This window comes from Callospermophilus lateralis, chromosome 14, assembly GCF_048772815.1.
Source record: "Callospermophilus lateralis isolate mCalLat2 chromosome 14, mCalLat2.hap1, whole genome shotgun sequence".
NCBI classification, from domain to species: domain Eukaryota; kingdom Metazoa; phylum Chordata; class Mammalia; order Rodentia; family Sciuridae; genus Callospermophilus; species Callospermophilus lateralis.
In genome coordinates, this window is record NC_135318.1 from 108988633 (window position 1) to 109132811 (window position 144179).

General features: G+C 43.4%; 1 pseudogene; it reads left to right on the top strand.

The window, feature by feature from the left end:
• Window positions 1-18218: 18218 nt before the first annotated feature.
• LOC143380575 (nuclear receptor subfamily 1 group D member 2 pseudogene) lies at window positions 18219-19401 on the top strand (annotated as a pseudogene).
• The last annotated feature ends 124778 nt before the right edge of the window (window positions 19402-144179 follow it).

The following is a 144179-nucleotide window of genomic DNA, read 5'->3' on the forward strand; positions in this document are numbered from 1 at the left end:
CAGACTGTTCACAGCTAGTGCTTATTTGTATTAAATTCTCTCTCCCTTCTTTCTCAATTAGGATGGAAGAGTGCATTTAATTATATTGAAAACAACTTGTACCAGCCCCTGCCTGCAAAACAAATAGGATTACCAGATATAGCCAGCAAAAATACAGGATGTATTTTTGGCCTAGGAGGTGATGAGTCCTGAAGGGTTCACGAGGTACTTCAATGGAGTGGCTCAATGTGCACTTGTGACAGACCACAAGGACCCTCAGTGGCAGTGTGACACAGGAAATTCCTTAAATCTTGGGAACCAGTTTTCTTATCTCTAATAGAAGGATATGGGTTGAAAATCCCTTATTTCAAGTGCTTGGGACCAGTTGTTTCTGATTTCCAGTATTTTAGAATTTTTCGATCTTTTGTTATCTGTTACCTGAGAAGTAATCAACCTGCGGTGTGTTGGGAATTAAATCTGAGTCTAAACAAGAAATTTATTTAAGTTTTTTATGTACCTCCTCTGCACAGCTGGAAGGTAAGCATTTACATACTTAAAATAATTTTGTGCGTGAGACAAAGTTTTATAGTATTAGATTCTCTACTGTGGCAGTATCAATGCTCAATGTTCAAAAGTTTTGAAGTTTGGAGCCTTTTGAATTTCAGATATTTGGATTAAGGCTCCTTAGTTTGTGATTACACTTACCTCCAAGGGTCATTAGGGGATTGAGTCGGTTCTTTTAAAGCATCAAGAACAGTATTAAAGATTGGCAAAACTGAGCGCTAGTGGCATTGAAGAACCACTGGATCTTTTCCATGTTTCTCTCTGTTGGGAATGTACACACCAGAGTGTCTCTACCATGGAAATTTGTGTAGCAGCTTTTTGTTATTTTTGTTTGGTTTTGTTTTTTGGTTCTGGGGCTTGAACTGAAGGGTTCTCTTACTATTGATCTATATTCCCAGCCCTATTTATTCATTTATTTTTTATATTTTGAGACAGGTTTTCACTAAGTTGTTGATACTTGTCTTGACCTTGTGGTCCTCCTGCCTCGTGGTCCTCCTAAATCACTGGAATTACAGGTGTATACCACTGCACCTGCTTAGCAGTTCCTTAGAGTTAAAATCTGTCTACCTTACCAGTTAGTACTTTCATTCTCAAATCTTTAACTCTTAAGAAATAAAAATCTGTGTTTATAAAAAGACTTCTATAAGAGTGTTCACAATAGCTTTATTCCTACTAGAAGAAAATCAATGGAAAGAACCTAAGTGCCTGTCACCACTAGCATGGATACACTGTTCACAGAATGGAATAATACTCAGCAATAAAGAATGAATCACCAATACACACATAGATTTCTCAAACTCTATGCTTCATGCAACAGTGCAGCCCCTGAAGCACACAAGCTGAATGAGTCCATTTTTATGAACTTCAAGACAGGTAAACTAATCAATGGAGATAGAAATCAGATTCCCAGGTGCCTCTGGCAGGCAGAACATGAGGAAACATTCTAGGGTGGTGGCTGTGTCCAATAGTGCTTGGAACAGTTTTCCTGTAAAATTCCAGAGAGCAAATGTTTTAGACTTTGAGGGCAGCATTGGTTTTTCTTCAATATTCTTTATGGCTTCATTTAAAATAACCCTGTAAGAAAAGCCTTCTTCTCCCACAGACTACACAGAAATACTCCCCAGTTTGATGTAGGCACAGTTAGCAGTCACCAGCTTCTGCTCTGCTCCACCATCCAGCATCAGGTACCTGGACACACACCTTTGTCAGAACTCATTGAACAATATTCTTAGGACCCATGACTTTTACATGATATTTTTTAGTAAAATGTGGGATAGTTCATGGTAGTTGATTTAGTTCTAAATAAACATTAGCTAGATAATGTTATTTTGATTTGACATGAATAATATACCTATTTATTTTTAATTATAACAAAGAAATTATCATTCTTCCACGTTGTAAAACAAATTCAATCAATATATTTTCAGTTTCCATTATAATTACCTCATTTCCCTCCCACTATCTACATGATATTTTCAGTCCTTTTCCACAAGAGAAATCTGATTTATTAGGGCAGTATCTCCAACTCGGGAACACCCCTGTCTAAAGAAAACATTCTTAGACCTCTAGGAAGCCATGAACCATAGTCAGAGGAAATGCATATCTTCATTGGGTCAAACTTACCTGAGGGCTGTGTAAGAACCTGGCCTCTTTGCACAAGGCCCTCATGCCTTTGGTTAGTGAGCCTGAGACCTTTCTTGGGAATTGGCATTCCTGCTTATGTTAACACTGATGGGAGAATGTTCTTGGAGGAAAATGCACTTAAGATCAAGCCAGACAACAATCAGAAACAATTCCAAAGGCTAAGACACTGCTTTGAGTAAACGTCCATACCTACCTCTTCTTATGTTCACACCAGCCTCACTTTCTACTTAAGCCCAGGAGCTCTGTCTAGGAAACCAGCACTTCACAACTGCACAGCAAAGCAGGGTGAGGCAGTACCAGGAGAAGGGTCCATGTGGAGGGGAGAAGTTCTCATCTCTCTACAGCTATGGGAGCCCTCCCTGTGATGGAGATAGGAAATAAAATGCACTCTGATGATTAAAGCACAGAAGCCACTGGAGCGTGCCTACACACACCCAGGTTTCCTTAAAATTTTCATCTGAATCTCGAAGTGGAGAGACTGGGGTGAGTAGACTTTTCACAGCTAGGGATTATTTGCATTAAATTCTCTCTCCCTCCTTTCTCAGTTAGGATGGAAGAGTGCATTTAATTATATTGGAAAATACTTCTATCAGTTTGTATGCTTACTGTTGCCACATGCTATCTGGAAAGCAGGGACGGAACAGAGAGGGACTGGCTACTGTTCTTGGTAGGGGGGGGCTACAATCCTACTGGGCACCTCCACCCCATTGTGGTAACAGGCATGATACCTGGCTTGAGCTAAATGCTGATTCTGACCCTGACTCAACCATCACCTGGGGAACAGATACTGGGTTTTGTGCACATTTAACAATCTAACTACTGAGGCTAGTTGAGTAACCTAGCCAAGATCCCACCACAAACAGAAAGCAGCTGTATTAGAATGCAGCTCCACCCAGTCTTCTCTACTGTGTTCCCAAACACAGTTGAAAATATCAGGAATGGTAAGCAAAGCAGGACACCCAGGTTAACCTCCAATATGAATGAGGACCGGAATGGAAAAATTACAAATGAAATAAGACTTTAGCTGAAACTCAAAACCAGGAGCAATTTCTGAGTATAAAATGATGGGAGAGGATGGCACTTCATAAGGAACTCTCAAGTTATCTGGGATGGATTCCTGGAATTGTCAATTCAAAACAATTTGCCTGGGGGGGGGGGCTGGGGTTGTGGCTCAGTGGTAGAATGCTCACCTAGCATGTGTGAGGCCCTGGGTTCCATCCTCAGCACCACATAAAAATAAATAAATAAAGGTATTGTGTCCAACTACAACTTATAAAAAAACACATTGATTTCTCACAAGAAGACTTCATTCCAAATAAAACAGCTTCAATATATTTGCTCTCAATCATTTTCTTTTCACAGATACCCTGATCTATTAAAATTGATTGGAACATGATGAATATTTCAAAAAATCTCTCCTCCCAACAAAGGGAACAGCGATCAGTTATAGAATTTGGGCCACTACTCCTATTAGTGGTACTGTGTAGCAAGCTAGAAATTTGCCTAGTAAATAGAGTTAGGTACCATGTCTCAAGCCACTGTATATTTTATTTTTTTAATTAATTTATTTATTCTAATTTGTTATATATGATAGCAGAATGCATTTCAACTCATAGTAAACATATAGAGCACAATTATTTATGTCTCTAGTTGTACACAAAGTAGAATCACACCATTCATGTCTACACACATGAACTTGAGGAAATGATGTCCATCTCATTCCATCATCTTTCCTAACCTCCTGCCTCTTCTCTTCTCCTCTCTCCCCATGTGCTATCTAAAATTTCTCCATTCCTCCCACGCTCCTCTCTCAATCCCCATTATGGATCAGTATCCTCATATAATAGAAAACATTTCATCTTTGGCTTTTGGGGATTAACTTACTTCATTTAGCATTATACTCTCCAACACCATCCATTTACTTGCAAATATCATGATATTATTCTCTTTAAATGCTGAGTAATATTCTATTGTGTGTACATATGTGTGTGTGGGTATGTGGGTGTGTGTGTATGTGTGTGTATGTATGTGTGTGTGTGTATATATATATATATATATATATATATATATATATATATATATATACACCACAGTTTCATTATCCATCTGCTAAAGGGCATCTAGGTTGCTTCACAATTTAGCTACTGTGAATTGTGTTGCTATAAACATTGATGTGGCTGCATTATTATAGTATGCTATTTTTACGTCCTTTGGGTATAAACTGAGGAGTGGGATTGCTGGGTCATATGGTGGTTTCATTCCAAGTTTTCCAAGGAACCTCCATACTGCTTTCCATATTGGTTGCACCAATTTGCAGTCCCACCAGCAATGTATGAGTTTATCTTTCTCCCCACATCTTGGCCAACACTTATTGTTGCTTGTCTTCTTAATAGCAGTAATTCTGACTGGAGATAGCAGCCATTCTGACAGTAGATTAATGGATAATGAAACTGTGTATATATACACAATGGAATATTACTCAGTATTAAAATAGAATAACATCATGTAATTTGTAGATAAAAGAATGGAGTTGAAGAATATAATGCTAAATGAAGTAAGACAATCCCAAAAAATCAAATGTCAAATGTTTTCTATGTAATGAGGATGCTGATCCATAATTGGGATTGGGAGAGAAGCATGGGAGGAATTGAGGAACTTTAGATAGGGTAATGGGAAAGGAGTGGGGAGAGGGGGCAGAGGGTTAGGAAAGACAGTGGAATGAGATGGATATCATTGTCCAAAGTGCATGTAAGAAGACATGAATTGTGTGACTCTACTTTGTGTACAACCAGAGACATAAAAATTGTGCTCTATATGTGTGCTATGAATTAAAATTTATTCTACTATCATTCATAAAAAATATAGTAAATAAATAAATTTTTTAAAAAGAAGGATATGTGAAAAGTAATTGACTAAATAGTAGACATGTTAAATATAAGATAAACTGATCTTCAATATTTTTAAATCTGGACATTACCAGAGGTAGAAAATAACTGATAATCAAATGACAGAAGTTTTAAAACTAAATAAAATGTCTTCCCTGTTCAATCAATAAATGTGTTAGAATAAAAAATAATTCTACAAAATCTGTTTATTGATCATTCTTTCCATGTGTTTTTATAAGTGGTGATGCTCTCAGTCAAATAATTCAATGATTCAGAGGTAAGATGATTAGATCATGAGAGTTGGAACCTCATTGTGGATCAATGCATTTGATGAATGAAGAATTTAAAAGGACTCCTGGGTTGGGTGCAACTATAGGCAAGTGGGGTGTGGCTAGAAGAGGTGGGTCACTGAACACTTGGGGAATACATCTTGTGCCCCTGGCTCCTAGCTCTCCTGCCCTCTGCTTCCTGGCTGCTATAATCTTAGCAGTATTCCTTCATAACACCCTTCTGCCATAATATTCTACCTCACCTCTGGCCCAGAGCAATGGAATCAACCAACCAGGACTGAACCAATCAATCTGTGAGCTAAATAAACCTTGCTTCCTATAAGTTGTTCTCACCAGGTGTTTTGATCACAGCGATGAAAAGCTGACTAACACAGTGTGCCTTGAACCACCAGATGGCTGTGGCTACTTTCACGCCCAGGCACAACTTGAAATGTATATAGACATGGCTCAGGATCCCTGATTCTGGGCAAGTGAAGAGGAACGTTATCTCCAGTTAAAAACCATGGGGCTCCAATCAGGTAGACCTCACTTTAATTTATACATTCTCTACTAAACTGTAAAGTTGGGATGAACATCAGCCACCTCACAGAGCTTCGGGAAATGTTTACTGGATAAACAGTGTAAACCATGAGCATTTTTTTGCATATAGTAATGACTCTATAAATATGAACCCTCCCCATCCTTGTTATTATGGTTTACTGATCATGGCCAAGGCATATAATTCCATACTCCAAATATTAATTAATTTTAAAACAGTTTAGAAAAGTTTAAAACAGTTTAGAAAAGGCAATTTTTCTCCAGATGCTCTGTTGGAGAAAGCATTTATTTCTTTACAAGTGAGCTCAGGGTCCCTGGATTCTCTTAACCTCACACTACAGATAACTTGGGTGTTCCAGAAAGCTTCTGATATCCCACCACTTTTTAAAATTTTTTAAGGACAGCTCATTTTCCCTCATCTTCAAGTCAGTTTTCAAATGAAGCAGACGAATGTCATGCATGCCAATTATCTCATTGTGAAACTGATATTCACTTATCGCATCCATGTTTTTGACACAAATAGCCATTAAGTGCTGAATTTTCAGTACGAAGGTTACACTGATGGCAAACTGCCAGATACCAAATGCTAAATGCTAAAGAGGTTTTAGCCTAAGAGAATTACACACGCAACTTTAGTGGAGGGAAAACCACTTCCGGTCAATTAAAAAAAAAGCCTGTCCTCAGTGTTGGCCATTGGCCCTACATAATCTTTAATCTGTGTGTTAGAATCAGTGATCTCATGGAAGACATGAAAGGGGTACAGCAAAAAACTATTTACTTTCTTCTATGGCTCATATATTCCATTCAGTCTTGGTTTGTTTTCAAATTGATAAAAATGTGAATAAAAGAGTATCAATGGGTTTTTAGTTTCTGAACAACCTTTTCTCTTCTATCTGAACTTGCAGCTAAATTTCCCTTAACAACAAATGGGAACATAGGCAGGTAAACAGCATTTTCACTTGAGCAGTTAGGCATATGGAGATCCTAATATGTACACCAAAGCACTGCATTCTTTTGTTAAGGTGGAAGAATATCAGACTTTTTCCTAGAAAGAGCAAGACAGTATCCACTTTAGATATTTGGGCTGTGTGGAGGCTCTGTAGCAACTACTCAGCTTGGTGGCCATAGCATACAGGAGCCACAAATAACAGTAGGCATCACTGAGTTCCAATAAAACTTTATTTACAAAAAGAGACAGCTGACTGTACTTGGTTCAAAGGCCCTAGCTTTCTGAATCCCATTTGAGGTAATATCCCAAGTAATGGCTTATTCTCAGCATTACTTGTCTGGGTTGCATGCACCAGTCCTTTCAGGGCATCTACGACCCTTTTTCCTTTAAACATCCACAAGGAAATGATAAATACACAGAGGCCTTTTCATTTTTGTGTCTCGATAGAATGATCGAGAAAGCTACTCACTTTAACAAAATTATTCCTATGTTTTTGCAGGCAAAATAAGCCTAGTATGGAGCAGCACATTTAATTTTTCTCTCTCAAAAGTAAAAAGCAGTCCTATTAAGAAATCCCATCACTCAACACCAATAGAAAGATCCTTCAAGTCTTTAGTACTGTTGTAATTATTGACAAAGAACCCTTGAAGAGGGGCTTGGATTGTGGCTCAGTGGTAGAGTGCTCGCCCACCATGCAGGAAGCCCTGGGTTTTATCCTCAGCACCACATAAATGTGTGTGTGTGTGTGTGTGTGTGTGTGTGTGTGTGTGTGTGTATGTTTTTTAAAAAAAACCTTTGAAGAGTGGTCCTTGAGAAGTGGAAAATGTACCCAAGGAACTAATGAAACCCCAATCAGTTGGTGTTGGGTGGATATCTCTAACTGGAAGGCAGGGAAGAGAGGACATAGCGGGCTTCAGCCTGCACCCAGCTCACAAGCAAAGTCAGAGGGATGATTCCAGGGGGTTCTTGTGAATGAGGGGCCTTGGCACCACAGGGGGACTGACTTTTTTATTATAATATTATAACTCCTCTGAGGACATTCATCTCTCTGAGTGAGAAGAGCAGGGTTTTCCGATGACTTGATGATGCCCTTAGTTTCAAGGCCACACTTAGACTGTCAGATCAAAGGTGTTGCATTTCAAGAGCAATGCCCATTTATCTTTAATACCCCTGTTCATCCTCACATATCAACTGATTTTCAAAACCCAGATTTTATGAGACTACTAGTTTGATTTGAGATAGCAAAGAGTAGTTGAGAACACAGGCTGCAATTCAGAGATGTTTCCACATCTTAGTTCTACACTCACCCATCTCTGTCAGTTTCTGGCCAGCTTCCCCTCATTTAGTAAGTGTAGCTCAAGGGACCTGCAGATGGTGACAGAAGCCCTATTGTGGCAGGTCACCTAGTGCAGCATGAGACAGGCCTTTAGGAAATGGGCCTTGAAGTGGCTACACAAGGATAGTGGACAGGGACATCTGGAGGCACCTCAGCTTTAAATACAAGGGCACCATCTCAAGACACTACTACCCAAGGATGGCCTCCTGGTAATCCTGTGGGCTCTTCCCATGGGCTACTAGCCCAATCCTGTACAGTGGTATACCTAGACCTACCATTACCCTTTGTGGAGCCACATTCAACTCAGGGTAAAAGGACCACACAGCCTATATACAGACACAATCTCATCTCACCAAGATGGGAGAAATGGGCCATTGTCCTTCTATATCCAGGTCTGCTCAAGATGCAGGCTGCATTTGGGGTTGCCCAGGAACAAAACCTAGAGGCTTTGGTCCTGATTTCCAGTGCAAAAAACAGAATCAGGAACAAGACTGCACACGGGAGTGCTAAAAGATAGCCAGGAATGCTCCTGGCCTCCAGGGGCTCACTGCTGCCTGGGATGTAGGAGGACAACTCATTCAGCAAGGGTGGTCATTGAAAAGGGCTCCTCTCCTGCAGGTTACCTGGACATTTAGTGTGGTTATTACACATCCATATCAATTCTGTGGAGAGACCCTATCAGCTCCTTGTTCAAGGAACATGCAGAACCTCACTCTGCTGTATGAGTAGGGACACCAGCATCCTCCATCCCATAAGGGGAACCTGCAACCTAGATCCTATCCTGTTCTCATCTGCCACCAATATCTGTCCCTGAACTTCTGGCCTGTACACTGCCACCTGACACACAGACTCCATCAGACATGGGAATGAACATGCAGGAGCTCTCTCCCATCTCAGGTCAAGCCCTTAACACTGACCTCTCTGTTCTTTATCCCCATCTATACTTCCTCATCATCCAGAAGCCCCAATTCCAGAGGGCATGAGCAGTCCATGTCCAAGAGGGCATGAGTAGTATTGGATTAGTGTTTGTTCCCTGCTCAGGTGTAAGCACCAGGGGACACTCCTGCTGCCAGGCTTATCAAGATAGTCTTGGCATTCTTTTCCCTCTGCTTTTCTAACCAGATGTAAATCAAGCAGGTGTCTCCAACCTGCATGTTGAACAGTGGCCTTGAGGACTTTGAAGTTGATTCCAAAAACTATGGGGGATGAAACATCAGTAAAGCCCAGAAATGAGCCACACCAGCCTGTCAGTTTGCCCTGTGAGCATTCTACAACATGTCTAGGTGATGAGGCTTCTTGTCTCCTTGTGTGGATGCAGCTTGGCTCCAGGAGTACACATGAATAAGGTGGGTGTTTACCTCCTTTCCCTTGACCTGGCCCACTTGTTGGATAGTCATTTTCTCAGAATTAAATAATACTTCATTTAAGGATTTATGGAGAAATAGATGATTCCATGGTCAGAGATCTTTACTTCTGCAGAGAGAGGTGGAGAGGATTGGTAGGTGACACACAGGATTATACCACAAAAAAAACAAATCCTGAGAGTCTCTGCCAGTTCCAGCCTGTGCCATAGACTTGATAGCCTTCCAATTCAGTCACAGTTCCACAAAAAAACTCTTCAATGATTCTTCCCTGAAGGAAGATGATGCAGAAGATCTAAACCAAACTAACCACTTTCAGTGAAAAATCCACTTTGGACCCCAGAACTTCTCAGTTCAGATTGAACCTGCCAAAGTGACACTGCTAGACATTGCATCAGGATTTGTATCCCAAAGGCTTATGTGCTTAGGCTTTTCTCCCCAATACAGAAATGTTCACACATGGGTTTTCAGGAAAGGATTTAATGCTGGGTTCCTGGACATCTTTAGTGGATTAATCCAGTCATAGATGAATACACTATTAGGAGGTGGTATAAATTAGAGGTACATTGGGCAAAGAGATAGAATGACCTCAGCAGGATTGTGTGCTGAAGAATGATATTGTTTTATAGGTGATCACTCCTTTCTCTTTTTTGTCATCATGATCTCTCTGTTTCGAATTTTTATTCTGATTTTAATTTGACTTCTGGTTGTTCTTTTTGTACTGCACCTTCTTGTACTACTTCTGGGTCTGTTTCTTGTTCCTATATTAAACTTTTAAGATCTTCTTGATTCTTCCCCTCCACCATTCCTCATCTTCTTGCTCCTCCTCTTCCTTCTCATCATCCTCCTTCTACTTTTTCTTCCTCTTTCTCTTCATTTCCTGATCCTCTTCCCCCTCAGGTTTGTCCTCTGTCTCCTTCTCCAACTTCTTTTTTCTCTAAGTATTGTTGGCATGCTCTGAGTAGTTCAAATCTATCATACTCTTCTGCCCAGCTGCAGCCTCTGTTCAGAACCCCAAGGTGGAATCAGAATAAGTGTTCAATGAATTGCAAGTAGTGAAAACAAATCCAAAGACAAGTATCTTCCTTTCTTTATAATTGTTATAGTCATGAAATACTGCCTAATAGACACATCCCATTTTGGTCATGCTTCTGCCTGTGGTAGTGAACACCTCACCTGGACTAGGCTTTCTAAAATAGATGTCACAACTGAAAAGCTTCCCTAAAGAAAACAAGATTTTCAAAATCTAGGAGATGGCCAGCATCACTGCCACCCTCCTGCCATAATGCATACATGCTGTCACACCTAGTGGGTTCCAGGCACCCAGCTAGTCCTCCATTTTGAGATATGGCATTAGGATAGCCCACACATGTTGTGTTGAGCCTGTGGAGCTAGAGAAAAGTCCCTTTCTCTGATGTAGGCCACCCAGATAGCACAGTTTGGTTGCAGTAGCTCAGGACCTGCCTGAAGGTCTGAGCATGTTGGCCATGCAGGTCGGATCTGGAACACAGGCACACCTTAGTGACTGCATGATCCCATCTCTGAGGCAAGACAAGTGTCAAGTTAGGCCATTTGGGGAAAGGGCTAGACACACACTGTGGGGGCTGGTGCCTGTGTTACTGGGAGCACTTCTGACCCTACTTCTCTGATCTGCTGCCAACAGAGGCTACAGAGGAGGATAGTGGGACACAGAGCATGGATCTGCCCCACTCAGTGTGTGCAGGCATACTCCATGGCCAGCAGCCTCCTGCCATACCCAGTGAGCTTGGAGCAGACCCCTCTTCCCATCCTGAGAGCTCTTCCCTTCTTCATGTGCCACTATCTCCCAATTGTCTCTGGCAATATCTACTCGGTGAGATGACAACATCCCTGGGTACTGCTCTCTGATCCCAGGACAGTGTGGTCCTACACACGCTGCTGAAATGGGCCCTCTGGAGCTAGAACTAGACATTGTTGAGGCTAAATGGCAGGTGTGGTCCTCTGGATCTTTGTTATTTGAGAAAAAAACAGGTTTTGGTGTTCAAAAATATTTGATTTGGAAATCCTCATCCCCCCACACCAATAATTTCATTATTTCCTCAACATATGAAATTTGACTAGTAGAAAGTTAATTTCGTATTACAGAAAGTTGATTGAAATATCATTGATATCAATAATCAATCATCATACCTTCAATTTTTGTTCTCTTTTCCCCCATAGAAGCTCAGCAAGTAAGTAAGACCAGGCCACTTTGATATCTGCTCCAAAGAGTCTACCAGGCAGAATCCTCTAACTTATAACTGTCTGAGCCATAGGAGCTGGATGGAAAAGATTTCACATCATGAATACATTCTTCATTTCAGAATACTTGACAAGCATAAATATCCATTGCTCATTACATTGCTCCCCAGCCAACCATTTTTCAAAGGAACAACTCATACAAGCACACAGAAAGGGATATTCACTACACACATCCATGTGTGAAAAATACAACTGTTGTTTTTTGTTTGGACTATTTCAAATGAAATATCTCCTGCATTACCTCTACAAACCAAATGAAAATATTTGTGAAATTCCAAATTAGAAGACAAGATACACTTGCCAGGTAGACAGTGTCATGAATTCTGACACTCCAAATGTAGTGTGTGTGTTTAGGAGACAATCACAGTTTACATGAGAAAGTCCTATGAAATCCATTAGGAAGATCAATGCTCTAGTCCTACCATGCAAGTGATATGACTTTGAAGCCTATTTTTCATCTTTAATGAAATTTGTACACGTTTCACAGATAGTTGTTTCTCTCCCAGGTACTTTATGGGTTCTTCTGGGTTCATGATAGGAAACTGAAGGGGCTGCATCATGTGGAGATTACATTATGCCAGTATTAAAAACAGGAAAAAGATTTACTATGTCATGAGGTAAGAAAATTAGAAAACTAATGAAGTGGACATGAAAAAGGTGTTTCTGGGGAGGGTGAGTTGCTTGTAGTTGGGGGACAGACTAACCCAAAGCCTCTGTGCACACGGATGCATTGGGCTGTACCCTAAGTGACCATAACAACAAACAAGCATACCTTGGAGTTGTCTTTGCAAGGTTGTCTGCTTCTTACCCTTCAGTCTGAATTTGATGCCAACACTTCAGAGTCCCCCTAGCTGAACAGATGTGCATCAGCCCGCTTCCTGTCTTATTGCTCTTAATGTCATTCCCATTATTTACAATTGTATTTTAATGTATAGGACTGTTTCTTTTCTGTTCCTTCTCTTTATGTATGAGCTTATGTATGCCAAACATGCTTTCAATTTCACCAGTATTTAGTACAGTCTGGCACACAGTAGGTATGCTGCAAATCTTTAATAAATTAATTAATAGGAAGATACATTGAAATATTCAGAAAGCCTGGCCACAAAGACAGTCAGAGAGAGATGCTGTCAGCTCCTGCAGGTGTGAGGCAAGCAGCATCTAGCAAGGAAGCTAACAGGGAGAGCTCTGAAGACAGTGCTTGTGTTGGCAGGGGTTGGAGAGAGGATGTCTTCCATCATTGTGTTCAGACATGCTGTGAGCTGCATCATCTGCAGAGGGAAAGGGCGTGTGAGTATAACCTGACTCACAGAGGGTGATATGAGTGTAGCAGGACTGGATGTCCAAGCCCTCTGCTCTTTTAATCTTTTTGGTGTATGGGTGAGACAATTCTCCCTCAGCACATGTTTTTAACAAGGCAGTTTTAAATGGATTTTGACTCCTCATGTGCTTGGCTTCCTGATGGGTCCAGATCCCACAGCTTCAGCCTTTCTCACTAGATGCTCACACCGTGTGTGGGACTTCCCTATGACCGCTGAGGTTCTGACTTCACTTCCCAGAACTCCTACTGCTCTCTAAACCAGATTCTTCAGTTTTTCATTTTCTCTTTTTAATAATTTTGTTTTTCCATAACAAATTTATTAAGATAAGATTCACATGCCATTAAATTCACCCTTTAAAATGTGCAGGTTTGTTACTCTCAGTGTGCTCACAAGGGTGTGCAGCCCTCAGAATGATCTAATTTTAGAACATTTTTATCTACCCTAAAAGAAATCATCAGCACTCGCTTCTCCATCGCCCCTTCCTGCCAACCCTCCCCTGCTCTGTCTCTATGGATTGGTCTGTTCTGCACATGTTGTAGAAATAAACTCTGTGGTCTTGGGTGTCTGACATATTTTCATGCAGCATGGTTTTCAGGGTTTCTGTAGCATGGACCAAGACATCACTCCCGCTTTGTTTAGTTTTTGTTTTCTTTTTTGAGATGGGGCCTCACTCTGTTACTCAGGCTGGTCTTGAACTCCTGAGCTTTATGATCCTTCCTGCCTTTGCCTTTCAAGAAGTCTTATGGTTTTTTTGTTTGTTTGTTTGTTTTTTAATTTTAGCTTTTATTGTGTTAATTGTGGTAAAGGTACATAAATCATCATTTTAGCCATTTTAAGAATGATTCAGTGGAATTAAGTGCATTCACTTCTTTCTTTTTTCCTTCCTTCCTCTCTTTCTTTCTTCCTTTCTTTCTTTCTTTCTTTTCAATGATCACCATCATCTTTCTCCAGTATGTCTTCATTTTCCCAAACTGAAACTCTGAACTTATTAAACAGTAACTCTCTGTTCTTCCCTGTTCCCAGGCTCTGGCAACCACCATTCTTTTTTTCTGTCTCCATTAATTTGATTACTGTAGGTACTTAATGTAAGAAGAACTGTACATCAGGTGTCCTTTGTGTCTGGCTTATTCACCTAGCATAAGGTATTTAGGGGTCACCCAAGTTGTAGCAATTAGAATTTTCTCACAGTTCTTTGGAACACATGTGCACAAGTGGAATTGGAGGATCATGTGGTAATTCTGAATCCAGGTTTTTGAGGAGCTGCTATGTTCTTTCCATAGTGACTGTACCAATTTACCTCCCACCTGCTAAGGGTCCCAGTTTCTCCACGCACTTCTCAACACTCTTTGCCTTCCATCAGTCCTAGTGGGTACAAAATTACAACTCATACAGTTTTGATCTACGTTTTTCTCATGGCTTAATGGTGTTGTGACATTCACATACCAATTTTGGAAAAGTGTGGATTTGCATTCTTTGCCCATTTCTTAATTGGGCTGTCTTTTAATATTGAGTTATAAAAATACTTCATATGTTCTGGATAGAAGTCCCTTACCAGATATGATTTGCAAATATTTTCTGTTTTTATGCATTGTATTTTTGCTTTCTTGGTAGTGTTCTTTATGGCAAAATGTTTTTAATTTTGACAAGTCAAATGTTCAATTTTCTCTTTGATTCCTTGTGTTTTTATGGGTCATATCTAAGAAACTACTGCTTGATTGAAGTTTGTGAAGATTTACTTCTGTTTTATTCTAAATTTCAGGGTTTTAGCTCTTATATTTATGTCTCTGATCTCTTTTGCTCTGATTTTTTATATGGTGTGAAGATGATGTCCATGTACGTCATTGTCCCCTATTTCACAAAAAAAGGCCATCATCTCCCTCCATTGAATTTTCTTAGAACCTTTGCAAAAACCATTTGACCATTAATGTAAGATTTGTTTCTGTACTCTAATTCTATTCCATTGATCATTATTTCTGTCATCATACCAGTACCACACTGCCTCAATTACTGTATCTTTGTATTAAATTTGGCAATACTGTTTCTATAACTGTCACATACTCGTTATAGAAATTCAAGCAAAATAGAAAAGTACAAAGGAGATTAATCATCATTCAAATTCCCACCACTGAGAAATGCCTACAGTATTATATTACTGCCATTTCAGAAGCCACACCATTTCTCTCTATATGTGCTATATGGGATGTATGTATACACATCGAAGATTGTGTATGTATGTGTTGTATGTTTATGTACACATGGATAGAAATTATTAAAAATAATTTTATAAAAGTAGGGATATATATGTATATATTCCATCCCCAGTATTGAGGATAGACTCAGGGCCTCATCCACACCAGGCAAGTGTTCTACCACTGAGCTACACCCACAGCCCCTGTATGTAATTTTTAATAAACTCTTTCAAATTTCTTTCACTCAAAATTAGTAAATATGAAAGAAACTAAAGGAAAGATAAAGAATTTTCTGAAATTAAGATTATTGCAAGAGAGATCATTGCCTCAATGATGCTTTTATGGTTAAGAAACATTATTACAAAAAAATGTTAAAAGATTGAAATTGTTATTTTCCCCCTTACATATTTCATCTCACAGACCATCAGCTCATTCACTACTGTGAAAGTTGAGGACATCAGCAGTTGTAAACTTCTACTTATTCTCCCAGTTCTAAATTTTTCTTAGTTGTGATTTTTATATAGTCAGGCTTAGAGTTCATTCACAGTAACCATAATTTTCATAGTTGTGTAGATTTTTGTTTGGTTGGTTTTGAGAGACTATCTTGCTAAGATGGTGAGGTTGGCTTCATATTTGTGATCCTCCTGCCTCAGCCTCCCAAGTTGCTGGGATGACAGGCAAGCACCACTGGGCCTGGGCAGTTGTATAGTTTTAGTTCTCTGTGTAAAGGACTTCAGAGTTCTTAAACCAGTCATTTTATTATGCTTCTATATTTATGAATATTTTATTTTGATTCAACTCTTTGTTGGCCGAATTTCATTGTCAACTTGGTGTTCAAGTCTCCATCTCCCAGGCAGTATAAATCTCAGTTCTTCCTGCTTGAGAATGCTTGTATGTTGGCTGTATTTTAATTACAAACTGGATTTTATATTCTGGGTCACATTTCCATTCTGCAGAACTTCAGACATTGCTCTACTGCCTTCTGGTATCAATGCTGTAAAAACCATTGGAATTGACCTACTTTTCTCCTTTTAGGCCACTTAGATGGCAGAAGAACTCTTTATCTTTGAAGCTCAGTAATTTGATGAGAAAATGGGTTGGTGCTCATAATTTTGTGTTGTTCCCCTTCTGTTCACCTCCAGAAAACAGCTGCATTTTAAAACCATAGCCTATCCTTTAATGAAATTGTCTTAATTTTATCTCTGAGTTCATCTCCCACCTACAGGGTTCTGAAATTCAAACTTGCCAATTATCCCTGTGTTATATCTTCTTTGTCAACTAGAGCTATTATTTATGAATTTTTTTTGTCTTTTTCTTCTTTACAGCCTGGGTTTATATCAAGAAACCCCTTTTATTACTAGCATTGTCTTCTTGAATGCCATTCTTTATACTGCTCTTTCTACCTCATTAATATCCTATACTGATAGTATTTTGGTCCTTAATTAATTTCCTTTGTTTTGGAAGCTTGCTTTTTTGGTCTCCCTTTGTTGTTTTGTCATCTTTCTGCTTTTATTTTGCTGAGCTTATTTTGTGTTTTTGTTAATTTATTTAGTAGTGTCAAACATTCATTGAGCATTTTCTTCCTTTCCTTGGACTGGATTCTTTGTCTTTTAAATGTTTTGCTTCTGTCTGTCTCTTTTTATGGATTGTCACGTTAGTTTACACAGTTGCAAAATTTTTCTTTTTGCTCCTTCTCAGCACTGATAGCAATGCCTGGATCTTTCATATGAATTTTTATTTATATTGGAACATGATCCTTGCTTCCTTTCCTGACTCTTCTTAGGCTTGCTTTTCTTCCTCTCTGAGCTGCAGTTTGAGCCTTGGCCACTGTGCATGGAGGAGGGAGGAGTCAGACTCTGCTATGGCCTTAGCTGGCCTTTGTTGGAGAACTGGCTTTGAGTCTCTTGCAGATGTGTTAAGTGTCCTCTTACCAAGATTCTCATGACCAAATAGGGTGCCACCTTTCCAAATGAGGGTTAGTGCTTGTTCCTCTGCTTGCATTGGAACCTGGAGCTCTGCCGCTTATCAGGGTCTTCCAAGACGTTGGTGTTACACATTTTGTTCAGTTGTCTCCAGCATGCATTTCCAGCCCTCCACAGTCAAAAGAGAGGAAAGATGAAGTTATTCCTGCTTCTTTTTGGTAAAGTTGCAGGATGTGGTCAGCTCAGTGCTACACAGCTGAGTGGGAGGCTGTGAGAGGGGCAGAGAGAGAGTTAGCCACGGGGCCAGAATGCTAATTCCCATCCTTTCTTGCATCTTTTTGAAGTCCATCCCAGGAGGCTGTACTATTTTTCTTTGTTGGGATGCTGCTGATCCAGTTTTTGCTATGTTCTTTTTTTTTCCTGTGTGTATGTGTGTATGTTAGATAGGGTCTTCCTCTGTTGCCCATGGCTTGTCTCAAACTCCTGAGTGCATGTGATTTTCCTGACACAGTGCCCTGAGTGCTAAGGCTACAGGTGCAAGCCACCAAATCAAGTTTTTTTTTACATGACAGTAGAATATATTTCAATGTATCACACATACATGGAGTACAACTTGCCATTCCTGTGGTTCTATATGAAGTGGAGTTACACTGGTTGTATATTAATATATTAACATAGAAAAGTTATGTCCCATTCATTCTAGTGTCTTTTCCAATCCCATCCTCCCTTCATTTCCTCCAATTCTACCTGTCCAATCCTGTGAACCTACACTCCCCACTCCTGCCCATTGTAAGTAAACATCTGCATATCAGAGAGAATTTTCAGCCTTTTGTGTTTGGAGACTGCCTTCTTAAACTTAGAATGACAGCCTTCAGTTCCATCCATTTACCAGCAAATACCATAATTGCATTCTTCTTTATGGCTGGGTAATATTCCATCATGTATATGTAAAAAGAACAGAGGATGCTAATTGAAATGCAAAGTGTGATGAAGATAATGTTGAACAGCCAGTTCAGTGGTCACCTGCAGAATGACGCATTAGTAGAACATCATGAACAGACATCTTTACCAGCCCAGGAACAACTGCAACTGATGCCCAGCTGGAGCAAGAAAACATCAAAAGCTCTCCTCTTCCCTCTTCTGATTTTTCAAAGGAAGAGGTGATTGGCATGGTGACAGGAGCCCACAAGGATACATTTATGTATAATCAAGAGCAGCAAGACAACTCAGCTGAGAGCATGTGGCCCCAGAGAGGAGAGTGGATTCCCAAGAACATGGGTGGTATAATTTAAATCACGACCATTGACCATATGGCAACGGGCTAAACAGCCATTTTCCTTGCAGTGAGAGCCAGCAGCATCTCAATGGACAGTACAAAGGGAGGAACATAATACATTTCCCAAATGGCCATGCCATTTGTATTGCAAATGGACATTGTATGAACTTCTCCAATGCTGATACTCAAAGAGTTTGTGATGGAGTTTCAATAGATGGATTTTCTCAGAATGAGAACAAGAATAGTTACCTGTGAAACACTGGAGGGAGGATGCCTCTGGTTTGTCCAATGAGTAAGTCTCCATCTATGGATCACATAAATCAGGGCATGAAATCTGGGAAGAATTTTCCATGAACTTCACTCCAGCAGTGAAAGAAGTGGTGGAATTTGCAAAGCGTACTCCAGGATTCAGAGATCTCTCTCAGCAGGACCAGGTCAACCTTTTAAAAACTGGGACTTTTGAGGTTTTAATGATAGAGTTTGCATCATTATTTGATGCAAAAGAGCATACTGTCACCTTCTTAAGTGGAAAGAGAAATTGTGTGGATCATTTACACTCAATGGGAGCAGGGGATCTGCTAAACTCTATGTTTGAATTTAGTGAGAAGCTAAATGCCCTACAGCTTAGTGATGAAGAGATGAGTTTGTTTACCGCAGTTGTCCTAGTGTCTGCAGATCCATCTGGAATAGAAAATGTCAACTCTGTGGAGGCTTTGCAGGAAAATCTCATTCATGCACCAATGACCTTAATAATGAAAAACCATCCAAACGAGGCTCTATTTTTACAAAACTACTTCTAAAGTTGCAGATCTTCGATCTTTAAACAACATGCCCTCTGAGGAGCTCTTGGCCTTCAAAGTTCATCCGTAAGGCCTTTGTTTATTTTAACATGAACTGATGCTAACTGTACATTTTGTGCTAAAATGCTTATTTATATGTGTGTACCCTATATGGAGATAGAAAAGACAATGCAAGATTGTAGGTTATCTCTGTAATCATACAGTAGCTGTTTGGATCAGGAACTCTTCAGCCATGATTAGACATTGACTGCATCTCCCCAGTAGACCAATTAGCTGTGTTGCACTGAGACTGGAGAAGTTACACTGAATTATAATCACACTGAATGTTAGACTTTTTCATCTGCCAAAACCAAAAACCATTTTATTCTCCCTGTGATATACATATAATGCACAATCACAAGTACAGGAGGATGTAGAAATCAATCCTTTGTGGTAGAAGTTGTGTTGAATATTGGAAATCTTGGGATTACCACAGGACTGTTAGATCTGGTTATCAAATACTTTGGGAGCTGGGAGAACTTAATGTTTGCATTTTACTCTGACACTTTTAAAGTATATGAATTTTGGCATGTACTTGGTTGTGGAAAATGAGAATTGTAAATATTATTCTTTGTTTCACATTTATAGTTATCTGAAATGTATCTGTTCAGCACTCAGAGGATGAAAGGTGGACACTAGGGTTGCCCACACAGAAAATAAAATACAGAACAGAAAAATGAAGCCAAATTTTAATTTCAGATAAACAATAATAATTTTTTTTGCATATTTCTGCCCCCAGTTTAACTAGACATTCTGTATTTTATCCAACAACACCAATTAAGATTGAATCAAATTCAAAGAGAGATGGGCTGAGAAGTTGGATTACAGTGTACAAGGTACAAATTAAATATAAACAAACATTCATATTTGAATTTTTAGGTCTTACTCTTGAAAGAGTTCTTAACTTTTAGAGATATTTAGTAGAACATATATTGATAAAATTCTATACTAATTGGGATTTGCTTCTAAATACAGGAGGCAAGAAAGTGAAGGGGCAGGATTGGCTCTGGGTTGATATATATGAGGGTTAATTATCCTATTTTGCCTACTTTTTATTGTGTGTGAAATTTTCCATAAAGAATGAGTCAAGAGAGACAGATAGTCATTTTTGCCTTCAGGTTAACAGATTGTATTTTAAAGGCACCTTAGATAACCAGTGACTGAAGATTTGTGTAGTAGTATGAGAAGAGTTTGTGGATGGAGACAAAAGATTTTACTCTGTGTTCAGAATTGTGGACATCTTTGTCCCTTGATTGACATTTTTATCGATTTGATATTTGTTGTTATCTTCCATGGAGCAATGCAGGTGAGTTGCAGATTAGTTCCAGCCTCTGCAAATGTAGGTTGCTCACTGGGTTATCTCAGAAAGCTCCTGAGGAGGGATGTGGTGAGAAGAAAGGGAGGATGCTCAATACTCTGGCATTTAGATGAAAGCATCTAAATACCAAATACACTGTCAGGGGTTAGGTCTGAATAACAAGCATTATATTTTTCAACTTACTCATAGTTTTTTTAAAAAAAAAAACAAATCTCTCTAAATGATTGGATTGAAGCTCTGGAAAATTAATTAATTAAGTGTACCACCTAATAAGTTGCCTAGTCTTGCTCTACTAGCAGGTGAGCTGTCAGCAGCTGGTAATACTCAATCTCTGGCATCATTCAGGCAGTTTCTTATTGATGAACATCTTTAATGATTTGCTTTTTTCCTTCCAAAGCTTCTGAAGAACATCCCAGAAAAAAAAGGTGAGGTTCAACTTAAGAATTAAGAGCCCAGTTTTATTTTTAATATTAACAATGACCACACCAGTGTTGGCATGTTACATCCTAGAAACTTCAGTTTTCCTCTCTAACCAGAGGCAGGGTCCTGGCTCAGCCAGTGAAGTCACCAGACAGACATCCAGACTCTGGGAGAGGCCAAGTGAATAGTGGGGGCCAGTGCATACACCTGAGATTCCCAGAGTCAGGGCCCCAGTAGTGTTTTAGGAGGCAAATTAAGACAATCTGTAGCCTCAACTGCTGTGGAGAAGAACAGAGGAGAAGAAAGTTCTGAAAATGGGGGTACCTCCAGTAAATGTGGCCTACCAAATGAAACACTTGAATTGGAGGTGAGGATGTGCAGTCAGGCCCTGGTAGGTTCTAAACCAAGTCTGCCACCTCATCCTGTGAAGCTCGGAGTGGGTCACTTCATCCCTTCACATTTCCAGAGGCTGTATGTACAGAGACCATTTAACCCTTGATGTTCTTGAAGCCACAAGCATGGGGAGTTTACTTATGAAGATAGCCATTTAATACTCAAAACAACACTCCTTGGTAATTGTATATTTATCCCTGTTTTACCAATAAGAGGACAGTTCCAAGAGGTTGAGTAAAAAGCCTGAATCTCATGGCAGTATGTGGCAGGGCTGGGTCTGAGCCCAAGCAGTCTTGCTCTAGAGTCTGTCCTCTTACCCACTATGTCACCAGTGAGAAAACTGGGGCTTGGGAATGGAGTCGATTTTCCACAGTCCCTTAGCAAGTGAGGTAGCACAGTCTGGAGTTGGGTCTGGGTGGTTCTCTCTTGCTCTTTTCAGTGTGCTGCTCAGTACAAGCACACTGCCCTGGACGAGAAGGAGACTACCATCTTTGCACGTGTGCAGTTGTAGGCTGCAACCTCCCACACGCTTTGTAAGAAGGCTTCAGACCCATGTTTCAGGTAAACTACATTCATTTCAACTTTTACTTCTAATTTCTTATCTTAACTTGGGCCTTGGAAGTAAATACCCTGAGACAGTTTTCAGTAGCAAAATTGATATTCAGACATTAAAGGGGGACATCTTGAGATATTAAGTATTTCTCTGGAAAAGAGCTGACACTACTCTCCCCCTTCCTGTCCTGCAGATTTCACTATGTTTTTATGCACCTAATAGATTTCCAAATGTGGAAACGAATGATTTAACACATTGAGTCTTAGATTCATGCAGGATCAGTCACCTACATGTTGATGAGCTTTCACATGCTTTCTGACTTCAGTGTCTCAGGGTAAGGTGTCTGGGCTTATGCTGTCAGACTGGATGCAGGCAGTGACATGAGAATCCAGGAGAGGACCCAGAGCCATGCAGATGTGGAGATTTTATTTAAGCATTGGATTTTTAACTGGCTTATTTTTGTTTAAACTCCTCCTTTCATTAAGGAAGACTCCTGAGTCAATCTTCAGCAAGTGAAAGGGTTATTGTTGGTCCTTTTTTTCTTTTTTTAATAAAGTAGAAACACATAAAGGAAGCCAGAACACCACAGTTAATGTGTCTGTCCTATTTGATGACCTCCTTGTCTCTACAGCTCCATTTGCAGGCTTCAGGGCTCCAGTAGGCCTCACCTGTGGAGCTTGCAGGAGGCCTTAGTCATTGGCCAAGACACTCATCTGCTCAGGATGCTGCTTGAGATCCATGCATTGTTTCAGATATGCCATTCCTTTTTTTTTTTTTTTTAAGCAGTCGTATGGGTTTAACTCATGCAAAAATCACATCAGATGTGGCAAGTATTCTTAAGATCAAGAATAAACTACAAAATGTATATCCACAACCCTTTTTTTGGACCTACCCCAAAATAACTGTTTCAGGCCCTATAATAAAATGGAGCAGCTTTCTTTAAAAAGAAAATCCACAAGCATGGTGTCTTACATTTTTTGAGCCTGTTCTGTGTGATAACCACACATTCTTTTGGAACTTCTTAGAGTATAAGTATAGCAATTTTCACTGAAGCAGCAAAGTGCATTTTTAGTTTAGGAAGTCTCTCTTAATCTTCATCATAAGGTTATGGAGTTAATTTGGATGTCCCCTGAGCCCTCTGGCTCTGGGGGACCTGGATTTTGTCTTGTGAATATTTATTGAGTCAACACACAGGACACACAAAGAGAGTTTGTAATTGTGGAAGTGAGGAGCAGCATCCCTGTCTTAATGTGGCCACCAACCACTGACCACATGTCCTTTGATGGGCTACCTCACCCACTTTTATGTTTTCTCTACCAGGTTAATCCTTTTTTTATTTTTTTTAATTAATTTTTATTGTAGGTTGTTCAAAACATTACATAGTTCTTGATATATCATATTTCACACTTTGATTCAAGTGGGATATGCGCTCCCATTTTTACCCCATATACAGATTGCAGAATCACATCAGTTGCACAACCATTGATTTACATATTGCCATTCTGGTGTCTGTTGTATTCTGCTGCCTTTCCTATCCTCTACTATCCCCCCTCCCCCCTCCCCTCCCCTCTTCTCTCTCTACCCCCTCTACTGTAATTCATTTCTCCCCCTTATATTTTTCCTCCTTTCCCCTCACTTCCTCTTGTATTTAATTTTTTATACCCCTGAGGGTCTCCTTCCATTTACATGCAATTTCCCTTCTCTCTCCCTTTCCCTCCCACCTCTCATCCCTGTTTAATGTTAATCTTCTTCTCATGCTCTTTGTCCCTACTCTGTTCTTAGCTACTCTCCTTATATCAAAGAAGACATTTGGCATTTGTTTTTAAGGGATTGGCTAGCTTCACTTAGCATAATCTGCTCTAATGCCATCCATTTCCCTCCAAATTCTATGATTTTGTCATTTCTTAGTGCAGAGTAATACTCCATTGTGTATAAATGCCACATTTTTTTTATCCATTCGTCTATTGAAGGGCATCTAGGTTGGTTCCACAGTCTTGCTATTGTGAATTGTGCTGCTATGAACATGGATGTAGCAGTGTCCCTATAGTGTGCTCTTTTTAGGTCTTTAGGGAATAGACCGAGTAGGGGAATAGCTGGATCAAAAGGTGGTTCCATTCCGAGCTTTCCAAGAAATCTCCATACTGCTTTCCAAATTGGCCGCACCAATTTGCAGTCCCACCAGCAATGTACAAGAGTACCCTTTTCCCCACATCCTCGCCAGCACTTGTTGCTGTTTGACTTCCTAATGGCTGCCAATCTTACTGGAGTGAGATGGTATCTTAGGGTGGTTTTGATTTGCATTTCTCTGACTGCTAGAGATGGTGAGCATTTTTTCATATACTTGTTGATTGATTGTATGTCCTCCTCTGAGAAATTTCTGTTCAGGTCCTTGGCCCATTTGTTGATTGGGTTATTCGTTATCTCATTGTCTAATTTTTTTAGTTCTTTGTATATTCTGGATATTAGGGCTCTGTCTGAAGTGTGAGGAGTAAAGATTTGTTCCCAGGATGTAGGCTCCCTATTTACCTCTCTTATTGTTTCTTTTGCTGAGAAAAAACTTTTTAGTTTGAGTAAGTCCCATTTGTTGATTCTAGTTATTAACTGTTGTGCTATGGGTGTCCTATTGAGGAATTTGGAGCCCGACCCCACAGTATGTAGATCATAGCCAACTTTTTCTTCTATCAGACACCATGTCTCTGATTTGATATCAAGTTCCTTGATCCACTTTGAGTTAACTTTTGTGCATGGCGAGAGAAAGGGATTCAGTTTCATTTTGTTGCAAATGGATTTCCAGTTTTCCCAACACCATTTGTTGAAGATGCTATCCTTCTTCCATTGCATGCTTTTAGCCCCTTTATCGAATATAAGATAGTTGTAGTTTTGTGGATTGGTTTCTGTGTCCTCTATTCTGTACCATTGGTCCACCCGCCTGTTTTGGTACCAGTACCATGCTGTTTTTGTTACTATTGCTCTGTAGTATAGTTTGAAGTCTGGTATAGCTATACCGCCTGATTCACACTTCCTGCTTAGCATTGTTTTTGCTATTCTGGGTCTTTTATTTTTCTATATGAATTTCATGATTGCTTTCTCTATTTCTACAAGAAATGCCGTTGGGATTTTGATTGGCATTGCATTAAACCTATAGAGAACTTTTGGTAATATCGCCATTTTGATGATGTTACTTCTACCTATCCATGAACAGGGTATATTTTTCCATCTTCTAAGATCTTCTTCTATTTCTCTCTTTAGGGTTCTGTAGTTTTCATTGTATAAGTCTTTCACCTCTTTTGTTAGGTTGATTCCCAAGTATTTTATTTTTTTTGAGGATATTGTGAATGGGGTGGTTGTCCTCATTTCCATTTCAGAGGATTTGTCGCTGATATACAGGAATGCCTTTGATTTATGCGTGTTGATTTTATAGCCTGCCACTTTGCTGAATTCATTTATTAGCTCTAATAGTTTCTTTGTAGACCCTTTTGGGTCTGCTAGGTATAGAATCATGTCATCTGCAAATAGTGATAATTTGAGTTCTTCTTTTCCTATTTTTATGCCTTTAATTTCTTTCGTCTGTCTAATTGCTCTGGCCAGTGATTCGAGAACTATGTTGAACAGAAGTGGTGAGAGAGGGCATCCCTGTCTTGTTCCAGATTTTAGAGGGAATGCCTTCAGTTTTTTTCCATTCAGAATGATGCTAGCCTGAGGCTTGGCATAGATTGCTTTTACAATATTGAGGTATGTTCCTGTTATCCCTATTTTTTCTAGAGTTTTGAACATAAAGGGATGCTGTACTTTGTCGAATGCTTTTTCCGCATCTATCGAGATGATCATATGGTTCTTATTTTTAAGCCTATTGATGTGGTGAATAACATTTATTGATTTCCGTATATTGAACCAGCCTTGCATCCCAGGGATAAATCCTACCTGATTATGGTGCACAATTTTTTTGATATGTTTTTGTATCCGGTTCGCCAGAAGTTTATTGAGGATTTTTGCATCTAGGTTCATTAGAGATATTGGTCTGTAGTTTTCTTTCTTTGAAGTGTCTTTGTCTGGTTTAGGAATCAGGGTGATGTTGGCCTCATAGAATGAATTTGGAAGTTCTCCCTCTTTTTCTATTTCCTGAAATAGCTTGAAAAGTATTGGTATTAGTTCCTCTTTAAAGGTTTTGTAAAACTCTGCTGTATACCCATTCGGTCCTGGGCTTTTCTTAGTTGGTAGTATTTTGATGGTATCTTCTATTTCCTCAATTGATATTGGTCTGTTTAGGTTGTCAATATCCTCCTGACTCAATCTGGGCAAATCATATGACTTAAGAAATTTATCGATGCCTTCACTATCTTCTATTTTATTGGAGTATAAGGATTCAAAATAGTTTCTGATAATCTTCTGTATTTCTGAAGTGTCTGTTGTGATATTGCCTTTTTCATCCCGTATGCTGGTAATTTGAGTTCTCTCTCTTCTTCTCTTCGTTAGTGTGGCTAAGGGTCTGTCGATTTTATTTATTTTTTCAAAGAACCAACTTTTAGTTTTGTCAATTTTTTCAATTGTTTCTTTCGTTTCAATTTCATTAATTTCAGCTCTGATTTTAATTATTTCTTGTCTTCTACTTCTTTTGCTGTTGTTTTTCTCTTCTTTTTCTAGGATTTTGAGTTGAAGTATTAGATCATTTATTTGTTGGTTTTTTCTTTTTCTAAGGAATGAACTCCAAGCAATAAATTTTCCTCTTAGAACTGCTTTCAATGTGTCCCATAGATTCCGATATGTTGTGTCTGTGTTTTCATTTATCTCTAAGAATTTTTTAATTTCCTCCTTGATGTCTTCTATAACCCATTGATCATTCAGTAACCTATTGTTCATTCTCCAAGTGATGCATGATTTTTCCTTACTTCTTTTATCGTTAATTTTCAATTTCATTCCATTATGGTCAGATAAGATGCATGGTATTATCTCTACTCCTTTATATTGTCTAAGAGTTGCCCTGTGACATAATATATGACCTATTTTTGAGAAGGATCCATGTGCTGCTGAGAAAAAAGTGTAACTGCTTGATGTTGGGTGGTATATTCTATATATGTCAATTAAGTCTAGGTTATTAATTGTGTTATTGAGCTCTATAGTTTCCTTATTCAACTTTTGTTTGGAAGATCTGTCCAGTGGTGAGAGAGGTGTGTTGAAGTCTCCCATGATTATTGTATGGTGGTCTATTAGACTCTTGAACTTGAGAAGAGTTTGTTTGATGAACATAGCTGCACCATTGTTTGGGGCATATATATTTATGATTGTTATGTCTTGTTGGTGTATGGTTCCCTTGAGAAGTATGTAGTGTCCCTCTTCATCCCTTTTGATTAACTTTGGCTTGAAATCTATTTTATTTGATATGAGTATGGACACTCCTGCTTGTTTCCGAAGTCCATATGAGTGATATGATTTTTCCCAACCTTTCACCTTCAGTCTATGTATGTCTTTTCCTATCAAATGCGTCTCCTGAAGGCAGCATATTGTTGGGTCTTGTTTTGTGATCCATTCTACTAGCCTGTGTCTCTTAATTGGTGAGTTTAAGCCATTAACATTTAGGGTTATTATTGAGATATGGGTTGTTCTTCCAGCCATATTTGTTTATTTATGTTACTAAACATGGTTTGTTTTCCTCTTTGATTATTCCCCCCCCTTTACTGTACTACCTCCCGCTGTTGGCTTTCATTGATATTTTCCATTTCCTCTTCCTGTAATATTTTGCCGAGGATGTTTTGAAGAGATGGTTTTCTAGCTGCAAATTCTTTTAACTTTTGTTTATCATGGAAGGTTTTAATTTCATCTTCCATCCTGAAGCTTAATTTCGCGGGATACACCATTCTTGGTTGGAACCCATTTTCTTTCAGTGTTTGAAATATGTTATTCCAGGATCTTCTAGCTTTGAGAGTCTGTGTTGAAAGACCAGCTGTTATCCTGATTGGTTTACCCCTAAATGTAATCTGCTTCCTTTCTCTTGTAGCTTTTAAAATTCTCTCCTTATTCTGTATGTTGGGCATCTTCATTATAATGTGTCTAGGTGTGGATCTCTTATGATTTTGCACATTCGGCATCCTGTAGGCTTCTAGGATTTGGGATTCTGTCTCGTTCTTCAAGTCTGGGAAGTTTTCTCGTATTATTTCGTTGAATAGATTGCTCATTCCTTTGGTTTGGACCTCAGTACCTTCCTGTATCCCAATGACTCTTAAGGTTGGTCTCTTTATGTTATCCCATATTTCTTGAATGTTCTGCTCATGGTTTCTTAACAGCTTTGCTGAGCTGTCTATGTTCTTCTCCAGTTGAAATACTTTGTCTTCATTGTCTGATGTTCTATCTTCTAAGTGTTCTACTCTGCTGGTAGTATTCTCAATTGAGTTTTTAAGTTGGTTTATTGTTTCCTGCATTTCCAGGATTTCTGTTTGTTTGTTTTTTATAACCTCTATCTCCCTGTAAAATTGATCTTTTGCTTCTTGGATTTGTTTATGTAATTTATTGTCAAAGTGGTCGAAGTGGTCTTTCATTGTCTGATTTTGCTGTCTAATGTCTTCCTTGAGACTCCAGATCATCTGAAGCATGTATATCCTGAATTCTTTATCTGACATTCCATCTGCTGCAGATATTACCTCTTCTAAAGTTGAGTTGACCTGCATTGCTTGTGGTCCTTTCTTTCCTTGTCTTTTCATATTGATCGCGTTTCTTTCTGCTTGGTGAAACTGTTGTGTTATTGATTTTTCCCCCTATATATTTATATTGCTCTTGTATAGCTGCAAAGTCTCCCTCGCAGGCTTTGGCGGTGGTTCTGCCCCTCCTCCAATTGAGGCAATGTGCCTACCACGCCGGGAGGCCGCTGTGCCTGTACTTTCGATGGGCCTGATCTTTCGGTGGTCACAGGTCCGCCTACCTTGCAGGCGTGAGCAGCGGCTTTGCCCCTCCGCTGGCCACTAGGCCTGTTCTGTCTGTCGGTTGCAGGTCTGTCTACCTAAAAGGCGCTGGTGGCGGCTCTGCCCCTCCCCCAACCGGGGCGATGTATCTGGAGGGCCACTGGGCCTGTTTTGTCAGTGGTCACGGTTCCGCCTACCTTGCACGTGCGTGGAGCAGCTGTGTCCCTCCGAGAGTTGCTGGGCCTAACCTGCCGGTGGGTGGCAAGTGCGCCTACCTTGCAGGCCCGGGGGTGGCTCTGCCGCTCCGCGGGTTGCTGGGCCTGATATGCTGGTGAGACGCAGGTTTGCCTACCTTGCAGGCGCCTGGCGGCTCTGCCCCTCCCCCAACCGGGGCGGGGCGATGTGTCTGGCCGTCCTCTGAGCCTGTTTTGTTGGTGGTCAGGGTACTGCCTACCTAGCAGGCTCGTGGGGCAGCTGTGCCCCTCCGCAGTTTGTTGGGCCTGACCTGCTGGTGTGTGGCAAGTGCGCCTACCTTGCAGGCCCGGGGGTGGCTCTGCCACTCCGCGGTTGCTGGGCCTGATCTGTTGGTGAGTCGCAGGTCTGCCTAACTTGCAGGCGCCCGGCGGCTCTGCCCCTCCCCGAACCGGGGCGGGGCGATGTGTCTGGCCGGCCTCTGGGCCTGTTCTGTCGGTGGTCAGGGTTCTGCCTACCTAGCAGGCTCGTGGGGCAGCTGTGCCCCTCCACAGTTTGTTGGGCCTGACCTGCCGGTGTGTGGCAAATGGACCTAGCTTGCAGGCCCAGGGGTGGCTCTGCTGCTCCGTGGTTGCTGGGCCTGATCTGCTGGTGAGTCGCAGGTCTGCCTCACTTGCAGGCGCCCGGCAGCTCTGCCCCTCCCCCAACCGGGGCGGGGCGATGTGTCTGGCTGGCCTCTGGGCCTGCTCTGTCGGTGGTCAGGATTCTGCCTACCTAGCAGGCTCGTGGGGCAGCTGTGCCCCTCCGCAGATTGTTGGGCCTGACCTGCCGGTGGGTGGCAAGTGCCCCTACCTTGCAGGCCCGGGGGTGGCTCTGCCGCTCCACGGTTGCTGGGCCTGATCTGCTGGTGATTCGCAGGTCTGCGTAACTTGCAGGCGCCCGGTGGCTCTGCCCCTCCCCCAATCTGAGCGATGTGTCTGACAGTCCACTGGGCCTGTTTTGTCGGTGGTCACAGTTCCGCCTACCTTGCACATGTGTGGAGCAGCTGTTTCATTAGTGCCTGGGCACACTCTCCTTGTTTGCCTCCCTCAGGCCCTAAGTTTGTAGAGCTTGGGGCTGAGAACCCCCAGCAAATTTGCTTACCTTCTGGTAGCCACGCCCCCGTATCTGATGCAAGAGACCTCAGTTGTCAGCACTGGTGGGAGCGGTAGCTGGGAGTCCCGCGCCGCGCGGTTCCTGCCGGCTCCTGTGCCAGCGCCGCCGCGGCTCCCACCGGCTCCCGCGCCGCTGCTGCGGCTCCCGCCGGTTCCGGCCGGCTCCTGTGCCGCTGCCCTGGCTGCCGCCGGCTCCCTCGCCGCAGCTGCGGCTGCCGCCGGCTCCCTCGCCACAGCCGCAGCTGCCGCCGGCTCCCGTGCCACCCTCGGTCTGGCTATTGCGCTCACAGGAGAGCTGGGAGGGGCCCTTAAGTTTTCCCCGTTGATCTATAGCTGAAAGAGCTGTGATCAGTCAAAAAAAAAAAAAAAAAAAACAGAGATGATGACGTCAGCTCTCCAAGATGGTGGCCGCTGGCTTCCTCTGTGGTCTGACCGATGTGGAGAACCGAATTGGATGGCTTCCTTCCCCTTCTCAAGCCCAGAATTCAGCTCTGAGTACAGTATTTGCACAGCTGGCAGGAGCCTGCAGAATCCGTAGCGCTGTATCTTTGCATTGTTATCTTACCGTCGTTTCCCAGCGAGCGCCGCAGACTCTGGCCGCGGGGCGTTTTGCTGCATATGCAGCGTGACCCTCCGTGCGGACAAATCTCTCGCGTTTGAGCTCCAGTAGCAGGTCCTTGTGCAATGGAAATCCTTCCTCTAGGTTTCGGAGCACCCCAATTTTGCTGGAAATTCCTAACAAGCTAGCTTTTATCCATTCTACCTTGTCTTTTTCCTGCTCAGTGACGCAGTACACGGGAGTGCTGCACTCCTTTCGCAGCCATCTTCCGATCCTGACCTAATCCTTTTTTTAAAAAAAATCTTCTTAAAAGTTAAGGTAATTTCATTTTTAACATGAATCTGGTTAGCTGTGAAGGTTGGATAGAGGAGTCAAGCATAAGCCTGACCTTTCTTGACCACTAAGTTCCACCATGAAGTGACTTGGGGCAGCAGTTTGGATTCCACACCCTGGAATCAGTAGGAGCAGAAGGTGTGGAAGGGGAGAGTATTTGAAGGTGGAAGCAAAGGGATAAGGTAAGAAAAAATAGGACTTCTCAGAAGGAGATCCACATGCTGGGTGCCCCTCTCCCCTGGCAGAGGAGCTCCTGGGAACTAGTTGCCCAGTGTTCCTGGCCACCGGGGGTTCCTGGGTCATCAGCAGCTGCCAGTGCTTTCTTTGCCCATCAATCATTGTGTCTGTGAATACGTGTGTTCCTGTGTTTTAATCTAGTGCCTCCCCCCACGCAGAGCTAGGGTGCACTCATGCTATACATGTTTGATCAGCAGTCATGGCCTGCCCAAGCTCAAACACCTTGTTTTCACCAAGAAAATAAGTAAATGTGTGCAAAGCCTTGAGATGCACACTATTTTCATCCATCATGTATAGAGGGGACCTAAAAATGTATATGACTAAAACTTTAAAATCCATATAGGATGTGGGTTGCATCTTAGAACAAGGTCCTTTTCCATTTCAGACCCTGATATCTGAAGTATGCACTTTCAGAGTAGTTTCTGTCTGTCTTAGAATTCTTGCAAAAGTAGATGGGGCTGTGTGCTTTCCTTTAGAGACACTGGGAGATTGGGATATTTATTTTTATTTTTTATATTTATTTCTTGGTACCACAGATTGAACCCACTGAGCCACATTCCCAGCCTTTTTACTTGTTATTTTGAGACAGGGTCTCACTGAGTTTCTTAGGGCCTTGTTAAGTTTTGAACTTGCAATCCATCTGACTCAGCCTCCCCAACTGCTGGGGTTATTGGCATGCACCACAGTGCGAGGCAGAATATGATCTTTAGGATCACAGGAGGTTGAAGAGAGGAGCCAAGAGTAATAAAGGCACTTCACTTGCTTAGTCACAGGTTTATAGTCATACTTAGCAGATGTGGCTAATAATCAAATCCCCATCCTTGTCACCCCAGCCTCAGAACTCAACTCAACCAGCTCATGCAGGCAAGTGCAGTATAATTTTTAGGCAAGCCAGTGTTTATTTCTGTTTACTTTAAGAGCAGTAAGAGAACAACTGGACAGTCTGTGTGCTTTAAACACAGCTTATTTTTCTAACTAGAATCATGCCAGGATGGCTAGCATATTCTCTCCCCTTCTGTGTTAATCAAGTGTGACTGCATTGGTAGCCCCACGGGATTGGTGGACACACTTGAATCTCAGAGTTGCCCTCTAGGATGGGAGTATAGCAAGGGAGCAGCCAGCCAGCAGGCAAAATCACCTTCAGCTCCAGATACCCTGGAGGCCCAGGGTTGGTATGGCCCAGGTTTCAAGCATGAGGTGGGAAGTAGTGGTAGGGAGGACTCTCAGTCTGGGATCTGTGTACTTCTAACTATCTGTATAAAATCAATTTCCATACTGATCAGACATGAAACAGAGTAATTTCCTGTAAGTCCTGGGTCCCAGTGAGGTGGAAATGCTTCTGCTTATCTATCCTGATTATTTAAGCCACAGGATCTCAGAGGGAAAGACTTGGCTTGGATTCTAAATGTCTTGAAGTGTAAAAGTCAATTTTTGACCTCAGCACTGATTTAAACACTCCCTGCACTACCATCTCAGCAGTTACCATCCAAACAACAAAAGTGTCTTCTCCTTTTCCTAATGTGTACTGTCCCATTTCTTCCCTGAAAGCTAAGCATTTTCATGTGGGTTCTCACCAGTTCCTGAGGAGGCTAGGCCACTCACAGTGCCTTACAAAGGGCTGTTGTCTTAAGCACAGGAAGTAGTGCCTGCATCTTCCTCTCCTGGTGGGACATCTTACTCAACCTTAGCAAGCCCCAAAGTGCTGGGGGCTGCCTGCCCCTGTGAGCTGAGAACCCAGGTGAGTTTCTTTATTCCTCTGTCTGTGCTGACTTTGGCCAGAATCCTCCTATGCTTTCTGTGCTTTTCCATCTGCACAGAACACACCACACAAAAATTGACACCCACTTCTCAAGGATGTTATGAGGAATGAAGATTAAGGCATCTTCTGCAACTTCAATATAAATTCCAAGTGACCATAAAAAGTGATTGATTGTGCAAATAACACATTTCCCTGGTTGGAGTGTTGCTATTCCCCCCACCCCCCACCCCCATTTTCAGCTTCATTATAGAAAGGAAAATATTTATAAAATGAAGATGGGTATGTTACATGCCTTGGAAATTCATACAAAACATGTTTATTGTGTCATTTAATATTATTACATAATTTCACCCTTAAGTATGAGAAGCATGACAAACATAGGACATGAGCATCTTCACAAATGATTCCAAGAGGTGGGCAAAGGGCAATAACCACAAGTGCAAGCTTTCTTCACTACTCCTGATGTTGCTTAATGATCCTAACCAGTATGCACTGTTTGTAATTAAATATTATGACAGTAAACTGGGAAGAGCTGACAAAGAGTTGTCTATCCTTGGTATACTTCTACACAAAATACCCCAAGAGTCAACTGGGAATTCAGGAAGAGCACCTCCACTCCTCCACTGGCACTGTGTGAATGGTGCCCCTAGTGGTTTGAGGGATGTAGCCTGCAGACCTGTGTTGGCAGGAGATGGAGAGACAGGAAACTCTCTGGATGACTTCATAGTGTTTCATATCCTAAAGCTCAAAATTGTGAAAATGGTTTCAAAATGGGAAGTTCAAGATACTGCCCTCTTTGAAGTTTTTCTCAAAAACTCAGATCGACAGTATCTGAATGCTCACCTAGACATGCTCAGATATCATTGACACTCTGCCCAAAAGGCTGTGGCAGAGAACTGAGTTCCATTTGTGGAGGAGATGTGCACAGCATCAGAGAACTTGAGGCCTCTCCACTCTGTGGCAACCTGCACTCTGCTGTTGTAGAAAGGAGGGCACCTGCTGCCCTAAGTCCCCATGCTTCTGTGACATTAGAAGTGGGTCCTGAAATGGCAGCTTCTCTTGGTAATTCTGGGGCTTTTGCAGCTGTGGAATATAATATCCCCAGTCACTCTGCTACTGTCCTTTACACAGCCAGTACTGACCAGAGAGCTCCTGGTTCTGCTGCTCCTGTGTCTTTCCTTGCACCCTGTCGACATAGGACAAAGGCAAGGGACTGCTCTGCTGGCTTTCCTCTGTCATGAATGTGGCCCTCTCAAAATGCTGCAGAGATCAAGCAGGATGACTGCAGATCGTTTGACCGAAACTGGGAGAACTTTCACTTTCTGTGCCCCCTACACCCAGTGAAGCACAACTTAGTTGTTTTCTAATGCCTTTGGAACACAGAGTCACATGAGCCATCCTCTTCACTGGGAAGTCCCCAAGTCTCCATAGGAAAGAAGCCAGCTCCTTCCAGTGGAGCCTGCTTGGGGGAAGATGTGTTCAGTGCACTGTTGTCACAATTCATCTGGGCACCCTGGTGCCTAAAATGGGATGACTTTGGACAGGGAAATCATGTCATCCTCTAGCAACAAACATTCTCTGTTTCTCTCCACATCATAGTCTGGATTTTTTATTTTGAAACCAATCTAAAAAGAAAGAAATTATTTTCAGACAAATATTTTATTTTAAACCTTAATTTCAGCATTACCACTGACTTGCTTTTTGACCTGGAATATACACCAAAAAAGACAATCCTTCCTGGGCTGAATCATGGAGGTTATTGTGCAGGTTATAAATGGTGAACAATTCCCAACTCCCAACTTCCTCAGAATCTGCAGCAGCCCTTCTATCCAGGTGAACCCAGGCTTTGCAAAATCTCCCAGCAACCTCTCTGCAACCTCTTCAACTAGACTGAGAAGATCCCCAGCTACCCTATGCACATTCCCACAGCTTCTTGATTTTTCTCAAGTTGCCCATCAACACACATGACTCGATGTATTGTAAGATTATTCTTAAGTGCATTGCATATAGAAGTCACGAAGAGAACAAAAGTTTGTAAATACTAGACAATGTGTTATAGATGTGATCTTAATAATTGCACAGAAGGACTCTAGTCTACATTTTTTTCTTCTGCATCAATTGAGGAAAATTGCAATGCCAGCCATAATCCCCAAAGCTTTGAGTCATGTGTTTAAAAATGACAAAATGCTTTTTAGACTATGCAACTTAATTATCTAGGGTTGTAGAGGGTCACAGGCAAGAGTGTCTGGAAGATTTTTGATATTTAATCACTCCTGGAACACATCTCCAAACTCAGAATGGATTTAGGTAAATATCTAGAAGAATCTTTGATCCACACTTAGGATGGTTAAAAATTAACTCTACTTAACAAAACTGGTACCTCTAAACACATGTTCTCATTTTCTCTTCCAATATAATTAGACACAATAAAATAAGGTGCTAGCATCCATAATTTGACAATGAATACATATCAGTTAGCAGATCTGTTACAAAAAGATAAAGCCAAAAGGCAGGTTCTCCCTTTCTCATATCCAGGCTTCCTAGGATCCTCTCCCTGATCATGCTTGCTTCTGAATCACATGGGCCCATTCTAAACACTGCTTTTCAAACAAATTTCTCTCCAAGTCATTATCTTGTTCAGAGTTTTTACTGATTTGTACAGCATCGTTGATTTACAGGACCTTTGAAATGTTTCCAGTTCATGGAACTTTTATAACACAATAACACCATAGCTTACAGAGAATTTGCTATTCTTTTATTTTGCAACAATGTTTTTATATTCCCTTTCTTATTTTCTCTAAGAAAATGTCATCCTAGTCTCAAGCAACCAATATTTTCAATAACCAATGAATAATGATAGAAGAGAGGTATATGGAAACCTGATTCAGTGTATTAGTGCAAACCCAATACAGTAAAACATTGTGAAGCCTTAATAATAATTCACAAAAATTGTCATATCAGAAATTCCCAAAACAAAATATTGGCTCATGTAACAAATGGCTACAAAGTACCTACTAATACTGTAAGGTGCCACATGTTGGACATAATTGAACCAAATCCTTTCTCCTGTATCTTAGGGCATCACCTCTTGGAGGTTTGATTGGCATATTTGACAGATCTCAAGTAAAAACTTCTAATGTTTCCAGCAAAAAACTGACCAAGAAAAATTGTAGAGTTATCCTTAACTCCTCTCACAGAATACCCAACATCTCTGCAGACTACCAATTAAACCTTTAAAATATTCAACCTTTCTACTTCTGTTTAATTTCACAGCCAGCACCATGATAAAAACCCAGCAGGATTCCTATTCTGGATAATTACAGAGCATCTTAATTGGTGCCTACTCCAATACCTGCCTCACAATACTTGATTTTTTCATAAAAGTAATGTGATACATTCACAGCCACACTGAAACAAATATGTGACAAGGGTCAACAATATCCTATGTGGAGAAGTGACATGAAACATTTTCAAAGAAAAATTTATATTTCCTGTATCATGTAAAAAATATGTTCTTGCAAATTTTTGGATTTGAATTACATTGATTTCACATATATGGCAATGCATTTGCATGGCTAGCTCTTTCCTGATGCAAAAATCTGGGGATGGATTCTGTACAAATGATTAATTAAGAATCTCTAAATCATGTTTTCTACATGTGTGCCATGATTTTTATTTTCATCTTTTGTGTTTTGTTCCTCTTACTTCCTTGTTACTATCTTCATGTGGAGATGCTGAATAAATACCAAAACAGAAATAAAAGAACTTAAGAATGCTAGAAGCATCCAGAGAAAGAAAAGAACACTTGTTCAACCAGATTTTTACAAGGTGGAGCTCTGCTTCACAACTGATTCTTTATAATAAAACCAATAATGGATTAATGGCTGATCCTTAAAAATATGAGAAGAACATGAGATTATGATCTGCATGGCTGGAAAAGATTTTAGTCTAACACAATTTCAAAATATATAGAAAGAGACCAATAAAAAATGCTCAACCATAATAGTAATCAAGGATGTACAAATAAACCAGTTCACATCAACCTGATAACCAACACTTTAAATCATTGGTGGAAGAGTAGGAGTGCATAAGATTAAATAAAATAGGGAATAAGCATTGGGATGGGACAAGTATGGATTATTCTGACCATTTTGGGGTTTTGCTCATACTATGACATTCAAAGTGAGCTTATCCTTCAACATAGTAATCAAATAAATGATACTTGAAGTTTTGGAGCATGTTTACATTACACTTTCCTAACCCCCCTCCAGTGGGATGGCAGTGTTAAAACACTGGACATAGAATGTCAAGGATTGTATGGTGAGTATATTTGCTTGATGGTAGTACAGATTGAAGCCAAGGCCTCAGGCATGCTAGGCAAAACCTCTACCACTAGGTCACACTCAAAATAGAAAAAGCAAAAAAGCTAGGCATGTAGCTCAGTGGGAGAACACCTCAGGGTTTAATCCCAGAATGACACAAAAAATAAAGAAAAATGAGAACACAAAGTGGGGAATAGGACTATGAAGGATTAGTGTATTTATGATATTGAAGCTAAGTTAGTATTAACATACAAAATAGAATAAACAGACCAAATCAACATGAAGTTCCATCTCAGTAGCGGAGCGCTATATAGATCTCAAATGGTTCTAAAGGCCATGAGTTGCAGATTGGGTTGCCAGCCGTGGTACCACTGGGAGGTAGGAGAAACATCAGAAGGCAACTTCAGGTAGAAACACCTTGGAGGGAATTAGGACTTTGGGATCAGGTACTTGAAGAGGATGTTGGGATTCTGACCTTTCTTCTCTGGTCTCTTTTGGCTTCCTAGCTCCCATGATGTGAGAAGTTTTGTTCCATCACATGCTCTCCACCATGATGTTCAGCTTTACCACAGGGCCAAAGAGATGAGACCAAGGGATCATAGACTGAAACCTCAAAAACTCCTTTGAAGTTGCTTAACTCAGGTATTTTGTCACAGCAATGGGAAGCTAACATTTAGTTTGATTCATATGGAAACTTTTAAATCACTTCAGCTGTAAACAAATTCTCTCTGTACATCACTTCTGTTTTCTGTCAATGCTGCATAATTATGCTATTGCCCACATTTTTTCATATTTGTTCTGATTCTGAAGGCTAGCTGATTTACAAGTCATTTTATTAGTTTCTCAAATAAACGTATTTTGAATTAATCTCATCTAAGATGTTCTTCCAGCTTATTCAGGCATCCATTTAGGGAAAGGGCCATGTCGGTAGGAATTTTACTTCATGAAGTAGAGGAGAGCAGGGACCCACAATCCACAAGTCAACAATAACGAACTAGAGTGCTTCTGCACACACACACACCAAGGGAGGAGTGGCAGCCCCTGATCATTAGGGAGGCTTCACTAAACCCAAGTCAAAGATATTGTGCAGCACCAAAAGATAGTACCTGATCAAGTAGGGTTCATCCCAGGGATGCAAGGTTGATTCAACATATGGAAAACAATAGATGTAATTCATCACATCAACAGACCCAGAGATTAAAAAAATATATGATCATCTCAATAGATGCAGAGAAAGCATTTGGTAAAATACAGCATTCTTTCATGTTCAAAACACTAGAAAAATAGGGATATCAGAAACATGTTTCAACATTGTAAAGGCTATCTATGCTAAGCCCCAGGCCAATATCATTCTAAATGCAGAAAAAAATGCAAGCATTCCCTCTAAAAACTGGAACAAGACAGGGATGTCCTGTTTCATCACATCAATTTAACATAGTTTTTGAACTCTAGCCACAGCAATCAGATGAACAAAATAAATTAAAGAGATACAGATAGGAAAAGGAGAGCTCAAAGTATTTGCAGACAATATGACTCTATCCCTAGAAGGCCCAAAACATTTCACCAGAAATCTTCTAGAACTAACAAATGAATTCAGTAAAGTAGCTGGATATAAAATTAACACCTATATCAAAGGCATTTCTGTACATCAGTGACAAATACTCAGAAAGAGAAACTAGAAAAAAACACCCCATTTACAATAGCCTCCAGAAAAATAAAATGCTTGGAAATAAACTTAATGAAAGAGATGAAAGGCCTACAATAAAAACTACAGCATGCTAAAATAAATAATTAGGTAAATAAATAGGTAGATAGATAGATAAAAATTAAAAAAAAGAAGACTTTAGAAGATGGAAAGATCTAACTTGTTCTTGGATAAGCAGAATTAATATTGTCAAAGTGACTGTACTACCAAAAGCATTATACAGATTCAATGCAATCCCAATCAATATCCCAATGATATTTCTCATAGAAAAGGCAATTGTAAAATTTATCTAGAAAAAAAAAGAGATCCAGAATTGTCAAAGCAAACCTTAGCAAGAAGAGTGAAGCCAGTGGCTTTACTATTCAAGACCTTAATCTATACTACAGAGCAATAGTAACAAAAACAGCATGTTATTGGCAGAAATACAGACCTGTACACCATGGTACAGAATATAGGATACAGAGACTCTCCCAGGTAACTACAGTTATCTAGTATTAGACAAAGGTGCCAATAAATGTACATTGGAGAAAAGATATCCTCTTCAACAAATGTGGTCTTGGAAGTGGAAATCCACATGTAAAAAAAAATAAAATTAAACCTCTATCTCTCACCATGCACAAAAATCAACTCAAAGTGGATCAAGTACCTATGAATTAAGCCTGAGACCTTGCACCCAAATCTCCATCATGCCAGATTAGGCCCCAACTTCATTAATTAGACTCCTGTAGTGCAAGAATTAAAACCAAAAATCAATAAATGGGATGGAATCAAACTCAAATGTGCTCCCTTATAAGTGGATGCTGACCCATAATGGGGGTGGGGGATGAGAAGAATGGAAGAACTTTGATTAGGAAAAATGGAGGGAGGGAAGGGGAAGAGGCTTGGGGGCAGGAAAAATGATGAAATGAGAAGCAGATCATTACCCTAGGTACATGTATGACTGCACATATGGTGCAATGCTACTTAGTGTGCGACCAGGGAAATGAAAAATTGTGTTCCATTTCTGTATAGTAAATCAAAATGCATTCTTCTATCATATATACCTAATTGGAATAAATAAATAAATAAGTAAATAAATAAATAAACTACCAAGAACCCCATTTACCAAAAATAAATAAATAAAATAAAATAAACCAAAATTTACATGGAGCAACTGCAAACTGATGGGAATACCTGCGAAATTTTATATGAAAATTTGTTTTGAACACACCTTATGTGACCCAAACAATGACACACTTCAAAGACTGAACCCTTTATTCACCTGAATAAAGGGATCCTCTTACACAGGGGAGATCTTAGAATGGTCCCTGCCACCTTGAGCACACAAAGACCTTTAAGGAGAGGTCTGGGGTGACCAGGAAATAGCAGAATGCCCTTGTCAGGAACCTGATGTATCAGGTCTGCCTGGTCTCATGGCGTCCTTATCCCTGTGAACCTTCTTCCCCCTGTAGAGCTGGATGGAGCCCCTCAGAGACACCAGGCAGTGTAAGCATCTTTTGTTTGTGACCAGACACAAACTCCTGACTCCTGTTCTGTGTGGAGTGTCCACTGCCCTGCTAGGGATTCAGTCCCCAGCTCCAGCCAGAAACCCTACTTGGCCTTTGCTTGGCAGTGGGGAAATCCCACCTGAAATTTGTCAAGGTATATCCCATTGCGCCTCGCTAGGTTGAAGTCCAATTTCTCCTCCAGAAGCAGAACAGTGCCAGCTTCTACCAATTAAGGCTTCCTCCCTGCTTTAGTATGAGGTCACCAGACAGTGCCTGGCATCCAAAACAACAAACAAACAAACAACACAGTACAGGACTTGACAGGCAAGACATGCGACCTGGTACTGGGCACTTCAGCATCTCAGTTTTCAGGCTCAAGAGGTGGCAGGGAACCAGGGGTCACCAAGTTAATCCACACTGTAGGTGGATGACTTTGCAGAGGCCATGAAACCCAGCTCTCCACCCCAGCCTCTCACTGGCCAGCAACCTCTTCTAGGTTGGACACTGAAGGCAGAATCCAGAGAGGTCCCCCTGTGAGCTTGCAGATGCCTTTTGACAAAACTTCACCTGGATTCACAGAGATCTGCTGATGGAAACCAGGCCTTTGCTTATCACTGCCCCCAACACATGGACCCCACCCCACAGATGCTGGCCTGCAAAACCCACCTGTGCAATAGAACATACACATTACAAACATAACAGGAAAATAGTGTATGACCAGGGAAATGAAAAATTGTGTTTAATTTCTGTACAGTAAATCAAAATGCATTCTTCTGTCATATATATCTAATTGGAAGAAATAAATAAATAAATTTCAAAAAAGTACAAAGAACCCCTTTTACAAAAAATAAATAAATAAAATTAAGTAGACCAAAATTTACATGGAGCATTTGCAAATTGATGGGACTACCTGTGAAATTTTACACTTGCTCTAGCCTTGCAAGTTACCAGGCTATTTTGAACAAATCTATGACAATACATTTGATACATTTCATAAATATATTCTTGGAAAAAACTCAACTTTCCCAAAATGACTCAAGGAGAACCACTGGGAATCATTGAAAAATACAGAATCAGTCATAAAAAATCTTCCTCTAAAGGAAAGATCAGACTCAGTTACTAAAAAATGCTAACATTTTATAAATGTATACATGTAAATTTGCACAAGATTTTAGAGAATAGCAAGAGAGATGACATACCTAATTCATACTAAAGTTATCTTTTGACCCAAACTCTTGAAGATAGTTCTTGCAAAAACCTGAGTATGAGGAAATTCCTGAAAATAGCTGCAAAAATTATAATTGAAGTATTAGGGACTTTAATGTAGAAAACACAAATAGGATACATGTATGATGACCTATAGACTTTCTTTGAGAACAACCTAGGCAGATCACTATATGACTTGCAATCAATGAAAACAGCATTTGAAAATTCAAAATTCAATGAAAACAGCATTTGAAAATTCAAAATCTACAGAAAGACAAGGCATAAATAAATTCAGTTAATGACTAGGGTTGAGGTTCAGTGGGAGAGTGCTTGCCTAACATGGAAGAGACACTGTGTTTGATTCTCAGCACTGCATATAAATCACTAAAATAAAGGTCCACTGACAACAAAAAAAACATTTAAAAATAAATAAATGAATGAGTTAGCTAGATAGTTAAACAAAAACACAGTTGAGTTTTCTTCTAATACTGAAGAAAAAAATCCTTTTGTTCAAGTCCAAATGCAACTTTTAAAAATTTAGGGCAGGGGCTGGGGTTGTGGCTCAGAGGTAGAGAGCTCACATACCACAAGTGAAGCACTGGGTTCTATCCTCAGCACCACATATAAATAAAATAAAAACATTACATCCAATTATAACTAAAAAAATTAAATATTTAGGGCATATAAATCTAGTCCATATTTTGTGTTTTTACTGGGTGAATGCATATGTGTAAATTCGAAAATAATTATTACCGCTTAAGCTCTTCTTTCATTTTCAGAATTTTATCATATTATAAAGCTAATTTTGAAACTTGATATTCCACTGGACAGCTAATCCTAGAAGATTCTCAAAATAACAGCACTATTCTGTCATTTTTAACTGTGTTGTGCTGATACCTTAGATATTAAACATCCCTTAAAGCTACAAGTGGAAAAGTTTTAGTTCCCACTGTGATGCTACTGGGACATATTGGGTCATTTAAGAGGTGGGTCTTATGGGGAGAATATGAGTCACTGGAGGCAGATATTCAAGGGTATTATGGGCCCTGGCCCCTCCATCTTTCTCCCTATGTCTTCCTGGTGGTAAACTATTTTACTCTACCCTGATGAACTGTCTCGCTTCAGGCCACACTGACCATGAACTGAAACCTCCAAAACCATGAACCAAGCCTGGCCTGGTCAACCACATCCATAATCCCAGCAACTCACAAGGCTGAGGCAGGAATACCACAAGTTCAAGGCCAGCCTTACACAGCTGGCTGTATTACTTTACATTAAACTTCTTATGAGGGTGTTCTGTGTTCTGTAAAAAAGGATCATCATTTTCCTATGGAAACATCTAGTATCAGAGTTGATATACATCTGCAACTTCAAAAAACATTCCACGTGACTACCCACAGTGATTGTGTAAATAACAAATATCCCCTGTTGAAGAGTTGCTATTTCCCCACCTGTTCTCAATCTCATTATAAGAAGGAAGATATTTTCAAAATGAGTTTTTTGTTACACAACTTGGAAATTCATACAAAATGTGCTATATTGTGTAATTTAATAAATATAGTATTTTGTACTTGCACAATCTAATAAATATGAGACTCGTGACAAACATAGCATATCAGATTATTCACAATGGTTATGAGGGGGTGGGCAAAGTACAATAAACACAAGTACAAGCTTTTTCTAAAAGTCCTAGTGTTACTAAATGATCATAACCAGTATACAACGTTTTGTAATTAAATATTGTTAGAATAAAATGGGAAGTGCTACCAAAGAGAACTCTAGCCTTGGCCTGCTTCTACACAAAACACCCCAGGAGTCAACTGGAAATTCAAAAGTTGTTGTTCCTCTCTTCCATTGGCACTGTGTGCATTGTGCCCCCTAGTGGTTTGAGAGATATAGCCTGCAGAGTTGTTTTTGCAGGAGCTGTGGAAGAAACAGGAAACTCTCTGGAATACTTTAAATTGCTCTGAGTCCTAAAGACCAAACTTATGAAAAAGGTTCCAAGTGGGAGGTTCCCAGGTACCGCAAACTTTGAAGATTTGTCTCAAAAACTCAGATCGGCAATATCTGAATGCTCACCTGGGCATGCTCAGATATCATTGTCCCACATGCCAGGTGACTGTCAAAATACAATGGAATCCCAACAAGGACTCTTATCCCAGTGAAGAAGCCTTCAGAGGTTCTTGAGATTTCAGTAGTTGGAGCTGCAGCTTCAGTGGAAGCACTGCCTTTGGAGGGGAAAACTCAGGTAGTGCTGTGCCTTTTAGGTGGATGGAGGTGTCTATTTAAATAGTAGAGAAAGATGTTTCCAAGAATATGAATTGGAAATGGAATGACGCTGTAATAAGCATATGACTGCCACAGTATAGTAGGAAGGCATATACCTGCCACATATGCCTGAGTATACTCACTATGAGCCCTAAGTGGAATAGCTTACTGCTGGGGAAGATTTTTAAAGGCAAAATTAAAAAGAATAACAAAAGAAACTTCAAAACAATAAGTCTTGACAACAATGGTTAATCACAAGGATTATGGGAGTTCAAAGCTAATTAGACAGTTTATGGACAGACCTCCTTGCAGAAGTCTGTTCCTAGAAGGCTGCATTCTGGCAGAATGTTTTGAACTTTTGTCAGGCAATCCTGGGTGAGATGCCTTTCTTCATTATGTCCTAGCTTGTCCATTTGTTGTTCTTTGTTGTTGTTGTTGTTGTTAGATTTGTCACAGAAGCAAATCCATTTTGATATCAATGATGCTGACAACTTTTTGAGAGTCCAGGCTGTCCTGCAAAGCTAGTCTGTGTCCTGAAGCTATGTGCTGGTCCGTGGATGAGAACAGCAGACTGAAGAACCCTCCATACACTGGCACCTTAAAGGATCTTACCTCCAAGTGAAAAAAAAAATGTTTGAGGCAGGGCTATGCAAGAAGTGTCTACCAAAAGCACATGTTCGTTTAAATTTGGCAAGTGCTCTCTTTGTGTCTGTTGCTGTCCAGGGCCTACATAAGTCCAACCTTCTCCAGAGTACTAGAAGATGCAAAGTAAGGATTGACTACTGGTGGGTACTGCTGCCCCACCAGAAGACACTGACAGATCAGTAAGCTGTGTGTGTGTGTGTGTGTGTGTGTGTGTGTGTGTATTCACTGAGGGGGTATGGGGGTTGTAAAAAGGATTCAGGTTTTGTTTTGTTTTCTTTTAAGTTTTTTTTTCCTGTGGTGGTGTTTTTTTTTTTTTTTTCAGAATTCCTGAACTCAACATGTTTCTATGCAGATTTGAGATAGTCCTTTGCCCTGAGCCAGTATGGATGATTACAGAATAATTATGACTATAGCTATCTAAATTTTAATGTTATGTTCTCCATTTATAATTTTGGCCCACTCAAAGCCCTCTTCAGAACGCTCATCTAAAGGATTCTGGTTTGCCTATCTGGGCTGCTCTTTATCACCTTGCTTTCCATCTTGCCCTAAAGGCGCTGGCACAGAACTGGCCTCCATTGTGGAGAAGATACACTGCATCTGAGCAATTAAATCCTCTCCATTTGTTTGAGAACCTGCTTCTTGTTCTTGTAGAAGGGAGGGCACCTGCTGCCCTAAGTCCTCTTGCTGCTGGGAGATTAGTAATGGGTCCTGAATTATCAGCTTCTCTTGGTAGTTTTGGGACTGTTGCCACTGTAAAATAGAATATCTCTAGTCATTCATCTGGTGTCCTTCAGAGAGACCAGAGAGCTCCTGGTTCTGCTGCTGCTGTGTCATTCCCTGCACACTATCAACAAAGGGCAAAGGCAAAAGTCTACTCTGCTGGCTTAATTCTGTTGTGAATGTGGCCTTAGAGATGGCTGTGCTGATGCTAGAAGAAGGTCCACTTTCTGTCGTCCCTTGACCCAGAGAAGCACAACTTGGTTCCTTTCTCATGCTTGGGAAAACCCAGTCACATGAGCCATCCTCTTCACTAGCACCTCCCCATGTCTTTTTAGAAAAGTAGCCAGGTCTGTCAAGTGGAGCCTGCTGGGGGTGAGAGAGCTGTGCAGTGGTGCTATTGTCAGATTGCCTCTGGACATCCAGGTGGTGGAAAACCTGATGACATTGGACAAGGGACTCCTGTTGTTTCCTGGCATCAAATAATCTCTGTTTCTCTCTAGCTGGTAGTCTAGAACTTTTGTTTTGATACCAATTCTAAAAAGAAAGACAAATTATTTTCAATCAAATATTTTATAGGTAACCTTAGTTTCAGCAATACCATTGACTTGCTTCTTGACCTGCAGTAGACACAAAAAAGAAAATCCTTCCTGGGATCTCCATATATTGGAGGTTGTGAATGGTGCCCAATTCCAAATCCCAAACTGTCCCCATAGTCTGTAGCATCCCTTGTGTCCATGAGAACCCAGGCTTTTCAAAGTCTCCCAGCAACTTTTCTGCAACCCCTGTATTTAGAATGAACAGATTCCAAGCTGCCCTACAAACATTCCCAAAACTTCTTAATTTTTCTGGTACAGTCATGATTCAGTGTATTGTAAGAATATTCTTAATTTTTTTTGTATTTAAAATACACATGCTGAACAAGCAAGCATTTGTCACAACTGGGCAGTGCATTGTACATGTGATTTGTTTTTCTCCTGCATCAATTGAGGATAATTTCAATGCCAGCCATAGTCCCCAGAGTTAAGAGGTGGGTTTAAGGAGATGATAGAATGCTTTTTAGACTATGCAACCCAATGAGCTCTGGTTGTAGAGGGGCACAGTCAAGAGTGTCTGTAAGCCTTTTGATATTTGATCACTCCTGGAACCCATCTCCAATTTCAGAAGAGCTTTAAGTTAAGAGCTGGAAGTGCTCTTCCATACATGCTGAAGATTGTTAAAATTGTCACTATACATACAACTAGGACCTTTAATACCACTCTCTAATTTTCTATTTCCAACATAATTATAACATAAAGATGAGGTGCAAGATTCCATAATTTGTCAGTGGTGACAGAGAAGTTAGCAAGTAGGTTACAAAAATTAAACCAAAAGGCAGGTGCTCCTTTTCTCACACCCAGACCGCCTATGATCCTCTCCCTGACCAAGCTGGCTTCTGATCACATTGGAATTCTCTAAGCATGTGTATCTCTCTTCAGTTCAATGTTTTTCCCAGTCATTATCTTGTTCAAATTTTCTACTTATTTGTCTAACATCATTGATTTGCAGGACCTTTTAAATGCTTCATTTTACGGAATTTTTCTAAAACAGTAACTGCATTGCTTACATATTATTTGCTATTCCTGTATCTTCCAAAGCTGTTCTTATAATCCCTTTCTTATTTCCTCCAAAATTGTCCTCCTTGTGTCAAACAACCAACATATTTTCTGACCCATGGATAATGACAGAATAGAGATATATGAAAACCCCTCTTCAATGTATAGTAGGGCAATCCTGAGATGGTAAAATTTGGTGCCACTTTAACAATTACTTTGTTATTATATAGCTATTTTACAAAAGTAACTACATCAGAAATTTCCAAAACAAAATATTGGCTCATGTAACAAATGCCTAAATGAACCTACTAATGCTGTGAAGTGCCATGTGAGGGACATAATTGAACCAAGCCTCTTCTCCTGCACCCTAGGCCATCACCTCTTGGAGGTTTGATTGACATGCCAAACTTCATATATCTAAAGAAAAAATCCTCATGTCTCTGGTATAAAACTGATCAGGCCAAAATTGTACAGCCATTCTTAAATCCTCTCACTGAATACCCAACATCTTGGCAAACAATAAGTTCCACCTTCCAAATATTCAATCTTTCTAGGTTGGTAGAATTCCACCACTAGCACCCTGATCAAACCTGCACAGACTCTGTTGGGTAATTACAAGAGCACCTTACTTGGTGCCTACTCCCAAACTTGCCTCATAAGAGTTGATTTTCCATAAATTCATATGATACATTCACTAACACACTGAAGTGATAACGTGACAAAGGATCATACTGTCCTATGTGAAGAAATGACATAAAACTTTTTGAAAAATTTTATTTTCTATGTCATCTACAAAAAGATATGTTCATGTAATATTTGGACTTTTTACATACATTGATTTTACCTATTTGCCAATGAATTTTGTGACCAGCTCCTCCTGTTGATTCCAAAACTTGGTTATGGACTTTTTTCAAGTGATCAATTAAGAATCTCCAAATCATATTTTGTAAATTTGTATGGTGTGGTTTTTCCCTCTTTCTTGATTTGTTTTTCCTTCTTCCTATGACTATCTTCAACTGAAGATGCTGAAAAAGATGGAAACATAAAGAATAGAATTTAGGAATACTAGAGGCATCCAGAGAATAAAAAGTTTATTTGTTGACTAAGATTTTTTAAAGGTGGAGCAGTGCCTCACACCTTATTCATAATAATAATAATAATAAATGGATTAAGGGTCTACCTTTAAAAATATGAGGATACCATAATATTATGATCTGTAGGCTTGGGAAAGAATTTTGTTCTAAGAAAAATTCAAAAATATAAAGAGACTAATGCAAAATGCTCAGCCATAATAGTAACTGAGAAAGTACAAATAAATCTGCTCACATCAATCTCACACCCAACATATTAAGTGGTTGCAGTAGACTAGGGGAGGAATAAGATTAAATAAAATAGGGAGTAAGCATTCAGGTGATACAAGTATTGATATTTTATGACCACCTTCATTTTTTTTTCTCTATAATATGAAGTTATAAGTGAGCTTGCTGTTCAACATAACAATCAAATAAAGAATACAGAAGTTTTGCAGGATGTTTACATGACCTTTTTCTAACCCTTCTGCAACATGATGGCAGTCTTAAAACACTGGTGCCAAGGGCTCGCCAAGTTTTTGTATGGGGGCTTTGTTTGTTTGGTGGTATTGAGTATTGAAGCCAGGGTCTCAAGCATGCCAGACAAGCTCTCTTCCACTGGATCACATTCAAAATAGAAAAAGCTAAAAGGCTGGACATGTAGTTCAGTGGTAGAGCACCTGTGGGTTCAATCCCCAGCACAGCAAAAAAAAAAATACAAAGAAAGTAAAATCAGAGCCTAAAATGGGGGATAGAATTGTAAATAAATAGAGATTTTATGAGACTAGAGTTATTAATAAGATGAAAATAAAATATTGTAATATAATTTTCTTTTCTGTAAGAAAAATATACACAGAATTGACATGAAAGCAAATGAGAAGAGAGTCAAAACATGCCACTATCAAAAGGAAAGAAAAAAACAAGTTAAAACTGTAAAAAAAAAAATAGGGACACACACACACACACACACACACACACACACACACAGGTGCGAGGCATACCAAAGAAGAAAAATGGAAGTAGTAGCCTCCCTTTTTCTTTCTCCCACTTCTCTCTCCCTCTAGTGGCTTGAGTTTTCAGTGATTTTCAGAAGGGTAACAGATAAACCCAGTAGAAGTTCCACTGACTTTACAACATAGCTTTATCCCAACCCATTCTTATTTTTTATTTTGAGACAGGGTCCAACAAATTTGGCCTCAAACTTGAGATCCTCCTGCTTCTCAAATCACACAATGCATTTCTGGGGATCCCCATATTCCCTAGAATCTACACACCCTGTATCATCCCACCTCTTCAGGAAAAGTAGAACGAGTTAACCTCACCCTAAAGGAGACCCTCACCAAGCTCTCCCTGTAACTACATCTCCACTGGGTCAAACTTCTCCAGTCACCCTGTTTCGCCTTCGGACGCTCCCCAAAATACCAACTCAAACATCCCCTTTTGAGGTGATGCACGCCCATCCCTACCACCTGGGGTGACTCCTTCACCCTGCATTTTTCCAGATTATCTCAGTCACCCCCTCCTTAGTTTCATCCAAACACAGATTTGGAAACACCAGAAAACTCTATTACCTGATCCCTCTAGGTCACACATCTCTTTCCCTTTAACCCAGGTGACTGGGTATATTTCTCTCCTTCTGGTGACATGCCTACCCTGACACCTAAGTGGAAGGCCCCTGAGGGTTATATTGTGCACTCCCACCACTGCCCACCTACAGGAATTCCCAGGCAAACTGACTTCATGCATTCACATTTCCAGGCTGAAACCAGCTCCACCTCAAACAGAGGGAGCCCAGACTGACCATCCCGTGTCCTTCTCCTACAAATCCATCTGCTCCACTGCCCCTGAGAATCCTTTAAAGCTCCACATCTCACACCTGACTGTTCCTTCCCCCTTCCAGAGGAGGACCTTCCCAACCCTGAGAAACCCTCATAGCAATATGTCTCACTCTAGTTTCCCTTCTCTCTGCCACCCTTCTCTCTGGTCCCTCACAACCACTCTGTCTGCCTCCTTAGACACCCTGGATTCCCCTCTAATGGGGATTTTCTTATATTGGGCCTTTCTACTACGTATCAGAGATTCCTGCAGAACAAAATAGGCAGATATCTAATCAGACCTTTAACTAGCCTCGCCCCAGTGATTTCCAGCTACCTGCCCCCTTGGAAGACACCTGTCCCTTATGTGAAGGCCTCAACAATGGCTGATGGAACTTTGCCATCGTGGATATGGAGCTACAAAATGGAAACACAACTGGGAACATCACTAGCCTGTTACCCAGGGTTTCTAGGCCCACTCGCTCTCCTGTGCCTCCTCCTGACTGCTGGTCTTTTCTCAGCCAGCCCCTCTCACTGGACCTCTGGCCAAAAGCTAATGTGGTGTCTCCTCTTCCTTCTGCTCCTTGCCTTTGAGTTATCTTTGGGGTTCTTAGGCTCATCATGTGGCACATCTGGTTCATGGAGCTTGTGGAGGCCCTCCAACAGGACAGCTGGCTGAATGCTCCTTTTTGCAAGGACAAGGATTGGACAGAGACTAGTCATGACCCAGGGCTTCCAGGAACATTCATCGACTTCAGCCCCAAGGAAATTCACATCTTCAGCGCCTGGCCTTTACAGCCATGCTTCTCTTGTCCCCGCATCCTGCCATCCCTCCCTTCCTTCACACTTGTTGTTTCTCTCCAGCAGGAAGGAGCCAGAGGATTTTGTCACCCTGCTCCCAACACAAAAACCAAAAAGGAGAAACATTGGGTGTGAGGGAGACTCACTGCTGAAGTTCAGGTTCTCTCTCTTTTCAGGAGAACACAGAATCCCTTACTCTCCAGCTCTTCCTAGAAGGGTGCCAAGCTCAATAGCACTAAATTCAAAAGTTTTTTTTGACTAATTCCCACAGGACAAAGTGTCTGCTCGCTGTTCCTGAATCACCCTGCCAATCAGCACCTGCCACATCACCTATGCAACTCTTCTTAGGCCCAAGCTTGCAAGCTCACACCCTCTCTGTCCTCTTCCTCCTCTCTGCCCTCCTCCCCTCTTCATCTCTCCCTTCTTCCTCTTCTTTCTCTACTCTCTTTCTCTTTCTCTCTGCTCTCTTCCTCTCTCTCTCTGCCTTTCTCCTCTTCTCCTCTCAGGAAACTCTGAGCATGGAAGCAGGAAACATCACAGAATGAAATTGAATAAACATATTATAAAACATAAGATTAAAGTTTTATGAGCCTTAGATAGTTTGACAAATTTTTTTTTTTACTTCTCAGTACTAGGGATTGAAACCAGAGGCAGGCTTCCACTGAGCTACATCCCTCAGCCCCTGCCTTTTGGGGGAAGGTAGTGTCAAGATCCTGCTAATTTGCTGATGGGGGCATCCAACTTGCAATTCTCCTGCTTCAGCCTCTGGAGTAGCTGGAATCACAGGTATGCACCTCAGTGCTCACTTAATTCATCTTGTGCTTCATACAGTCCTCTGATAGAACAGAAATCTCCATTTCACCAAGAAACTGCATGCCTTTGAATTTTCTTCCCAAATCTGGGACCTTTGACTCTCCAAAAAGTGTGAGAGAAGGTAATAATACTTGGAATGTTTTTTTAACCTTCATGTGAAGAAAATGCAACCAATGCTTAATAGTTTCTCTCCTTCCTGAATCAGAGAATCTGCATGTTCCTCTTTCTATTGAAGCAATTTAACAATTTGCTTTTTTGGTTTTTGTTGTTGTTACTGGGGGTTAAAACTACAAATGTATGAAGGCTAATTCTGCAGCTGTAACAGATTTTTTCCTTCATTATCTTCTTGTAGCACTATGGGGATATACATTATTATACAAATAGAGTCCTGAAGCTCAGAGAGATTAGCTAAACTCTGATAAGACTGAATACAATGATGTAAAGCAGGTGAAATTGAGGTTTGTGGTGGGGTTGTGCAAACCCAGAGGTTTGGGAGGCTGAGGCAGAAGTATCAGGAGTTGAAAGCTAACCACAATAACTCAGTGAGGCCCTAAGCAACTCAGCAAGACTCTGTCTCTAAATAAATTATTAAAAAAGGGCTGGGATGTGGTAGAGTGGTTGAGTGGCCTGAATTCAATCCCCAGTGCCAAAAAATAAACATAAGGTTTCAATTGGGCAACTTCATGGCAGCCAGCAGTGCAGAAGTTAAATTAACATAAAAAAAACTAGATGGACATGGTGGCACACAGCTGTAATTCCAGCTGCTCTGGAAGTTGAGACAGGGGAATCATGAGTTCAAAGCCTTAGCAATAGTGAGGCGTAAAGCAACTCAGTGAGACACTGTCTCTAAAATATGAATTAGGAATGGGGATGGAACTCAGTGATCCAGTGCCCCTGAGTTCAATCCCTAGTGCAAAAAGAAGGAGGAGGAGGAGGAGGAGGAGGAGGAGGAGGAGGAGGAGGAGGAGGAGGAGGAGGAGGAATCCAGTTTTCTAATTTGATTCCAGGATATATAGGTCCTCTGTAACCAAAAATAAAGAAAGCAGAAGGAACACATTGATGGGCAGTTAAATTCACGGATGCTCGTTTATGGGCTGGTAGCAGATTCGTCTTATGTTGTGTGCTTAGGACAACCTGTCAGTGGAGGCAGTCATTTGTGTGCTTTGGAGTACATGGGGGAATATTTGGGGTCTCAGAAGTGTTGGAGGACATTGGAACTGAGAATGTAGAGCAAACCAAAATTGGGTTTAGCCTCCAGCTGCTTCCAAAGCCATTTGCTTTGTTCCAGGATCCTACCCGCCCCTAGCCACAGCCCCCTCTGCTGATGCCTTCTTTGCCCCATGACTCTGGCAGGTCTAGTTCCAAAGTCCAGATCTCATGCCTCATTTTGGAACACTCTGCATGGGATCTCAACTTATCCACCATGTGATAGGTGGCATGTATACCAGCTCTCAGGTCCCCACCAATGACATCATGAGAAAAAGGAATTTGTGGAGAGTCAGATTAGAAGAGCCCCTGCTAAATAGAATGCTAAAGAGGATGATGGTTTATAAGGCCAAGCAGACACATATGGAGATAAACGAGGGTAGAAGGTGATGGTGAGGAAGGGGATGGAAATGAAAGGAGGATGCTGGGGTAGCTATGGCAAAGGGCAACAAAAATGATATGGCAACAAAAATGATATGGCAACATTGGTACCAATGAGGATGCCAAGACAGCAAGGAAAGGAAAAATAAGCCAAGCATGGCCTGTAATCCCAGAGACATGGGAGTCTGAGGCAGGAGGATCACAATTTGGAGACTCAGCCTCAGCATTTTAGTAAGACCTAGAAATATATTGAGACTATGTCTCAAAATCAAAAATGAAAAGGAACAGGAATGTAGCTCAGTGGTAAAGCACCACTGAGTCAGCTCCCCAGCACTGAGAGAGAGAGAGAGAGAGAGAGAGAGAGAGAGAGAGAGACTAAGAAAAGTTTTAAAAAATCTTAAAAGTCACATATGTGGTCATCCTTCACATGTTGTCTTAATCTAAAGGTGGTCACTTCCTTGAAGAGAGACCCACCCACCCACATTAGTCAGCACCACCACCAGATGTAATGTGCTCTGCCACTGCTCAACCAAAACCAAAATGTGAATTTGCAATACAGAACGGTCCTACTTTTTTTTCAAATTACCTTAAAAAGAAAATTTTGCATTTTGTATTTACATTTTATATTTTTTACACTTCCATAGGGTCAGGCATTGTTAATGATCACAGATAACCAAGACAGCCTTCAAAGAGTTCTGATTTTATTGTGGTGACACCATGCTCATTATAATCTCAAAGGAGGGGAAAAATGAAAAGAGTGACTGCAGTGGCCAAAACCTATAACCCCAGCAATTCACATGGCTGAGGAAGAGAATCCAAAGTACTCCTGGGCAATATGGCCTGACCTTGTCTCAGAGTAAAAATAAAAATCAAATCTTAGAATGTTATTCAGTGTTAGTGTCCCCTGGTCCACTCCTCAGGAGCAGAGGGACAGGGAGTAACTTATTCCCAGCATTTCATTAACTATAGTGTCTCTGTACTGAGCTGGACTATAATTAGATGGTTTATATGAGGTATTCTTAAATGTCAAAGATAAAAGGTTTTTTTCCCTTTTTATTTTTATAAAATTGCTATTTTTTAAAATTTGTTGGTGCATTGGTGTGGAAACATGTTGTCCAATATTATACCAGAATTTTATTTTGATGAGTTGTTCTAAAAGTCAAATAAATGTTGACCTTAGATTGATTTCTCTGGCTTTAACTTTTTCCCCAATAATTCAAAATTCCCATCAGCTTTGTTTTCTTCTTTTCTCAATAGCCTGAATTCACACCAGGAAATAACTTTTGTCCCCCTCTCCATCAAGCTGCTTCCAAAACCCACCTGGACACACATCCCTACACCCCACCCTACTCCACCCCACCACACTGCCTTGTTCTCATTTTTTTCTCCCCTCCAGTCAGGCTCTCTTCAGAGCTCACTACATGATTTACACCAAGGAATCAGCTCCAAGTGGCCCAATCTCATGGGTAATTTTCCTAAGTCATCAAACATATTGGCCAATGTCTTTTTTGTTTTCCTAGTTCACATTCTTTACATGAAGCTTGACTTCAGAGCATGTGATCTGAGTCCTTCATCCTTGCTACAGATGCCCATGTTTGTAAGAGCCCAGCACACACCAGGTCCTGCAGATGGAGCCATGTGATGATGGAGCTGTGAACAGCCCAGCACAGGCTTAGAAACATCAACATGCAGGTGGACTTTCAAAAATACATAATCCCTGCATGGTAAGGTGGTGCACATCTGGAATCACAGCCACTCAGGAGGCTGAAGATGGAGAACTGCAACGTTCAAAGCCCGTCTGGAACTTAGACCCTAAGCAACTAAGCAAGGCCTGTATCAAAATTCAAAAATAAAATTAAAAGAACTGGGGATGTGGCTCAATGGTAAAGTGTCCTTGGTTTTTTATATTTAAAAAATGTAAAATTTCTTTTCTCCATGACAAAAAGTGAACATGTTCAATAAGAATATTTAACATTCCTGTTGAAGTCTCAAAAATACATCCCATAAATTGGGTGAATTTGGCAAACTGATGACTCAGCAAATTGGCTTTTGGGATTTGGGTTTGGTGGTGATGGATTGATATCAATTGCCCATTCACTGAGTTTGTATTTTCCCCACCATAATTTTAGCAGCTTGCCTCATTCTCTTACATTACAACTTTTATACTTCACTCAACTGTAATAATGCTAAGAAAAATAGGGAGGGAACATTTATTAGTTTTACTTTGTTTGACTTATAATTTCTTTTCAAGGAAATTTATATATATTTATATGTAAGCCAGTATTATTTAGGTCAAAATCATGCACAAAGTTTAATTTTCAACATCATTAATCATTATTTGAAGAGTTTTTTCTTATTTATTTATTTAGTTCTTGTGCTTGAAGCCAGGGTGCTTTGCCATTAAGCTACATTCCCAGTCCTTCTTGCTTTTATTATTATTATTATTATTATTATTATTATTATTATTATTATTATTATTATTCTGAGGCAGGGTCTCACTAAACTGCTGTGACTGGCCTAGGGCTCGCAATCCTGTGGCAGCCTCCCAAGTCCCTGGGATTTTGGGTGAAATTTGAAGATTGTTGATCAGGAAAATATCCTCTGGTGCTCCCTTTGCACCACAAAGTCTCCACACCTTACTGATTATCCCTGCCTCCTTTGTTCTTTACTTAATCCAATGTCCTGAGGACATTTCTGGTCACAATCCCTGAATACAGGATCAATGCAACATAGACAACTTGTCTCTAGTAAATCCCTATTATTGATTTTCCTGTCAGCTGACCTACATTGTACCCAACCTGAGAGCCCCCAGGCTGTGGATGTCTTTTTCACTGTTGTATCTCTGGGATGAAACCTTACCCCTGCACTAAATGGGCCTCCAGAAATATTTGAGGTAATGATGAAATCTTTCCTCCATTCCCATCATATAGAGCTTTGTTAATTGTTCTTTTTTCCTGCTTCCAACTTTACTTGCATCCAGTGTACAACAGACATTTTCAATTCCCTGATGTAAAACTATCAAACAAAAAACCTTTCCTAACTTGCCTTGGCTGTAGGATCATAACAGGCTGATACCCAGTGTCATTCATGATCAGAACCCTTCCTGCTTTCCCATGCTCATCTTCCTTCACTGAATTTCACATTTATTTCCACAAGCAAAAAAAAAAAATCAAAACATAGTTCTCTGTATTGTCTGGAAATACAATGCTTTTTATTTTAAAAAAATTATTTACATTGCTTCCCCATTATGATCCTGAATAACTGTGGAGGAAAAAGTTTGCTACATCTTGACATATGCCCATTCTACTCTCTAGCCATCTCATCAGAACACCCCTGTGGGGAATATATATCTGTATACCCCATGATACTGCACTGAGAATTTGTGTTTGAGGATGGGAGTGAAATTTAAAATATTTTCCCCAAAAAAATAACTAGTCGGTGCATGGTCGGTGCATGCCTATAATCCCTGACCTCTGGGAGCTGAGGCAGAAGGATCACAAATTAAAGGTCCACTTCAGCAAATTAGTGAGACCCAAATAGTAAACTGATTGCTCCACAATAATTTAGCTGATTGCCTATTTTTCTCCTTAATTTGAAGGGTTACCTTTATCATTAAATAAGTGCTTGGATATATGAGCTTTATTAGTGGGTATTATTTCCCCATTGATCTATTTATTGGTTTTAGCATGCCAAATACCAAATATTTTTATTATTACAGTCAGTAATAATGTGTCTTCATACCTCATAGGACTATCTTATGGGGAAAATAAAACAATTCTTGTTTTGCATGTTTATGTCATCAAACCATCCTGAAAGGAGAAGTGTCCAGGTGTAAGAAAGTCCTCTGCCAGCCCAGAGGGAACAACAGAGCAGGATGCCTAGAGGTTACACAATTCAAGTTCCCTGTTCCATGTGAAAGCCAAGTTGAGATGAAATCTACAAATATAATCTACATAATTTTTGAACAAGACAAATAGAAAAAAAGCCTGGTGTAATCAGTTATGGTAGCTCATCTTGGATGCCTCCAAAAAGTAACTTTATTTTGGTTAACTTAGCTGGAGTTGCATTCAATCACACTGGATATGAGACAAAATCATGTTTGCCATACACTTCTAATCAGAATGCTGGCAAGAACTGCAAAACACTCCCCTCAAAGCACGCACGCACACACACACACACACACACACACACACACACACACACCTTATTTTCCACTGGGAGAAACTAAGGAAAATAAACACCAATATCTCACAGTCAATTGGGTGACAGACCTGGGTCCCCAATGTTTTGCTGTTCTGCCAAAGTACCTATCAGCAGTACTGGATGAAGCATTCAAAGTAACATTCAGCAGCATGCCTCTTCTCCCAAATATTTTGTAAATCTCATCCAAGAATGATGCCATAAGGGAAAATAGTCTCTATCACTCTTAGCTGTCTTAAAGCACTGAGTCCCATTTACATTACTTGTGGTTGACATTAATACTGTATCCATGGCAATGCTCAAATAAATCAAACACCTTGCCAATCTGGAGAACTTCTTGCCCTCAGTTAAAGGCAGCAATAATATTTGGCACATGTACAAAGGATGGGGTATTTATAACATTTGTGAAGTTTTGTCATCTGCACAACCAGAGTTTATGGGTTTATGTTCTAGGTATTAGAGTATTTGCTAGAAAACTGAAAATAAATGCATTATAAAATTCCAAAGCTCACTGTGTCACTACTGTTATCTTGGATCCTGTCATGCCTATAGCAAACACAGTTTGATCAAAGGAGGGATTTTTTTTCTTTCGAAGAGGAAGGATTCTTTACATCATCTCATGGTTTCCTTTGCATCTGCAGGAAACCCACAGAACAGTTTTAATGTTAATAATAATAGGAGAAAACATCAACTGAATTCTCATTGTGGGCAGGCATTGTACGAAGAGCCTAGATTGCATTCTTTCATCTAATCCTCAGTAAATGGACATTGACATCCAGGGGTTGTGAACCAGAGATGGAGCTTCTTCAAGCAGGTCCAAGGTGGATGTTAAGAGGCTTTTGAAATTGGAGCGGGCGGGGCAATCAAAGGGATGTGGCCAAGATTGAGGGCAGGGTTGCCTTGCAGAACCTAGCCTTCATCAATGAACTTGACCCTCACCATTTATAAGTCTTCAAACAGAGAATTTAATCCTGGGGTCCATAAAGGGTCAGCAAACATTTATTTTGGTTTGTTTGTTGAAATGCTTTACACTCTTCAAACATATTGAGGATATGAAGGAGATTTTATATATTATCCATAGTTATGTTTACTATATTAGAAATAGAAACAGAATTTTTTGAATGATTTTTCTGATGGTTCACTTAAAAATAGCAACAATGAGTGAATTGCAATGAATACACTCCACAGAAATTAGTTTCAACCTCAGGAGCCCTTGAAATTAGTCCTAGGGCTGGGTGTGGTAGGACCCACCTATAATCCCTGTGGCTCTGGAGGCTGAGGAAGGAGGATCACAAATTCAAAGCCAGCTTCAGCAACCTAGAAGAATAAGAAAGCAAAATGGCCTGACCTTTGCAGTGTGCCATGATACCCCATGATTGTGTCTAAGCATTATCAAATTGTTTGTGGTTCACTTCCAGAGGCTGACTGTGCAATCTTCTATCAAAGACTTGTTGAAAGTGATGTGTTGTTTTCAAAGATCTATATGCAGAAAAGACCAGGTGCTGCACAATGGCTCTACTTCCAGTTTAGTGAAGCCTCTTTAATGAGAACGGGCTGACACACCTCTCATGGCTTGTTTGCAGGAGCAGTCTAGTTCATAATGTTGTCTTGTGGATTGTGAGTTCCTGCTCTCCTTTTCCGCATCAAGAAAAATTTTATCTAGTGATTTGGTACACAAACGTGGCATTCCCCATTCCCTAAATGAATGTGTGAATGAGCTGGGAACATATTACTGTTTAATATGGTCCATGGTCTTTCTTTTATGAAGATCAGCCTATGTTTTGGTCCTCTAAAAGGTGAAACATTAGACAAGGTTAATTTGAAATGAGGTTATTTAAGAAACAAACAAAAATGATTTGCAAATCATGCTGCCCTCAGAATCAGAACAAGTTCTGAGAACTGTGGGCAATAACATACTTAGGCATCATTTATAGGACATTAAAATTAGGTATAGAGTAAATTTAATTGGTTAGAGCTTAAGTGGTTTAGAAGTTTCCCACATCAACTAAAACTTACTCTTAGGTTTCCATTGTTTGAGAAAACACCAGAGTTAAGCAAATTCAAAGAGTTTCTGAGGTTTCAGTCCATAATCTCTTGGTCTCATCACTTTGGCCCTGTGACAAGACTGAAAATCACAGTGGAGAGCATGGGGTGGAACAAAACTTTTTATATCCTGTTAGCCATTAATCAAAAAGAGACCAGAGAAGAAAGGTCAGGATCCCAACATTGCCTTCAAGAACATGATCCGAAAGATCTAATGTCCTCCACTGAGCTTCTACCTCAAGTTCTACCTAACTTACCTCCTAAAGTTTCTTCCACCTTCCAGTAGTACAACAGGCTGACAACCCAACATGCAACACATGATCTGTAGGGCCATTTGAAATCCATAGCACTCAGCTACTTTGATGCAACTCCATGTTAGTTTGATCTGTTGAATCTATTCCAGAGCTGAAGAAAACATCAATGGCTTCCCACATGTTTTATTTAACAATCAGTTTGTGTACATGATGTAAGCACCTGAGCAAATGCCTATTCATGATACTGGATGTGGTGTGGATCTTGGGTTCTATCTCTTCATTTTTGAGCCAGAGAGGAGAACAAGCCTCTTGGAACATTTCAGTTAGAAAATTATAGTAAATGTATTTCTGGAATTTCAAGAAATACTTGCAAATACTCAATTGTATGATACAGCTTTATAATGTTAGACAAGTTTTGTAGATCTGAATTTTTGTCTAAATAATGTCATGGTAATAAATAACTGCAAACATTACATTAGATTCATAAATGCAATTTGATTGTTATTTGTAAATTAAAAAAGAAAAGAAATATCCCTAACAGAAAATACCCTTTTCTCATTATGACACACAATATAATCTACTTATATTTCATTGGTTGATGAAAGTCACAAGACAATACTTGAATTCAAAGCTCTAAAATCTACTATTATTAGAAGACAAATCCTGACCAGGCTGGTCATCTGACCATAAGACTGAAACATGTTGCCCTTAGTAAAGAGACCATGGTCCACGTCTTTAGTCAGGATTATTAGTTTCATCCCTGTGTCTGTCAGCTTTCTGTTATTATAACAAATACCTGTGATAATCAAGTCATAAAGAGAAAGGGTTCTTTGGCTCTCAGTTTTGGAGATTTCACTCCACAGTCAGTTTGGCCCACTGCTTTTGGGCCTGGAGAAAGGCAGAACTTCATGGTGAGAGCACGTGTTGAAATAAAATCACTCGCCTGAGGCCTGGGGTTGTGGATCTGTAGATTGCTTGCCTAACGTTTTCATGAAGCACTGATTTGACTCACAGCACCTCATATAAATAAATGAATAAAATTAAAACAAAAATCACTATCCTTTAAGAGCACACCCCCAATGACACAAAGATTTTTCTCTAGACCCCACCTCTGAGTTTTTCATCCTCTCCCATAGCACCACGCAGGGGACCAATCCTTGAACACCTGGGCTTATGGGGGACTTTGAAGATCCAAACTATGGCATTCCTTTAATTTCAAAGGATAATATTCTGCTTCTTTGTACAAAGAAAGTAAAAAAGGCTTTCCAAATAGTTGGGGCTCTAATATCTGTAACATTTTCAAACTTCTGACAGATTCACATAAATCTTCTTTTCTAGTAGATATCTAGGAACAAAATTATCAGTTATACACACTAGCATTATATAGAAGGAACAGGAAATGGATGACCAAAATAAAAATTATCATTTATGATATTAAAGGAAGGAAAAGATATAGCAAATATAATATGAAACTGTTTCTGGGGAGAAGCTTTGGTATCCTTTTTGCTTGAGAGGTGTTTCCCCTTATTAGGTTAATTTATGCTCCCTGAATGAGTAACCTAGTCTACATCATTGTTTTCCTGTTACCTTTCATGGTCTTATTTGTAGGGGTATTGGAGCTCATGTTTCTTTTGATATTGTGTCATCTAGATAGTGTCAGGAGCCTTCCATGGGGTTTGTGTGTGAACTATGTGCATTGGAGCTATATGAGGGGACAGGTCTGGCATTGCAGGCTGATTGGGCTATGAAATTCACATGCACCTCTTCCCACCCTGTGCCTGTGATCCCACACAGCACCTGAGTTGGGTGACTTGCCAAGATTTCAATCAATCTGCTGACCACAAGATAGCAAGAAGCAAGACTCCACGTTTGAAATCTTATTCCCTGCCTTAGTGGGGGAAGAACATTCCATTGAATCTCCATTGTGGGTTCCCCTATAAAACTAAAGAGATTCCATAGGCCTGGTCTCTTTCTAATCTGACTCTGAAGGTCACAGAGCCATTCTATCCTAGATCTGAGAAACCCCTGTCCATGTGTTGCATGATTTATTCAACATTTTCTTATCTTAAGGTTGCATCAGGTCTTTTGAACCCAGTTAATCTTGTCAGCATGGGCAGCTGGCAAAAGTGTATAATTCTTTTAGACCAGACAGTGTTGTTTTTCTATCCAAAAATATGTTTTCTTTTAGTTCTAACCTGTTCCCCACCCTCCCTGGTACTAACACACATGGACCATACACAGACATATGTAACATAGTCAATAAAGGATAATTAATGTAGCTAATTATATTTAGCTGAAGATCACATTAGTCATCCCTCAAAAAACTGTCTAATTTTCTCTGTCATCTTAAAGGTCTAAAACTTATCATTTGTGTAAAAACTTTATACTGTTTCCCTTGTAGCATTATAGACAAGTGAAATCATTATTCAGTAGATGTTTCAGAATAATAATTGATTTAAACCTAAGGTGTGACAGGCATGTCAACCTGGCACCCATACAAATCTTCTAAAGCCATACTGAAAATGACACAAGTTCTTCAAATAAGAAAAATAACAAAGTGATAACTCTACCTAAATTTGTATAATTACTAGGCCTATATTTTCATGTTTGGTGTGATCATATTTGTCTTGTTTTGATTTTGTTCCCTGTAGTTTTAGTGTCAATCCCGGAGACCATAAATAAATCCCATGTCATTAAGTGATCATTTCTTAAAGGATTTTTAGATTTGTGCCTTCATTTAAGTCTTTCCTCTGGGTGTTTAATCCAGAGGGCAGGTAAATAGAGTTTTAGACATACTTGTTTCTTGGTATTGAAAGAGAGAGTCTCTTTTTCATGTCTGTCTGTCTTTTGTGGGTTCATGTCTGCCTCTGATTGTTCCTGACACTGTCCTCTGACTATTCAGCTAGCAACTACTTTCCTTTAATTTGGCAGATTGGACTCATCAGGGACCCAATGAACCATCATCCTCTAACATGAGTCATGCTCAGCATCTTACCAAATTTTTGATTTTCTTCTTACTTTCTTTCTTTGTATTGTTTTAATTGTAAGCTTTGTCATGGGAAACCCTATGTAACCTGGCCTGATTACCATCACTAGGGGTGGAGGGATGGTCAAAAATCCCTAGGAGCCTTACTAAAGCTTGCACAGGAATATACATGACTGCCAACAGCCATGAAGGGGACTAATTTGAAACTATAGGTTAAAAATATGTTCATTTAACTTCTGCCAGGTTGAGACTGTGAAAAAAATCAAAATGATTCCAGGGATCTCTGTCTCTTTTTCCAGCTCTCATGTTGCTTTACACTAAAATTTGTAGGCATAAGTACCTCCAGGCCAGTGGAGGTGGCCTAGAGCATTTTTACCAACCATGAAAGCCCAGGTGATAATGTTGCAAACTCCCAGGCTCCAATATTGGTGTCCACTATCCAAGAGACCAGAAAAACTGCTTTAGAATCAGATTTAAAAAAAAAAAAACAGAGATGCCTCTCAGCCCCCATGAGCCTATGGTAATAACCAAGATAGGGGGCCAAGGTGTCAATCTTGTAGTAGATACCAGAGCAGAATATTCTGTCCTCACCTTTCCATTGTGTCCCATAGTCCCCAGGGAAAATGTGCCATACAAGATGCAATGGGAATCCAACCTAACAAAGACCACTCTCCCTCAAAGCTAAACTGTTTAATTGATGGAAGCAGGCTCCCTTGCTACCTCTTTCAGAAGTTCTTTCAGGAAAGGATATGGCTATGACGTTTGTCTATATTCCTTACAATTAAATCAAAGTCCTTCTTTGTCTGAGTGCCCACAGGCTCTCATTTCTTTTCTTGAACTCTCTTTATATTTGAGGACTCATTAGGCCAGAGGCCAGGAAGGCTTTTAAATCGCATTTTTTGAGCTCATAATTTTGATCTGAACTGCCTACATTCATGTGTTTTTCTGATCAATTCTATTTTATTCAACTACAGAATTTTTGTTTTTACACATATTGCTTGGTTCAGAGGCCAATTTACAAGGGTTAGCTCTCAATCTAATTGGTTTTTAAAAGCTACAAGACCTTTGTTTGTTTGTTTGCTTTGTGTATATATGCACACCAGTGTATTTTCATGTCTACATGTGTTAATAAGTAAAAAAGTTTTAAAATTGCTTTCTGTCATCACTGAAAAAAAGTGTACTGAGTTAAAAGTCCCAAGAAGTATATGTAAATTTCAAAAAGGGGACACCAAAGTGCTTGCCCCAGCCATATCATTTCATTGCCCATTTTCTTACAACAGTAAGGAATATCTAAAATAAGAGGGGGAAAATAAAACAAAAATTAAAGACCGTTAGAGTAGATTGGTAATTGGGTTGCTTCACAAAAATGGAGAACAGTTTGGATGCATAAATTGGGAGGACACCTCTGGTGGAGTAGAATGTTAATGCTTCCAGGGCCCTTCATCCAATCATTGCCTATAACATGGCAGAAATTTTCTAAGGCTTCTTTAATACCAGGGCTGATGCTTCATCCCAGAGTTATAATTGTGAAGAAGAAAAATTCAGTCTGAGGGCTCTTAGGATGGTACAGTGTAGTTCAGCTGACAGGAAAATCAATAATAGGAATTTACTAGAGACATGTGTCTATTTTGCATTGATCCTGTGAGATTCTTCATTCAGGGATTCTGACTAGGAATGTCTTCAGGACATTGACTAACTGAAGAAGAAAGGATGCAGGGATCATCAATAGGCTGTGAAGATTTTGTGGGTGAAGAGAGCACCAGAGGATGTTTTTCCCAGTAAAAGTCTTCAAATTTCACCTAGAGTCCCAGAGACATGGGAGGCTGTGACAAGGTTGCTAGCTCTAGGTCAATGACAATAATTTAGGGACACCCTGTCACAAAAGAGAATAGTAATGACTGAAAATCTGGTTTAGTAGCAAAATATCCCTGGGTTCATGCCCAAGTAAGAAAGAAAGACAGAAAGAAAAAAATCTTCAAATAATGATGATGTGCAGAATTTTGACTTAAAGAATACTAAGATATATATATATATATCCCTGAAAAGAAATTAGAGGTGGATAAAAGAAGTATCAACCAATAAATATTAGGTAGTTTTCTTAACATTATTACAGTTAAGTGAATTAAATGCTGTGATGTGGGAGAATGAAGCAAGCAGCTAAAATTTAGGTGAAGAAATACAAATTCAGTAAATTGGCAGTTGATATCAAATCATCTCAACAAAACTCAATGTCCTAGAAGCCAATTTACTGAGTTGTCAGTTTGCCAAATTCACCCAATTTGTAGGGTGGGTTTTAACTTTGGTTAGGAGTATTAAATAACCTTATTGAACATGTTCACTTTTGTTCATGGAGAAAAGAAATGGTACTTTTTTCTTTTCTTCTTTTTGTATTGAGTATTGAACCCAGGGGCACTTTACCACTGAGCCACATGCCAGTTCTTTTTAGTTTATTTATAAATTTTGAGACAGTGTCTTTCTTAGTTGCTGAGGGTCTTGCTAAGTTTCCAGACTGGACTTGAACATTCAGTCCTCCTGCTTCAGCCTCCTGAGTAGTTGTGATTCCAGATGTGCACCACCATGCCCAAGAGGGAATGTCTATTTTTAAAAGTTCAGCTAAATGTTGATGTTTCTGAGCCTGCGCTGGGCTGTTCACACTCCATAATCACATGGCTCCATCTGCAGGACCTGGTGTGTGCTGGGCTCTTACTGTTAGCAACATTTCCTCTTTTTACAGGAAGGGGTACCAAGAATTGAACTCAGGGCTACCTAACCACTAAGCCACATCCCCAGCTTTTTTTAAAAAAAAGCTCTGTTCCCAGTACCCTCAAGTCCAAGTGGGCATAAAGTTGTACCGACATTATATGGGTGTTGTAGAGATTAAATAAGCTTATTTTCAGTGGGTGCTCAATGAAGGGAAGCTAGGATTGGAGTCTAGGCTGTGCTGTGGGCTAGGGCGGGGCTGAGTTGGCTGCCCCAGGGACCTTGTCTGGGCCTGGGGCAGGGGGCGTGGTATGGATATTGGCGTCATCACTCGGGGGTGGAGCCATCTGTGGGCATGTCTAGGTTGGGTATATTAGAGGATGCTGCTCCAGAGTTCCTTAGTTTATCAGGGAGAATGCCTGAGGAGTAGAAATGCAACATGGCTTCCAAAGGTGAGGTTCTTTGGTGGAGGACTGTGATATTATATTTTATGGCAGGGTGGGGTCTGCCTGCAAGAGATTTCTTATAATATTTAGAGATATTTGGAAATATTTCCAAGCCAAACCATATATCTGGTAGTCCCATTTAAAAAAAAATGAAGTGGCATGCCCAGAAGATGTGCAGCATGGTTGAGTGGTTCAAATAAGATTGGTCAGGTACTGCTCTGGGTTGAAGTCCAGGGATAAGTTCTTTGGGTTCTTGTCATCTTTTTCTTTTCTTGTAAGATGAAGAGATAGCCAGGATGGTGTGTGTGCCTATCATCCCAGCTATGTGGGTAGCTGAGGCGGGAGGATCCTGACTTCATGGCCAGTCTAGGAGTTTTAGATATTAATGGGGATAGAGGTGGTAAAGGGCCCAGAGTGAAGAGAAAACTAAATACAAATCAACAGGATAGGCTGGGGTGTGGCTCAGTAGCAGAGTGCTTGCCTCGCAGGCAAGAGCCTACATGCATGAGGCCCTGGGTCTCTTCTGGCTTCCTCCAGCACAAACCAAAGAAACCAAAGCCAAAGAAAGACCTAGGCATAGCTTAAGGGTAGGATACTTGCCTAGCATGTCCCAAGTCCTAGATTAGATATCCAGAACCCAAGGGTGAGGGAGGGGAGAGAAAATATATTAGAAAAATTTAATGAGTGGTGATGGGGATTGTTTTTCGAGTTCAGAATTTTTTTTATCATTCTGTGAAATTTAGAAACAAATTGGAAAAAGGTAAACCTAGGATACAGGAAGAGATTTTGGCACATCGTTTGTGTGACTAGCGGACTCTCAAAAGTCTTTGTTGTAGTCCTGATTTCCTTTTTGTAGATGAGCCCTTGCTGAAAGGTGAAGGCTGTGCATTCAGGTCATCCTGCCTTGCAACTTATACATGACCCTCCTCCCCAACTGAACATAGTAGACCCAGGAGTCCACTGGGCATATGGTCTCAGAGACAAAAATATGCAGAAACCCCCCCTCCCCCAAAAGACAACAACAGTGTTGAATTACTGCAGTCTGTTTTGAATGTGAACTTCTCCACAAAGTCATCATGGATCTCAGGTAAGCAGGCGCCAGAGGCCCTGCTTCTACCTATGAGGATACTGCAGTTCACAAGTCTATATCTTTGGTTGCTGTTTTTACTACTGAGCTTTCACTTCAAAAAACCTCATGTTTTTCAAACATTTGAAGCATGAAGGGTCATGTAAGTCATGTAAACCTGCTCCCCAAACTTTAAGTATCCTTTATTTAACTGTTATGTTGAAGGATAAGCTCACTTTGAATGTCCTAGTTTGAGCAAAAAATCAAAGTGGACATTATGATCAATATTTGTCCCATCCCAATGCTTCCTTCCTATTTAATATAATCTTATTCCTCCCGTACTCTCTCACCAACCATTTAAAGTGTTGGTTATCAGATTGTTGTGAGGTGGTTTATCTGTATTTCCTCAATTGTTGTTATGACTGAGCATTTTTAATTGGTCTCTTTTTATATATTTCAAATTATAGCTAGACTAATATTCTTCTCTACCATGCAGATCATAGTCTCATGTTTTCCTCATATTTTTAAGGATCAGCAGTTAATCCATTTTTGGTGTTATTAATATGAATAAGTTGTGAGGCAGAGCTCTGCATTGTAAAAATCTTGGAGAACAAATAGTATTATTTTCATCTGGATGTTACTGGAAACCCTCAATCTTTTTCTTTCTATTTTTGTACTTTCAGCATCTTCAGTTGAAGATAGTTCAATGGAAGTAGGAGAAACAAAACAGGAAAGAGGAATAGGAAAACCGCGGCACACATTTACAAAACATGACTTGGAGATTCTTAATCGATCATTTGAACAGAATTCCTATCCAGATTTTGGGATTCGGGAAGAGCTGGCCAAACAAATAAATTGCCCCATAAGTGCAATCAATGTAAGTCAAAATTTGGAAAACTTGCATGATCATATCTTTTAGTATGTGATACAGGAAATACAAAAATTGTTTGAAAATATTTTATGTCAGTTCTTCATATAGGATATTGTTGATCCTTGTCACATATTCATTTCAGTATGGGTGTGACTTTATTATATTACTTTTATGAAAAAATCAACAACTGTGAAGCAACTTTGGGAGTAGGCACCCATTAACATGCTCAGTAAGTATTTAGAATAGAAACTGTGCTAGTTTTTGATCATGGTGCTGGCTATGGAATGATGGAGAACTGGGAAGATTGGATATTTTAAAAGTGGGGCAAGTAGTTTGCAGAGATTATGAATATTCAGTGAAAGGAGTTAAGGATGGCACTTCAATTTGTCATTATTTGTTTTGTGGCAGAGATATTAGAGGTTTTTACTTGAGATCTGTTAAGTATGGTATGCCAATCTAACTGCCAAGAGGTGATCACCCAAGGTGTAGGATAAAGGAGTTGGTTCAATTATGTCCCACATGAGGTACCTCACAGCATTAGTAGGCACATTGTAGCCATTTGGTACATGAGGCAATATTTTGTTTTGGAAATTTCTGATATGATCATTTTTGTGAATCATTTTTGCTGTATTGGGATTGCCATATTACACAGTAAATCAGGTTTGCATATATATCTCTTCCATTGTTATCCATTGGTTATTGAAAATATTTGTTGCTTGAGACCAGGAGAACATGTTCTTAGAGAAAATAAGAAAGGGAATGCAATAACAGTGTTGAAAAATAAAAGAATAGCAAATTCTCTGTAAGCTATGAAGTTATTGTATTATGAAAGTTCCATGAACTGGAAACATTTCAAACATGCTGTAAATCAATGATGCTATACAAATAAGTAGAAAATCTTAACAAGATAATGACAGGGAGGGGAATTTGTTTGAAAAGCAGTGCAACTGTTTAGAATTGGTGCACTTGTTCTCTAAGAAACTATGGTCAGGGAGAGGATCCTAGGAGGTCTGGATATGAGAAAGAGAGCACCTGCCTTTTGGTCTCATCATTTTTACCAACTCACTAACTGTTGACAAATTATGAATGCTCACATCTTATTTTCTTTGTGTTTAATTATATTTGAAGAGAAAATGAGACCATGTGTTTTGAGATACCAGTTTTGTTGTGTAGAATTACAATTGTAAACAGCCAAAGTGTGGATCAAAGATTCTTCTAGATGTTAATCTAAACTCATGTTGATTTGGATATAGGTTTCAGGAGTGATCAAATCCAAAAGGCTTCTAGACATTATTGACTGTGACTCTCTACAACCCTAGACAATTAAGTTACGTAGTCTGAAAAGCATTTCGTCATTGTTAAACACATACCTCAAAGCTTTGTGGACATGTCTGGTATTGCAATTATCCTCAGTTGATGCAGAAAGAAAAACATAGACTAGCGTTGTTCTATTCAATTCTTATGATCACATCTGTAATGCACTGTCCAGCTTTGAGAAACTTTTGTTTGTTCTGTTTATGGCTTTTAAATACAACAAATTTATGAATAACCTTCCAGTACATGGAGTCATGAATGGGTGTTGATGGGGCAGCTTGAGAAAACTTAAGAGGCTGTGGGAAAGTGTGTAGGACAACTGGGGGTCTCCTATGTTGTAAAGAGATTGCTGGGAGACTTTGAAAATCCTGTGTTAATATGGACAGAAGGGTGTGTGCAGATTCTGGGAAGAGTTGGGAGTTTGGAATTGTGTACTCTTTATAACCTACACAATAACCTCCATGATTCAGCCCAGAATGGATTTTTTTTGGGTGGTGTACTCCAGGTCAAGAAGCAAATCAGTGATAATGCTGAATCTAAGCTTTAGTATGAAATATTTGTCTGAAAATATGTATATGTGTTTTTAGATTTGGTATCAAAATAAAAGATCCAGATTACGACTTAGAGAGAAACAGAGAGTGTTTGTCACAAGGAGACGACATCAGTTCCAGGTCCAAGGGCATCATCCTGTTTTAGAAAACCAGGAGGCCCAGATGCAGTATGACAGCAACTCCACTGCACAGTCTTCTTGCCTCCAACAGGCTCCTCAGGGAAAAGCTGGCTTATTTCCTGTGGAGACATGGTGACATCCCAGTGAAGAGAATGGCTCATGTGATACTGTGTTCACAGGCATTAGAATAGAACCAAATTGTCCTTCAGTGGTTCAAGGGGCCAGAGGAAGTGGACCTTCTCCCAGCTTCAGTCAAACCATCTATAGTCATTCTGCTTCATCTGTGCAGAATTTTGAGAAGGCCATGATCACGACAGAAAATAGCCATCAGAGCATGCACTTGCCTTTGCCCTGTGTCAATAGTGTGCAGGGAAAGATGCAGCAGCATCAGAAACAGCAGGCCTCTGGTCTGTGTGAAGGACAGGGGCAGAGTAACTGGGTTTATTATAATCCATAGCTGCAACAGAAACAGAGTTACCAACAGAAGCTGCCAGTTCATGGCCCACTTCAAATGTATCAGAAGCATGATGACTTAGGGAAGCATTTGCCATCCCTTCAACAAGAGCAGGATGCCAGTTGGCAAAAGAATGAAGACTCCAGTTCTCAGATTCAGTGCACATCTCCTCCACAAAAGGAGATGTGTTTTGTTCCAGAGTCTTTTGTATTAGATGGACAGAAAGTTGCTAGAGAGCAGGCCAGATCTCCAACCCAACAGGCCTGGGGTGAGGGGTATGAAGAATTTGATGAATGGGTGGAAATTATAAATGCAGTACTTGGATTTTAGTGAGAGAGCTATAGGCATAAGTCATCCTATAATCTGACTCAGGGTCAGAGCGAGGACTCTCTTGAATCTCCACATAAAGTTGCTCAGTTTGGAAAACTTCCATGAAAAATATATAAGAACAAAAAAACCACAAATGCCCACAAAAATTTAAAAAAATTGAAAACCAAATAAATAATAAATAACAACTCCCCCAATCTTTCATACAGCCTTCTTTATCCCAAGTAACAGCCCCTTCCTCACAGCTTCCTGAACTCTCAGTGTCTTCTGGAGGGGTAGCAGTATCCACCAGTGGTAGATCCCTGACTGTGCCTCTTGTAGTGGTCTGGAGAAAGTTGGACTCATGCAGCCACTACCACAGCAACAGGCACAAAGAAAGCACTTGCCAAATTCAAACCAATGTGTGCTTTAGGTAGATCCATCTTGCACAGCCCTGTCTCACAAATTATCTCCACCTTGGAGATAAGATCCTCTAAACTGCCTTTGTATGGATGGGTCTGCAGGTTCCTGCTCTCTTCTCTGAACCAGAACAACATCTTCAGGATATTGTAGCCTGCCAGGACAGCCTGTCCCCTCAGAAATTTGACAGTGTCATTGGCATCACAATGGATTTTCATGTGTGTCCACCCTCACAAACAAACAAAAACCAAGCCTGGATATTATGAAGAAAACATCTCAGCCAGAATGGCTTGACAAGAACTCAAAAGAGTCTGCTGAAATTTCACCTTTTAGAAAAGACTTCTGCTGGTATGTGTGTCCAGAAACTGTCTGTTTAAGTTTGCACTCACATCTCCCTGGTTCTTTACCACAGTTGCCAAGACTTATTGTTGGGAAATATGTGTTGTAATTCTTTTTACTTTTGCCTTTAAAATTTTCCCCCAGCCTTCAACTCTCCCATTGTGCCCACAGTGAATGTACCTGGGGTGTTCTGTGGCAGGCATGTGCCTACTGCTGTGTCATTCCATTTCCAATTCACATTCTTGCCAGAATCTTTCTCTGACCATAATTTATTTGGATACCTCCATCCTCCTAAATGGGCTCCCCGAGATTTGGCACTGAAAGCAGAACTTGTACTGAGGCCACAGCTTCAGCTATTGCAACTTCCAGGACTCCTTGAGGCTCCTGCACTGAGATGAGAGCCCCTGTTTGTGAATCTATAGTGTTCTGACAGTCACCTGGGCATGCAGGTAAATGATATGTGAGGGTGCCCAGGGGAGCCTTTGGATATTGTTGATCTGAGTTTTTGAGAGAAACCTCGAAGACAGCTGTATCATGGAATTTTCCACTTGGAACGAGTTTCACAATTTGGGATTCTAGGACATAGAACACCTTGAAGTCTTCCACCAGAGAGTTTCCTGTCTCTCCAACAGCTCCTGTGGACACAGCTCTGCAGGCTACATCCCTCAGATCACTATTGGGCACCATTCACACAGTGCAGCTGGAGATGCTCTTCCTGAATATCCTGTTGACTCCTGAGGTGTTTTGTGCGGAAGCAGGCCACGGCTAGAGAATTTTTTGTCAGTCTTTTTCACTTTGCTATCATAATGTTTTATTACAAAACCGTGTATACTTGTTATCGTCATTTTACCAACACCAGGAGTAGTGAAGAAATCTTACATTTATGGTTGTTGTCCTTTGCCCACCCTCTTGGAACCATTGTGAAGAGTTTCAGATGCTATGTTTGTCATGTGTCTCACATTTATTTAAGTGTGAAATTCTGAAATGATATTAAATGACTTAATAAAACATGTTTTGCATGCATTTACAAGGCATGTAACTTACAAATCTTTATTTTGTAAACATTTTCCTCCATATAGTGAAGGAAGATGTTTGGATTAGAAATAAAGAGCAGGTGTACTTTAAGCTTAAAGGTTAATGATAGGTTAAGAGACTTAGAGAATGATTAGGTAGTTTGGCATTAGTTAATAAAAAAATAATGTATCTTGGGAAAAATAGTACATCTTGGGAAAATCTGAATAATGCAAATTAGTGATGCATTTTATTAATGATTCTGTACCCTTAATATTGAAAACTAAAGATCAAATCCTGAAAAAATGTAAATTGATCTTACACTTTTCTATACCCCTAATGATCATTAAGGAAATGTCATGTTTTGACAAAGTTTTGAAATTTTATAATTAATGACGTATTCTGAATCCATAATGATGAGAAAATGTGCAATAAAAGACAACCCAGAGAAACCTGCATTTGAGCTCTCCCTCTGGAGATCGCTCCAATGGAAAGACTCCTATCTCCTCCTTTGCACTGATGCCACTCATCCCTCAGGACTCTCTGGACTCCACTATGGCAAGACCCCAGCAGGTTAGTTAGCCTTGGGGTTAAAAAATACTAAGTTAGAATGTAGTGACGGTAATGGGGGCTATGTAATTTTGGAAATAATAAATGCAGCTGCGGAGAGATGTGGCCACATTTTCTTCTTTCCTCTGTGCTGTGTGCCTGTCTCTCTCTCTTCTGTTTGCATTTTTAGAGTTTTCTTTCAAGCATATTTCTTACATGAGATGAAGCCTTCGCAGGAAGGACCTGGCACCTTATGGTTTCTGGAGACAAATCAGGCTTTAGCAAAGTGAGGTGCAATGAGGCATCATTTGCCAGCTCTTAGGGGGGATTTTCTGCACTGAAGAGCAAGGTCAGAGTGAAGTTTCTGGCTGGAGTGGGGGAATGAATCCTCAGGGGTGCAGTTGAAAATGGTCAGAGGTCCATAGTCAGGTGTTTGTGTCTGGTCACAAACAAATGATGCTGACCTTGCCAGGTGTATCTGAAGGACTGTTTCCAGCTCCAGCAGTACTAAGATCCCCAGGAAATAGTAGGACCCAGCATATGGGATACATAAGTAGCCTGACAAGGTATCTAAGCTATTTCTAGTAACAACATGATATCTACTTAAAGTACTCTGAGTACTCCAGGTGAGCAGGAATTATTCTAAAACCTCTCATGTTTATTGGGACCTACATATGCATAAGTTTCAGGTGAATGAAGGATTCAGTCATTTGAAAATTTTGTCATTATTTGGGTCAGATAAGATGTGTTTCAAACAAATTCCCATATGAAATTTCACAGGTATTCCCATCAATTTAGAGTTGCTCCAAGTAGTTGTTGTATTATTTTATCCAGGTATTTGTGATAAATGGGGCTCTTAATCACTAAGCCACATCTCTAGTAAATTGTTTTTTTACTGGTTTGGTTCCCCTCACCCCCCTACCACCAGACAGGATCTTGCTATGTTGCTGCGAGCCTTGCTAAGTTGCTAAAGAGGATTTGTATTTGGCAATTCTCCTGCTGCAGCCTCTGGAGCTGCTGGGATTACATTCAGGCCCCACTCTGCCCAGGTTCATGTAGCTTTTTCATATTAATTCACTTCATGTTTGGTAGATGATCACAGCACTGGTTCAAATGCAGCCATATTTTAGACACATGTGAGTTACATCTATCCATTCTTCTATCATCTATGATTTTTATCCCTTCACCTGAAAATGAATACTTGAATGGTAGATAGGCCTACCCCTCAGGACCACACTGACATCCTTGGATTGTTGTCTTTTTTTATGGAAAATGGACTCATTTGTAAAAGAACACATTTACTCTCAATAGAAAGTGCTATAAAGAAATATGACATGGGGCACGTGTGTGTATACACACACACACACACACACACACACATACACATACACATCTGGGAATGTAATTAAGCACCTGTGGGCTAAATCCCAGTACCAAAAAAAAAAAAAAGAAATTGTAAAAAGAAAGAAATTAATCCTAAGGAAAGAATCATTTTGTTATAGAATATGAAAAAGCCTAATGAAGAATTTTAAATGAGTTTTAGGGCCACAAATGTTGCTCAGGAGGAGAGCACTTACCCAGCATGAGCAAGGCTCAGGATTAAATCACCAGCACAGGAAAAAAATTAATTAAATACAACAAATTTTATTTGCTTTGCTTATAATACCTGAGACTGAATTGTGTTAAATATGATGAAAAATTTTAAAAACCTTTGAAAGGTTGCTTTTATCACACTACAAAATTTATCATACAAAATTAACACAGTATATAAGAATATTTATAACATATAATATGCAATTCTTATAAAATGCATCATAGGCAAAACCACTCCAGGTGGTACATGCCTATAGTCCCTACTACAGGAGAGCCTGAGGCAAGAAGTTCACAAGTTAGAGGCCAGCTTCAGAAATTTAGTGAGGCTTTGTCTCAAAATTAAATTTTTTAAAAGAATGGGGTTTAGCTCAGTGGTAAAGTGCCCCTGAGATCAATACCTAGAACCAAATAAATGAATAAAATGTATCATCCACTTTTTTACATTACAAAGTACTTTAGAAATCTTAGCAAAGTTTGTGTTATTTTGATGGCCTCATTTCCTTGATTTGCTATTTGCCATCTTCAGCTATGATACAAAGGGTTTTTCTTTTTTCTATGTAACTTATCTATGTTGAAAGATTCTGGGTTTGTTTCACCAGAATAATTTTCTAACTTTTGCATTGATTTCATTATGTCCTTGATTATTTAATAAAATAAAATTCCTCACTGAGGAGAGAACTAAACTTCTTTACAGTTCCTGACACTTTCTAGGTTTATTCTTAAAAGTCCCCTTCAAAAAGGAAACAAGTATTATCTCTAAGCACCCATGGCTCTAAATTAAGGGTTCACATTGAACAGTTTTGGATTTTCACCTTCCTCAAATCAGTCCTAAATGTGGAATAAAAGGCTTGGCATGGTGGTGCAGGCCTGTGATCCTAACAGCTCCAGAGACTAAGGCAGGAGGATAGCAAATTCAAAGCCAATCTCAGCAATTTAGAGAGGCTGTACACAATTTAGTGAGACCCTGCCTCTAAGTAAAGTATAAAAAAGGGCTGAGGATGTTGATTAGTTGGTTAAGTGTCCCTGGTTTCAATCCCCAGTACCAACAAACAAACCAAGGGTGTGAAATAAAACTAATGATAGCTGAGCTCATCAAGAATGCCCATTGAAAATCACAAAAACTTTTGCAATGCAAAATAACCCTGACCTCTACATAGAAATATTCTGCTTTAGCAGACAGGTTCAACTAAAGTTCCTTTCCATTTCTTGAAGAAGCTTATTTGAGCTCTATCTGTGCTTCTGCTTTAACTTTCCTTTGTTTGATATAAGTCTGTGATTTTGACTTCTCCTTTGAGTCAGTTACAATCTGCCTCATTGAATCAGTAAAAATCCCTAGCACGTGTTCATTTTATATTAGTTTGAAGGTCATGATTTGACCTTTAAAAAATATATGTTTTCAAACAATGCACAGGGTAAATTTTAATTACAAACAAGGCAAGCCTTAGGCTTTAGAGTTTAATTCTCACCCTTAACCTTGGTGGGAAATCCCTAGAAGGCATTAACTAGGTGGAGAATTCTAGAAAAAAAGATGGCTAGCTGGATTAACCTCCAACAGCTCTGCATTTGTACTCTCTCTCTCTCTCTCTGCAGGGGGTAACCTTTGGGTAGGTCACTTTCCTTCCTTTCTCTGTGCTCCAAGGTAGGTGGGATGAAAATAATCCTTTCACTTCCTGGATTAGAGATGGTATCAGTCATGAAAGGACTATCATCATGCTTATGCAATATGGTCTGGAAGAAGAAGTAGGGTGAGCTTGTTCAGAATCATTCTATTTCTTTTTAATGAGGCTTTTGTAGCACCTGAGTTGAAATGAAGGTTATATGAAATTTAGACCAAGAGATGAAGATTTTTCAAAAATTTTATATTGAAGTAACAAGGACATTTTCAGAATTAAACACACTTGCCAGGGTTGGTGGCACATGCCTTTAATCCCAGAAGTTTGGGAGGCTGAGACAGGAGAATATTAGTTCAAAGCCAGGCTCAACAACTGTGAGGCCCTAAGCAACTCATGGGGATACTGTCTCTAAATAAAATACAAAATAAGACTGGAAATATGACTCAGTGGCCAGGTGCCTCTGAGTTCAATCTTGTATACAAAAAATAAATAAATAAATAAATAAATAAAAGAATTAACCACACTGTGTAACCAGCATCAGGTCAAAGGACAGAACCATATCGGGGACTCCCTTGCTTTTCTCACAATCACTACCTTCCCCCAGCCCACAAAAGAACTTGACACTGAGTTCTCAAAGCTTGAATTAATCGTGCCTATTTTTGAATTTCATTTAAATTGAATCACAGCATTTTTTGTGAAAGTTCCTCTCATTGATTATGTTTTCATCCACAATTCTGCATAGAGTGTTAGAATATTCACTATCACATCTGATATCAATTGAAATTTGGGTAGTTCCATTTAGGACTATTAAGATAGAACATTTATGGACATTCCTAATGGTATATTTTCACAGAAGTGCAATTTTTACCGAGGAGTGGAATGGCTTAGTCACATTTATTTCTCCGTCTGTCTAAAACATGAATTCACCCTGATAATCTTTGATCTAATCTAAAACAACAAGTTTCTATTTACTCTCTTCCTTTCTTTGCTGTAGTTCATTTCATCAACAGTGAGAAAACTAGCTCCTACTAAATGTACCATGTTCATTATTTGCTCAAACTTAGAAACCTATAAAATAATTTCAGAATTACTAACCTGTATTGCCTAGCTGTGTCTGCTGAGAGAACCTGGGATCAATGATGCTCCAGTAGCAATGAGCACAAACAGAACCCCAAGAAAGAGAAACAGATGCCAGATGTAGTAGTGCACACCTGTAATTCCAGTGGTTCAGGAGGCAGAGGCAGGAGGATCACAAGTTTGAGGTCAACCTGGGAAACACAGTGAGACCCTGTCTCACAATAAAACTTTAATATATGAGGGGTATAGCTCAATGGTACATGATTTGCCTAGCATGTGAAAAGCCATGGATTCTATCCCAAATACTATAGAACTAAATGAATAAATATATAAAGAATTGTTGAATGTGTTACTATCAAGTGGTGCTAGGTTTATTTTCTATGTTCAGCAAAAAATTGAAGAACAGGACACAGAGATAGCAAGCAAGACATAGACTTATTGTAAAAGCAATAGACTTACAGAGATAGGCTTCTCTGAAGAGAAGGGGCCCCAGTGCCTGAAACTAAATGGGGGAGATTTTGCTTGTTCTTTTTGTGATCTCTGGAATTTCCTACTTTTTTTTATCTCCTCTTCTGTCCATGTGCTCCTCACTATTATTGATTTGTGTTCCCCTCTGTCCACTTGTCTTTTTTAGTTTTCTATTGTGTTCCCCACTTAGGAGCATGAATACAGAAGTGTTTGTCTGATTGGTTCCTCACTTGTGTCCTCCATGAGCACTTTCATCAAGCAGGAAGTTGCCCTCCTCAGAAGACCCTCTCCCTGCTTCTTTGTTCTGGCCCCACTCCAACCTTCTCACATGCCATCTTGCCCTGACTGCCTAAGCCCTTCTACATCTAGAAAACCACCCTTTTGAAACACAGTGTTCATAAATAGTGAGCTGAAAAATCAGCAATAAATGAAATAATCAGTAGGTAAAAATACATGATAAGATATTTACATAGAATTAAAGTATCTCCCATGAGATATTTATTACAAAAGGACAATTGTACAGTAGAGAGATCATGCAGCCATCACCTTTATCACATCCTCTTCCTTCCCCCCATTAATGGGCATTGAGCCCAGGGGAGCTGGACACACCACTGAGCTACATCCCAGCCCTTGATGGGAAGGACTGATAAACACTCTATGCCATTTCATAGGAGCTTAACACAAAGTCAGAATGGATGAATCCTGGCATTTGAGCTGTTGTTACTGTTACAATAATTAACACTAAACCTTAACCCTCAACCTGCATTTCACTTCTCCCTGATCCAAGCAGGCCCCCCTCTCCTCTTATATCTTTTACCACCTGGCAGGAGTTTGGGGCTGCATACTAAAAAGACGGTAGCTTAAAAACAAAATATAAACAACCAAAAAGCTTCCTAAATTTCAACTTTCCAAGTTCTCTCCTTCCTTTTCCCACCCTGTCCCAGATGCCCTGGTTGTCTTCTCTGGCTATAGCTTTCTGTGTGTCTTGGGCTAGCAGCCTCCTAGGCAAAGCCCATGCTGCCTCATGGGGTATCACTGAGGGTTTTCCCTGCTGGGTCTCACTGGTGGATCTGGAAAACTCTCTTGGTGCCAAAAGCCAAACATAAGGACACATTTTTGTGGTTCAGGCACTCCCAGCCAGGAGGCTTTCCATTTGGGCTGTCTCTCACCCCATACCTGTGCTTAGAGAGAGGGCCACCACCCAGCTTCCTGTTTGTTTTGAACCCTGGCTTTGGGCATGAATGAGGACAGCAAGCCCCAGAGCAGGAGGAAAACCTGAGTACATACCACGGGCACTGGTACACCCTGGCACCATGGGAGCAAATCTCCACACCTCTAAATAGTCTCTGTGTACCTTGGGCCACCTCTTCAGAAGTAATTATCCATGGATATGTCCCTTACTTTATACCTCAGAATTTATCATTATAGATAAGTCATCAATGGCTGTTTATTTCAATCATTAAGTATTTGTTGAAATGATACCATTATTTTTATTTTTGTATTTTTAATCATGGGACAGGCATGGCAGCCCGAAATTTTTCAGAATGCCATTTGGGAATGAATAGTCAGCCAGCAATATAATTTATTCTCAATTATTAGTTAAATGACTAGGCTGACTTGGGAGGCTGAAACAGGAAGACCCCAAGTTCAAGGTCAGCATGGAAACTTAGCAAGGCTCAAAGCAACTTAGTGAGACACCCAAAATAAAAAATAAAAAGTCCAGGGATGTGGGGATGTGGCTCATTGGTAAATTACCCTTGTGTTAAATCTCTAATACAAAAAGAAAGAAGAAAAGAAAATTACCAGCTAAAGGATAGTCTGTACAATAGAGCAGGAGGATATTTAGATGTCCATTTGGGGAAAAAAATCAAGTTAAAAATATTTTTCAAATATATATACAAAACCACAAAAAATTGTAAATGGAGTAGAGAGTACATCTTTAATAACCTTTAAAACTACTTGGAGAAAATAATGGAAAATATTTTTATAATTTTGAAGTGTGAAATCATAAACAACTCTAGAAGTCAAAAAGGAAAACCTTGAGAAATTTGGCTACCTAATATCTAAACTTTCTGAGCAAAGATACCAAAAAGATAGTAAAAGGGAGGTCTGGGGAAAACATTGCCACCACCAATAAAAGACATTTACATTAATAATCAAAATATACAAAGAAAAGAGGGAAAATAGAAGGTAAAAGTATTTGAGTAGGCAAATGCAACCCAATCTCACTTCTAAATAACAGCAACTAAATAAAAACAACAAGAAGATACCATTTTGTAGCATAGGATGATTTTACTTAAAAAAAGAAAAATCAGGTGTTGGGGAACAGCCCTGGACAACTGGGTCTGTGACCTCAAGTCCTGCCACTCCAGAAGTATTTTTTATAAGGGACACCTCCTCCAGCGCTATTCCAACAAAGACAGTGATGTCATAGTTGGGAGCACACTGGCTCACCTGTGGTTTAGTGAGAGTTGGTGGCAATGTTTTCCTTATGGACAAAAAATAAAGGTTCTCTCATTCTGTGATTGCCCTGCCAGGAATCTAGCCTTTTTAGAATACATGAAAATGAGGACTGGGAATGAGGTTCAGTGGTTGAGCACTTACCTAGTACATGGAGGACCTGGGTTCAATTCCCAGCACAGGGGAAAGAAAAAGAAATAAAGATATATATATATATATATATATATATATATATATATATATATATATATATATATATAGAGAGAGAGAGAGAGAGAGAGAGAGAGAGAGAGAGAATGAAGAAAGGAAAAGAGGGAGAAATGGAGGAAGAAAAAAAGGAAAGAAACATAGTATTTACAGCTGCCCTCCCTCTCTAACACCTGCACTGCTTCATGTGAGCTGAACTCCAGTAGAATGGAGCAAGAAGGTCTCAAAAGGAGTCCTCCAACAAAACCCACTAACCCCAAAACCACAAGTGGTAAAACGCCCAAGAAGTCATTGACTACAAAAACTACTTCCGCCCTCTAGTGTAGAGACGAAGAAAACTCAGAGTTACAGGCCCAGTATCCTGCTCTGACATCTAGTGTGTCCACTAAATTTCAGATTGGGGGGGGGGGGGATGGTAGAGGATAGGAAGGGCAACAGAATAGAATATACACTAGTATGGCAGTATGTAAAAACGTGGATGTGTAACCGATATGATTCTGCAATCTGTATACGGGGTAAAAATGGGAGTTCATAATCCACTTGAATCAAATGTATGAAATATGATATGTCAAGAGCTTTGTAATGTTTTGAACAAGTAATAATAAAAACAAAAGAAAAAAATTTTAGATTCACTTGCTTGCCTTCCAAAGTCTGTTGCAAGAAACTGGTAGGATTTAAAAACAGATTTGTGCTTCCAGAGGGACGCCATCCCACTTGGTGGGAGGCAAATGAAGACTCTCTGGTTGTCTTTTTAGAAGACACATATAAGATCTGTGCTATCCATGCCAAACGTGCAGCAGTTATGCCAAATGACCTCCAAATAGCACTCTGACGCATTGAGAACTTACATAAGAACCTACTATGGGCCTGTGTGTATGTGTAGCTGTGTGAAAGCCTCCCATGCATGAGGCCCTGGGATTGATCCACAGCATCTCAAAAACAACAAACCAAACCACTCTTGGTAGATCTGATGTTAAACATTCCCTTTGTCCCCAAGGTGTCAAAACGCATCCCTGTGGATGAATATAAGTAGAAAACTAGGGGAGAGGAATCAGGTATTGGTAGCTTTTCAATTTTTGTTTGTGTGTGAATTTTTTATATAAATATAAAGTATGCAAAGCAGGAATGCAGATCAAAATGTTTCAGTGAAAAACTTCTGGCGATTCAAATGTATAAGGATAATATATGTAGTGCTATTTTTTTTTCTTTTTTTGGACCATGGCAGAATTTTGACTTTTTTAAAAAATAATTAGCTTTTTATTGACAGCCACTAAATGTCATTTATAGAATTTTGATCATATAGCAGATTTCACTCACTATGACTTTCTGAGTTGTCCTACATGCTAGTGCAGGTTTTTAATACTGTCCATCATCTGTGCTGTTTTTATAAATTTGCTATTAAAAATATCCAAATGTTGGGGCAAGGGATTCCAAGTTTAGGGACAGACAACTCTGCTACTTAGTGAGACCCTGTCTCAAAATAAAAAGTTAAATAAGTCTGGGAATATAGCTCAATGGTGGGATGTCTCTGGGTTTAAAACCCAGTACCTAAATAAATAAATACATGCAACTGTTAAAAAGATATATGCACAAGTATGTTCATGAAGCATGTTTTATATTGAGGAAAAAAAGAAAAACCTCATGTGTCCATGAATAGGGCACTGTCTGGGTAAATAATGGTATATCCATCCACAGGATCCTTTGCAGCTCCTACATGGAATAAAGTAGATTTATGTGTACTCACATTTATGAACTTTTTCCAAATTTTTGAGGATCTCCCAAGATTTGGTGCTAAGACTCATGTAGACATGAATGTAAAATCAAAATATTTATTATTTGATACCCTGTTTTTATTTTTTCTCCATATATATACTAGAAACACAGGCAATATGCAGAGAAGAAATAGGAGAGACCATCACATTATTTGAACTGAACTGGAATTATTGTGCAGAGGAAATTAATGACAGGGAGGAGTTTGATATTTTGCATTTTATACTTTATTACTTTGTGCTCTAACATAAGAAAAAATCAAAGTGTGTGTGTGTGTGTGTGTGTGTGTGTGTGTGTGTGTGTTTCTAATCTTAAATTCACAATATTAGGCAACCAATCCCTAACTTTGTACTATAAGACTTTTTGTGTATTTAAGTAATCTTTGATAATTTCCCACTGAGCTAAACTACTGTGGAATGCCCAACCAAGTATGAGAAATTCATGGCAACTGACTAGGGACTGAAACCTCCCAAATCATGAAGTAATTCTGGAAAGGTGGACAACACCTATAATTTCAACAACTCTGAAGGCTGAGGAAGGAGGGTCACAAATTCAAAACCACCTAAGCAACTCAGTGTGACAGTGTCTCCAAAAATAAAGAGGGTTGGCAAACTAGCTAAGTGGAGAAGACCCTTGAATTCAACACTCAGGCCATCAAAAAAAACTTGAAATAAGCCTCATCACAGTTATTAGATATTGTGGGGGAAAACTTGATAACTTTATGTGAGCCTTTTGATCTGGGGATTCAGTGTTCTGTAAGAAAGTATAGCATTTTTTCTGTGGAAACATCTAGAAGCAGAATTGCCAGGCATCTGCAACTTCAATCAACATTCCAAGTGACTGTCCAAATAAGACATTCCCCCTGTAAGAGTTGCTATTTTTCCACCTATTATCAGTCTCATTATATGAAGGAAGATGTTTACAAAATAAAAGTTTGTATGTTACATGCCTTGTAAATGCATGCAAAACAATTTTTATTAAGTCATTTAATATCATTTCCGAATTTCACATTTAAATAAATGTGAGACACATGACAAACATAGGAAATGAAACTCTTCACAATGGTTCCAAGAGGGTGGGCAAAGGACAACAACCATAAATGCAAGATTTCTTCACTACTCCTGGTGTTGCTTAAATGACAATAATGAGTATACACTGTTTTGTAATCAAACATTATGATCACAAAATGAAAAGTACTGACAAAAAATTCTCTAGTCTTGTCCTACTTCTACACAAAACACCCCAGGAGTCAACAGGATATTCAGGAAGAGCATGGACTGCTTCCTACAGGACCAAGTTGTCTCTGCAGAAAACAGCCTTGAACTTCAATATTTTTGGGTTGATGTAGCTGCAAGCAAGCAGGGTACAGAAGCTGAATTGAGCAGTTAATGAGACAATGCAACGGATGTTCCATGTTACCATAGCAGCAAGCAAGCAAAAGGGAAGTGGGTCAAAATAACTCCAGTTGAGTACAAGTTAGAGAATAATTACTAATGGTTACTACTAATGGTTACTAGACAATCTCTGTCAGGGTACATTGCCCAAGAAAAATGGGACCAAAAGAGAACAGTTTTACTTTGTATAAGAATTGACATTTTGTGTTGAAAAGTATGCTATGCTAGGTAAATATTAATGAGTACAGAGGCAGGTCTTTCCCATGGGAGACTCATGGTAAAATGGAGTCTGTTTGATCATTGCCATATAGCCTGGCCCGTAACAGAATGTTACAAAATATGCTGCTGTGAACATTCCTGTGCATGTGTGCTCTGCAAACACCTTCACTTTCCCTGGTGCACCACTGACCACCAACATGGAGGCATGTTTTGACATATTTAGGAATAACTGTTGTCCTGGGTGACTGTGTTTGCCCTTTCTCTGCTCTCCCTCGTCCTGCTCCTTTACTTTGTCCTAATGGCCTCCCATCTCCTTCATAACTCAGGCCCATCCTTCACCATCTCCTCCTTAACATGCGCGCACTGGATCTGTTAGGCCACAATGCAAGAAAAGACCACTGACTCCAATTAAAATCAAATTAAAGCAAGCTTATTATTTCGACCTGCTGGGCTGCCATGCCCATCAAAATCATGGGAGCCAAGGAGAGCAGTGAGGCTTCCTTGCAGCCCAGTTTTATAGCCCAAAAAGTTACACAAAGGGGGGTTACAGATAACAACACTCTGAGGAGCATAACACAAGTTTACATTTTTTGCTGGCCCTGGCATCAGAATTTATGGAGATCTTAGAGACTCAGAGAGGGTCGTTATCTGGCCAGGGAAGGCCAGAATTTATGAGGCATCACTAAGGTTTAGGAAAGGGTCAACCCCCCATGAGGTAAATATTGTCAACCCCCCATGAGGTCAACTGGTCAACCCCCCATGAGGTAAATATTGTCAGGTTTTCAACAAAAGTTATAGAGCTTCATTTTGAGTAAAACACATAGGTCCCCAGAAATTTCTTAATGTTTCTGTGGAGACAAAAACACTGCCACCCTTAAGAAGTGTGTTTGGCAGCTCCTTGTGTTAGAGGGAGCATTTGAGAAATGTTCAGAAATTGAGCAGCAGCCACAGGTCAGAATTGAGCTCCCTGTGTCCTCTGTGCAGTGAAGTCTTCCCTAGAGAGGGGAGTGTTCCCCTTCCTACCATCTGTGCACAAGATCACATTCCTGCACCCCATTAGCCTTCTAAATGGGGTATGGGCTGCATTCTGAAATGCTTGTGTCCATGGGGCTTCTCCTTTGAGTACTGATAGGGAAACCTGACTGAGAAAGGCCCAGGGAGGGTTGACAAGGATGGATTTTGATTAAATTGTAATTCATTGGGTTTGAGAAGAGGGTTGTAGCCCCCAGCTTATTCTACCCTCACTGCCTTAAAAGGCTGGCTGGGCCCAGTGGACACAGGTGAGATACCATGACCAGGTGGAGCATACTTTTCTGTGCCTTCCTGAGACACCCTTCCTGCTGAGACTAAAAGGGACACCTCAGCTGTTACAAACCGTGGATGGCTAGGGGGGCATGAGAGATTGGTGGGCTTTCTGGATTCTTGGATTTTGGAGATTGAGTTTCTAACACAAGAAATTTTAAACACATGTGGAATGCAAACATTCAAGCCATAGTGGCATGTTTTTAGATTCAGGCATGGGATAATGGGTTCAATTTCAGCTTTAATGTGCAAACTTATGTTGTGGAATAAAGGGAACACTGAATCTCTTTGGCCATTCTGAATAGAATTTCTGTGTATAAATGCATGTTGTATATACATATTTTCAAGACATATTTTCTAAGCAATTTTCTAAATTCTTAAGTCTTTATTGGATCATATGGTGTGCTTATGTATTGCTCTAGAAAAAACTTAAAACTTTTAAAAGTGATAAACTATTATGCATTTCACCAGCAATGAATGAGAGTTCTGGTTCTACATCTTCCAATTGAAAAAGTTTGGAGCCATTGAATGCAGTTGAAGTTCCATACAGCATTGTGGGTCATTTCCCCTCATGTCAGGTGTAGCTGAGCAGCATTTCTATGCTTCTTTGCCATTTTCCTATCTTCTTTGTTGAGTTGTCAGTTCAGATATTAACCCATTTTAATTCAATTGCTTCTTACCATATTTAGGATACAAGTCCACTTTAGATGGACTTCATGTATTTTCCAAATATTTTCACCAGTCTCTGGCTTAATTTTTTTGTTCCTTTAATATGAATTTTTCAGAGTAGATGTTTTTATTTTAAAAAATTGTGGGGGAGCTGGAGCTGTGGCTCAGTGGTAGAGCACTTGCCTAGCATGCATGAGGCACTGGGTTCGATTCTCAGTACCACATATAAGCAATTAAATAAATAAAGGTCCATCAATAACTAATAAAAATATTTTTTTTAAAAAATGGTACTGAGCATAAAACACAGGGGTGTTCTACCACTGAGCTAAATCCCCAGCTCTTCTTAACTGTTTTACTTTGAGACAGGATCTTGCTAAGTCACCTCAGGCTACCTAATAGCTGGGACTACAGGCATGCACCACCATGCACAGTGACAATTTAAATTTAAATTAAGTCCACATTATCAATTCTTTCTTTCATGTATTTGTTTTTGCAGCTGTATTTTTTAATAAAAACTCAATATGAAACATGGTCATAGTAGTTTCTACTATAATTATTATAGTTTCACATTTTTGATGTATGCCATGGACTATTTAGAGTGAGTTTTGTGAACCTTATAAAGGTTTTCCCTGTCCATTTCTCCCATAGGGTTTCCAAACACTCCAACACCATCTGTGCAGTAGATGCTGTTGTCTTCATGAAGGTCTCTTTCCTTTGACAAAATCAGCTGCCTGTAGGCATGTGTGAGTTTTGGGCTCTCCACTCATTTCCATTTATATCTACCTGTGTATCCCTTCACAGCATCACATTTCCTCACTACTTCAGGTGTTATGACACAGATGTGCGAGTTCTTTGTCCTTCTGTAGTCTGTGACATCTATTCTAGGTTCAGAAAAAAATTTCTGGAAATTTGAGTGTGATTGTGCTGAATCTGCAAATCAACTGTGGGAGAATTTCATCTTTACTATGTAGAGACCTGAACAATGAATCTCTATTTATATTTTGTTTGATTTCTTTCAATTGTTTCAAGATTTTCTAAAAGTATAGTTGTAATTTAAAACATATAACTTTTCAATTTGGGGGGTGCTATTGTAAATGGAATAGTTCAATTTTTTTTCTTATTCTAGTTTTTAAATTCCAATTTTTCCTATATAGTTTTGCTGATATATAAGAAATCAATAGATTTTTTCTTATTGACTATGTATTTTGCTTTTTTTCTATCTGTATCCTTTATGAACATGGTATGGTGGATTCTATTGCTGTTTGATTTCCACAATATGGCCTCATAAAATCAAAACCATGAATTTCAGAGCTTCACCAGGACTGCCACAAGGGGGTGCAGGGCCAATGCTGAACATTGAGCACTGATTATCCTCAACTGTCCACAATGGCCAGAAGAGGGTTCTCAGAGTGAGTTTTTCTAATCCCCTTGAATCATATGTCTGCCAGGGATGGATGTCCTATTCCCACAGCAAACTTTTTTCTCAGGACTCACCTGGCGAAATTCCATGGCTGGGGGTACCTGGGGTCTATGTCCACAGTGAGGTAACCCAAGACTTGCTGTAACTTCAAGACTTGCTGTAACCCTCACCCTTGTGGTCCACCAGGGGAGACCATTGCTGTGGACACCTTGGGCTATGAGCATGGTGACAAAAGCTTCCTTCTCCTTGGGATCCACACAGGGAAATGCTGTAGCTGAGGACACCTGGTGCCCATGTTCACAGTGAAGTAACTCTAACCCCAAACTGGGAACCCACTCAGGAAGGGACCATGGGTGCAGGCTAAAGGCACCTTGGAGCAATGACTGTTGTGACAGAACTTCCTTGATACCCTCACAGGGAGATGCCTTGGCTGGGGACACCTAGGGACCGTGTGTACCACGAGATTTCTTCCCCTAGGCATCTACATGTGGATGGCACAGTGATTTTGGGATAACTGAAGTCTATCCGAGGAAAATGTGGGGGAAGAATGAGGAAAAGCCCCTTTGTCCACTATCCCAGGCACTGAGAAAGAAGCTCTGCTGTGTTTTTACTTTTGTAGGTAATATTTATGAAAGTATTCCTTGTGAGGGCTTTGAATGTTCACTGTCATAATATATTTTTTGGGGAGAAGGTATATTTTATGGGGAGAAAACCCAGCACACTCAAAGGAGAAATAGAGGCATAAACTCAGGGTAGTGCATGGGAGGCCTGGGGTTTCCAGCACAGGGGACTCACTAGTGCCTGAGGGCTAAGGCTAATGTTGCTTCATTGTTTATATTTATTCTGGGTAAGTCTGCACACAGTTGAGTGATTTGTCTGATAATTCCCAGAAGCCACTGTGGTGATAACTGTGCTTACATAGACATCTGACAGAGGTGTATGTGGGAAAAATACTGGACTACATTACCCACAATTCTCAGGGGGCAGTAGAAGCTTACTGGAGTGCTCCCCACTGTGAGCTAGCAAAGTGTGGGACTACATTACCCACAGTCCTAAGGGGGAAGAAGCTCTCAGGATCCCCCACAGAGAACCAGCAAAACACTAGACTACATTACCCACAATGCTTGGGGTGGAGGTGGGAATGGGAGGTTCATAGGAATTCCTTCACCATGAGCTGTAATGTGGGACTACATTACCCACAATCCTGGGGGACTGAAATCACAGGATTTCCATGCCTCACGTGAGCTGGTAAAACATGTGACTAAATTATTCACAATCCTCAGGTGGCTGAGGCTCCCAGATTTCCCCACAGGAGCCAGCAAATGTTGCACTACAGTGCCTTCAGCCCTCTGTTGTGGAAATTCTCAAGAGCCCCCTTTCTCCACCTCCCAGGCAGGCAAAATGCTGAACTACATTATTAATGATCCACCGAGGGGGAGGTAGAAGTGCACAGAATCAACCCCTCTGAACCAGAAAATACAGGGACTTCATTACAATCCAAATGAGGCAGAAGTTCCCTGGATTCTGCAGAGAGAACCAATACTGGACTACATTAACCACAATCTATGGGGGGGGGGGGTCACCTCATGGGAGCAAACTGACAAAATGCTGGACTACATTACCCACAGTCCTCAGGGTCAGAAACTTTTAGGAGAATTATTTCCATCTCTTCCCGTGAGTGGGAAAAGGTCTGGACTAAATGACCTACAATCCTAAGGAAGATTAAGCCCCAGGATCACCCATGAAGAGCTAGAAAAATGCTGAACATACATTACAACAAGAATAGAGTTAGGGTTTGGATTTTTCTGAGTCTCCTTGGGAGATTCTGGGTGCTTCCTCACCCTAAGAATTATGGGTGATGTAGTCCTTGATCTTAGCCACACCCCTCTGCCAGGAGACCAATGAAAGCTGAATGCACATGCTTGCCCTTATACCCTGAGGATTCTGAATAATTTTAGGGGTAGGGATAGGGCTAGGCAAAAATTAGCCACAGAGCAAAGGTTAGTTAGATTTACAAAACCAAGAGGTACTCTTGAATTTCTGCCACTAAAGACCATGGGTAGTATAGGCCCAGGTTTAACCACTGACACTGGAGATCCTGGGAACTTCTTCCCCTTAGGATTATGGATAATGTAGTCCCAATATTTTCTGCTCTTAGCTTGGTATTGTGGGAGGCTCTCCCCAAATATTGTGGGTGAAGTATTAACAGGTGTATGGCTTAGGTTGAGGAATTCTGAGTAATTCCTCCTACCAATTCACATGGAATTGCAGGTAAAATAATCCCATGTTTTATTCAAACTGTGGAGACTTGTGGGCGATTCCTCCCCTGTTAAAGTTGTGGGTAATGTAGTTTCATGATTTATTGGCTCTGTGCAGAGGATCTTGGGAACTTCCTCCCTCTTAGGATTATGGATAATATAGTACAATTTGCCTGCCCAATGCTGGGTATTCTGGGAGCCTCCTCCCTGAGAATTTTGGGTAATATAATCTCATGATTTGCCCTCTCCATGTAAGGAATTCTGGGAATTTCCTGAGCCACAGAATTGTGGGTCATGTAGTCCCAAGTATTACACAGTGGGTGACTTGCGAAAGCTTCCTTTCCTGTGGACTTGTGGGTATTGTAGTCCCATGATTTAGCCTTTCTGAGCAAAGAATTCTGGGAACTTCCCCTCCTTAGAATCCATGCATGACATAGTATCAACATTTGCTGTTCACCACTGGATATTCTGTGAGCCTTTTTCCATAAGGACCATGGGTGAAGTAGTAAAGAGCATACCACTTACTTTGGGCAGCTCTGGGAATTCCACCCAGTAGAATTGTGGGTAATGTAGTCCCATGATTTGTCCTCTTTGTGCAAAGGATCTTGGAAACTTCCTCTCCTTTAGTATTATGTGTAACATAGTTCCAGTATTTCTCCACTCAGGACTTGGTATTTTGGGTGCCTCCTTCCCTAAGGATGATGGGTGAAGTAGTCGGGAGCATACCACTCACTTTGGGGAATTCTGGGAAATTCCACCCCTCAGAATTTTGGGTAATGTAGTCACGTAATTTATACTATTGGTGGGGAATTGTGGGAGCTTTCTCTCTATTTGAATTGTGGGTAATGTAGTCTCATAATTTGTCTTCTTCATGCAGAAATCCTGAGAACTTCCTCTGCTGAGGATTATGGGTAGTGTAGTTCCAACATTTGCTTGCTCACTGCTGGGTATTCTGGAAGCCCTCTTACCCCTTAGTTTTATGGGATATGTAATCCCAGTTTTGCCTGCTCACTGTAAGAGATCCTGGGAAATGCGTCTTCATAGAATTCTGGAAATTAAAGTTCCATTATTTGCTTGCTCACTGATGGTGATCCTGGGAGACTCATCCTCTAAGAAGTATTAGTAATGTAATTTCAGATTTACTGCTCACTTTGGGGAATCATGGGTGCTTTGAGCCCATGTAATTATGGGTATTTTAGTTCTAGACATAACCACTTCAGAGGGGGAGGGAGACACCATTACCCATAATCCTAAAATGGAGGAAGTTCCCAGTATCCCACTTCTTCCATTTTAGTATTATTGGTAATGTCCCAGGTTTTTCCCTGATAGTAGCAGGGTCTCAAGTGAGGATTATGGGTAATGTAGTCCAAATTGCCTGCCCACTGCTGGTAGGCTTCCTCCCTGAGGATTTTGGATAATGTAGTCCCATGATTTGCCCTCTCCATTCAAAGAATTCTGAGAACTTCCTGTGCCATAGAATTGTGGGTCATTTTCTTTCCACAGGAAAGAAAGCTTCCACAAGTGGGGGACTTGTGAAAGCTTTCTTTCCTGTGGACTTGTTACTCTCCCAATGAGGATTGTGGGTAATGCAGTCTTGGGTTTATCACTCCCTGAGGGATTCTGAGAGATTCCTCCCCCCATAAAGATTTAAATACAGTGTCAGGTTTACCACAGGCCAAGGGGTTCCTGGAACATCTTTGCCTTAGGTAATACAGTTCCAAGATTTATGAATAATATGCTCCCATTTTTCCTTGATAAACATTGGCAATGCTGGGAACTTCCCTTTTTTCTTGGGATTGTGGATAGTGTAATCCCTGGTTTAGCTGGCCCACAGTAGGGAAATAGGAGTTCCTAAACCTTAGTCTGTACATGATACATTCCTAGGTTTACCACTTATGACATAGGATCTTGGAAACTTTCTCCCATTAGGATTGTAGGTAATGTAGTCCCAAGTTTTACCTGATCACTTAGGGAATCTTAGGAATTTCTGCCTATAGTAGGATTGTGGGTAAAGTGGCCTCACAATGAGGAATTTTGGAGTCTCTTTTTAGAAAATTATAGATAATTATGGATAACTAAATTATGATTAATTTAGTCCTGGGTTTAACCACTCAACATGGGGTATTTTGGGACCTTCCTACCTCTTTAGAATTGGAGGTAATACATTTCCAAATTTATTTGCTTGCTTCAGGGATTCCTGGGAAACTTGTTAAAAATTATTGTGGGCACTGTAGTCCTATTTGACTGCCCATTAGATAATCTTGGTGCTTACTACCCCCTTGGGATTGTGGAAAATGTAGTCTGTGGAATGCCCCTCACATTCCACAGGAATGTGGAGGATCCTGGGAACTTCCCAGGACTGTGGATAATGTAGTCCCAAGTTTTGACTGCAAACTGCAGTGATTCCTTAAAAACTTATTCACAAAGGATCATGGGCACAGTAATTCAATTTGACTGGTCACTGATGGGCAACCATGGCAGTTTCTGTCCCTTACAATTGTAGGCAAGTTAGTCATTGGAATTTTTCTCTTGCTATAGAGGATTATGGAAACTTCCTTCCTAAGAACTGTGGGTAATGTAATCCCAAAATTCCCTACATACCTCAGAGAATTCTGGGAAATTTGTCCATGTAGGATTGTGGGTAATGAATATTTGCAATTTATCACATGGCAGGAAAATCTAGGAACATACAGTGTCATAGCATTGTGGGTTTTGTAGTCCTTGAAATTGCCCTCTTACTGTGGAGGTTCCTGGGAACTACTTCACTAAGTATTGTGGTGAATGTTGTCTTGTAATTTACCAGATGACTGTATGGATTACTAGGAAACTTGTGCATTAAAAAACTGGCCATCAGTGAGCAGTCAAATTAGTCCAATTTGACTGCTCACTGATGAACACTTGAAGGGTCTTAACCCTTACAATTGTGGGCAATGTATTCCTTGGATTTACCTTCTCAAAGCAGAGGATCTGGGGAAATTCCTACCTAAAGATTATGGGTAAGGTAGTCTCACACTTTGAACACTGAAGAGATTCTGGGAAACATGTCCATGTGGGATGGTGGGTAATGTAGTCTAGCAATTTCACCACTCATTTCAGGAACACCTGAAAGCTTCAAGGACCACAAGACTGAGGACAATGCAATATTCAAAATTGCAACCTAGCTACATAGAATCCAAGGAACTACTACCCTAAGAATTATAGGTAATGTAGCTCAACAATTTTAATGCTAAGTGCAGGGTTAGGTTTAAGGTAAGATAGTTAGGGTTAGGATTAAGGTTAGGGTCAGGGGCTAGGATTAGAGTTAGAGTCAGTGAACTGATTTCTATGATACCAAGACTCACAGCAGTACTGTACTCTACATGGTAACCTGGGGAATTTAGACTCTATTGATGGTACCACTCTCAGAGATACTGGCTATATGTGCATAACCACAGAATAGGTTTTCTATTATAGGCAGTTTCACTGGCTCCTGAACTCTATGAAAAACCATATAACTCATCTTATATGATGGTAGGATACATAAGCCTGGTGAGCAAAATGTAGAACATAGTTAACTGTTTATAATATGTTAGAATTCCCAGAACTGTTGAGATCTACCTATGGTTCTTAGGATTTATGATGAAAAACCTACCATATCATCTTTTGTCTATGGGAGCCATATAACTGGCTTTCCATTATGGCAGGATTCATAGATCTGCTGATCTCTATGTGTAGAAAAAGGAACTAGTTTCTATGATGGGAGGAAAGCAAAACTGCTGGTATCTACAAAGAGAATCAGAAAAGTGGTGTTGTATTTTCTAAGGATCCCCAGGTCTTCTGCACTTTACTTGGAGATCCAGATAAGTAGTGTCTTATGATAGCAGTTATAAAAGGTATGCTGGTCTCCATGTGAAAAGCAAGTGAAATAGGGTTTAATATAGGTAGAAGTCAAATGACTGTGTGTCCAAAGCTAGGGAACTGGGTTTCTCTCATGTCATAACACACAGAGGTGCTCAGCTGTCTGTGCATACAGAAAAATGGGTTTCTGTGATGGTAGGTATCCCTGGGCTTCTAAACTCTATAGTGGCCAGCCAGGGATCTGAGTTTCTTTTGTTGGCAATGTGATTATTGTTGCTGGGTCTACATACAGAGACAGGTAACTGGCATTATAGAATGGCAAGACATGCAAGACTGCCAGATTCTACTTTGAGAGTCAGGGAAATAGGGTTTATGATGATAGATGTTTGAAGGCTGCTGGATTTTATTTTGAAATCCAGGCAACAGGGTTTAAATTAAGGCTGACTCCAAGGACTGCATGGCTCTCCATGGAGGCCTGGTCAATTGCAATCTATGATTTCCTAATACCAAAAGCTGCCTCAAAAAATGTGGAGTCATAGAACTGGGTTCTTTGATGACAGGACACCCAAAGCTACTTGAATCTCTGTGGAGAGTAAAAAATGACAAATTCTATAATGACAAATCTTATAGAAATGTAAGGTTTTTTCATGGTTAGCCAGAGAACAGGAGAAATAAAATAGCAGGGATTCCAAGTCTTCATGATCATATATGGAGAATCAAGGAACTGGAGTACTGATGACAGAATCTCCATACTGCAGGACTCTTTGTGGAGTGTCAGGGATTTGAGGTTCTATTATGACAACTTGAGATTTGTCACTATAATGGTGAAACTCACAAAGTTGTTGAGATTTATGTATCCTAGGTAAATGGGGTTATATTATGACAGGATTCACATTTTATTTTGGCCTCTTGGTGTGAAAGACCTAAGCAATTTTATTCTGCTTGGGATCTTATTTTGCTCTGAAACTTAACCTCTGACTTATTGTAGTCCTAAAGTCAGGAAAAACACTACAGAAAATCTCTGTGGAAACAGTGTTTGGAAAAGCCAGAAAAGCCACAGATAGGCCAAGATAACCACATATCTGAAATTCAAGATAGCTTCCACCTAGGTGTGGTTACCAGTATCTAAACTAGAAGCCCTGCAGTTTGGCAAGTACTCCCCTTGCGACACCCTCACGGTTTAAATCAATCAGTTTAAATGAATCCCCCTCTTGTAGTGACCAATCCCCCCTACCCAACTTGTTCCCACCAGTGAATGTGCTAATCATGTTTTAGAGTTGTTATTTGATTTACCCGCGGTGTGTGATGATTTTCTAAGGGAGACTATGATGTGTGTAAAGTCCCTGGCCTCTCCAAAGAATGTATAAAACTGCTGCAAACCCTGGGCTTGGGACCTCTCAGCTTCACCAGTTGCTGTGTGTGCGTGTGGAGGACCGAGCTAGCTCGCAATAAACACCTCTTTGCTGCTTACATCAATCTTGGGTCTCTGATGGTCTTTGGGGGTCCCTTTCTATTAAATGACCAGAGAAAGGGAGGTTGGGGCCTGTCATCAGGTGTTGGCCAGGACAGAGTAAGTTTTCTTGGAAGCCTTGAGCTTTCCTCAGGCAGTTGTTTTGATGGACGAGGTGGAGGTGGGGGTGTTGCACATGAGGCACAAACTATGCTGAGTCCCTGAGCTCAGGGCATTTGCTTCCAGCAGGGTGTGTGGACTTGGGGGAACACCATCTGCCTACCTGCTTCAGGAGGAGTGGGCTCATGCATCCCTGTCCAGGAAGCCCCCCCACCTCACTCTAGAGGGCAGAGGCAGTGACTACTCTGCCTTTGGCTGCCATGGGGAGTGCCTGCCCTCAGCCCCCGCAGGAAACATGCAGAGTCCCTAGACATCCCATGCACCTCTGCGTGCCTTTCCATACGTGCACACACCCCCATCCCTGTCTGGGTTGCACCTCTGAGGCTGCAGATTGAAGGAAACCAGGAGAGGAGCCAGGAGAAGCCGAGGGAGGACCCTGGCAGCAGACAGAGGGAGCATGTGGTCATGCACGTCTTCTAGAGTTTTGCAGTTTCGCATTGTGAACGCAAGTCTATGGAGTATTTTGACAGGTTCTGGGCTGCAGTTGTGTGCCTTCTTGAGGTGCGTCTGGATCCTAGGTTCAGAAACAGCTTGCTGGGAATTTCACTGGGAATGCACTGAATCTGCAGAAGAGGTTCATCTTAACGACACTGAGACCTGAACAAGGAATATCTCTGCATTGATTTATATTGCATTTGATTTCTTTCTACTGTTTCAAGATTTTCTGAAAGCAGGTACTTCAATTTTGGAGAATGCTATTTTACATGTTAACACATTTAAAATTCTCTTATTCCAGTTTACATATTCCACTCTTTCCTCTACATGATGCTACTATATAGGAAATCAGTGGAATTTTGCCTAGGGGCCATGTACTTTGCAGCTTTCTATCTCCATCCATTCTGACCAAGACATAGGAAGGCTCTATTTTTTTTTTTTTTTAAGATTTATAGTTGTAGATGGACAGCATGTCTTTATTTATTTATTTATCTTATTTATATAATGCAGTGCTGAGGATCCAACCCAGTGCCTCACATGTGTTAGGCCAGAGCTTTGCCACTGATACCGCCCCATCCCTCTTTCTTTTTGATTTATGAAACTATGACCAGAAATCATCAGAAGTATGAATTTCCGAGCTTCTCTGTTGACTGGCACTAGGGTGTGCAGAGGCAGCTCTGAAGGCTGAGCCTCCGGCGCCCTGCGCTGCCCATGGCGGCCAGCAGGGGGCGCGCATAACAACTGTCTCCACCACCTGCTTTTGGGGGGTGGTGTTCTGTATCCTCTGCAAGTTTCCTTCTCCTGGGGACCCAGTGGGAGATGCCACATCTGGGGATGCCTGGGGGTTCTGTCTAAGGTGGGGACCAGGGCTTCCTTACCCTGGGGACCCTTTGGAGAGACACCATGGCTTGGGGATGCCTGGGGGCTCTGTCTAAGGTGGGGACCAGGGCTTCCTTACCCTGGGGACCCTTGTGGAGAGACACCATGGCCTGGGGATGCCTGGGGGATATGTCTAAGAAAGGGACCAGGGCTTCCTTACCCTGGGGACCCTTTGGAGAGACACCATGGCCTGGGGATGCCTGGGGACTCTGTCTAAGGTGGGGACAAGAACTTCCTTACCCTGGGGACCCACGTGAACAGACACCATGGCCTGGGGATGCCTGGGGGATATGTCTGTGGTGAGAACCAGGGCTTCCTTCTCCTTGCCACCTACCCATGGAGACTCCACTGTGGATTCAGGATGACCGAGGTCCAGGTGAGAAAAACATGAGGAAGAGGCTTCCTGGGCACTGCCTGGTGGGCTGAGGAAGAAGTTCTGCCATGTCCTTTGCTTTCCCAGGTAATATTTCAGCAGAACTTCTTTTACAACAGTTTTCCTCACTGAGGCTTTGGCTGCTCGTCATGATGTCACTTCAGTGTGTTTTGTGTGGCTTGAGTGTATTTTGGGGAGAAATCCAAGGACACAGGAGAAACCCAGATGGCCACTCATGATGGTGCAGGGAGGCCCAGTGCCTGGAGTCCCACTGGGGCCTGAGGGGAAGGGCTAATGTGCACCTCATTGCTTGCTCTTATTCATGTTTTAAGGACTAATTTTTCTTATAGGTTTAAGTACTTGAGAAATATTGAGAAGTCGATGTGTTAAAATTCAAAAGTTACGTTAAGTGTAAATATTGCATTTGTGTCGGTTACGAGAAGAACCTTGTGGTGGGCTTCTAGATCAGGGTGGAGTGCTCCATCCCAGGAGCTCTGAGATGAAGCCAAACGAAGAAGCAAAACACAGACTTGAAGATCTACAGTGTAAATCAACCACAGTAAAGGAGGACTTCAGATGTATTAATCCAGTGTACTGCATGCTCCTATTAGAACCTCATTTGACTTTATCTAAAGTCTATTTGAAATAGCTGGAGAAATCTGTGTATCAGTTGGGTGTTAGATATTAAAGAATTATGATTATTTTCAACTGTGGCTGTATTAAAGACTTCTTTCCATTACATGGCTACAATTTTTTAGAAGAAACCGGATGATGCTGGGGTTTGCTGGATGAGTCTGTCCCAGTGGGGTGGGCCCTCTGACCAGTCCCACAGTGGGGATGGCTGCATGCGCAGTTTCTTGGCTGAAGTACCCATAATACTTGGGGTACCAGGACCAGTAGCCCTTAGGGGCCTCACATTGAGGGGCCTGTGGGCAGAATGCTGGACAGCAGTGCCTAGAATCCTTGGGGCCCACAGTTCCCAGGAGCCTCTGGTGAGAACTGCATGACAGACCACTACTACCCAGAATGATGGGGGCTTCTGGCAACTGTGTGGCCTGCAGACCCCAGAGGCCTTTGTGGAGGATTCTTGACTGGGCGGGCAGTCGCTGGGATATGCTGCCCAGAATCCTCAGTGTACCAGGGCAAGCACGTGGCCCAAAGCTCCCAGGGGCCTAGGTGGGTGTGAGCGGCAGAATGCTGGACTGCACTGCCCAGAGTCCCCGGGTGCTTTGTGAGAATACAGCCAGCAGCTCCCAGGAGACTCTGGGGTGAGAGCTGCGAAGGTTATGATGGCCTGTCCTACCTAGAATCCTTCAGGGCCTGCCATCACCAGAGCCCTTTGCAGTGAGGGCAGCATAAGTCAAATGACAGACGGCAGTATCCATCACCCTCGGGGACCTGCAGCTTGCAGGGACCTCTGGAGTGATGGCTGTACTGACAAAATGACAAACTGTGCTACCCATTACCCTTGGATGCCTGCTGTTCTTAGGAACCTCTGGGGGAGGGCTGCAAGGGCAGAACACCAGGCTTCAGTGCTCAGAATCCCTGGAGATCCCTGCAAACCCTGTAACTCCCAGAGATTTCTGTGGTGAGGGTTGTGTGGGTAGAGCACTACCTGGAACCTCTAGGGAACCAGGGAAAGCATGGGGTCTGCAGCTCCTGTGGTCCTCCCAGCAGGGCTGTGCAGGCCAAACCTACCCTATGTTACCCAGAACCCTCAGGGGCTGCAGCTCCCAGGATCCTTTGTAGTAATTGAGCTGCACTACATTACCCACAATCCTCAGGGGTTGCAGCTCCCAGAACCCTCTTTGGTGACTGAGCAAGCCCTGGGACTGAAGGACCCACAACCCTAAGGGGGAATTTAGCTCCCAGAACCCTCTGATGTGAGTGGGCAGAACTACATGACTCATTACCCTCAAGGGCTGTAGCTCTAAGGATCCTCTGTGGTAAGAATGGGAGGGCAGAGAAGTTAACTATACTACCTGGAATCCTTGGGGGGAGATGTTGTCCAGGTGAGTGTGCAGCCTGCAAGTCCCAGAGGCCTTCACAGTGCGGGCTGTGCAGAAGGCCTGACTACATTGCCCCGAATCCCTAAGCCCTGGGCGCCCAGACACCTTCCTGTCGAGGGCTTCAGGGAAAAGCATGTGGGGTGTGCAGGCAGATCCCCGGAGCCTTGATGGTGACGTCCACTTAGATACCATGGACTGCATTACCCAGAATAATCAATGGCCCACAGACCTCTGAGGTCAGGGCTGCCTGAGTAGTACGGACTACAATGCCCAGAATTCCTGGGGGCACTATAATGTGTCTGCACCAACAGAGCACCACACTACGAGGTCCCTGGTGCTTGGGGGCCTGCAGCTCCCAGGAGCCTCTATGGTGAGGGCTGCATGGGCCGAATACACTTCCCAGAATCCCTAGGGGCTCCCGTATAGCACCTCACAGAAACTTCCCAATGAGGGCCACATTGTACAATACTGGACTGCACTGGCCAGAATCCTGGAGTATGTGGTACCTGCAGCCTCTGTAGGCTTCTGGGGTGAGGCCTGTGTGGCCAAAACACCTGACTACACTGCCAGGGTCCTCCAGGTGCCAGCATGTGGCACACAGCTCTCAGGTCCTCTGTGGCTAGGGTGTGTGGGCAGAACACCAGGTGACAATGCCAGAGTCCTCCAGGGCACCTGGACCAGCATGTGGTACATAGCTCTCAGGTCCTCTGTGCCTAGGGTGTGTAGGCAGAACACCAGGTGACACTGCCAGGGTCCTCCAGGGCACCTGGACCAGCACGTGGCACACAGCCCCATGGTCCTCAGTGCTCAGGGCTGTGTGGGCAGAACACCAGGTGACACTGCCAGAGTCCTCCAGGGCACTTGAACCAGCACGTGGCACACAGCCCCATGGTCCCCAGTGCTAAGGGCTGTGTGGGCAGAACACCAGGTGACACTGCCAGGGCCCTCCAGGTGCCTGGACAGCATGTGTCACACAGCTCTCAGATCCTCTGTGGTTACAGTGTGGGGGTAGAACACCAGATTTCACAGTCAAGATTCCCTGGGAATTCTGAATGGAAGTGTAGCCTGCAGCTCCCAGGGGCATCCATGACTAGAGCTGAATCATCTAGAATGAATTATTTAGAATTAGTTAGAATGCCCCAAGGCAGGGGCTGAAGCCTGCATTCCCAGAATCACCAGAGGATTTGATCTGAAGTAAGTTCTCCCTTGACAGTGGTCATCATGGGCTGAGATTAAATTTGAGGCAGGGTCTTGCCAAGTTCCTTAGGGTCTAACTAAATTGCTTAGATTAACCTTGAACTTGTGATCCTCCTGCCTACCCCCCAGAGCCACTAGGATTTCAGGCGTGTGCTACTGCATCCAGCCTTAACTTCTTTTCTGAAAAACCATGATCTGAAAATGGGGCAGCCTCTGGCTAAGTCGCTCTGTCTCAAACACCTCACTTCCCAGAGGCCTCTGCAGTGGGCTGTTTCTGGGCTTCTGTTGGGCACATAAGTGAATTTCCCAGCTCCTGCAGCTGCACATGTCTGCACCCCTGCCCACCTGGCCCCTGGCTGCAGCAGCGCTTGGCCTGGTGGAGTGCAGGGCTGGGGTGCAGGTGTTAGGTAGTAGCTAGCAATGAGCAGTGAAATGCAGGCAAGGTCCCAAGAGTTCTTTAAAGTACTCCCAAAGTAGATGAGAAAGCAAAGGTGGTAGTTAATTTGTAGAAATAAACTGAAGCAGAGGAGCTAATGAGAAGACATGTCAAGAAAAAGGAGTAATGGAACTAACTCTGTCCACTGAGGTTGGTGGGAAGCTAGAAATCATGGCTAAAGGTGGCTCCATTTGTCTGGAAAGGAAGTGCTGCAGGGCACAGACCAGGCAAGACACCAAACAGGAAGCAGATTTTATTTGTCTATAGCCAGGTTCAGAGGGCACAGCTTTTGGTGTAATCAATCAATCTCCCTGAACTTTGAGTTCAGTAGTTTCAGAACTCTATACCCAGCATGTAAGGGGAGGGGCTCAGAAGTTCCCAGTCTGCAGAAGTTCACACAAAAGCAGCTTTGTCTTTCACTGTTCTGGGCAAGTTAACCCTTCAAGGACAGCGACTGAGAAGGGGGGAGTCTTCTCCCCTCCCTTCCTCCCCCTTCCAGCTCTTACCATGGAGCCTGATTGGTAACTTCTCTTATCTTACATATAAATCTCTTTTTAATTGTTTTAACTTTTTATATCATCTGTCTAGATAATGATATAAAGATTTTCTGGTTTAGGAAAATACTTTTATCATGAAAATCTAGAATGTAAAGACCTTGTTTCACCCAAAGATGATTTTTTGATTCTTCTTAGGACCTCCAATGTGTGCTTCCTCTTGGTGGAAGAGTCTTTTCCTTTTAGAATTTTTCCTGGTTATACTTTGGAGTAATTTTTGAAAACCTTAGAATTTAATAAATTTTTGTACTTTGATAAGATGAAATATCAATGAAAATATAGTTAAAGCCCTTGAATATTTCTGAAGATAGAATTATATTTGTTTGTCATCTTATTAAAGTTTATACAGGAGCTGGGGTTGTGGCTCAGCAGTAGAGCGCTTGCCTAGTATGTGCGGTGCACTGGGTTCAATCCTCAGCACCACCTAAAAACATTAAACAATGGAAGTATTGTGTCCAATGACAACTAAAATAAAAAATTAAAAAAAATTGTATGATAACTTTGAGAACTAGAGATTCTCTCTTGAAAGCAAATTTATAGTAAAATATATTTATCTAAAATGTCTGTATCTAAAATATCTGTAAACAGAAGCAGAGGATCTAAGGCAGAACATCAGATAAATGCATGTATAAGAAGTATATAAATCATGTGTTTTCTGTTGAAGAAAAGCAATTAGATAAGTATATATTAACTAAACAATTAGACATATATGCTAATCATTTTATGAATTAAGAACTATAGGTTATCCAAGTACCTAGAAAAATATATTATTAATAAGGGCATAACTTATAATTGAATTAACTTTATGTAACCACGTGGTTCTTAAGATATTTGGATCAATTTCAATTTACTTTTAACTAGGAGTGCATAAATAAATGTGTGATGCCACATGATGTAGCTGAAATAAGACCCTTATGTATATTTTATTTTTTGTAATTACTTAGTCAGGAATGAGAGTAAGGGTCTTATGCTCATCACAGGAACATTGCCGGCTTTTGTTCCTGTGACAAACAAGTGCACCCCAATAACCTTCAAAATTAAAAGCAAAATATAAAAAAGCATAGTTGGAAACCGCCCATCAATACCATTATTTAGTAACATAACCACAGAGAAAAGTCAGGTTATTTATTTCAAAAATAACTGTAATGTGGGAGGCTGGACCAGGAAGCCCGCTCTGCCAGGCTTCCAGTGGTTACCATGGTGATGGAAACAGCATGGAGCCTGCTGCCACAGTCAGCAAAGGTTCCCTGAGCTCCCCTAGCTGGTGGGATTCTGTTAGATTTGTCTCTATGCCCCAACCTGGGCAGGATCCTAGGGACGGGTAGCAGCTTGTATTCTCCTGTGTTTTGTACTTTTCCTTGTAGCACAGAGGACTTTAAAGGTGAGTTTTAGGGGCTGGGGATGTGACTCAAGTGGTGGTGTGCTCACCTGGCAAGCTCAGGGTGCTGGGTTCCATCCTCAGCACCACATAAAAATGAAATAAAGATATTGTGTCCACCAAAAACTAAAAATAAATATTAAAGAATTCTCTCTTTCTCTCTCTCTCTCTCTCAAAAAAAAATTAAAAAGGTGAGTTTTAATGGCAGACACCAGTGTTTCTCTCAGATTTTAGGGCAGTCTTCATTTGGCACCCAGGCCAGGTTGTTTAAGGGTTAAAAGCACTGCTGGATGTGAGCCTAGTTACAGACACCACAGGGAACAGCAGCTAAAGTCTTTTGTTCTCAGTGGCTGAGTTCCAGCCTTTCTGATTCAGTAGGACAAGAATGTAGCAAAGAGGTTCAGTATAAACCTTCTGAGTATTTTCACAAAATAACATTCACTCCTCTACAGCTAAAGAATCCTTGTATCAAGTCTCATCACAAAATCCTCCTTCCCCTTTTCTCACTCTCCAAGCACAGACTTCTAGTATATAACCCCCAAAATCTTTACCTAATATTTCAAAATATAAAAATTCACAAAAACAATCCAAAAAAGTTCACAAAAGCACTTTCCCCATGGGAGAAGACTTAACAACACACCCCATTAATCATCTGAATAATTCTTTACATTTAGAGTCTCTAGAATTATAAAAATAACTTTTTTCTTTCTAAAGACAAACTACTCCCAAATATTAAGAAGTTGAATGTCACAGATTTTTCTTCTACTTCACTTACTTTCTACAATTCAGCCCACAATACTCTGCAATCCTAAGCATGCTTAACTTCTGGAGAGAAATTCCAAACCCACTAAATTTCTAAAATTCATCCTAGAGTTCCATATGGGCCACAAATTGTCACCTTTCTCATGACTAAAACACTCAGGGTCACTCCAGGTGAACTGGGCTGTGTGAAATAATCACATAGAGACAGAGAAATACCTTTTCCTTTGGGTCCTATGGTGATGGCTCCTCTAACCTTAAGGGTCAGGAGAGAGGGGGAGGGGCGCGCATGCACGCACATGCACACACACACACACACACACACACTCCTGCTGAACACTTTTATTGAGGAGAAGCCATTCAAATGAGGCAAGGGTTCAGGTTTCAGGGGGCTGAGTCTAGCTTCCTGATGTCTGTGTCAGCAGGATGACTGACATCTAGGAAGGCCACACCCAAAGGCAGAGCAAGAGCAGGGGACACACAAAGGGAGTTTCCATGGACCATTCTATCCCAAACGGGGCAAAGGGGTAGGATTACAGAGGAACAGGTGAGTGTAGCTCAACCTCAGGGATGACACCTACATCTGAAGACATGCCTTGACTTTCTGAGCTGGGACAATGCCCAAGTCACCATGAATTGATTGAAATGACCTGTCAGAGCCTCTTGCTTCAGGACTGGAAGGTGTGGGTCATTCAGAGTGGCTCCCCACACTTCTACAAACTACTAAACTGGATAAATGTCTGTGGTAAACTAGTAATGGGGTGTTGAGCACCTGGAGTGATGATTTCTTCCAGGCCAGTGGCCAAGTGAAATAGAGAAACAGGAAAATAGGAAGTTTACCTACATTGATCTCTCTTGTAGACAGAGACTCTTTTGCTGAGAGTCCTCAAATCAATTATGGTGAAGATTTCTGGGGAAAGTTAGTTAAGATTTTCTGTGGAGGAGGGGGTGCCACTACAGAAGATCCCTTTAGTAGCACAGTCACACTAAGGTAACTTCTGACCAGCAATTGACCCCAGTGCCCACATCAACACGGATTGACTTGTGGATGAAGCCCCCTAAATAGGATGGCCACCGTGACAGTTTTGGAGAGGACCAGCTAAGGTCAACAACTCCACTGCCCAACGTGAAGGAGGAGTTGACCACCTGATGGGCAGAGTACAGAGGTGGTCCCCAGTTCTCCTGAAAACATCAACAGTAATGAAGTTTGGGGACAGCCTTGTCTCCTTTTATTCCCTGCCTGGAGATGCCCTCTCTCCCCTTGAGAGTGCTTTTGCTGAAGCCTCACTTTTCTCTTAGTCTATTTCCACCTCACTGTCACTTCTCAGAACCTCTCCTGCATGGCTTTTGGTGTCTGACTTTAAATTTTCTTTTGATGGAGCTCAAGAGCTGGGGTTTGGCGTTTCGCTCCCTGCTCGCTGGTGAATGGGGAGGTGGGTTTCTGGCTCCTTTTTCTCCTCTCCTGAGATTCCACTCCATGGTGACACAGCCAACTCTGCCAGACCTGTGACAGCAGTGGGGACAGGTTCTATCCAGTAACAGCTGAGAGTGGAGAAAGGGCTGAGGTTTACCAGGAACTAGGGGTGGGCAACACCTCTGAGCATGAGCAGGGTCCTGCGGGGCGTGGCCATCAAACTGGCCATTAGGGGCGTGGCCATCGGGCACGTGGCTATCCGGGCACTTGGCCATCGGGGGGCGTGGTCATCAGGGGCGGGGCCTCGCTGCCATCTTCAATGCCAGTCCTCCTCCTTCAGGGTGAGAGGTGAGCTTTCTCCTCAGCACCCACTTGGCAGAGCCTGGCTCCTGGAAACTATGGGTCGCCCTTCAGGGAGGGCCCGAGCCCCCTTTTCCTCACAGCTACCTCAGGTGGACGCCTGGCTCGGGGACACTGGGGGTCATGTCTCTAAGGACACCTGGAGCTCCCTTCTCAGAACTGCCTCAGGTGGGCGCCTGGTTTGGGGGCACTGTGGGTCCTAGGGTCGCCCATAGTTCCCTTCTCCTCAGAGCTGCCTCAGGGAGCCACTGGGCTTGGTGACACTGTGGGTCATGTCTCTAGGGACCCCGTAGCTCCCTTCTCCTCAGAGCTACCTCAGGTGGACACTGGGCTTGGGGACACTGTGGGTCATGTCTCTAGGGACCCCCATAGCTCCCTTCTCCTCAGAGCTACCTCAGGAGGACACTGGGCTTGGGGACACTGTGGGTCATGTCTCTAGGGACCCCCATAGCTCCCTTCTCCTCAGAGCTGCCTCAGGGAGCCACCTGGCTCGGGGTCACTGTGGGTCACTGTTAGACCAGGACGCAAAGAAAAGACCAGTGATTCCAATTAAAATCAAATGAAATCAAGCTGATTATTTCCACCATCCGGGCTGCTTCTCCCACCCAAAACTACGGGAAAAGACAGCCCCAGCTCCCTCGCAGCGCAGCTCCATACCCAGGAAGTTCCACAAAGGGGGTTACAGCTAGCAACACTCGGACAGCAGAGCACAAAGGCTGGTTTACATTTTTGCTGGCCCTGACATCAGAATTTATGAAGGTTTAATTTATGAAGGCCCCGGGAGGCATTCCAAGCAGGTTCAGAATCTGCAGTAATTTACAGTGAAACCAAAATTAGCTTTTCATGGCTTTGTGGCAAGATGGTTCCCAATTTTAAGAGGGAATCAGGCTGGGTCTATTGTCATGTCTCTAGGGACCCCTGGAGCTCCCTTATTTTCAGAACTGGCTGAGGGTGATGCCTGGCTTGGGGACACTGTGGGTCATGTCTCTATGGATGCATGGAGCTCCCTTCTCCTCAGAGCTACCTCAGGTGGATGCCTGGCTTGGGGACACTGTGCGTCATGTCTGTAGGGATGCCCAGAGCTCCCTTCTCCTCAGAGCTACCTCCGGTGGATGCCTGGCTCAGGGACACTGTCGGTCATGTATCTAGGGATGCCTGGAGCTCTCTTGTTCTGAGTTGCCTGAGGGAATTGCACTAGAAGCTTCTGGAATGACCCGCAGTAGGTGTGGGAAATGAGGTGCTGGTGAGGAGAGAGCCCCACCTTGGGACTAAACTGAGGAAAGCCTGGCTGTGCGCCCTGCTCCTTCACTATTTCATTCAGGCTAGCTCTGCAGCAGGTCTAGGTTGTGACCCTCATCGTCTGTTTAAAAATAATTTACATTAGGTATATATTGCCATAATTTAAAATAAAATTTAGATGTAGTTGGACCTAATACCTTTATTTAATTTATTTATTTTTATGTGGTGCTGAGGATTGAACCCAGAGCCTTGCATGTGCTCGGCGACTGCTCTACCCCGGAGCCCCAGCCCCTCATCATCTTCCTACAGTTACCCCAGGTTTTTCCTGGAGATCCTGGGTGGGATGAAGGAGGAATGATGAACGAGGGTTCTAAGCCCAGGAGAGACTCCATTACTTGTGTTCCTTATTGCTTATTTTTTCAAATATTATTTTAGTTGTCCATGATTGTGTTTTATTTATTGATACTGAGAATCAAACCCAGTGCTTCGCACATCCTGGCAAGTGCTTTGCCACTGAGCCACAACCCCAGCCCTCCTTATTATTTTAATGGTGTCAAAGTAGTAGAAAAGAACACGGAAATATGGAAAAGCACAAGTGTTACCAGCCTACTACTTTATTTCAGTTTAGTATGTTATTTGTAACAAATTCATTTATTAAAAATGTATTTCAGGGCTGGAACTGAAGCTTCCTGGTAGAGTGATTGCCTAGCATGTGTGAGGCCCTGGGTTTGATCCTCAGCACCACATATAAATAAATAAGATACAGGTGTTTGTTTGATCTACATCTAAAAATATTAAGAAAGTTTATTCCATGTACTAAACTCATGAACCACATTTCATGGAACTAAACTCACAAAACTAAACTCATAAACCACATTTTTCTTTGGTTGAGAGAATTCTAGTTTAATTGTCAGTATATGTGCATCTTCCCTCTTTTGAAAATTTTTTTAAATATTATTTTTAGTTGTAGTTGGACACAATACCTTTATTTATTTATTTTTATGTGGTGCTGAGGATCAAACCCAGGGCATCACGTGTGCTAGGTGAGTGCTGTACCACGGAGCCACAGCCCCAGCCCTGGTACATTTTACTTATCCATAATAGTGGGGTCCATTTTGATGTATGCGGACATGCATGGAGTAAAATTTGTTCAGTTTCACCCCAGTATTTCCATGTTCCCTCCACCTCCGTCCTCCTGCTCCCCTTTCTCTAGTGGTCTTCCTTCTATTTATTTATTGTTTTGTTAAACTGGTGGTTTATAGACAGACATGGAGGGGGGATTCACTGTGGTGTGGTCGTATATGTACTTAGATCATTTGGTCAGTTTCATTCTGCAGTTCCTCCCTTTTCCCATCCCTCCTCTCTCCCCCTACACCCCCTTCTATTCCACTGACCTCCTTTCTATCTTTATGGGATCTCCCCATTTTATATTTCCTTATTTACCTCTAGTTTTTGTTTATAAGATAAAACATTTGACCCTTGGCTTTCGGAGTCTGGCTTATTTCAGTTAGCATGATGTTCTCCAGTTCCATTCATTTACCAGCAGATGCAGTAATTTCATTCTCCTTTATGGCCGAGTAAAACTCTGATGTGTGTATATGCCATGCTTTCTTTATCTGCTCATCTGTTGACAGACACCTGGGAAGGTTTCATAGCTTGGCTACTGAGAATTGTGCTGGCTTAAACATTGATATGGCTGTATTCCTATAGCATGCTGATTTTTGTTCTTTTAGGTAAATACCAAAAAAAAAAAAAAAAAAAAAAAAAAAAAAACACCAAAAAAGAAAAAAGGGTGGGAGGAACAGCTGGATCATGTGATGGCTTCATTTCTAGTTTCTTGAGGAATCTCTGTACTGCTGTCCATAGTGGTTGGTTGCACTCGTCTGCACAAACAACAGGTGAGTGTACCTTTCTCCCTATCCTCACCAGAGTTTGTTGGTTTTTGTATTCCTGATGTTTGCCCTTCTAACTGGAGATGAAATCTTAATGTAGATGTGATTTGCATTTCTCTGATTGCCAGGCATGTTGAACCTTTTTTTTCCCATGTTTTTTGGCCATTTGTATTTCTCCTTTTGAGAAATGTCTGCTTAGTTCTTTCACCCATTTTTGTGTTGAGCTATTCATTTTTCTGTTGTTACATGTTTTGAGTTATTTATATTTCTGGATATTAATCCCTTGTTGGAAAAGTAGATGGAAAAGAGTTTCTCCCATTCTGAGGGGCTCTCTTCATGATCCTATTTCCCTCACTTGTCAGAGCATTTTAATTTGAAGGCATTCCACTTATTGCGTCTTGGTTTTATTTTTTGAATTTTATGGATCTTGTTGAGGAAGTCAGTGCCTGCCCTGCACCAATATGTTGGAGAGTCAGGTTTCTATGAGCCCAATCTACTTTTCTACTGACTTACATCTTCATTTTAGAAATCATTTATCTTGAATTGATTGATCTATAATAAATAGCATCTTACATTTTAGTTTTCAAGTGCTCTACAGCTTCTGCCAAAATAATTCATTGTTCATGAATGTGGTAATGCATTTAAATGATGATAAGATGAACGTAGAATAAAAGGAATTGGGTCTTATAAAAACAGTGTACCCGTTGCCTTAAATTATATACATATTTTAGACTGGGATTTGAACTCAGTACTTCATGTATCCTATGTAAGTGCTCTACCCCTATAAGTGAGCAACACCCTCACTTCTCTTTTTGAGAGAGGATCTTGCTAAATTGCCCAGACTGGCCTCAAATTTAGAATTTTCATTTCTCTGTCTCCCTAAGTAGCTGGGATTATGATGGTGTATACTACCGTACCCGGGTCCTCTCCTCTTTCAGTGGAATACCTGCTACTTCCATGCACTTTATTGTGGCTGGTACAGAGCAGGAAAGGGTGGTAGATGGCCAGGGACTTCTGCCCAGGATTCAGTGAAGCTGCTGGGGCCTACTGTACCAGGTGGAGGGTGGTGGGTGAGGCAGACTGTTGCTGCCTCCACCCAGCTCAGGTCAGTTTCCCTGAGGTGGGTTGTTGGGATGGAAGGCTAGAGAACTAGGGGCTCTGAGTGAGTGACCACCAAGGCCAGTATTCCTCACCATCTGTTGTCCCTCCTGTTGGCTCTGACCCTCCTCCAGACCCCTCTTCCAGGCCTGCCTTTCTTCTCCTGACCCCACCCCATCCCCCAGACCACATCCTCCATAGACTCTGCCTAGACCCCTCCCCCAAGGCCCCCACATCTCTTCTCCAGATCCCTGCCCTGTCCAGACTGTGGCCCTCCTCCAGACCCTACCCTGTTTCCAGGCCCTGCCTCTCTCAGCCACAGCTCAGGGCACTAATTGCCAGTACATTTGCAGTGGTGCACAAAATAGCCTGTTGAATAAACATTGACGTTGTACATGGATGAAATATCTTGACTATATCAGGCTTTGATGGAACATGAACTGAATTTAGGAAAGTCACCTTTTTTTTTTTATTTAGATCATAAACATTTGAAATAAAATCAGAATTTGTGAAAGGTCAGGTAACACTTAGCTGTGAGACCTAATGATCCCAGGGTCTTTTCCAGTGGGAGATCTCCCAGCAGCAGTTCCAACTTTGCTATGCTAATGGATCGATTGAGTTTTCTTAATTTAGTTGTTTTGCAATGTCTGTATTTCCTAGGAAATGCCCCATGTCCACCAGGTTTTCAGTTCTTTTTAATTTTCTACAGAATTCTTAATCCTGTGAACTTCTGCTGTTTTCCCTCAGCAATATTTTTAAAATATGTTTTTTGCTTTCTTGGTTTTCCATTGAGAAACTTGTCTTGTTTGAAAATTCTCATGATAATCTTAAATTATTTTAATTATTTTCTGCTTATTGAGATGTCTTTGCGTACTGGGTATGCAGCTCAGTGACAGAGCACTTGCCTAGCAATTGAGAGGCCTTGGGTTCCATCCCAGCACCACATACACACACATATATTTTTACACACACACACACAAACACACACACACACACACATACAATGTCATTTGCTAGAACTCAAGCATCAGAGGTATCCAGAGATATGTTCAAAAACATTATGTATTTACACACACACACACACACACACACCACACACACATATATATATCACAATATCTCTTCCAGATTTAGATGAAATTTTTCTAAGAAAAAATTTCAATGTCAACTATTATATTGCATGATTCTTTTTTTTTTAACCTTTATTTATTTTTATGTGCTTTTGAGGATCTAACTCAGGGCCTCGCACATGCTAAGGAAGCACTCTATCGCTGAGCCACAACCCCACCTGATCCTTTTTTTAATATTTATTTTTTAGTTGTACACAGTACCTTTATTTTATTTTATTTATATGTGGTGCTGAGGATTGAACCCAGGGCCTTGCACATGCTAGGCGAGTGCTCTATCACTGGGCCGCAACCCCAGTCCCCTGCATGATTCTTTTTTTTTTTTTTTAGAGAGAATTTTTTAATATTTATTTTTTAGTTTTCGGCGGACACAACATCTTTGTTTGTATGTGGGGCTGAGGATCGAACCCGGGCCGCATGCATGCCAGGCGAGCGCGCTACCGCTTGAGCCACATCCCCAGCCCATCCCCTGCATGATTTTTAAAACCACTGTAGATGAAGTTTCCTTAGGATCCAAGTCATTACAATGTGTAAGAGACAAGTCAATAGCTGAGTTGTGTAATTAAGAAATATTTTTTACTAAAAATAAATTTTTAAACAAACATTTTCTTTTCTATTTTTCAATTTAGAAAGCATATCCCTATGTCTTATTAAAGTTCTACATTTGTTTATTTTTATGTGGTCCTGAGAATCGAAGCCAGTGCCTCACATATGCTAGGCAAGTGCTCTACCACTGAGCAACATCCTCAGGCCCTAAAGTTTTACATTTATAAAAAGTTGTTTTCTTATTCATTGCAAGCAAGGGATTGGGTCTTCTGATGAGCATGATGCTTTGTATATTGCCAGGAATTCTTGTTGGAGAACTCTGTGTTTTGTATCTGTTTGAAGTATCATTGAAAATATACCATTATGTTTTGAGTTCAGAAATTTGAATTTCTTCTTTTGAGGTTATATGTTTATTAAGAGTTATTTCATGTGAAGTGCCATAATTACATTTTATCCTAATGATTGTGCCCCTATGTGCTTATAAGTTGGCTTTTAGAGCAGAGTTGAGTATATTGCACATCTGCTGGGTTTATTAGAAAAGTACATACACTTTTTATCATATTTAAAAAGCTAACATATTTAAAATATTATCATATTTAAATTAGTAGAAGCAGAGGTTAGATATGTTAGCATTGTGAGCTGAACAAAGTGCAGGTTTACTTTAATTATTTTGGGGAGGTTGATATAATGGCTTCTTCCCTGTTCTATTCCTGCAATGGTTGTCTATGATCAGTTGTGTGGCCTGGAGAGTTTTTGTTCACACTGGGTGTTGACCTCAGGGCCTTGTATGTGCTTGGCAAGCACGTAGCTACATACATCCCTAGCCCTTTTTAAAACTTAATTTTGAGACATGGTCTTGCTGTATTGCCCAGGTGAGCCTCAAATGTATGATCCTCTTGCCTTAGCCTCCCAAGTAACTGGGATGACAGGCATGTGACTGGCATGTCCTTGTGCCTTGTGCATGCTAGGTGAGCTCTCTACCATGGAGCCACAATCCAGCCTGGAAATGTAGTCATGTTTAAAGTTTTATTTGAGTATCTTTATCTTTATACAGAAATTTCAAAGGAAGCCTCAACCTGACTTTGCCCTTGTGATGACTTAGGTGCACTATCTCAGATGTATTAACATCTTAGACCATTTGTCATGAAGAATAAACACTAGTATGCTATAAATAACTGAAGTTGTATTTCCTCTGGATTCTCAGTTCTGCCTCTTCCTGTTCCAGGACCCCATCCAGGACCCCAAATGACATCCAGTCAACATGTCTCTGTAGACTCCTCTTGGGGTGACAGTTTCTCTGAACTTCCTTGTTCCAGTGACCTCAGCACATGGGGAGGACCTGTCAGGTATTTTTAGATTGTTCTGCTTTGGGGTTTACTTGTTTTTCCTCACATCTAGACTTGGGCCATGGTCTGGGGGAAGCAGTCACAGAGGTGGAGAGCTGCTCTGTCATCTCAAGCCCTCAAGGTGAATGTCACTTTAGTATTGAGTGTGCTCAGCTGGCTGGGGAGTGCCTTTCAAGTTTCTGTCTGTGGAGTTACTGTTCTCTGCATGTCCCTATTGTATGTGTTTCTGGAAGAAGTCATTATAGAGGGCCCACACTTAAGGAACAGGGAGTTAGCTGCACCTCCTCGATGGCCTTGTCTGCCTTAGTTATATGGTATGCTTCTTCACAAGAGGTTTCTGCACAAGAGAATTGCATGTTGTAAATAATTTATCTCAGTCTATAGCTTTTCTTTTTGTTCTGTCTTTCACAGAGTATACAATTTAATTTTTTCATGTGATGCTGGGGATTGAACCCAGGGCCTCACATATGCCAGGCAGGTGCTCTACCACTGAGCTATACCCCATCCCTTTAAAAATCTCCCAGGCTGGCCTTGAATTTGCAATCTCCCTGCCTCAGCCTTCTTTTTAAAGAGAGAGAGAGAGAGAGAGAGAGAGAGAGAGAGAGAGAGAGAGAATTTTTTAATATTGATTTTTTTTAGTTTTCGTCAGACACAACATCTTTGTTTGTATGTGGTGTTGAGGATTGAACCTGGGCCGCAAGCATGCCAGGTGAGTGTGCTACCACTTGAGCCACAACCCCAGCCCCCCTGCCTCATCCTTTTGAGTAATTAGGATTCTTGGCATGCAACACCACACTTGGTAAAAATTTGATTTTATAAAGTCCATGCTATCAATATTTTCTTCTGCCAATTTACTTTTAGTATTGTGTGTTAAAACTCATCACCAAGGGCTAGGGATGTAGCTGAGTATTATAGCTGAGGTTGTATGTAGCTGAGGTTGTCTACCATGTGTGCTGCCCTGCATTTGGTCCCCAGTTCCAGAACACACACACACACACACACACACACATACACACACACACACACACCAAACACACAGTATCACTCTCTAAGATTCCATGGATTTTCTTCTGATTCTCTTAAATTTTTTTTTCCATATTTTAGTTATGGATGATTATGAGTCAATTTTTGTGGAAATTTTGGTTTGCATATACTTTCATTTCACTGAATATAGTTTCCAAAGCTTGTTCAATCACCACTTTTTGACAAATAGTGTTTAATGGGTTTCATTTCCATTTGAATTTCCAAAGTCATGTGCCAGGTTTCTCTTCTTGCAACTAAAAGGGTCAGGGTCCACTCCAGGTAAACTGGGCTGACTGGGCTGTGCAAAATGACCACACAAGAGATACAAATACCTTTTTCTTTGGGGTCGTTGTGACGGCTCCTCTGACCTTAAGGGTCCTCAGGAAGAGAGAGAGAGCATGCACTGACCCCTTTTATTGAGGAGAAGCTATTCAAATGAGGCAAGGGGTCAGGTTTCAGGGGGCTGAGTCTATCTTCATGATGTCCACTGTCCGCAGGTTGACTGACACCTGGGTAGGCCACACCCAAGGACACAGTAAGAGAAGGGGACACACAAGGCACTTCCATGGAAGATTCTACCCTAAACAGGGCAAGGGTTATATCACAAAGGAACAGGTGAGCGTAGGTCCACCCATGGGCTGTAGCAAGACAAATCCATGGCCCAGACACCGACCCTCGAACCCAAGAAGGTGGGGAAAGCTCTGCCACATTTCTGTGACTGAGCGCCTCAGCACCCAGCGGGGGAGTGTGACTCAGTCACGTCAAAGTTGGTCTCCCACACAGTTGCCTCCTGGACTCCCAGCCCCTGAGCGGACAGTGGTGGTCAGCAGGAGGATGCCCACTTCCTGGGCCCCTGCTTGGCCTCCCTAAGGTCCCCGCCTGGCCCCTCAGCACCCTGTATCAGTGGCTGCACCTGAGACCAGGTCTCTCCCTCTTCCCAGGCCAGCTGCCCCTCTCCAGGACTGACCACTAGGCCAGGACCAACTCCACACAGGCCTCACTCCCAGGATGGAGGCTCGAGCCCCAGGACAGCCTTCCTGTTCACAGCACTGCCTGCCCCTGCCCACAGCACAAGCTGCACTCTGCCACCATGACCACGGGGACCCCAGGACAGAGACTCCCAGCAGCTGGCAAGCAGAGCCGTGTGCAGCTGCAGGCCACCTGTGTGGGGACCTCCAGGAGCTCTGTGCTGAGCCCTCTGGAGTTGGGGACTCAACGTTCTATGTCACTCTTAGCATGTGCATTTGAGGAGGGTAGCGTGGAGCCCCTGTGCAGGGACAGTGCGCAGGGGCCTCTTGGGGTTATGCAGGGAGTTCACATTCCACATTACCTCCAGCCTAGGTACGTCCCTGAAGACCCAGAAACAGATGCTGGAATGAAAACTTGTGTGTGAACATTCACAGCAGCACCATGCACAAGGGTCAGAAAGGAGAAGTGACCCAGTTGTCCACTGAGGAGGAATGGGGAACAGGACGAGTCCATCCACATGATGGAATATTACTCAGTCCTGAAAAGGATTCAGCTCTGACACATGCTACAAGTGGGACGGACCTTGAGACCTGGGGCTCGGTGAGAGAAGCTGACACAGAGGGTCACATAGTGTGGATTCCATGGGCAGGACCTATCCACATCACGCCATCCAGACACAGGCAGTGGGCAGGTGATGGGGCTGGGCAGGGGACTGGGTACTGCTGGAGTGCAGGTGCCTTCCAGGGGTAAATGGGCTGTTTGGAAGTAGAGGCGCTGGGCGCCCAGTGCTGTGAAGGCACCTGATGTCCGGCTTGATCCCTGGCTGATGGACTTGTGCACGTCCAGCACAGCTGCAGCCCATGCTCAGGTTCCAGCTCTCAGTGACCCAGCACCAAGTGGAGGCAGAGAGGCCAACCTCAGAGACACCAGTGTGGCCACATGTTCTGGGGAATGCAGGTGACCTGTGGGGACCTTGGAGAACACACGGGGGCATTACAAGCTGAAGCTGGGTGACACTGGACATAGCATGGGGCAGTCATGGGGGGAACCACATCCGAGGGCAGCAGCTGCACAGATGACGTTGAGGTGGCCACATTTATTATCAGCTGTGAACAGCGGTCAGGCAGGGAGTGCCCTGCCAGAGCCGAGCCTGGCCTGACCCCAGGGACAGAGGCCTGGCTCAAGCTGCATTGGACGGTGAGGTTCCTCAGCCAGAGAAGTGGCAGGATGCAAGGCCTCTCACCCCCAGGCCCAGGACCTGCGGGAGGAGAGGGTGGAGGTGAGTCCCTGGGCATAGCTGAGTCTCCCAGCAGCACCAGCCACGGCAGTGCCAGCTACACCAGCTTCCTAAACCTCCCGTAAACGTCTCTGTGTACAGCAGGGCACATGGGGCCTTAGGAGGGCTGTTTTCCAGGTGGACAGATGTCCCCATGGATGCTGCCAAGCCCGCTCCAGTCCCCTAGGTCAAGATGCGTTACACCTGGCCAAGCAGACATGGCCGGGAGCCAAGCTGACCCTGGCAGGGACACCCCACTGACCTTGAAGACGTGTCCTGCCTGCAGCTCCCGCAACAGCTGCTCTGGACTCAGGCTGTTGGCTGCAGAGGTCACGTACAGGTCGGAGTAGTCAGCCCCCCCGAAACAGCAGGACGTCACCCTGGACACTGGCATCTCCAGGGTGCACAGCCGCGTCCCTGTGAGTAAAGCTCAGGTACATCCCTGAAGCCCGGCCACCCATCTGCTGCTGGACCCCAGGTGGCCTGACTGTGCCCACTCCCCAGTGGGGCCCTGGGCCGGCTGGTTCTCCCTGGCACCTGCAGCACTTGATCCCCAAGTCTGCCCTTCCTCATGGACTGCAGGGGTCAGCAGGGCCACCTGGAGCCCAGGAGCTGGAGAGGCCAGTCTCCTGGAGGGAGCTGGACACATTGTAAGAGGTTGGTCCTGTCCACATTTGCACCCCAGAACCTGTGAGTGGGACCTGGTGTGGGAACAGGGTCTCTGCAGAGGTCATTAGTGAAGGGTCCTGAGATGGGCTCCTCCTGGGTCAGGGGGCCCTCATGCAATGGCCATGTCCTCCCAAGAGACAGAGGAGGGGACACAGACCCAGAGGAGGAGCCCCGTGGAGACAGAGGCAGAGACTGGAGTGAGGGGCCACCTGGAGCCCAGGAGCTGGAGAGGCAGGAGGAGCCTCTCTGCAGCTCATGGAGGGAACTGGACACCAAGAGGTGGGTCCTGTGCACATTTGCACCCCAGAACCTATGAGTGGGACCTGGTGTGGGAACAGGTCTCTGCAGAGGTCGTTAGTGAAGGGTCTGAGATGGGCTCCTCCTGGGTCAGGTGGCCCTCATGCAATGGCCGTGTCCTCCCAAGAGACAGAGGAGGGGACACAGACCCAGAGGAGGAGCCCCGTGGAGACGGAGGCAGAGACTGCAGGGAGGGGCCACCAGCCCAGGGCCACCTGGAGCCCAGGAGCTGGAGAGGCAGGAGGAGCCCCCTGGAGCCTGTGCAGGGAGCTCAGCCTGTGACCCTGGTCCAGCCCCTGCCCTCCAGGGTGGGAGAGGACAAGGTCTTGTAGTTTTCAACAGCTGGTTTGTGGTCATTTTCTACATCAGCCCCTTTGTTCCCTGCACCGCCCATCTGCACAGGTCCCCCTGTAGCTGGACAAGCAAGTGGTCCCACTCCTGGACCCTGAACACCGTGGCACAGAGCACCCCATGGCCCCTCCTTGACCGACTGCCCTGTGCACACACCTGTCTTGGCGTCCATGCGGATCACCCTGCCTCCATCAATGCAGGCCACCCAGAATGTCCCCGTGGTGTCCATGAACAGCCCATCTGGCATGCCTTGCTCTGGCTCCAGCTGGCACACCTGTCGTGGGTTTGCTGCGGCAGGACAGACAGAGGCGCATGGCCCCTCACTGCCCAGACCAGGGGGTGACATAGTGTGGCCTCAACAACGTGAGGGAGTGACAGACCCCATGGTGCATCTGGGACCCCAGGAGGGGACTCGGGAGGGTGTGGGGGGCTGGCCATAAAAGGCCCTCCCCGAGAAGGGCATTGGGGGGCTGGCCATGGTTGCTCTCGCCCAGTGAGGGCTTATGGGGCTGGCCATGGAGGCCCGTACTTCAGGGAGGATGTGGGGAGCTGGCCATGGATGCTCCTACCCCAGTGAGGGTATGGGGGGCTGGCCACAGAGGCCCATACCTGAGGGAGGGCGTGCTGGGCTGGCCAGGGAGGCCCCGCCCAGGTAGGGCATGGGGGCTGGCCATGGTGGCCCCACCCATAGAGGGTGTGAGGGCTGACCACGGAGGCTCCTACCCCAGGGAGGGTGTGGGGGGGGCTGGTCACGGTGGCCCCATCCAGGGAGGGTGTGGGGGCTGGCCACGGAGGCCTTCCTCTGTGGAGGGCGTGGGGGGCTAGCAACGGTGGCCCCTACCCAGGCCTCCTGTCTGCATGTCCTAGTCATAGGCCCACACAGAGTATTCCAGGCCGTCCACGTGGTAGAGAGTGTGATGGTCCAGGGACCAGTCCAGCCCGTTGGGGATGTCCAGCTGTCTGACCATGGAGCAGTCAGCATAGAGTGTGTACAGGGAGCCCTGCCCCGGCTCCCACACTCCTGGGGCGGACGCCTCTGGCATGGTGCCTGGAGAGAGTGGAAGGTCAGTGGTCAGCACCCCACCCTGTCCTGCCCACCCCACACAGACCCTCTGTGCAGAGAGCTGTGGTCACCCTCAGTCGGGGGACAGCAGGCAGGATGGCCCTCAGGCGGCATCTGTGAGTGAGCCTCTGTGCTGGGCGAAGGGGGAACGCCAGGGATGTTCCACTGGGAAGAGTCCTGCTCAGGCAGAGGTGCAGGGCCCTCAGCCGCACGTGAATGGCCTCTGGCCAGCGGCCCTGGCCACTGCCCCACCCTGGCTGCTTCGACCCTCCCAGGGTCCTCTCTGGGCAGGGATCTGGGAAGAATGACATGGAAGCCATGGGCTTTGGAGTGGGAGGGAACCTGTGGGCTGCCCAGCATCTGCATGGCCCCCGGGGGCCGCTTGCCAGCAGCCTGGGGAGGGCTCCTGAGGTCCCCACCCAGCCGGCATCCGCCATGATGGGAGGCTCTGCAGGTGGCCTGGGCCAGTCCTTTCAGCAGCTCACCTGCCACAAACCTCCCATTGGCGTCCACCTTCCCATCGTTGAACCTGTTGTGGGGCTTGTTCCTGTCCAGCCAGGCCACCCACTCCACCTGCCCCTTCTCCCAGTCCAGGAGGCCAAGGCAGGTGCCAGAGGCCACCATGTAGCTGCCCTCTCTGCACAGAGCCACACAGCCAACAGGGTCTCCTGGGAGGACAGAGGACAGCAGGGTGGCCCGGCTGCTGCTTCTCCAGGAGACTCCACCCACGGGGCTCCCGCCAGGAGGCACCACAGCACAGAACCAGTCCTGCTGGGCCTGCGTGGACCACCTCTCTGCACCCCCTCCCCACGACGGCCACCACAGGGCCTCCAGATGGGACTGGAGGCTGCCGAGCCTGCCTGCAGGGCCACCAAGACTGCAGGAGTAGAGAGCGCTGGCCTCTCCTCATGTCAGTGCCAGTGTGAGAGCCGCGGGTGCCCCTGAGCCCTCGGGTAGGACGCTGGGCCTGGGGCAGGCTCCACAGGAGGGCACCTGAGGCCAGACACAGACTTGGGGCCAGCCCTGATCTGCAAGGGGGACAGTGGCACCTGCCCTTGGGGAGGGGGAGGGTGAGTGGGGGATGCTCCCAGAGTGCTGCTTCTGCTCCTCAGAAAACCCACAGGGGTCGTCAGCCACACAGGTGTGCAAACCTCTCAGACACACAGGTACCTCCCAGGTGTGTGTATCCACAGGGGTCAGCAGTCCACACAGGTGTGCAAGCCCTCTGACACACACCTCCCAGGTGTGTGAATCCACAGGGGTCATCAGCCACACAAGTGTACAAGCCCCACAGACACACAGGTACCTCCCAGGTGTGTGAATCCACAGGGGTCAGCAGTCCACACAGGTGTGCAAGCCCCACAGACACACAGGTACCTCCCAGGTGTGTGAATCCACAGGGGTCAGCAGTCCACACAGGTGTGCAAGCCCCACAGACACACAGGTACCTCCCAGGTGTGTGGGTCCATGCACACACATGAGCCTGGAAAATGCACAGTCACCCCCACCCTAGCTCCTGAGTCAGGACAGGTGCATGTGTGGCATAACCCAGGGTCAGAGCCAGGTGCGGGCTCCACACAGCAGCCAGGAGGATGTCAGTGTTTCCAGGATTTAACCTGGATGACAGCAAGCCCGGCTTTGGTCCTTCCAACTATAGCTATACACCAGGACTTCCCACCCCATGGTCTGTCCTGTGCCCAGGGTGTGACAGCCCACACTTCAGGGGCTCTGGAGCAGGGGGACAGGTGCTGAAGAAGCAGGTGCCCCGGCTGGGCCCCTGCAACCCTCAGGCCACGAGTGATGCTGGACACCTGTGGCAAAGGCACCAACGAGCCCAGGGACCTCAGGGACATGGGTCCACAAGCAGGCAGGACAGCTTCAAAGCTAAACAAGTCCCAGGATTTCAGGGGACACGGGGCCCTGGGCACATAGGATGGTCTCACAACTCCCTTCCCAGGAGCACCTGGATCTCCAGGGGACCCATACTTCCTCAGGCCCATGTTCTACAGGCCCCAGGCCCACTTCCTCTGGCCCAAAGTCTCCACCTCTCAGACCCACTTCCTTTGTCCCACCCTCTGCAGTCCCCCAGGCCCACTTCCTTTGTCCCACCCTCTGCAGCCCCCCAGGCCCACTTCCTTTGTTCCACCATCTGCAGGCCCCAGGCCCACTTCCTCTGGCCCAAAGTCTCCACCCCCCAGACCCACTTCCTTTGTCCCACCCTCTGCAGCCCCCCAGGCCCACTTCTTTGTTCCACCATCTGCAGGCCCCAGTTCCACTTAAGTCTGCACCTCCCCAGAGAGTGGGTTCCACCAACACACAGTCCTGGTGTTGATGTCCACAAACACCAGCTGCCCGGTCTCCTCTTCCCACATGGGACACTCCCCCATCCTGTGCCTGTCCCGGATGACAGCCTCGATCCTGGGGGACGCCATGGCCTGGGAGGAGGACAGGGCTGTGAGTGCCCTGTTCTCTGTCCCATTCTCCTGGTCATCAAGTGAGGGCTGCTGGACCGTGCAGGCTGGGCGCTCCCGGGTGTGTGACATCCTGTGGTCTCAAGGACAGCCCTCTTCTGCTCATGAAGCCTCACCCAGGCAGACAAGGGGATGCAGAGAGGGAGCCGGCCGAGCCCACGCCCCTCCTGGCTCCTCTGTGCCTCGAGTCACTCTGCATGACCCGAGAGGTCGACAGAACGTGCAGGTGCCCCGTCACTTGAAGAGGCACCCCCTGGCAAGGTTCCAGGATTCCCCCTTTTCCTCTGGTGGCACAGTGTGCCCACCTTCCAGGCCCCCCCACCTACAGCCTGGGAAGCAGGGGCTGCTAAGCTGAGCCACTGTCCAGGTGGGCCCGGCTCAGAGGCTGGGGTGGGTGCGATCTGCAGGTGGCTGGCTCCGGAGCACACACCCTGGCCTCTCCGCCCAGGAGACCTCTGCCCCAGAAGGGCTCACTTCTCAATGCTCCTGTGAATTGGGTTGCTGTGAGACCCCTGTGCTCCGTGGGACTCAGTTCACAGGGCCATTCCTGGACAGCACCAGGAGGCCCAGCAGGCCAGGGCTCCCATATTTGGGCGGCTCACGTGCTCCTCAGCCCCCAGCAGGTGGGGGCGGCGACTCTCTTCCTCCCTTCCCTCCCTGGTCCCTCCCTCTGTGCTTCCCCAAATCAACAGAGCCCCAGGTGGTGGCATGTCACCTGCTGTGTCCTGTGGAGCCAAGGTAGCAGTTGCAGGAGTCGCCAGTGCACTCTGCATTAGATTTGGAGAAGCAGCGGCCCCTGGGACCTCGCTTCCGTAGAGACCCCGGAGGTCGCGGCCAGCGCCCCGCCAGGCATCGCTGAGCCTTCCCCTTAGGGCCGACCATTCGGCTCCCCAGCCCTCCTGGGTTCTCCCCTCGCACAGGGCTGCCCTGGGCAGTGGGACACTGTGCTCCTCCCCTACTGCAGAAGAGCGCCGGCTTGCAACTGGGGGTCCACGGGCTCACCCAGGCAGGCTCACAGGGAGCACAGGCTTGGCCGGGCAGGCGCAGAGGGTCACAGGGAGGCACCGGTAGCCCTGGGCAGGCACACGGGGCGCTGGACAGGCGCAGAGGGGGCGAAGGGGAGCCCTGAGGGGGCGCAGGGGAGGCACGGGGAGCCCTGGACACGCACGTGGGGCGCTGGGCAGGGCTCTACTCACAGGCATCCTGTAAAGAACGGACTGCTGAACCCCGAGCTTCACCTGCTGACCCGACCTGGCCTCGCACACCTGGCTGTGTCACCCAAACGTTCACAGGCACCAGCGCCCCCCCCCCCCTCGTCTTCCGCCCTCTGAGATGGTCTGGGCTCTACTCCCCCAGCCACGGGTTCCTCCCGCTGTGGAGCAGGGCTTGGCACAGGCATGTCGTCCCCCCCCGCCCCCCCCCCCCCCCCCCCCCGTCCCCGAAAGGAGAGGTGCTAGTGGTGGAGGTGGAGTCCCCGCACCCACGTCTCCATGCCGCTAAGTGAGCCCAGCTCCTCCACACCCCAGGCTCCAGCCCCGGAACCCAAGGACCCCAGGCTCCACGGTCCCCTCCCCGTGGGCTAGAACCGGTCTTGTGGGTGAAGGACTCCCTTGGGAACCTCCTCCTCCTGGGTTCCAAGCCAGCGCTCGGCAGCATCCTCACCCCAACCCTGGTCCCAGAGCTCCTTAGGGCCCCGGACTGCAGGCGCCTGTCTGGGAGACCACCAAGGTGGGTGCTGGGGGCTGGTTCCTGCTCCCACAGCCCAGGAGAGGCCACCGCCTGCGTGGAGGGGGTCTAAAGGGAAATGGATGGAGAGCTTGGACCTGGAGCCCGTCCACTCCATGAAAGGTGCTGGGGCTCTTGGGAGCACTGGCTGCAGCCAGGGGGCACCCCCTCACCCCGAAGGCTCCTGCTCAAGGGGAGGTCAGTGTGTAGCCCTGGATCTCACCCAGATTGGGAGGTACCCTCTGGTCCTTCTGATTGGCCCTCAGGGTTTGAAGACAGGTCAGGCCCCCCTGCTGGGCAGCCTGCAGTTACCCCTGGAGCCAGCCCCAGCATGGGTGCGTCCACTCACTCTCTGGCCACAGTGGGCAGGACACACACCTACTCTGCAGGGCTCTTGTAGAAGCAGACACCTCCCAGGACCACCAGTGATGTGCAACTCTTCAAAGCTAAGGGGAAATATTTAGGGAGCCATGTGGGACCCTGAGGTCAAGATGGCTGAGGTGGCCCCTGATCCATCCCAATGGCTCTCCTCTCTATGCTCAAGCCCAGGACAGACAGCAGCCGGGCAGTGTCAGACCTCACGACATCTTGAGCATCAGGACACAATGCTGCCTTGGCTTGGTGGGAAGGTACAGTGGTCTGGAGAGAGAAACCAAGGGTGGCAGGCAGTCCGTTGGCTGGGCAGGCAGTGTGATGGGCCTCCATGCAGAGCACCTAGCTCTCCCAGAGACACACTGTGAGGGCGCAGAGCCCCACACGCCCTTTGCTCCCACATTTCAGGGGCCCTGGCACCAAACCGCTTGTCATGCCCCTGTGACCCCACAACAGGACGCCAGGCACCCACCCTTCTCCGCTCCCTGGTGGTCCGGCCGTCCACCTGTGCTCGTACTCCACCTGCCAAATGCTGGCCCGTTCCCAGGCCCTGCCTGGAGTCCCGGGCAGCTTCCTTCTGCACCTGGGGCGGATGATCTCATCTGTCTCATGACTTACACCCTCTGACCTCCCATGACTCCCCCGTTTGTAGATGAGAACACACGGGCTCCCAGACGGGACTCCGTGCCCAGCACCCTGCTTGGAAGTCTATCAGGCATCCCACATGGGCTGGCCCACTCGCCCCTGCTCCCCTGCCTTCCTCCTCCTGTCAATCACCTGCCTTCCTCCTCCCCACCTGGGATGCCTCCCCATGTCCTACCCCAGTGGGCTGAATAGCACCCCAAGTGCACTGGGACCTCGGGTAGGGCTTCTTTTGCATGTAGGGTCTCTGCAGATGTAATTAGGTAATGATCTCAACATGACACCATCCTGGGTCAGGTGGCCCTCATGCAATGGCCGTGTCCTCACTAGAGACAGAGGAGGGGACACAGGCACAGAGGAGGACCCACGTGGAGACGGAGGCAGAGACTGCAATGAGGGGCCACCAGCCCAGGGCCACCAGGAGCCTGTGCAGGGATCTCAGCCTGGGGCCCCTGGCCTTGGCCTCTGCCCTCCAGGGCTGGCAGAGGACAAGGTCCTGTGGTTTTCAACCGCTGGTTTGTGGTCATTTCCTACATCAGCCCCAGGGTTCCCCTGCACTGGCCAAGTGCTGAAAGGCCACCTTGGCACTCCCGCCATCTGTAAAGTTCCCTCTGTAGCTGGACAAGTCCTGCCTGGAGCCTGTGGAGGGAGCTAAGCCCTGTGACCCCTCCTCTCAGCCTTCTGCCCTCCAAGGCTGGGGGAGAAGATCCCACTGGACTGGCAAAATGGTTTAAGCCCCTGTGACTCTTTGTTTCCAAGCGCAGGACACTAACAGGGCCATGAAATTGCATCCAAAGTTGGCCCCTCATCCCAGCCTTCCAGATGTCCTGTCCACCAGGCTCCTTCCTGCCTCCCTCTGCTCAGCTCTGCAGCTCCCTTGGCCCTGGGGCTCCTTCCTGCTCAGTTCTGCAGCTCCCTGGGCCCTGGGGCTCCTTCCCCCCTCCCCCCTTCTCAGCTCTGCAGCTCCCTGGGCCCTGGGGCTCCTTCCCCCCTCCCCCCTTCTCAGCTCTGCAGCTCCCTGGGCCCTGGGGCTCCTTCCCCCCTCCCTCCTTCTCAGCTCTGCAGCTCCCTGGGCCCTGGGGCTCCTCCCCCCCTCCCCTCTGCTCAGCTCTGCAGACCCCTGAGTTTGGGAGCCTCTTCAACCAGGTCTCCCTGGCACCACCCTCTCCTCGTCTGCTCCCCCAGAGCAGGAGCCTTGTGCCAAGTCAGTGTGAGCCTGTGTCCCCTATAGTGACTCCTCTGATGTCCTGCTGCCACCCTGCTGGCACGGGGTGGGCTCCCCCACCAGAGCAGGGCTCAGTCACATGGACAGTGTCCAGTTCTCACCCTCCTGGTGACACTCCTTCCTCCCTGTGGGACAGCTGGAGATAGTTTGCTGGACCCGGCCTGCTGGCCCCACATCCCACTTTGCTGTCCATTGAAGCCGTGATGGCCCTGAGGCACCTTGGGAGGTGCAATGACCTGTGTGCTTGTGGTGAGCCCACCAGGCGGTACTCCCTGTGGGAGACCTGCTGGAGTGACTCGCTGGACCCCGACACAGGCCTAGGCCCTGGGGTCATGCCCCCTGCCCCCTGGTGGGTCAGCTGGCTCCCTCTGTCCAGAGCATGAGACCCTGCCTTCCTCTCTTTGGGTCTGTGAGTGGTGGCACTGCTTTATCACGTCTCCTGTCTAGGAGTGGCCCCCTCTGGGGCTCAGCTGAGCACCCCCCATCCCAACTCCTTCCTGACTGGTGTTGTCGTCCAGGGACCCTGTGACAGGAAAGCACCCTGGGTCTGCCAGAGCCTCGGGTCAGCTGGCCTTAGGCTGCTTCCTGGGAGAGGCACAGGGGCAAGGTGGGGCTCAGGCTGTGGTCTGCCTGGGGACAGACGTCTCCCTGAGAGAGAGGCTCAGCACTCCTCCATCACCAAATCCCACAGGCCAGGGCCTGAGCCTCCCTCCTCCTGCGCCCAGCACTCCATGTCCCTCATGAGCCCTGGCTGGGCCTCAGGGACCCGCAGGAGCACTTTCCTCTCCCGCAAGTGACAGGCTGACTTCTTCCCCAGGCTGCAGCCTGAGCCTCTCCTGAGTGACTCTGGGTCCTGCCGCTGCCCAGGTCACAGCCCTGAGTCTGTGTCAAGGTCACCTTCCATGAGCACCTGTTCATCAGACTGCCCGGCTCACCTGCCTGGTGTGTCCAGTTCGGGCAGGACCAGGACAGCCCTGCCCACCTGCCCTGTGTGTCCACGCGGGCAGGACTAGTACAGCCCCGCCCATCTGCCCCTGTGTGTCCAGCGCCGGCAGGACCAGGACAGCCCGGCCCTGCTCACCTGCCCTTTGTGTCACCATGGGATGGACCCAGTCCCTGCCTCAAGGCAGACAGCGGCGCTGATGCTCAGAAGACTCCCTGTGCCTCCTGCTGGCCGCCGTCAGCCCTACACCCTGCACTGCTCAACTGCCCTGTGTGTCACCATGGGATGGACCCAGTCCCTGCCTCAAGGCTGACAGCGGCGCTGATGCTCAGAAGACTCCCTGCGCCTCCTGCTGGCTGCCGTCAGCCCTACACCCTCGGGGCTCAGAGCACCTCCTGCCTCTGGTCCACATTTCTGGGGCTGGGGTCCTGAAGGGCAGGCCGTCCTCTGCAGGGTCCTGGGAAGCTCCTTCCTGCATCTCCCCACACCCAGGACCCCAGGCCCTAAGCTTGGGTCCTCATCACTCCAGTTGTCTCCCTGTCCCCTCTGTCCCTTCTCCATCTGCCCCTCTTCTCAGCACCCTGCTGACTCCTTGGGCCCCAAGACCCTCCAGGTCACCTCCCTGTCCACATCCCTACCTATCAGGTGGCAGAGGACCTTTTGCATTCCCAGAGCCGACAGTGGATGTGGACACTGATATTAGCGGGCCACAGAACTCATGCCCTGGGCAGCAAGGACCTCCCTAACCAGAAGAGAGTCTCTGGGAGACCCTGCCCCAAAGGCATGAGCCCCATAATCCCAGGAGAGCTTCTGGGGGAAAGAGGGGGCTCTCATATGGAGAGACTGGAACCCTGCATCCTGTAGACCTGGGGTGACCATGGCAGCTGTGGGGTGGGGTGCCCAGTGGAAGGTCATCTGCGTGTAGAGGGAATCGGGGCACCCACCCACCCATCCCTGCTCACAGACCCCTGTACCCCTCCCTCCCCCTCCCTGCTCACACCCCCCTGTACCCCTCCCTCCCTCTCCCTGCTCACACCCCCTGTACCCCTCCCTCCCTCTCCCTGCTCACATGCCCTGTACCCCTCCCTCCCTCTCCCTGCTCACACTCCCTGTACCCCTCCCTCCCTCTCCCTACTCACACCCCCCTGTACTGCTCACACCCCCCCCTACCCCTCCCTTCCTCTCCCTGCTCACAGGCTCCTGTACCCCTCCCTCCCTGTCCCTGCTCACACCCCCTGTACCCCTCCCTCCCTCTCCCTGCTCAGTCCTGCTACACTACTGAGGGTCCCCACCTGTTGCAGAGCTGACCTCTGACCCACCTGAGTCAGTCTGGCCAAGGGGCCTGGGGTACACAGCACAAGATCATCAGGTAGAGGGCAGCCCCCAGGGTGGGCACTGGGTGTTCGGGGCCCTCTGGTCTAGTGGGTAGTGACCCCGGACATCAGCCCTGACTTCACATCAAAACTGAGATTCAGAAGCAGTGAGGCCCCGTCAGCATGAGGGGAGGGTCCCCATGGCCCTCTGCACAGGGGGCTTGTGCAGCACCTGAGGTGGGATGCCCACATGTGACAACAGGAAGGACCCCAAAGACACCAGCTCCTCCATGGTCATTCATCCAGACCGTGTCGCACAGCTCCTGGTGACCGCTGCAGCAGGGTCCATCTGCTTCATGAGACCCACACAGCAGAGGGTCTGCTGGAGCCAGTGACCACCAACCTGGGGCCTTAACTGGAAATGCATCTTCCACGTGGCTCCTCCTTTGAGTCTGTCCCCTCTTCTGTTTTAAGGACATGGCCATTGCATGAGGGCTCCCTGACCCAGGAGGAGCCCATCTCAGGACCCTTCACTAACGACCTCTGCAAAGACCCTGTTTCCACACAAGGTCCCACTCACAGGTTCTGGGGTCAAGATGTGGACAGGACCTGCCTCTTACAATGGTGTCCAGCTCCCTCCACAGGCTCCAGGGAGGCTCCTTCTGCCTCTCCAGCTCCTGGGGCTCCAGGTGGCCCTAGGCTGGTGGCCCCTCGCTCCAGTCTCTTCCTCCATCTCCATGTGGCTCCTCCTCTGTGTCTGTGTCCCCCCTTTCTCTCTTGGGAGCACAGTGGCATTGCATGAGGGCCCCGTGTCCAGGAGGAGCTCATTTCGAGACCCTTCACCTGTTACACCTGCACAGGTGGCAGGCAGCCTGGGGAGCCAACAGGGCCCTTCCCAGGGCTTGAGGACCTGAGTAGGGCTGAGTCCTTCCCGCGTGGGCCAGGAAAAGGGGAATTGAGTCTTAGCTGGGTTTGTGGGCCAGGTACCTTTGTTGCTAGGGCAAGTCTAAGTTCTGAATGGAGAGTTCACAGACAGGGCTGGAGGCGGGGGCCTCCTCCACTGGGCAGCCTTGAATACAGGTGTCCTCCAAGGGAAGTGCCTTTTCTACTCTCTGGGGTGTGCACACACTCGCTCCTCCTGGTCACTCTCATGGGAAGCCAAGGTCACTGAGGAGGATGAGGTGTCCAGTGTGTATACTGCAGAGGACACTGTGTCCCAAGTGTGGGCTGGAGGAGGACACTGTGTCCCCAGTGTAGGCTGGAGGAGGACACTGTGTCCCAAGTGTAGGCTGGAGGAGGACCCTGTGTCTGACTGTAGGCTGGAGGAGGACACTGTGTCCCCAGTGTAGGCTGGAGGAGGACACTGTGTCCCAAGTGTAGGCTCGAGGAGGACCCTGTGTCTGACTGTAGGCTGGAGGAGGACACTGTGTCCCCAGTGTAGGCTGGAGAAGGACACTGTGTTCTGAGTGTAGGCTGGAGGAGGACACCGTGTTGCGAGTATAGACTGGAGGAGGACACTGTGTCCGAATGTAGGCTGGAGGAGGACCCTGTGTCCGCAGTGTAGACTGGAGGAGGACGATGTGTCCCGAGTGCCAACTGGGGGAGGACGCAGTGTCCTGGGTACATCCAAGACCCCATCCCTGCCAGGACTCTTCAGGCTCTGTGCCCTGGACTCCATCAGATCTGAGGGGTGTCGGGCTGGGTACTTCTGCAGGGAGGCTTCCTGAGGGACACAGGCTCCCACGTGTCCTCTTCCCACACTGACCACAGAAGTGAAAGTGGTGTTCCTCTGGCTGTTCTCAGGCTACACCTGACCTGGGCCGACCCTAGGAGGTCCCCGCTGAAGGCCGGACCCACGCCCCAGGCCTCCACCACGCCCTACTGCCCCGCCCCAGGCCCTCCCCCGCCGTGCCTGCCCCGCCCTGGGCTCTGCCCTTCCCGCCCTGGGCTCCGCTTCCGCCCAGCCACTCCAGATCCCAGCGTCCTCCAGGGCCTCCCTCCTCCAAGCCTGCGCCGCCCCTACTCCCCGCGGGACCCAGAGCACCTCCCGCCGCCCCGCTCCCCTCCCTGCCTGCCGACCGCCCCCGGCCCGTCCACCGCCTCTGGCCCTCCCGGTGCCCTCTGCGTGGCCCCCTGCGGTCCGCTCAGGACCTGGACACTCTGCGCCGCCCCGCCCCTGAACCCGTTCTTTGGCCCTCGACTATTCCCTGCCAACATTGGCTCTTTGGGTCCCCCTTTTCCACTCTGCCCTGGACCCTTGGCCCTTTCCGTAAACACTTGGCCCTTCCGATGTCACTCGGCTCCCTTCAGCTCTCTTCATCAAGACTGGGCACTTCAGCCGCCCTCGGCTCTTCTCCTTGTCTCTCGGGTTTCTCCGAACACACTCGGCCCTTCCAGGGCCTGGGCTCTCTTCAGTGCTGTACCCTTTGGCCACCTGGGCCCTTCCTGTCCTTCCTGGACACGCCCCAACTCCCGCTCTTGGTGTCCATCCTCTGTCCACCTGGTGTGCATTTCAGACCCCGGGATCCCCAGCTTTTCACTACTCCTTTTGTTCTGGGCCTCAGCTGAAATCACACCTTCTGGAGCGGTCTCCTCTGATCACGTGGCTGTCTGTCTCTGCTTGCCTGCGACACTTAGGTGCAGGAAGCCCTGCAGCCATCCAGCAGGTCCCTGTGAACCCAAATGTAGCCAGAGCCACCCTTGATAACTGGTCACCAGATACAGGATCTCATGCCTCAACCTCCCCCTCCCGGGTGATGTCCCATCACCCTGTATCTGACCACCTTTCTCCCCTCCCCCTCCCCGGATGATGTCCCATCACCCTGTATCTGACCACCTTCCTCCCCTCCCCCTCTCCGGATGATGTCCCATCACCCTGTATCTGACAAACTTCCTCCCCCTACCCCTCCCTGGGTGATGTCCCATCACACCTTATCTGACCACCTTCCTCCCCTCCCTGTCCCCAGATGAGGTCCCATCACCCTGTATCTGACAAACTTCCTCCCCCTGCCCCTCCCTGGGTGATATTCCACCACCCCTTTTCTGACCACCTTCCTCCCCTCCCCCTCCCTGGTGATGTCCCTTGTGAAACTGATGTGACTCCATTTTTGAGAAACCAGCCTCTACCTCAGAGCAAAGCCTGTGCAAGACTTGTCCTTGGAATAACCCACAGAGCACTCCTAGGCACATACCCACCCTGCTGAGTTGTCTGTCTGTAAATAACAGGAGAGGTCTGCAGCACCAGGTGTCCCTGACTCAGGCTAGGTGAGGACCCATAGCAATCCCCTAGCAACCTCCAATCAGCATGAGACAGGGAAATACCCAGGATGCCAGATGACCCCCAAGTACTTTGTTGTGGTTGATAACATATTGGGAAACCATGTAGTTTAGCACATCCACCCCTCATGGCCTAAACCAATCAGTTCAAAGGAATCCCCCTGTTGTACTAACCAATCACCTACCCAACTCATTGCCGCCAGTGAATGTGCTGAGACCTCCTGAGGGCAGTGGGAACAGGTTTTATCCAGTAACAGCTGAGAGTGGAGAAAGGGCTGAGCTTTACCAGGAACCTAGGGGTGGGCACCTCTGAGCATGAGCAGGGTCCTGCAGGGCGTGGTCATCAGGGGCCATAGCCATGGGGTGTGGCCATCCAGTCTTGTGCCTATGGGGGGCGTGGTCATCAGGGGTGGGGCCTCGTCGCCATCTTTGACGCCAGTCCACCTCCTTCAGGGTGAGAGGTGAGCTTTCTCCTCAGGGCCCAGATGGCAGAGCCTGGCTCCTGGAAACTGTGGGTGCCCCTCAGGGAGGGCCCGAGCCCCCTTTTCCTCACAGCTACCTCAGGTGAATGCCTGGTTCGGGGACACTATGGGTCACGTCCCTAGGAATGCCTGGAGCTCCTTTCTTCTCAGAGCTGCCTCAGGTGGGCGCCTGGCTTGGGGGCACTGTCAGTCGTGTCTGTAGGGACGCCCGGAGCTCCCTTCTCCTTATAGCAGCCTGAGGGTGATGTCTAGCTTGGGGACACTGCCGGTCATGTCTCTAGGGATGTCCGGAACTCCCTTCTCCTCAGAGCTACCTCAGGGAGCCACCTAGCTTGGGGACACTGTGGGTCATGTCTCTAGGGACTCTTGGAGCTTCCTTCTCCTCAGACTGCCTCAGGGAGCCACCTGGCTTGGGGACCCTCATGGGCCATGTCTCTAGAGACAGCTGCAGCGCCCTAGCCCTCAGAGCTACCTCTGGTGGATGCCTGGCTTGGGGACACTGTGCGTCATGTCTCTAGGGATGCCTGGAGCTCTCTTGTTCTGAGTTGCCTGAGGGAATTGCACTAGATGCCTCTGGAATGACCCGCAGCAGGTGTGGGAAATGTGGTATTGGTGAGGAGAGAGCCCCACCTTGGGACTGAGCTGAGAAGAGCCTGGCTGTGCGCCCTGCTCCTTCACTATTTCATTCAGGCTGGCTCTGCAGCAGGTCTAGGTTGTGACCCTCATCGTCTGTTTAAAAATAATTTACATTAGGTATATATTGCCATAAGTTAAAATAAAATTTAGATGTAGTTGGACCTAATACCTTTTTTTAATTTATTAAATTTTCATGTGGTGCTGAGGATTGAACCCAGTGCCTTGCACGTGCTTGGCGACTGCTCTACCACGGAGCCCCAGCCCCAGCCCCTCATCATCTTTCTACAGTTACCCCAGGTTTTTCCTGGAGAACCTGGGTGGGATGAAGGAGAAATGATGAACGAGGGTTCTAAGCCCAGGAGAGACTCCATTACTTGTGTTCCTTATTGCTTATTTTTTCAAATATTATTTTAGTTGTCAATGGATTGTGTTTTATTTATTGATAGTGAGACTCAAGAACACGGAAATATGGAAAAACACATGTGTTAACAGCCCACTACTTTATTTTAGTTTAGTATGTTATTTGTAACAAATTTATTTATTAAAAATGTATTTCAGGGCTGGGGCTGAAGCTTCCTGGTAGAGTGCTTGCCTAGCATGTGTGAGGCCCTGGGTTTGATCCTCAGCACCACAAATAAATAAATAAGATACAGGTGTTTGTCTGATCTACATCTAAAAATATTAAGAAAGTTTATTCCATGTACTAAACTCATGAACCACATTTCATGGAACTAAACTCATGAAACTAAACTCATGAACCACATTTTTCTTTGGTTGAGAGAATTCCAGTTTAATTGTCAGTATATGTGCATCTTCCCTCTTTTGACAATTTTTTAAAATATTTTTTTAGTTGTAGCTAGACACAGTACCTTTATTTCTTTATTTTTATGTGGTGCTGAGGATCAAATCCAGGGCATTACATGTGCTAGGTGAGTGCTGTACCACTGAGCCACAACCCCAGCCCTGGTGCATTTTACTTATCCATAATAGTGGGGTCCATTTTGATGTATGCATGAAGTATAATTTGTTCAGTTTCACCCCAGTATTTCCATGTACCCTCCACCTCCATCCTCCTGCTCCCCTTTCTCTACTGGTCTTTCTTCTATTTATTTATTGTTTTGTTAAACTGGTGGTTTGTAGACAGACATGGAGGGGGATTCACTGTGGTGTGGTCGTATATGTACTTAGATCATTTGGTCAGTTTCATTCTGCAGTTCCTCCCTTTTCCCATCCCTCCTCTCTCCCCCTACACCCCCTTCTATTCCACTGACCTCCCTTCTATCTTTATGGGATCTCCCCATTTTATGTTTCCTTATTTACCTCTAGTTTCTGTGTATAAGATGAAACATTTGACCTTGGCTTTCAGAGTCTGGCTTATTTCAGTTAGCATGATGTTCTCCAGTTCCACTCATTTACCAGCAGATGCAGTAATTTCATTCTCCTTTATGGCTGAGTAAAACTCTGATGTGTGTATTTGCCATGCTTTCTTTATCTGCTCATCTGTTGACAGACACCTGGGAAGGTTTCATAGCTTGGCTACTGAGAATTGTGCTGGCTTAAACATTGATATGGCTGTATTCCTATAGCATGCTGATTTTTGTTCTTTTAGGTAAATACCAAAAAAAAAAAAAAAAAAAACACCAAAAAAAAAAAAAAAAGGGTGGGAGGAACAGCTGGATCATGTGATGGCTTCATTTCTAGTTTCTTAAGGAATCTCTGTACTGCTGTCCATAGTGGTTGGTTGCATTCGTCTGCACAAATAACAGGTGAGTGTACCTTTCTCCATATCCTCACCAGAGTTTGTTGCTTTTTGTATTCCTGATGTTTGCCCTTCTAACTTTAGATGAAATCTTAATGTACATGTGATTTGCATTTCTCTGATTGCCAGGGATGTTGAACCTTTTTTTCCCCATGTTTTTGGCCATTTGTATTTCTCCTTTTGAGAAATGTCTGCTTAGTTCTTTCACCCATTTTTGTATTGAGCTATTCATTTTTCTGTTGTTACATGTTTTGAGTTATTTATATTTCTGGATATTAATCCCTTGTTGGAAAAGTAGATGGAAAAGACTTTCTCCCATTCTGAGGGGCTCTCTTCATGATCCTATTTCCTTTACAGGGCAGAGCATTTTAATTTGAAGGCATTCCACTTATTGAGTCTTGGTTTTATTTTTTGACCTTTATGGGTCTTGTTGAGGAAGTCAGTGCCTGCACCAAGAGTCAGGTGTTTATGAGCCCAATCTAGCTTTTCTACTGGCTTACATCTTCAAATTAGAAATCATTTATCTTGAATTGATTGATCTATAATAAATAGCATCTTACATTTTAGTTTTCAAGTGCTCTACAGCTTCTGCCAAAATAATTCATTGTCCATGAATGTGGTAATGTATTTAAATGATGATAAGATGAATGTAGAATAAAAGGAACTTGGCTTTATAATAACAGTTAAGAAGAGGGATACACTGTTATTATAAAGCCACATCCCAGCACCACACACACACAGAGGGATACACTGTTATTATAAAGCCACATCCCAGCACCCCCCCACACACACACATATATTTACATACACACACAATGTCATTTGGCAGAACTCAAGGATCAGAGGTATCCAGAGATATGTTTAAAAACATTATGTATTTATATATATACACCACAATATCTCTTCCAGATTTCGATGAAAATTTTCTAAGAAAACATTTCAATGTCAAGTATTATATTGCATGATTCTTTTTTTAAACCTTTATTTTATTTATTTTTATGTGCTTTTGAGAATCTGAGTCAGGGCCTCACACATCCTAGGTGAGTGCTCTACCGCTGAGCCACAACCCCAGTCCCCTGCATGATTCTTAAAACCACTGTAGATGAAGTTTCCTAAGGACTCAAGTCATTACAATGTGTAAGAGACAAGTCAATAGCTGAGTTTTGTAATTAAGAAATATTTTTACTAAAAATAAATTTTTTAAATAGACATTTTCTTTTCTACTTTTCAATTTAGAAAGCATATCACTACGTCTTGTTAAAGTTCTACATTTGTTTCTTTATTTTTATGTGGTCCTGAGAATTGATGCCAGTGCCTCACACATGCTAGGCAACCGCTCTGCTACTGAGCCATAAACCCCAGCGCAACCCTCCTCCTCTTTAAGACCCTGCCTCTTCTCCAGACCCCACCCATCTTCCATGCCCCCTCCTCCTCCTCCTGACCTTCCCTCCCCCTCCTTCAGACTCTGCCCCTGCTAGTCTAGGATGAGTAGCTCCCTGGCTGATGTGCTAATTGGCAGTATATTTGTAATGGTGCACAAATAACGTCCGTTGTATAAACACTGACATCCTGCATTGGGTGAATTATCTTGACTATATCAGGATTTGATATACCATAAAATAAATTTAGAAAAGTCACCTTTTTTCTCTCTCTTTTTGTTTATAGATAATGAACATTTGAAATAAAATCAGAATTTGTTAAAGGGCAGATGACAGTCAGCCTTGAGCCCTGATGATCCCAGGATCCCATCCAGTGGGAGAACTCTAATACCAGCCCAAGGTTCTGTATGCTAATTGATTCATTTATTTTTCTTATTTTAGAGTTATTTTTCTATGTAATTCCTCATTGCCTCCAGCTCTGTGCAGTAGGGTTTTTCTATTCAATTTTTAACTAATATTCTTTAAATTTTCTGCATAATTTTTAAAATATTTTTTAGTTGTCAGTGGATCTTTTTATTTTATTTACTTATTTTGTTTATATGTGGTGCTGAGGATTGAACCCAGGGCCTAACACTTGCCAGGCAAATACTCTGCCTTTGCGCTACAACTCTAGCCCTTTATAGAATTTTTAATTCTGTGGACTTCTATTTTTTATAAGGAATATTTTACAAATTACTTTTAGCTTACTTTGTTTTTGATTGAGAGAATTGTTTTGTTTGAGAGAATTTTCTTGTTTGGAAATGCTCATAATCAAATTATTTTAATTAATTTCCATTTATTAAGGTATCTTTGGAGACTGGGTGTGCAGCTCAATGGCAGATCACTTGCCTGGCATGTGAGAGGCCATGGAGTCCATCCCAGAAGATGTCTTTGACAGGACTCAAGCATTAGAGGTATGCTTTAAAAGGATCATGTATTGGGGCTGGGGTTGTGGCTCAGTGGTAGAGCACTCACCTACCACATGGGAGGAGCTGGGTTGGTTCCTCAGCACCACATAAAATAAGTAAGTAAAACAAAGGTATTGTGTCCAACTACAACTAAAAATAAATATTTTTTTAAAAGATCATGTATTTACACATATACACATATACCACAGTGCCTCTCCCAAATTCACATGAAATTATTCTAAGAAAATTTCAAATCAGTTTTAAAAGAGAAGAGGGATGATGATATTTTTAATTTTAACTGTTGATATTTTATGATATTTAACACCACTATAGATGAAATCTCCTAGGGTGCAAATCATTACAAAATGTAAGAGACCAGTCAGTAGCTGCTTTTTTGTAATTCAGATACATTTACTAAAAATAAGCTTTTTTTAAAAAAAGATATTTTCTTCTTTTCAAATTTAGAAAGCATGTCCATATGTCCTATTAAAGTTCTACCTTCATCAGTAAGTTCTCTTATTCCTTGCATACAAAGGGATGGGTCTTCTAATGAGCATGATACTTTATGTTGTCAGGAATTCTTGTGGGAGAACCCTTTAAGAATTTTGCCTCTTCTATTCAAAATATCATTTAAAAATGTATCAATTTGCTTTTGATTTCATAAATTTGTCTTTCTTTTGAAATTAGGTATTTATTACTATTTAATAGTTTTAATGTATTTATTAGCATTTAAGGTTATTTCATGTGGGAAATGCCATGATTACATTTTATCCTAGTGTTGTGCTTATAAGGTGACCTTCAGAATGCAGTTGAGTATCTCTCTCATATTTGTTGGATTCATTAGAAAAGTACATGCACTTCTGATCATATTCAAATGGTTATATTTGAATTATTAGAAGTAGAAATCAGACATGTTAGTATTGTGAGCTGAACAAAGTGCAGGTTTAATTTAATTATTTTGAGGAGGTTGACATAATGGCTTCTGTCCTGTTCTGTACCTGCCATAGTTGACTAGTTGACTGTTATCAGATGTCTCACCTGGAGAAGTTTTTTTTTTTTTTGGGGGGGGGGGTGGGGCACTGGGAATCAAACCCAGGGCCTTGCATGTGCTATGCAAGCCCTGAGCTACATATGTCCCCAGTCCTTGTTACAATTTCATTTTGAGACAGGGTCTAGCTGAATTGCTAATGTCAGCCTCAAATTTGTGATCTTTCTGCTTTATCCTCCCAAATAGCTGAGATGAGTGGCTTGTGTCATTTTTCTTATCAACAGTCAATAAAGCCTTTTTGTTGTTTTGATGGTAAGCTTAATGTGAACATGCTTTATGATGTGACACCACTGTTCTTGATGGTCTAGCAATGCAATACACTATAAGGAGAGTATTTTGATTCTGAGTCTCAAGTGTTTTAGGCCCAACAAGTTTTCTTAAGAGGAATGATTATTCATTTTCTATTTGATTACACAAATAAGACATAAATTCTTTTTTTTCCTTTTGTAGTTCTGGAGGTTGGTCCTAGGGCTTCCTGCATGCTAGGAAATCTTTCTATCACAGAGCTACATCTTCAGCACCATAGATCCTTTAGTTGTCATGAGCTTCATGATGAGCTAGTGACAATAACATTACTTAGAATTTCAACTGGATTTAAACTCATGCAAGAGTTTGGGCATCCATAGCTCCTTGTGATTTCTAAAAGGTAGAGTGTTTTCCCACAACACAGCAGCATCTATTATCACTCCTGGACTGAGTTGACACCTCTGTTTCTCTTGGCTCACCACTTCCTGTAGAGGTCTTGGAGGAGATGACTATTTCTTTGACTATTTGTCCCAGTGACAAATATTTGATTATATTGCTGCTAAAAGGTCTGCATAGAAATAAAATAGAGACAAGGATTCTTTGGGGTAAGTCATTCAGTCACAGTGAGTCAATTAGTATTAGGACTTTTTAAAAATAAAGTCACTCTTTAGGGAAAGTTAAGCCATGAGTTGAAATAGAATCTCTAAAATGTCGTTTTTTTCCCCTGTAGTGATCAAGTTTTAAGAAGACAAACCTAGAACTTAGTGACATGTTGAAGTAATAACATATGATAACTTATTATATTTTTAACATGTCTTTGGAGACTGGGTGTGCAGCTCAATGGCAGATCACTTGCCTGGCATGTGAGAGGCCATGGAGTCCATCCCAGAAGATGTCTTTGACAGGACTCAAGCATTAGAGGTATGCTTTAAAAGGATCATGTATTGGGGCTGGGGTTGTGGCTCAGTGGTAGAGCACTCACCTACCACATGGGAGGAGCTGGGTTGGTTCCTCAGCACCACATAAAATAAGTAAGTAAAACAAAGGTATTGTGTCCAACTACAACTAAAAATAAATATTTTTTTAAAAGATCATGTATTTACACATATACACATATACCACAGTGCCTCTCCCAAATTCACATGAAATTATTCTAAGAAAATTTCAAATCAGTTTTAAAAGAGAAGAGGGATGATGATATTTTTAATTTTAACTGTTGATATTTTATGATATTTAACACCACTATAGATGAAATCTCCTAGGGTGCAAATCATTACAAAATGTAAGAGACCAGTCAGTAGCTGCTTTTTTGTAATTCAGATACATTTACTAAAAATAAGCTTTTTTTAAAAAAAGATATTTTCTTCTTTTCAAATTTAGAAAGCATGTCCATATGTCCTATTAAAGTTCTACCTTCATCAGTAAGTTCTCTTATTCCTTGCATACAAAGGGATGGGTCTTCTAATGAGCATGATACTTTATGTTGTCAGGAATTCTTGTGGGAGAACCCTTTAAGAATTTTGCCTCTTCTATTCAAAATATCATTTAAAAATGTATCAATTTGCTTTTGATTTCATAAATTTGTCTTTCTTTTGAAATTAGGTATTTATTACTATTTAATAGTTTTAATGTATTTATTAGCATTTAAGGTTATTTCATGTGGGAAATGCCATGATTACATTTTATCCTAGTGTTGTGCTTATAAGGTGACCTTCAGAATGCAGTTGAGTATCTCTCTCATATTTGTTGGATTCATTAGAAAAGTACATGCACTTCTGATCATATTCAAATGGTTATATTTGAATTATTAGAAGTAGAAATCAGACATGTTAGTATTGTGAGCTGAACAAAGTGCAGGTTTAATTTAATTATTTTGAGGAGGTTGACATAATGGCTTCTGTCCTGTTCTGTACCTGCCATAGTTGACTAGTTGACTGTTATCAGATGTCTCACCTGGAGAAGTTTTTTTTTTTTTTTGGGGGGGGGGGTGGGGCACTGGGAATCAAACCCAGGGCCTTGCATGTGCTATGCAAGCCCTGAGCTACATATGTCCCCAGTCCTTGTTACAATTTCATTTTGAGACAGGGTCTAGCTGAATTGCTAATGTCAGCCTCAAATTTGTGATCTTTCTGCTTTATCCTCCCAAATAGCTGAGATGAGTGGCTTGTGTCATTTTTCTTATCAACAGTCAATAAAGCCTTTTTGTTGTTTTGATGGTAAGCTTAATGTGAACATGCTTTATGATGTGACACCACTGTTCTTGATGGTCTAGCAATGCAATACACTATAAGGAGAGTATTTTGATTCTGAGTCTCAAGTGTTTTAGGCCCAACAAGTTTTCTTAAGAGGAATGATTATTCATTTTCTATTTGATTACACAAATAAGACATAAATTCTTTTTTTTCCTTTTGTAGTTCTGGAGGTTGGTCCTAGGGCTTCCTGCATGCTAGGAAATCTTTCTATCACAGAGCTACATCTTCAGCACCATAGATCCTTTAGTTGTCATGAGCTTCATGATGAGCTAGTGACAATAACATTACTTAGAATTTCAACTGGATTTAAACTCATGCAAGAGTTTGGGCATCCATAGCTCCTTGTGATTTCTAAAAGGTAGAGTGTTTTCCCACAACACAGCAGCATCTATTATCACTCCTGGACTGAGTTGACACCTCTGTTTCTCTTGGCTCACCACTTCCTGTAGAGGTCTTGGAGGAGATGACTATTTCTTTGACTATTTGTCCCAGTGACAAATATTTGATTATATTGCTGCTAAAAGGTCTGCATAGAAATAAAATAGAGACAAGGATTCTTTGGGGTAAGTCATTCAGTCACAGTGAGTCAATTAGTATTAGGACTTTTTAAAAATAAAGTCACTCTTTAGGGAAAGTTAAGCCATGAGTTGAAATAGAATCTCTAAAATGTCGTTTTTTTCCCCTGTAGTGATCAAGTTTTAAGAAGACAAACCTAGAACTTAGTGACATGTTAAAAATATAATAAGTTATCATATGTTATTACTTCAACATGAAATATGTAAAAGAGGCACATACTTTGAATTTTATATTAGTTTGAACTATTTGATTTTTGTGTTATAAATGTTCCTAATAAAATACAGAACTAGCTAAGAATTTCAGTTACCAGTAATTAACTGTATAAATAATTAAACAAGTAGGTGTTTGAGGAAATATAACCATGTCCTAAGGTTTTACTTTAGAGTAGTTTAATCTTTTTTTTTTTTTTTTTTTTTTGTGTGTGTGTGTGTGTGTGTGTACTGGGGATTGAATCCAGGGGCACTTAATCACTGAGCCACATCCCCAGCCCTTTTTTGTATTTTATTTAGAGGCAGGGTCTCAAAAGAGTTCCTGTGGCTGCTCATCATCCTCATGGTTGATACTACACTTTAGTAAAGACCTTAGCAGCTTAATAGTTGTGCAGTGTACATTGGGGTCTTAGTTTTATGCTTTCCTCATGACAGGTGATACTAAGAGTCATTTCTATGCTTCTTTGCCATCTTGTATCTTTCTTGTGCTTTGTCTGTTCAGATCTTTACCCATTATGTTGGGTTATTGTTGAGTGTCTTACTATATTTTGTACACAAGTTTGTTTTAGACATATACTTTCCAAAGTTTCCCCCAGTCTTTGACTTGTCTTTTTATCGCCTTAATATGATTTTTTTTTTTTTTTTTACAGAGCAGTTTAATACAGTCCACATTATCAGGTTTTTCTTTCATGGATTTCTTGTTGTTATTGTTTGTTTGTTTGTTAGCAGGGATTGAACCCAGGGGTGCTTAACCACTGAGTCACATCCCCAGCTTTCATGGATTTTTTTTGGAGGGGGTTGTATTCATGAAACATGTGGTCATGCATATCTTCTAGAGTTTTACAGTTTCCCATTTTAAATGCAAGTCTAGAGAGTATTTTGGTAGGTTCTGGTGTACATATGTGTGGCTTCTTGAAGTGTGTCCTTTTGCAGTCAGTGCTGTCTAGTCTAGGTTTAAAAACAGTTTGTTGGGAATTTCTGGAATGCACTGAATTTTCAGGTCAGGTTTGAGATAATTTCATCTTAATTATATTGAGACCTGAACAAAGTATATCTGCATTTATTTATATTTCATTTGATTTCTTTCTAAACATTTCAAGATTTTCTGAAAGAATGATTGTACTTTAAGACTTACATGAAAGTACTTCAGATTTGGGGTCTCTATTTTAAATTTTTCTTATTCCAGTTTATAAATTTCACTGTTTCCTCTACATGATTGCTGAATTCAATGAAATTTTATCTATGGGCCATGTATTTTGCTGCTTGCTATCTCCATCCATTCTGATCAAGACATAGGATGGTAGGCTCTATTTCTTTCTTTCTTTCTTTCTTTTTTTAAAGAGAGAGTGAGAGAGGGAGAGAGGGAGAGAGGGAGAGAGGGAGAGAGGGAGAGGGAGAGGGAGAGAGAGAGAGAGAGAGAGAGAGAGAGAGAGAGAGAGAGGGAATTTTAATATTTGTTTTTCAGTTATCGGCGGACACAACATCTTTGTTTTGTATGTGGTGCTGAGGTTCGAACCCGGGCCGCACGCATACCAGGCGAGCGCGCCACCGCTTGAGCCACATCCCCAGCCCCTCTATTTCTTTTTGATTTCCAAAATCATGACCTGGAATAGTCACAACTATAAATTTTAGAGCTTCACTGTGCCTAGCACAAGGGGGTGCAGCTCTGAACAGTGAACACCCACCATCCTGCACTGTCTACAGTGGCCAGCAGGGGGCGCTCAGAACAACTTTCTTTGATCAACTGCTTTTGGGGGCTGTGTTCTGTGCCCTAATCAAACTTCCTTCTCCTGGGGACCCACCTGAGAGATGCCACATTTAGGGACTCCTAGGGGCTCTATCTAAGGTGTAGACCTTTTTTTTTTTTTTTTTTTTTTTTTTAATCCTGGGGACACATCTAGAAAGATACCAAGGCCTGGGGATGCCTGGTGGATATATCTATGGTGAGGACCAGAGCTTCCTTCTCCTCGGCACCTACCCATGGAGACTCCACTGTGGATTCAGGATGACTGAGGTCCACGTGAGGAAAACATGAGGAAGAAGCTTCCTCTGCACTGCCTGGTGTGCTGAGAAGGAAGTTATGCCATGTACTTTCTCAGGTAATATTTAAGCAGAACTTATTTTACAACAGTATTTCTTTTTTTAATATTTATTTTTTAGTTTTTGGTGGCAAAACATCTTTATTTATTTTTATGTGGTGCTGAGGATCAAACCCAGCGCTCCCCACATGCCAGGTGAGCACGCTACCACTTGAGCCACATCCCCAGCCCCACAACAACAACAGTATTTCTTACTGAGGCTTTGGCTGCTCATTATCATGATATATCAATGTATTTTGTGTGGCTTGAGTGTCTAAGGACACATATGCCCCCTCAAGGTGGTGCAGGGAGGGCCCAGTGCCTGGAGTATCACTGGGGCCTGAGGGTAAGGACTCATGAAAATGTAGTAAGAAGCCCTCAGGAGCCTCTAGGGTGAGAGATGTAAAGATTACAATGGATTGCACTACCCTGAATCCTGGGTAACTGCAGAATCCTCATTGCAGTTACCAGAGCCTTCTGAAGTGAGGACAGCATGGGTCAAATGACAAACTGTGCTACCCATAATTCTTGGGGACCTGCAGCTTGCAGAGAGACCTGTGCACAGAGGTCTGTAGTGACCAAAAAGCAAACTATGCTACCAATTACTTTTGGGTGCCTGCTCTGCCCAAGAGCCTCTGGGGTGAGAATTGCAAGGGCAGAATACTAGACTTCAATGCTCAGAACTTCTGGGGATGTCTTCATACCCCGACCCTGTAAGTCTCAGATGTTTCTGTGGTGACAGTTGTATTGTTCGAGCACACTACCTAGAATCTCTAGGGTACCAGGGAAAGCTTGGGGTCTTCAGCTCCTGTGATCCTCAGCAGGACTGTGCAGGCAAACCCTAGACTGCATTATCCAGAACCCTCAGGGACTGCAGTTCCCAGAATCCTCTGTGGTGAGTATGCAGACCATTGAACTGCATTACCCACAATCCTAAGGGGGAATTTGAGCTTCAGAATTTTCTGCAGTGAGTAGGAAAAACATAGGACTATATTACCCACAAATCTCGGTGCCAGCAGCTCTCAGGATCCTCTGTTGTGAGGACTGTTGGACTGAGAGCTTAACTACAGTATCCAGAATCCTTGGTGAGGTGTGTTTCCCAGGTGAGTATGCAGCCTGCAATTCCTAGAGGCCTCCCAAGTGAGAGCTGTGCATTATGCAGGTCAGACTACACTACCTACAATTCCTGGGGACACACTGGTGGGTGTGCTGCCTGCAATTCCAGGAGGCTTCCACAGTGAGGTCTTCAGTACCAAGGCAAGCATGTGGCCTTCAGTTCTCATGGCCCTTGCAGTAGGGACATGTAGGCAAAACACTGGACTACCTTATCCAGAATCCTCAGGGGGGATCACAGTTCCCAGGATCTGCAATAGTGAGGGCTGCAGGGTAGGGAGCTGAGCTTTACTACCTAGAATTCTTGGAGGTGCCTGGTGTCCATGTGGCCTGGAACTCTCAGAGGCTTCCACAGTGAGGGCTATGGAGGCAGAAGGCAAGACAGTGCTACCAGAATCCCTGGGGGCCTGCATCTCCCAGACGCCTACCTTTTGAGTACTGCCAGGGCAAGTTTTGTATTGCACTACACAGACTCCCAGGGGTGTCTAGGCAGGCTTGTGCTACACAGATCCCAGACCTTTGATGGTGAAGTCCACTTAGGTAGGATGGACTGCACAACCCAGAATAATCAATGGCCCACAGCTCTCAGAGGCCTCTGCAGTCAGGGCTGACTGAGTAGAACTGACTACAATACTCAGAATTCCTGGGGGCTCCGAGCTCTAAGTAGTCACTGTACAGTTGAACATAGCACCAGGCTATAATACCCATGATCCTTGGGGGCTTGCAGCTCCCAGAATCCACTGTAGTGATGGCTGCCTTGGCAGAACACCAGACTACACTGTCCAGAATCCCTAGGGATGCCTGAATGACTGTGTAGCCTACAATTTCTAGAGACCTCTACTGGGGGTGGGGGCTGCATTGTAGAAGACTGGATTACACTACCCAGAATTCTGGGTGGGTATATGAGGGTGAATGTGCTACTTGAAGGCCCCATAGGCTTCTGGAGTGAGGGCTAAATGGTCAGAATGCCAGACTACACTGTTCAGAATCACTAGGGGTGCCTGAGTAGCCTGCAGCTCACAGAGACCTCTGCAGCTGGGCTGCATTGTAGAATACAAGACTGCACTACCCAGAATCCTGGTGGTATGAGGGTAAATGTGCATCTTGCAGCCCCTAGGCTTCTGGGGTGAGGGTTGCATGGGTAGAACACCAGAGTCCACTGCCAGGGTCCTCCAGGGTGCCTGGGCCAGCACATAGCACACAACTTCCATGGTCCTGAAGGGCAAAGACTGTGTGAGCAGAGCACCGGACTACACTGTCTAGAATCCCTGGGAACCCTGAATCTGTGTAGCCTGTAGCTCCCAGAGGCATCTATGGTGAGAGCTGGACAGGAAGGACAGACTGAATGACCTAGAAAGCTCTCAGAGGCTACTGGGAATTTGGTCTGAGCTCAGGTTCTTCTACCCTCCTACAGTGGTCACACTGGGCTGGGAATTAACAGATTTTCTTAAAATTCCTGATGCTAAAATGGGGCAGACCCTGGCTAAGTCATTCTGTCTCAAAGACTACATGTCCCAGAAGCCTTTGTGGTGGTCTCTGCCCTTGCGCTCCTGAGTGAGGGTCCAGACTCACTGTGGAAGCCTCCCTCTGTGCCTCTGCCCACCTGGCTCAGGCTGCTGCAGCCCTTGGACTGGTGGAGTAGAGGGAGGGGTCTCCTGGACTCCATTTCTCCTCTTCTGAGATTCCACTCCTCATGGTGCCACAGCCAGACCTAGTTACAGCAGTGGGAACAGATTTTATTCAGTAACTGCTGAGGGTGGAAGAAGGTGCTGACATTCACCAGGGAGCCAGGAGAGGCCCCGCCTCTGAGCCCTGAGCAGCTGGTGCACGTGCACGCTGTTAAAGGGGCGTGGTCAAGAAGGGGCAGGGCCTCGCCGCCATCTTTAATGCTGCCTCCCTGAGAGTGAGAAGAGCTGGCTTCCCCCTCAGGACCAGCCTGGGAGAGCCCCAGCTCACTGGAGTGTTGGGTCACTCCACAGAGAGGAGCAGAGCTCCCTTCTCAGATCCGATTGAGAGAGACACGAGGTTGGGGACCCTCATGGG